This window comes from Notolepis coatsorum (genome assembly GCF_963971535.1).
Source record: "Notolepis coatsorum genome assembly, chromosome: 14".
Classification (NCBI taxonomy): domain Eukaryota; kingdom Metazoa; phylum Chordata; class Actinopteri; order Aulopiformes; family Paralepididae; genus Notolepis; species Notolepis coatsorum.
The window spans coordinates 66110527-66230651 of record NC_140178.1 but is presented as its reverse complement, the minus strand read 5'-3'; the positions used below and the strand labels follow the sequence as shown (position 1 = coordinate 66230651).

At 44.4% G+C, this 120125-nt stretch overlaps 2 protein-coding genes across 2 annotated transcripts; both read left to right on the top strand.

The window, feature by feature from the left end:
* Positions 1 to 9906: 9906 nt before the first annotated feature.
* On the top strand, positions 9907 to 32197 carry LOC311240551 (BTB/POZ domain-containing protein 17-like; the record flags this gene model as incomplete). The annotated part of the gene is given in 5 exon segments (XM_084329129.1): positions 9907 to 10029; positions 29823 to 29847; positions 30430 to 30718; positions 31124 to 31506; positions 31509 to 32197. Coding segments are annotated over 5 exon segments (1509 nt in total).
* A 4021-nt stretch (positions 32198 to 36218) lies between these two features.
* LOC311240794 (dual specificity mitogen-activated protein kinase kinase 6-like) lies at positions 36219 to 107540 on the top strand. Its single transcript, XM_084329378.1, has 13 exons — positions 36219 to 36253; positions 56331 to 56502; positions 64884 to 64989; positions 65909 to 65957; positions 66169 to 66282; positions 85299 to 85418; positions 92290 to 92406; positions 93122 to 93173; positions 93287 to 93405; positions 96225 to 96302; positions 96510 to 96649; positions 96793 to 96838; positions 107434 to 107540. Exons 2-13 carry the CDS (start codon positions 56448 to 56450, stop codon positions 107509 to 107511), a joined length of 1074 nt encoding a protein of 357 aa, XP_084185504.1. The 5' UTR covers positions 36219 to 36253; positions 56331 to 56447; the 3' UTR covers positions 107512 to 107540.
* Positions 107541 to 120125: the final 12585 nt, after the last annotated feature.

Sequence of the window (120125 nt, the reverse complement as noted above, 5' to 3'; positions counted from 1 at the left end):
AGCCATTTTGCTCTTATGTCATGCCCAGGTGGGGGATCAGGATGGAAAGGAATCTCATCCTGAGCGTGACATAAGAGCAAAATGTCCACCGTGTGAATATGGTCAATGCAGTTAACCCCGTAGTACACATCCCTCCCTGCCTCCTTGCCTGCCTGCCTGCTAGTTACTAGATTCCTAGGCCTCTGATGTAAACAACGCTGCAGATGTCATCATTACCTGGAGGTGTTCTGGGCTTTCCTCTCGCCCCACTCTGTGCCATTTCTGAAGATTGTTCTCATGAATTACAATGTTCATTTTGTTAGTTTTTCTTTTTTTCCTCTTCTTTTTGGACATCTCTGCATTTCCACTTTCTCTGCAGCATTTACCCCCCGGTATGCCGGTATCGTCTTTCATCTGAGGCACTTATTATTATAATTTTTTTTCAAAGAGACCTTATTATGCCTTACACATACAGTATGTTAGGGAAATAATTTATGTGTTGAAGATGTAAATACTTTTTTTTTTTTTTTTTTTTTTTTTTTTATAATATATATATATATATATATATATATATATATATATATATATATATATATATATATATATAATGTGGCGCTGTCGAAGACGTGGCAGTGTGGTTGATAGTAGTTATTAGTTTGAATGCAGTGTGACACACACACACACAGACGCACAGACGCACAGGGCCAGCTGACTCCTGTACTCCTGTAGTTGGATTGACGTGCTGTCAGGCTCCACTGCTCAGGTTTCTGTGTCCTGCTTTATGCAGGTTTCCCCCCGAGCCTCTATATGGGCCATGGAGGACAAGCAGGTGTTTTGTGTCTTGACTGTACTATGCAGCGCCCCTTAGCCTTGGAGAGACATCAGGAGACCCTTCGCCCTGTGGCACCCCGTTAGGAGACCCTTCGCCCTGTGGCACCCCGTTAGGAGACCCTTCGCCCTGTGGCACCCCGTTAGCAGGTGGAGGCGGTGGTGGAGGCGGTGGTGGTGAAGTGTTCGGAAACTGTGATGACGCTAGTGATATTGATGGTGGTGATAACTGCCATGTCTGATTGATTGATTGATTGAAAAGTTTATTAACAGATTGCAGAATGGGTACAGTACAGTACAGCTCAATACATACAATTGTTAAGAGGATGCAGACCTGAGAGACTTTCGTCTTGTTTCCATCAGGGTCCCCCATTTTCAATTCATCATATGGCACTTATCATCTTATCATGGCACTCATGCCCCCTCCGGTTTACACTGTAGTGTGATTTTTATCAAAACGTCAGTGAAAGAGGAGTATTTATGATTGTGACCTAAGAAGGGAAAGCTAGCAACGCCACAAAGAAGCTGCTGTAATTTTTTTTTTTTCTTTTTTTTTTTTTTTTTTTTCTCTTCTGGTCGGCCTTCTTTGGATGGTCATTCCCATGTGAGTTTTTACGCTGATCACAATGAGAATGGAACATTTGCTCTACCTCTCACTCCTTCACTCTTATTTGCCACCTCGTCATTGGGGTGGGACTGACAAACTTGAACTATGGGAAAAGACAAAAATAAAGGCTTTATTCTTCAGTAAGATTGTGTTGTTGTGAGTGTGTTATTCATTTACCTTTAAAAAATAACTTAATAAAAATTTGAGAATCCATTGCACACCAAGGTTGAGAATAAATTAAACCTTCAGATGAAAGACTGTTTGGAAAAACTTTATATCTTAGTCGTATAGCTATTCCATGTGATACCTGATCTAAAGGTGCACTTTCTCCTGTCTTGAATGATGAATTTACACCTTACTCCCAACTCTATAGATAATTAGATGCAAAAACAATAAAACTGACCCTGTATCATTCTTCATCTGAATAATTCTGTTATCTTGCACAATGGTGTAGCTCTAAGATTATGAATTTATAAGTAGACCCCATTACCTTAAAGGTGCTATAGACAACATTCAGCCACTAGATGTCACTAGAGCACCAGCATGTCGGACCACAACAATGGGGTTGTTACAGTGTGATTGGTTACAAGATCAGATCAAACTGTCAAAATTGCAGATAAAAAATGAATCAATGACGAGTGAGTAAGCCTTCATTTTTTTTTTTTGAAAATGGGAGCGGAGAAACTAGCAGCGTGATTGAGACTTCCGTTTTGAGAGAAGTCGGCCGCTATTCTCAGTAACCTAGCAACTGATCACATTTCCCCATTGAAATCTGCATGAATTGTATGTGATTGCTAGTGTCACTCAGTGGTGTTTTGGGAAATCGTAACGTGATGTGCAGAATTCCAGCTTGAACATTAAACAAATATATATATATATATGCAACATGTAGACTTCCAGTTGGACAGATGGAGATAAGTAACACTTTTATTCCACACCTTCTAAAAGCTCTGTGGGTGTATTTTTTTTAATTATCCTTGAATGTTTAATTTCTCTACATAGAAATGGTATCCGTATCACCTTTTAAGCCAAATTAGATCAGATGCAACATTTGCATGTATATAAATCCTCTGAAAGTGTAGAGTTCCGCCCTGAAACCTAATGGGTCCCTCCCCCAACATCATCTGCCTGTACGAGGTTCAGGTTGCCATTCAGGCGCATCCTGAACCAAGAGTCTTCTTGATTCCCGCTACTGCGTCACTAACTGCTCCACTTATTGTCCTTCCTGAAACCGCGCACCCTGGCTGAGACCAGCGATACTGGATCTGACCGATCCGTCCAACTGATGAAAGGAAAAACGGGTCTACCAGCGGTGATCTTCAGACGCTTCTCGGCAGGTCCACGTTTTCATCCCCGTTGCATGGGAGGATTTAAAGGGTCACTTCACCAAAAAGAAAAACAATGCTGATTTTTTTTAGCACATAATATCACACATATGTAGCAGCCTGAAAATATTGTCTATTATTCAGAACTGCTGACTTGTGTTTTATATCCCCTTTGTACACAAAGACATCATTGATATTCCCACGAGCAATGATGTGAGTTTCTCTTCCTTCTATCGGCTGGAGTATGGACCATACACAGTATCGCTGGACCATATTCAACATCCTCCCCTGTGTGACTAGTAGGCGGGACCAGCAGGGTGTGGTGTCAGGCAGAGAGTGTCGGAGAGAGATGGGACGAGATATATGAAGGCGGAAGGAGATCCTCTTCGGCAGTGAACTTGACCACAAACAGTCGCAACGGGCGTGTGCTCTGGGAGAGCCCTGTTGCAGAAGTTATGTTGGAGGGCCCCGTGGGATAGCGACGGGTGATAGGAAGTACTTGCTAGTTGACGTGATATCCTCGAAGAACCAGCGATAGTGTGTGAGCAAACGGTACAAAGCACGAACGTTATCGGGTTATAGTAGTTACTGTGTGCGGTATAAGTAGCGTGCGGCTAACGGCATATCTGAGTCCTTAGTAGTCGGGTTATAGTAGTTACAGTGTGACGGTATAGAGTGCGAGCCCAGATACGCGCGTGGACCTACAACCAGTCTGCCCCGGCTACCTGCGACCAGATCTGCACCTGGCTGCCTGCAGCCTACGGGAGTTCGCCCCGTCCAGCAGAGGTTGTCATCGCCCAGCACACGCTCTCAGCCGGCGCTGCCTCTCTGCTCCAGCTCCGCCTGCTAGTATCCTCACCGAGAGCGTTCAACGCCATCTTGCCTTCCGGACGACAGTGGCGTGGCGAGGCGGCCATTTCGGATGAGTACAAATGGGCATTGATGCTCCCGAGCTATTATACAGTATACAGTGTGGTGCAGCCTGCGGGCGAAGTTAACGTTGCTACTACCGTTCAATAGGGGAACCCCAAACAATATATGCCGGCATTAAGATAGGACTTTTGTTGGTATTTTGTGGGCCCACCCTTTTGCTTTCTTTTTATTTCCTTTGAGTGTGATACCGTGTATTTTCCCATCTAGTTAACCCTTTCACTGTGGTGAAGTTACAGACCTGGTGTATTATAAATAAAGCCTAGAGAGGTATTACTCTTGCCGTATAATTAAAGCCTTTTGAGGTATTATACAGAGTGAAGACCCAGACGTGGGCGATGAGTCAAACACATTGAAGTATATTATCCCTGACAGTAACCCAGGGGTGGGTGTATAATATACGTGTTCATGAGGTATGGAGTTACAAGCAGCACTATAGTGGGACTTCAGTCCAATTGGTCACTTATATTAAATCATTGTAGCGAACCAGAATAAGTAACATTAAAGAAGTAGATGGGAGATTGGTGTGTGTGTCTATCCATGAGCCGTTTGACAATCCTTTTGGTGTGGATAACGTTAACCTAATTAACCCCTTCCTATTCCACCTTTCCCTTTTCATTGTAAGGTATCTAGGGTCATTGAGGGAGGGTACTACTTGCGGGGGGAACTCAGGGTATTTATTTACAATTCAGTCACTAGGTGTGGGAGGGTTTAAGGAGCAACTGGGGGAAGTGGGAACGTGTTGGGGAGTACTGCTGACCGCCCTGCTGCAGGGGAGGAAGACCAGAGTACCAGACCAGGTTGGTAAATCCCGGGCCCCATCCACTCACACTCCAGTCTACGCCCCAGGCCCAAAGACGAGGGTGCAGTCAGACTGAGCTCTACTGTGTCCAGCTACCTCGTGACTACTAGCAACCGTTCCCACGAAGCAGGGATAATCCACCCTGCTACATTTGGCGTCACGAACAGGATCTACATCCTACTCCACTCCCTCATATATGACGACCAAGGGACCTAAGATGGAAGAGGCTGACACCCCGAAGCCGGAAGTCAGACCCGGACCGTCCCGGGTGGAGCAAAGCGATGACCCGCTGTCCCCGTTCAAAGAGGAAGGAGGGGAAGCCGAGACGGTGCAGACCTTGACCGCCGCGGTGGAGTTCCTAAAGGGTCAACTCCAAGACCAGGCGAGCGTCCTGGATCACCAGCACGAACAACTGGAGCAGGCCAGGCGCCAAGAGTCGCTTGCCTTGGCACAGGCCGTGCTCCAACAGCTCCCTCCCGCGCCCCTCCCGGTGGTGTACGTCCAACGAGAGCGGAAGTGCAGCGAATTTGGAGGGGAAAAAGAGAGGGGAACCGCCTGTGGAAGACTGGATCCAGGCGATGAGGACCCATCTCCGTGCCAGTAGAGTACCTGGGGAGGAACAAGCGGAGGTCGTACAGCTTCACCTCAAAGGCGAGGCGAAACAGACGGTACGCTTCCTGACGGAGGGAACCGTCCCAGACACTGAAGCCCTGTTCTCGCTCCTCGAGGAAACCTACGGGGACAAGGTCCCGGTCAGCATTTGCCTGGGGGAGTTCTTTGACCGAAGACAAACCGCCGGGGAGACGGTGCGCCAGTTCGCCTACGACCTGCAGGAGAGGATCCGTCGCCTACGACGTCGGGCGCCTGCACAGGTCGCCGACGCCCTACTGCAGGAGTGGTTTGTGGTAGGTCTCAGAGACGAGGCCCTGAGGAGAGAAATGCGGAAGTACATGAGGGAGGACGGGACCCGGCCGTTTCCCCAAGTCCTGAAGGCGGCGATCGATTGGTCGGAGGATGAGCTGGTCCTCCCCTCCGACAAGAGTTCCCCCCGGGGTTTAGTACACGCCGCGGCCACGGAGAGACGAGAGGCCCCACCGAACGTCGATGCGCTGCAGGAAGCTATTCAGCAGCTCAAGGCAGGACAGGAGCAGCTAGATGCGCGCCAAGAGCAACTATTCCTGGCCTTCCAACAGGAACGTGATGCGCCCCGGAGAGGTGCCACTGGGCGGCGACGACGCGACCGCCGCCACACGGAAACCACCCCGCCGAGATGAAGAGGGCAGGCTGATCTGCTATGCCTGCAATCAGCCGGGCCACATCAGCAGGGATTGCCCCCGCTCAGCCCGCGGGCCATGCCTAGCCGCTAACCCCGCCCCCCGAAGCTCCGGGCCCGACAGGGTACCGACCCGGGCCACGAAGAGCAGTGGACGCCGTCGTAGCCGGAGTCGCCGACTCGGCTGCGGAGGGCATTGGGACGCAAGACGTACACGGGGAGTGCCTCACCCTAGACGTTCAGATCGACGGGGTTGAGACCCGCTGCCTCTTCGATACAGGCGCCGAAGTCACCACCATGAACGAGAGTCACTTCAGAAGACACTTTCCGCGGTCGAGGTTGACCCCCTCCAACTGGATCACCCTCATCGCCGCTAACGGGTTGGAGATCCCAGTGGTGGGGTGTCTATACGCAGAGGTGAAGTGCCTAGAGATGACGTTTATGGGTAAATGCATATTCATACTAAAGGACGACCCCGCCCGAGTGGCACCAGGAGACGCCGTCCAGGGACTTCTGGGCATGAACGTGCTCGGCGGGGTAGACGGCCTGTTCAGAGGAATCAAGGGGATGCGCCTGGTGAGCCAAAGACGGGTCGATGCTAGGAGCATCGCCATCCGCCGTGTAGTCAAGAAGCCCGAGAGTGTACCGCGCCGGGAAGAATGGGGTACGTCAAAGTGGCCGGCCGAGAGCCGGTGGTCATTCCCCCACACAGCGAAGTGATCGTCTCAGGCCGCTGCGAGACGACTGTGGGGATGCGGCGCCCCGCGATGCTAGAGAACACGCTGAGTGCCAACCTGCCCCCCGGAATGCTGGTGGCGAACGTGGTGACATACGCCCGACAGAGAAGAGTGCCTGTGCGGGTGTTGAACCCGACTGACGTTGAGATGGTGCTCAGACCCAGGTCCAGGCTGGCGGAGCTCCACTGTCCCCGTAAAGTGCGGCCTAAGGAGAGGTTGACCGTGGAGGAAGTAGACGGAGGCGTCCGAGTGACGGCGATTGAGGCTCGAGACAGCCCGCCAGAGGTAGAGCTGTACGAGAGGGTCCGAGGACTGGCCTTGCCCGTGCAGGCGAATCTGCAAGATCTCACGCCGGCCCAAGTGAGCCGACTAAATCAAGTGCTGGAGAAACACAAGGCGGTGTTCTCCATGGACGACGGAGACTACGGTTACACAACCACGGTCACTAACTACGTCCCCACCGGTAACGCACCCCCGGTCAAGCAACGGCACCGCCGAATACCGCCTCACGTGTTCCAGGAGGTAAAGCGGCACGTACAAGACCTGGTGGACCAGGGGGTGATAGTAGAGAGCTGCAGTCCGTGGGCGTCTCCAGCCGTGATCGTCATAAAGAAGGACGGCTCCGTGCGGTTCTGCTGTGACTACCGCCGCCTCAATAACGTGACGCACCGAGATGCGTACCCCCTACCTCGTATTGAAGAGTCCCTAGACGCCTTGGGGCAGGCCAAGATCTTCTCCTCACTCGACCTCACCGCCGGCTACTTCCAAGTGGCGGTGAAAGAAGAGGATCAAGAGAAGACAGCCGTCACGACGCCCTTCGGCCTATACCAGTGGACCCGTATGCCCTTCGGCTTGTGTAACGCACCCGCAACCTTTCAGCGGTTGATGACCGCCGTGCTGGGAGACCTGGCCTTCGACGTCCTGCTTGTCTATTTAGACGACGTCTTAGTGTTCGCCCGTGACTTCGAGAGCCATTGCCAGAAGTTGGACCTGGTGTTTGGACGGCTGCGGGAACATGGGCTCAAACTCAAGCCCCGAAAGTGCTTCCTTCTGAAGACCGAGGTCAAATTCCTGGGACACGTCGTCTCCGCAGCCGGCATACAGGTCGACAAGGTGAAGGCGTTGGAGGACTGGCCGGCGCCACGCTCAGCGAAGGAGGTGAGACAGGTTATCGGGTTCCTGTCCTATTATCTGCGGTTCGTGCCCCGCTTCGCCCAAGTGGCCCAGCCCCTGCATGCCCTGATGGGAAAAGAAAAGAAGGGGTTCGCTAAAGGCCGGCCTGAGGCCTTCAAGTGGACTCCGCAGTGTCAGACGGCCTTCGATCATCTGCGGGAGTGCCTCTTGACGCCTCCGGTGCTGGCCTACCCCGACCTCCAACTCCCCTTCATAGTGACTACAGACGGGAGCTACTTGGGACTGGGAGCGGTACTAAGCCAGAAGCAAGAGGGCGTGGAGCGAGTCATCGCCTTTGCGAGCCGAGGTCTGCGTGGGTCCGAAAGGAATGACCAAAACTACAGTGCATTCAAGCTGGAACTCCTCGCCCTGAAGTGGGCAGTCACTGAGAAGTTCCGAGACCTCTTGATGTACGCCCAGTTCACCGTGATCACCGACCACAACCCGTTGAAACACCTAGGTACGGCCAACCTGGGAGCAGTGGAGCAGCGCTGGAACGCTCGGCTCGCAGAGTACGACTTCGTGGTCCAGTACAAGCCTGGCCGACTCAACCAGAACGCCGACGCCCTGTCTCGCATGCCGATGCGGACCGAGCCTGAAGTAGAAGACACCGAAAAAGACTTCCTAACAATACCTGCGACCGGCACTCACACCCGTCAGGGTCTACCGGAACGGACCGCCTCCTTGTGCGCCCCCGCCTCAGTCGCCCGCGATGGCTACGTCCTGGTCCCAGCGGAAGAAGTACGGGCCCTGCTAGGCCCCGAGAGACCGACCGAGACGTGGGAGGTCCCGAGCGCCAGTGCATGTCGGATAGCGACACAGAAGGGGAACAGCGGGTATGACTGGGCGGAAATGCGGCAGCTACAGGCGGACGATCCCGAGTTGGGTCCGGTGTGGCGGGCAGTAACCCGGGGAGTCCCTCCCACCAAAGTACAGTTGAAGGAGGGAGACTCGAAACTCCGCAAGTTATACGGGCAGTGGGAGCGGTTTCGTCTGCACCAACAAGTACTGTTTCGACGCGTCAGTGACCCCCGTGACGGGGAGGAGGTTCTGCAGCTGGTGGTGCCCACGGCCCTGCGACGGAGGATCTACGAGACCCAACATGAGGATGGAGGACACTACGGAGGGCGAGGGACGGTGGACCTGATGAGGCGAAGTTATTACTGGATCGGGATGACGGAGGGTGGTCGGTGGGTGGCTATGAGAACGTACTGGTACTGACTGACATGTTCACCAGATTCACTATTGCCATACCGACCAAAGATCAGACGGCGAAGACCACCGCCGCCGCCATCATCAAGCATTGGTTCGTGTATTACGGTTGCCCTGCCCGACTCCATGCCGACCAAGGGCGTAATTTCGAGTCGAGCGTCATCAAGGAACTCTGCCGACTGTACGGAATCTCCAAGAGCCGCACCACGCCCTACCACCCCCAGGGGAATGGGCAATGTGAGAGGTTCAACCGGACGATGCACGACATGCTGCGGAGTCTGCCCGCGGAGAAGAAGCGAGACTGGAAGTAGCACCTACCCGAGTTGGTACTCACGTACAACTGCCACGTGCACTCCTCCACGGGGTACTCCCCCTTCTACCTGCTCTTCGGAAGGGACGCCAGAAAGCCCCGAGATGTCCTGGGGGGCCGAGACGTCATCCAGGAGGGAGCGGGGGACCTAGACGAGTGGGTACAGAGTCACCACGAGCGACTAAAGGCCGCTGCCGAGGCCGCCGAGGCCACGGCGAAGCAGGCGTCTCATCGACGCAAGAGGATTTATGACGGGAAGAGCAGAGGTGCACTCCTGCGGGCCGGGGACCGGGTCCTGATACGCGACCACCGAACCCGGGGCCGTAACAAGATACAGGACAAGTGGGAGCCTACGTCGTACGTGGTAGTGAAGCAGAGCCACGAAGGGACACCCGTGTTCACAGTCAGGCCTGAAACAGGGGGTCCCGAGAGGACCGTGCATCGAGACCAGCTCAAGACCTGTCCGTTTCCGGCCTCCGACCCGGAAGCAAGGGTGAGGGCCCCTCGACAGACCCCTGTGGCGCTGCGGAGCTCGTCCGAATCAGACAGTGGAGATGCTTTCGAGTGCCGTCGAGAACCGCATCCTAGGGCGTGTAACCACCCCAGGCCCGTGCGGGACGCCCCTGAAGAGGCAGCGAACGCCGGGTCAGACGCGGAGTCGACCCCCTCAGGAGAGGATGGGGAGGAAGGCGGAGACGGAGTCGAAGAAGAGGCCGCTGGCGGTCCACCGATGGCCCCGGAGGGCGAGGCCGTGGTCCATGACCCGCCCACGGACACAGAAGAATCCGATCGGAGATGGGGGGAGTGGAACCCCCCAGAGTGGAACCAGCCCGGCCCCACAGGAGCACCAGAGGTCGGCTACCCGTTCGGTATCGCCAGGACTACGTGCTCAAGAGTGTGTTTGTTGAACAGTGTGTCCAACTCATGAAGGAGTGTGTGAAACTGTTAGCATAATGTGAGTGTCGATCGATGTGTGAAACTGTTGGTCTCAGGACCGTTGTCATGCATGCGTTGGTTGGTGTTGTTGTTAACTTGCAGAGGACTTAGCAAGTTCAAAGTGGGGGGAAATGTAGCAGCCTGAAAATATTGTCTATTATTCAGAACTGCTGACTTGTGTTTTATATCCCCTTTGTACACAAAGACATCATTGATATTCCCACGAGCAATGATGTGAGTTTCTCTTCCTTCTATCGGCTGGCGTATGGACCATACACAGTATCGCTGGACCATATTCAACATCCTCCCCTGTGTGACTAGTAGGCGGGACCAGCAGGGGGCGGTGTCAGGCAGAGAGTGTCGGAGAGAGATGGGACGAGATATATGGAGGCGGAAGGCGGAAGGAGATCCTCTTCGGCAGTGAACTTGACCACGAACAGTCGCAACGGGTGTGCTCTGGGAGAGCCCTGTTGCAGAAGTTATGTTGGAGGGCCCCGTGGGATAGCGACGGGTGATAGGAAGTACTTGCTAGTTGACGTGATATCCTCGAAGTACCAGCGATGGTGTGTGAGCAAACGGTACAGAACAAAGCACAAACGTTATCGGGTTATAGTAGTTACTGTGTGCGGTATAAGTAGCGTGCGGCTAACGGCATATCTGAGTCCTTAGTAGTCGGGTTATAGTAGTTACAGTGTGACGGTATAGAGTGCGAGCCCAGATACGCGCGTGGACCTACAACCAGTCTGCTCCGGCTGCCTGCAATCAGTCTGCCCCGGCTACCTGCGACCAGATCTGCACCTGGCTGCCTGCAGCCTACGGGAGTTCGCCCCGTCCAGCAGAGGTCGTCATCGCCCAGCACACGCTCTCAGCCGGCGCTGCCTCTCTGCTCCAGCTCCGCCTGCTAGTATCCTCACCGAGAGCGTTCGACGCCATCTTGCCTTCCGGACGACAGTGGCGTGGCAAGGCGGCCATTTCGGATGAGTACAAATGGGCATTGATGCTCCCGAGCTATTATACAGTATACAGTGTGGTGCAGCCTGCGGGCGAAGTTAACGTTGCTACTACCGTTCAATAGGGGAACCCCAAACAATATATGCCGGCATTAAGATAGGACTTTTGTTGGTATTTTGTGGGCCCACCCTTTTGCTTTCTTTTTATTTCCTTTGAGTGTGATACCGTGTTGATGTTTAATAATATTTTCCCATCTAGTTAACCCTTTCACTGTGGTGAAGTTACAGACCTGGGCCCTCATTTATCAACCTGACGTACGCACAGATATGTGCGTAACCCGTGCGTACGATCATTTCTAAGCAAAGTGTGGGATTTATCAATTTGAACTTGTGCTTGACTTTGTTCGTATATTTAAGCACAGGTCGGACCATGCGTAGTTGGCGCCCGGTGGTAGAATATTTTTACAACGCGGAAATAAGCACTGACTGCGCTCCGCGTAACTCAACTCGTTATTATTTTGCGCATATATTGCAGAAATACGGGAACGTTTTGATTATATTTAAAAGGCTTTGCCATTGTTAAACGTAATAAGTGGAACCCCGAAGCTGTAAGCAGAATACAAGTCATATGAACACCCACGATATAAACGCATTGCAATGAGAACAGACAGAGGTTATTTGTTGAGTGTATGTGTATACAAAACCCTTGCAATAAATGTGTCTTAAATGAATGAAAAGCATACATGCTCTGGACACAGAGCATATATCGTGTGGGTGATATCATGACTTGTATTCTGTGTCAAAGCCTAAATCAAAACGTCCCCGTATTTCTGCAATCTATGCGCAAAATAATAACGATTTGAGTTCTAACAAAGAACGTATTACATGCTGGTAGGCTGATAGAGTAAACTATGATATGAATATGAATATGATATGATATAAAGGTATACTGGTCCGTCCGCGAGGATATCGAGGACTCGAGTTGGGGGACCCTGATGTAAACAAGACAAAAGTCTTTCTCTGGTCTGCATCCCCTTAACAATTGTGTGTATTGAGCCGTACTGTATTGTACCCATTCTGCAATCTGTTAAATAAAGTTTTCATTCATTCAGCCATTAAATGCAATTTGAGAATATAGGCTAAAGCGACGGCCTATACTATAGCCTATACATATTATTTAATGTTTTCATAAGCGTAAAGATACAACAGCTAGATTAATGATCAAGTTAGTTTACTGTATGCAGGCTTCGCAGGGCTGTGTGTTATTATATGCGCAAGTTACTGTTGCATAATGTAGGCTATGGGCTGGCTGCTATTATATGTACTTCATATAGGCTGCCTAATACCAACAACAAAATAGATTGTATCATATGCCTCTACACACATTATATTATACACATCATATTATATCTTGGTTCGGCAGCGCCTCTGTGAACAATCTCTCAGAGTTTGCTCCATCAGTAATCAGTAATGTGAACGGGATTCCACTTGGTCAATGTACAGATAATCTGCGATGCGCATTTTGGCTGATAATGTGCCGGTGGCCGGAGTCTCATTCATATTCACTTAAATGCAGATCATAGTTATCCACTGAAGCCATATGACTCTGACCAGAACGGGCTCATGACGAGCGCACATAATAGGCATTAGAGCGCAGAGTTGTCTGTGAACTTGGCAACTTCATTGGATTTATTTATTCTCTAAAAATATCTATAATCATACGATTAAATATTGTTTAAAATAAAACGCTAAATACTATTATTCTGTGTGTCATGTTTCCAAATAAGATTGTTCACAACGGGAAATGCTGTATACGTTCAATTTGTTGGTTGGACCTCGGTGATCAATCTCGCTCTCAGTGAAGTCTCTCAGAGTTTGCTCGGGTTAGTCCACTTTTCTACATTTCATGGGGGTGTTCCATTACCGTATATGGTTAATCGGGGCGGTTCTGGTATGCAAATACTTAAAACAGTGCACAAGCTCAAACTTAGGATCAAAGTCATATTTATCAAGACAGGTGTGCGTAGGACCTGTGTACGCACGTGTGATAAGTCCCGTTTTCTTTGTGCGTGCACACATTCTAAATTCTGTGCTTACGTATGAAAATAGAATACTTTCTGAGAAAAATTGATAAATGAGGGCCCTGGTGTATTATAAATAAAGCCTAGAGAGGTATTACTCTTGCCGTATAATAATAAAGCCTTTTGAGGTATTATACAGAGTGAAGACCCAGACGTGGGCGATGAGTCAAACACGTTGAAGTATATTATCCCTGACAGTAACCCAGGGGTGGGTGTATAATATACGTGTTCATGAGGTATGGAGTTACAAGCAGCACTATAGTGGGACTTCAGTCCAATTGGTCACTTATATTAAATCATTGTAGCGAACCAGAATAAGTAACATTAAAGAAGTAGATGGGAGATTGGTGTGTGTGTCTATCCATGAGCCGTTTGACAATCCTTTTGGTGTGGGTAACGTTAACCTAATTAACCCCTTCCTATTCCACCTTTCCCTTTTCATTGTAAGGTATCTAGGGTCATTGAGGGAGGGTACTGCTTGCGGGGGGAACTCAGGGTATTTATTTACAATTCAGTCACTAGGTGTGGGAGGGTTTAAGGAGCAACTGGGGGAAGTGGGAACGTGTTGGGGAGTACTGCTGACCGCCCTGCTGCAGGGGAGGAAGACCAGAGTACCAGACCAGGTTGGTAAATCCCGGGCCCCATCCACTCACACTCCAGTCTACGCCCCAGGCCCAAAGACGAGGGTGCAGTCAGACTGAGCTCTACTGTGTCCAGCTACCTCGTGACTACCAGCAACCGTTCCCACGAAGCAGGGATAATCCACCCTGCTACACATAGTTTTTCACACATTCATTTAGTTTGACAGTTATTGAGAGTAAATTTGTTTTAATATGGCCACCAGGGATGTCACGGACATTGGCTTTTAATTACAGCACCATGAAATGATGTGGATGGGAAAAAATAGCAATACCTTGTCTTATAGGGACTGCGCTACCTTATAATTTCATTGAACTGTAATTAACACCTCACAAGGATTCACTATTCCTGATGACTTCACTGGTGGCCATATCCAAACGAGTTTACTCTCGATAACTAAATGAAGGTGTGCAAGGCTGTTTAGGTTTTTTGTATGTGTGAGATTATGTGCAAAATAAAGTGCCCCCTTTAATGAAAGTCGAATTTAAACGAGAGATTGTTACACCTGACCCCACCACATGTATTAGACAACAGTCCTATAAATAAAATAAAAGATAAATGGTTTAATATCCATTAAACTGGCTCCTCCAGTTTCACATTAAAAAAAGCACGGTCTTGATCCACAGGGGGAAAAGGTCCTGATTGCAGATTCCATTCTCTCCAAAATCAATGCTATAATTAGTTACTGTATTTGTTGTTTGATATCCTCTGAGCCTGTTGCAGGCAATATTTATTATCAGTGATGTGTGTGTTAACACATTTTATATAAGCAGAAAAACAGACAAGCAAACCCCTGATTTCAAAGGAATTGTGGTGAAAAGAAATGTTAGTTCATTCACATGGTTTTTACTGAGTGCTCCTTTTTTTCTGCTGAGAATGGTGACCGTGGAGGTTAACAAAAGCTCACTTGAGCAAGTAGGATCCAAACCACTCCGCTCTCCAGTCCGTCTCGTCAAAGACCAATGTCCTCACGCCAGGACGAGGAAACTCAATGCCAGGAGACTGTAGGCAGTGATCCAGAGTTGAGCGGACTGACAGCCAAACCACAGACGGTCTTTTTTTTTTTTAGGAAATGATAACTTGCATAATGCCTCTGAATAAGATAGTTTCATGAGGAAAGTGGCCCGATGTCTATTTGAATCACTGTCCCGTCCCAATGGAGAGGGACTAAGAGGCAGAAGAGGGCAGAGAGGGTCCCACTGGAACAGCAGTGTGCATCAGTGCTTGATAATGGTATGTCGCACACAAAAATGTAACTTACAAGTAACAGTATTTTAAGTGTATATAGGGTCAAATTATTGTAACTTGTTTGATCACTCTACCAAGATACTTGAGGAAATGCCTGAAATACCTCATTATTGGAATAAGTTGGCATTTTCTTTATTTAATTTTTTTTTTAATGTTTTACTTGTTTTAAGAAAATAGCTTGCTTCAATCTTGAATTAGGTATGTTTGTGAGATTTTCTTTAGGTTATACTACAAGACCTTTTAAGATGCATACATCTGAATGTTGCACCAGGTTTCTTCGTTGTTTTAATTTGATGTCTTCACCCAGACACCCTACTGTCTTTCTGAGGTGTTGATGTTTCCGCATCTCAGGACATACTGTATTACTGTAAGGTGGTGAGTGGGAGAACACAGAGCATGCACAGGTGATCAGGTGTAGGAAAACATCAGTATCAAGAATTATAAAATCCACACACTGTTAAAACATGCTCCAGCATTACGACCCTGATTCAATTAAATTCAGAATTGAATTTGAATTGAGGATCCTGATGAAGATCCTTTGATCGAAATGTTGATCACAATACATGGACTTAACCCATGTCACACTTAAGCCTATCGCCTGCCAGCTATCTTCCTCTTTATATGATATCCTCAAGCTACAGAATACAGATGAGAGAACAGTCGGATATTGGCAAGATTAGCCAGGATACTAATTCAGATTCAGATGACTTTATTCACCATATTGTTTGTACAAATGGAACGTGATTCGACATTTACAGTGCATGCTTATTTTGTCACAATTAAGAACAACAGTAAATAAATAATTATATAATAATTATACTTCATAGTAGTATTTTGGACACACTGATGCAAAACATCATACAATGTGTCACTGTCAATAATACTCATGGAGCTCATTCTACCATCAAATGATCTCAGGATTCACCATTGCCAGTTCATATTGACAATCACAACACTGACACTGTTGACAGTTGTTACCATAGATATCTATAGAACACTAGATAGCTTAAGGCGGAGTCACCAGCGTCACTGAACCGCCGCCATCTTGGGGCAGTCAGCCTTGAGTGAGAGTGAGTGAGCTGCACAGACAAAAATACTCATAACTCGCTGAAATATTGACGGATTTACAAACGGTTTGGTTTGCTATAAACATCAAAGATGTAGTTATGATACTGCATACTTATAAAAAAAAAATCTTTTAAAGATGTTTTTTTTTTACAAACCGCTTGAATCATAGCCACTTAATAAACCAAACTTGTAGCACAAGTTTAGTCAAATGTTCTTTATATTCATACAGTATGTCAGTCAAATAGAAAATGAATGGGTGAGACTATAATAAAGCATATACAGTAGTACTACATGGTATTGCATGGTACTACATGGCAGTATAGCGTACTACATGATACAACAGAATATGACCATGGTAGTGCAGGGTACAACATGGTATTGTAGGTTAATACAGAGTACTGCAGTGTATTACATGGTACTGGTAGTGGTAGTACATATTAACTGTTCTAGGTTCTCTTGATATAAATTCTAGTAATTTGCATGTATATGTAAAGAGAATACAAATCCACTGCAAATATTAATAATAATAATAATAATAATAATAATAATAATAATAATAATAATAATAATAATAATAATAAATTCAATTTGTACCGCACTTTATATTTGTAAAAATCTCAAAGTGCTACAGGAGATAAAGACAAAAAGTTAAATGAATAAAACAATTAAAATTAATAAAACAACCAATGAAATGGAAGAACATAAAAATAAAATAGATTAAAATAATAAAAAAAAAAAAATGAATAGAAGTAAAAAGAAAAGTAAAAGAAAAATTCAGGCAAAAGCCTTGTTACAATTAACAATTGTAGTAAATACATATTAATAAATAAATCCCCCCCCCCCCCCCCCCCCAATACACCCACACTATTGTTCTGGCATTTTGTCAACCATGCGTTGAAACAGGGCCAAGAAGCGATCTGTTTTCCTCCCCCTCAAATGTATATACTCTCTTTTAGAAACTCTGTCTCTTAACTCATTCAACGCCAATCACGGAAAAAGTCGGGTTAACTCGCCAACCGTTCAGTGCCAATCACGAGAAAAGTCGAGTTTTAATCGTTATTTCTTTTATTAGCTATATCCATTCATTTTTATCCATCCAGCCTGATGTTATCATTGGGAATGGGTCTGAGCTCGCAAAAGGGCAAATACCGCCGCCTACGCCTTCCAGCAGGTATTGCACTCTATTAGAAATGGTGTAGTTTCTTTTCAGGGCCGATCTGAGCCGTGCGGGCGGGGTTTAAATACTCCGGCAGGACTCGAATTTACAACTATGGCATGGAACAGTAACCCCGCCCGCCCGTTCATGTGTAACGCTTGGTAATGTGGGATGGACCTCCACAAGCAGTATTTGGAATGGCGATCAGATAATTGGATAATCCGTTTTGTACATGTTGACTGGAAGCAACTCACTGACAATCGACGGGGTGTATTAGAACCATAGCTATAATATAAGATATATTTTAAGCACTCGCAAATCTTGCAGTCCCCCCATTGATTAAAGCGGTGGCGTACTAGCGCCCTCTGGCCCCATTAAGCGATGACGCAGTATGAGTTAAACAGTACTGTACATTTTTATATCTTGTATGTCATAAATATCTGGATGTAACAGTACTGTTTATCTGTATGTCATAAATGTTATTGTAGACACCTGAATATGTCTAACAATAATTCAATGTGTCTAACTCTAATTCCTTGTACTCTACTGTGTTCATGATAACGTTGTGTAACTTGTTGACCCGTCTTGATTCTCCATCTCCTAATATTGACATTTAGTAGTGGGACATGGCACTGGACTGCCACCAGGGGGAGCTGGTGCGACCAGTGGAGGTTTCTCTATGACAACACGTGAAACACAAATTCACTCATAATTCATAATTATTATTAATTTACATATACCTATATATATATATATATATATATATATATATTATTTTTTTCTTCAAAAATTGCCAAAATTGCCAGCTCTGAGCAGGCTTGCACTGCAGTAATGCATGCAGTAATTATTCGTGCAGAATAACTGCACAGGTTGACCCAGGGTTAAATAAATAATAAATAATAGCCAATCAAAATAGGCTATTAATGTCATCTAAGCACGGTCTGTGCATTTAAACTCTTGCCATTGAATGGAGGATTTAATGATTGACAGCCCTTGACATCCAATACACAGAGGTTGAATGATTGGCAGCCTTGCAAATACAATCAGAGTATGGCTCCTACGACTGCAGCTCTGTAGCTACACGGCTGTTTCTCCCCTCGCGGGATTGATTGATTGAACATTTTATTAACAGAGCACTGAGAGCAGTCACGTTCGAAACCTCTATATTAGTGTATCTAACATTTAGCACTTTAATAGGGGGGGGGGGGGGGGGGGGGCGCTTGATTGTGATGGAGATATGAAGACTGTGAGGCGGGCCAGGGAGTCTGCTTCCCCTGTGTCTCATTGCGGCCAATAAGGCTGCTGATGGTTGTCCTGAAGCAGGGTGGGAACAGCAGCACGTCGTGCCGAGCCTTTCATGTGTGATTCACCAGTACATTGCCACTTGTGCTCAACCTCCAGAAGGCTCATAGCAGCAGCCATCTGTACCACCGCCAACAACTCCGGGGGATCATTTCTGAACACCTGGCACCTGAGGTTTTCTGAGTCAGCCATCTGGCATGCTGTCGTCCTTAGCGATGCATCGAGAGCACAAGAATGGGAAGTCACACAGACCTGCTTCACTCTAGAGACTGTACACTGTCAGCTGTGGTTTGGTCATGGGCGTAGAACTTCATTTGATAATAATTCCAAAACCATTTCGATTCATTCCTCAATGGTCGTTTTTGCTTGTACATCCTTAAAATGCCTGCCATAGAATGATTTACAATGTCATGGCAGTCAGTGTTGGTTTGCTGCATGCAAAGACTATGTATTACTTTGACAAAGGCATACATTAGAAACACTTCACACTTTTGAGTCTCATGCGCTGTCCATGCGTATAACAATGCTGATTCAAGGTGTAATGAAGTGATTACCATGATGCACTGAGAAGGGCCATTTATTCTTCTTTCATTTGGGTCCTGTGGTCTCGGGACTGTACCATGTGGATAAACAGTGATTCTCCAGTTCTTGTGATGTGAGTTTAGCAATAGATTAGAGTCCTGAACATTTATTATGCGTCTATTATTCTGCACTACTTGTTCTGCATCTGACCATCATTGTAGAAAAGGGGCACATGGTTTCTTACTGTGCTTCTGGGTCGGTCTGTGCTGCAGTTCTGTATCACACTAGCTCCCGCTCTGCGTCTCATTGCATATATCTCGCTTCAGCATATATACACTGAATAAATTTCAAAATGTACCTTTAAATGCCAGCATTCCACACCCCCATCCGCTTACCTATATAAGCAGGGGTGGTGCCACACACTCATCTCCTTCTCAAATTTCATCACAAGCAACGTGTTGCTATATGCCCACTTGACGTGGAGAAAAATATTTACTCTGAGGAAAGGAAGAACAAGGAGATACGTTGACATCATATCTTTATTTTCTCTCTCACTATTTTCGAGAAAATACGGCGATATTGTCTTCGTACTGGAGTGTCTGGAAGATGATGATCATTCTAAAATCCTCCACCGGTTTTCGTATTGGGAGCACGCCGCTGCATGCCTCTCAACTGCAGTTCCTTGCTGTGTTGGTTGGGGTGAAACCTTTCAGGGCACAGCTGAACTGTAGGACGCGCCGCTGTTGTGAGAAGCGGTGGGTTTTAGGTTGGGTGAGTACTGTTTGCTTGCGGCTCCACTTGTCTGTTAGTGCTATGGGGGCTAACTGACAATGTTTACGAACACCGGCCCCAGTTTAAGGTCTTTTGGTTCAGCCTCTTGGGCAGCAGCGGAAGACCTTGATCTGAAGCCCATTATAGTTTGACTAGTGGGCCACGACCATTAACACTGGTGATCCCTGTGTTTTCTGGACGAGTGGATATCTCTCTGTCACCGTGTTAAGGCCCCATCTTTCATAACCAAATGAGATTATTCCCTCACGAGGAGATATGGGCATAGATGTTCTTTAGCGGAAGATCTGTGTTCAAAGTCAGCTACACAGGCCAGTTGGGTATTGTGCTGGCTCCGTCGGGTGTTGGTAAAATCACCGTTGTAAAACTGTGTTAACATCTTGTTTCTCTTTTCTCTTAAAAAGTGAGGAGGGTTTCAGAACGGCGGCCTGTCTGGGTGAGTGTTATATCATTGTGTACAAGTTCAGGTGATAGCTGCTTAGCTTACGGTTAGCCAGTCAGCTGTTAGCTGCGGCGTTAGCCTGCTGTGATCACTGCGTAGCCTACATAGGTTGGGCCTACTGTTAGCCAGTCAGCTGTTAGCTGCGGCGCTAGCCTGCTGTCATCACTAGGAAACGTTAGCTTGCTGCTATCGGCCAAGGCCCAGCGCGGGGTAGCTCCGGCTCCTCGCGCGCCGCCGCGAGCTCCCCTCTGGTCGCGTGCGCCGTTCGCTCGGCGTCTCGCGGGCAGGGGCAGTAGCGACCGACGGTTGGAGCGGCCGTTAGCTTAATGCTACTTTGTTGAATGTGCTTTGATTATAACATGTTTTAAACACTCTTGACTACGACGTCATCTTTGACAGAGGATGTTCGTCGAACCTGTCCTGGGCCAGGACGGCAAAGCCTGCGTCAACAAAGGGGACCGTAGCGACGGGTTGGAGCGGCGACGCTGCCCAGATCGAACAACACAGGACGGCTGTGTTTTCTACGGTGTCTTGAGACTGCACTTCGTTGATCTACGCTCCGGGTAGGCCCGGTCTGACCAGACCTTGTACACTTCTTCTGGCTTTCCCTTCTAAATGTTTTGTAAATAACGATGTTTTCCAAAACGAGTGTTACTGCACTACATTTAGGATACGACGCGAGTTGTGTGTGAATTGTCTTGTCACTAGGTATTTAGCTTCTCCGTGCAAATCGGGTTGTTGTTTCAGATGTGAAAATGATCTGGTTTGTTGTGTTGAGAAACATCATGTGTGTTTATATGTACCGTGTACTCACAACTAAGGGGGTTAACTAACCTATAAAGCTATGCTTAGTGACAAATGAGTAAAGAATATTCTTTTCTCAGCCTGTAATGACAATGAACAATGTGTTCACATATTAACAGGTTTTCCTGTTTTAACTGGCCGTATTAAGGGTAAAGTAGGAGGATTGTGTTTCCCCCCGGTTCCCTGGGGACTTCTTCATCCTCCTATCAGACATGTTGTTGCACTACATTGTGTCTTTGTGTGGTAGGGATGCGATGTAACCCTTAGCTTGATTGCTGAGGTTGTGCTAAGACTGCTGGAGAAACTTTATTTTCCTAAAAGAAAAGATTGTTTGGTCGCTTTCGTGTGTGCTTAGCAAGGCCTGTGGCCGATACTAATCGAGAATTATGTATTCTCTCATTATGAAAAACGGCGTTCCTCTGTAGAGTGTTTTTGCCATTTTTTGTAGGTGATGATGGGTTGTGTGTGTCATGTGACCTACAACTGGGTTGGACTGGCCACAGAAGCACATGTGTAAGTTTGGTACCGGGGCTCTTGAAGAGCCCTCTCTATTCTGTGTTTTTTTTCCTTAGTAAAAATCAGATAGCAGGTTAGCTCATGCGCTGTGTGAAGCTGTCAGACGCTTCATAGAGCTGACTATGACTGTGTCATACTCTTTTTTTGTCATTACATCGTATCATGGGTGTGGGGTCGTAAAGGGGTGACCTGGTAACCTTTCCTCTTCCCCTTTTTTCTGTTGGTCAGGGGTACACCCCCTGTCCTTCAAGGTTCCTGTCACGTTGCGGTCTCGCACGTTACGGGGTGAGGGGGGGGGGGGGGGGGGGGTAGTTTCATGGTCCCACGGCCTGGAATATTGGGCGTGTGCACCGCAGAAATTCCCCCGCCATAGAGTACGTCACCGTGCGCGTCTCTGTTGGTAGGAGTTCCGTGTGCTGTTCAGGTCCATGTGATGGATCTGTTTCGGGGGGTGGTCAGGGCTCCTCCTCACCAAGCTCCTATTCGGGCCTTCTGTGAGTTGGGACTCCTCCTTCCATGTGAGGGAGCCTCCTTCAGAGTACAGAGCCTCCTCCTCAGATTGTCAAGGTGAGTGGACCCTCTAGAAGGAGTCCTACTCTATTGTGTATGTATTCGATTCAATTAGATTATTGAGTGTGTATGGGTTCAGTGCCTCCTCCCCGGAGAGCCCTAAATCCAATTTTTTACATGGCTCAAGGTGCAATATATTCTTTTCAATCTGTACAGCTCGCGTGGGAAGTCTCTCTGGGGATTCCCGTCTCCTTCCTATGGGAGGGTGGTGGGATGTAAAAATGTGAAATTTTTACCCCCGGCTGTGTAGACTGGGATACATACTGTTGGTGCTTCCTTCTTTTCTACTAAAAAGAGTTGGAGTTAGGAAGTGTCACACCCCTCTTGTCATTCCCCATGGCGCCTTGGGGATTCAATGACAGGTCTAAATAGCCTGTTCATTGATGTGGGTGTGTCCCGACGCACGTATAGTGCTAGCTCGGGGTGTTCTGTAAACAGGCGACTGACTGGCACGCCTTGGTTGCTTGAGGTTAAAACGGCGTTTTTATAAAGCAACTGGGATGGAGGTTTTTCCTCTTCCGACGACAAAATCCAACGACCTGGTTTTTGTCATAGACGGATTCTCGTTCATGTCTGGGGGATGATGACGGAATGGATCTGAACATATGTAGAGGGGTCTCACGCCCTGGGGGTGGGCCACCGGGCGCGGTTCGCCCGAACGTCTGGGTGGCGCCTTCTTTTCATGTTTAAGATCAACACGCATATCTGCCCCTTCTCCTGGAGTAGGCATGTCGGCGTGGTTAGGGCACGGGACTGGTTCTGGTCACGCTGGTCCGGATCAGTTGAACCCGTTGTCCGCCGGGGATGCAGATCTGCTGTTCTGGTACCCTGAGGGACTTGGGCTTTTTTCAGGGGGAAAAATGCCAGGTTGGTCCGGGTGTCACAGGGTTAAGCACTATGGAGACCCTGGTTGGGTACGTTTTTTACTCAGCACTGTTGTAATGGCTTACGGCCATGCCAACCTGTACACGCTCGATCTCGTCAGATCTCGGCCGCTACACAGGTTGGTCCTGGTTAGTACTTGGTTGGGAGACCGCCTGGGAATACCAAGTACGGTGTGCTTGGGGCTGGTTCTCCATTCTTTTTCGCTCCTCTCTCACGCATGGCGAAGAGGGGCCTGTTGGGGTGGTCTTTGACCTCCTCTGGTGACCCTGTGCTTCCCGTGTCGCCGGGCCCGGTCCGAAGTAATGTTTCGTCGACCCGTAGGCCTGGGTTAACCTTTTTTGGAAAACTAAAACACTTGTACTGCGGTATAGCCGGTGTATACCCGCAGGTGTGTTTTGGAGTTTTTTCTTGAGGGGTTATAGGAACAACCACCGCATTGAGTAACACCAAGGTGGTTGATTCCCTGGTGTGTTGGAGCAGTGTCAACTCCCGGGTTCACCGTTTGAGGGTGCCCCTGCACGTTCATGACGTCTGCCAATCGTGTCAGCCTTCTCTGCCTCAACCCCTCTGGGTGGGTTTTTTTTAATGGAGGCTTGGTCATGCAACACCGCCAGCTTACGCCCCTTCCGCCGGGGCGGCTGTGTTCAGCTGTCTCCTCTGGCGCCTGTCTCGTCCGCAGTCTCCAGGCTAGGGTTAACAGCCTGTTGCCTGGTTTTTTCCCCGGTGCGCTGCCTGCTTCCGTTGGTTAACCTTTTTTGTGTGCTTACGGCCATGCTGACTGCCTGTTCTGCAGGGTCAGTGTGCCAGGCGGTGTACTATTGGGGGGACAGGGCCTGCTCGGCTGAGGGGCCTTTGTCCGAATACGCTGGCGATGTGGGGGGCGGGGTCACTAAGTGCCCACCTGGTGGGGTCTTGATGCTGGCATCATGGACTTCTCCGGGCCCCCGTTCCAGGGGGTCCAGTCCCTTTGGTGGGTTTGGGTCTTCCTTCGCGCTCCGCTGCTACGGCCTTGCCACAGGGTTGGGTTTGCCCTTGACCCCGTGATTCTGGGGGCAGTAACGAGGTTGTTTCCTCCGTTCGTTCCCGGGTGGCATGCGGGTTGTGCGTGTGTGTAGTCGTGGGGTCAAGCCACGGTCTGCTCACCCTGTGCGTTGAGTTGCTTGAGTGCCTCTTCGCACGGTCGGGTCCGTCGCCCTCCCGGGAAACCTCTAATAGGGGAGGTGCCCTCCATTAGGGGGGGTCGGGGGGGCTCGGTCCTCCCTGATCTGATGGCTGTGGGGGGCCTCAGCGGGGTGTATTTGTCGAGCTTCTAGCTCCCGCTCAGCTCCTATTATGCAATGAGACGCAGAGCGGGAGCTAGTGTGATACAGAACGTTAGGTTATGACTATAACCAAGTTCTTTTTTTTTAACTTACATTTTTATTTGCATTTTTGATTTACAAACATCTCAGACAATACAATTAAACAGACAGAAACAATAAAGAAAAAATTATTACATCAAAAAGAATAGTGATGCACCGATGTGAAAATGGTGGCCGATACCGATAACCGACATTAATATTGCTGTTCTGGCCGGCACCGACATCCACCGATGTCGACATCTCTGCACAGAAAACACTTTTTTATGATAATCAAACAAAGAGCTACTTTCCAAAACGCATACTTTTTTTTACTTTTGTAACTTATTTTCAGAAATTACTGATATTTTGAAACAATTTAAGGCCAAAACATGTAAAAAGAAAAAATAATATTAAATTTTAATAAAAAAAAAAGAAAAAATTATATCGGCCCTATCTTGATATCGGGCCGATACCGATGTGTAAAAAAAACGGCCATATCGGCCGATATTATGTCAGCGGCCAATATATCGTGCATCACTAAAAAAGAAAACAAAAATAAAAGAAAGGGGGTGACATGGGTTCAACGGTCAATTCTATCTTTACCTTGTTTATTTACATTTCAATTTATTTTATAGTTCCCTTGTTCCCTTTTCATTCTTTTTTTTAAACAATATGTTTATAGGTATTTTCTTTTTTTTTTTTCAGTTTAACAGCATCAGTTCAACAGTTCAACAACCATACAAAAGGAAATGCTGCCAACTGCCCCCCCCCTCCCCGAGTTACAGAAAAATAGATGCATATTAACCCCCCCCCCCCCCTGAAAAATATATAAAAAAAAAAAAAAAAAACGGCCAGACCCCCCCTCCCTTCCCCCAGACTAGGACCTCGACAAATTCAGTTTTTTCTTTTTTTTTACACATTTTGAGAGTTTTGTAAACCCAGTTACACCCGTCTAACAGGTGCCCATACTTCTACACCAAACAAATAAATGTCTACCATTACATCTTTTCTCTTCAAAGAGCAACTAATAACATTTACAGTATCATTCATTGCAATATATACCCTTCAGAAAGACAAAAGGGAGCTTCAATAATAGCCTATATCATCAACCTACTATGTAATCTGTTCTAAGTATTGCCTAAACCCAGCCCAGCATTTATCAAAGAGACGTGGTTTTTTCTTAAGATTGAACATTATTTTCTCTGATGCCATGTACGAAGAGATTTCACTAAGCCACATAGACATGGGGGGGGGATTCAGCACTTTTCCACAGCATGGCAATACACTTGTTCCCTGCAATCATGGCCAATTTAATGATCCGCACCTTGCCTCTCTTATCTGGAGAAATGTCAGACATGTCTCCTAATAATGCTAATTTAGGTGTACATGGGATCTCAAGACCTGTGACCTCTTCGAGAGTCTCCCAAATTGAGCCCCAGTAAGGTCTCAGTTTGTTACATTCCCAGAACATGTGGAGCAGGCTACCTGTTTCCGTTGAGCACCTAGGGCAAAGGTCAGAGATAGCCTCATTCATCCTGTGAAGTCTTTCCGGCGTAAAATAGGTTCTATGGAGAATGTTAAATTGCATAAGTTTATGTCGAGTGTTATATGAAAAAGATAGTGCAGACTCACATAGTGATTCCCATTCATCTTCATCAAAGGTACAGTCCAGGTCCCACTCCCATTTGTTCTTGGCATTTAGGGGTATAATTTCTGTACTGGTCAGGATTCTATCATATGTTAATGATAGGATGCCTCTAGTGTGAATAACTCCTTTTAGAATATCATCTATGAGGAGGGGTTTTGGAAGAGTGGAGTTTCCTCCCTGACCTGTACCTATGAAGTGTCTGACCTGTAGGTATTTAAAGAAATTAGTAGTTGGAAGGTGGAAGGCGGCACGTAACTGTTCAAAGGACATAAGTATGTTATTATCAAATAGGTCCCCAAAAGTTTTAATTCCCTGAGTGTACCACTTCTTGGTGATGCCATCTCTAAGTGATTCTGGCAAAGCTGGATTGTTGTGGAAGGGAGTCTTCCTGTGAAATGCAATAAAGCTACCAAGATGTGTCTGAATCTCAAACCATGTTCTTGCTGTGTGTTTAATAAATGGGTTATCTGAACAATTCTTCAGGGTGTGGTACTTCCTGATAAAAGGAATTCCGGCCAGCGGTACGTCCATCGTATGGCATTGTTCTATTTGTCTCCAGGCAGGGGAATTAGTCGACTCATTCTGCCAAATCCACAGAGCCCTTGTCTGTGCAGCCCAGTAATAGCGTTGGAAGTCCGGGAGTTTCAGTCCACCACACTGGGGGGAATTATATAGGGTTTTAATTTTAATTCTAGGGACCTTCCTTCTCCATATGAATGCAGATATTATCCTTTGTAATTTCTTGAAGAAGTTCTTATGTATAGATATAGGGAGGGTTTGAAAAAGATAGAGAAATTTAGGTAGGATGTTCATCTTAATGCAGTTCACACGTCCGATTAGCGAGAGAGGCAGCTGCATCCATCTATCTAGGTCCTTCTCCACCTTTTTAAGTAGTGGGTCATGATTTAGTAAGAAAATTGTATCTATTTGGTTCGGGATTTTTAGACCCAAATATGTTACAAATTGTGAGTTCCACTGGAAGGGGAAATTGGACCTTGGCATTTTTTCGGCTAGTGAGTTAAGTGGCATGGCCACGCTTTTTTGTGCATTAATCTTGTAGCCTGAGATTACATTATACTTTGACAGTGTTTCCATAAGGGCAGGCATGGATGAGTCGAGATTGGTTAGAAACAGGACTATGTCGTCCGCGTATAAAGAGATGACATGGCTCTCAGGACCCACCTTGATCCCACTAATAGCTTTATGTGACCTTATTGCTATAGCCAGGGGTTCGATTACCAGCGCAAAAAGTGTCGGGGAAAGAGGGCAACCCTGCCTAGTACCGCGCCTTAGAGGGAAAGAAGGTGAAATCTCTGAGTTGGTCTGTATCCTGGCTGTAGGGTTAAGGTACAGCATATGGATCATTCTTAGCATATTTGGGCCAAAGTTCATTTTTTGTAGAACAGCGAAGAGAAAGTGCCACTCTACTCGGTCAAATGCCTTCTCCGCGTCCAACGAGATCGCTATGACTGGGTCTTCTATGGATTTGGCACAATGCGTCAAGTTAAGAAATCTTCTCACGTTGTCTATTAATGAGCGATTTTGTATGAAACCGGTCTGGTCCGTATTAATAAGTGAGGAGGTTACTCTCTCAAGTCGAGTGGCTATGATTTTAGTAAATATTTTATATTCGTTGGAAAGGATCGAAATTGGTCTGTACGACCCGCATAAGGTAGGGTCCTTCCCTGGTTTTGGCAGGACTATAATAAGAGCTTGCTCAAGGGTATCAGGTAGTTGGTCATTCTCAATAGAGTAGTTGAACATTTCTAGGAGAGGGTCTATCAATTTGCTAATAAATGCCTTGTAGAAGTCTATGGAGAAGCCGTCCGGCCCTGGAGCTTTCCCTGGCGTCAGTTTTGATAAGGCATCTAGTATTTCTTGCTTAGTTATCGCCTCGTCAAGGACCCCCCTTGTGCCTTTTGTTATCGTAGGTATGTCTAGGTTGTCCAAGAACTCACACATCTCCTGTCTCTTCTCCCCCTGCGAGGAGTAGAGAGACTTGTAGAAGTCTGAGAAGGCCCGATTTATGAGCAGTGGGTTCCGGGTCAACTCCCCTTTGTCGCTTACCCTAATGGCCGGTATACACCTAGCGGCATCCTCCCTTCTAATTTGCCACGCTAGTAGTTTCCCTGCCTTGTCACCCTGCTCATAGTAGCGATGTTTCAACCTTGACATAGCGTTTTCTACCTCTCGCGAGGTGATAGTGTTATATTCTGCCTTTTTTGCCGTTATCTGAACCAATAAGGTCTGTGATTGTAATAGGGAGTGTTGATTTTCAAGCGCTTTTATATCAGACTCTAGTGAGCGTAATTTGGTTTGATATTGTTTCTTTTTCCAGGAAGAATAACTAATAATGTAGCCTCTTATGTAAGCTTTAAGGGTCTCCCAGACTATAGCTGGTGAGGCCGAGCCCCTATTACTCAATAAATACCAGTCCAACTGTTTGTTAATTAATTTGACAAAATCCTCAGCGTTATTTAGAAAATTAGGAAACCTCCAGCGTTTGGAGTTTGTGTGAGAGTCGCTTAAGGCTATTTTAGTCAAAAGGGGGGCGTGGTCTGAGTGTGTCATGGCTAAGTATTCGCAGGACGAAACAAGATGGAGTTTTGCTGTATGTATAAAGAACGTATCAATCCTAGAGTAGCTGTTGTGCATGTGTGAGTAGAAGCTGTATTCCCTTTGAGATGCATGCCCCTCCCGCCATGTATCCAACAAATTAAGATCCATAAGTTCTTTTTTAAGAGCCTTGGCCGCTGAGGTCAAAGGTTTAGGGGTAGGGGAGGATCTGTCCATAGCAGGGTCTAATACCAGGTTAAAGTCACCACCAATTATAAGTTCTGAAGGGGCGCATGTCACTTTAAGAAAAAGGTTCACATAGAAGTTAGGGTCATCGTGGTTCGGACCATATACATTCAGCATAGTGACCAGTTGGTCTCCCATATATCCCCTGACTAAAATATATCTTCCCCCTTTATCCTTTTCAACTAGGTTCGGTTGGAAGGGGATCCCTCTTCTTACCAGAATAGCCACCCCCCTTGCTGACGATGTGAATGAGGAGAAAAATATTTGCCCTTGCCATTGTTTCCCCAGTTTACTGTGCTCTGCGTCATCCAAGTGAGACTCTTGCAGGAAGGCCACGTCTATTTGATGTCTTCTGATGAAGCTAAGCACTTTACGGCGTTTAACTTGCCGGTTAAGACCATTAATATTCCAACTCAGAAACGAGTATGTCATTCACCCATGTGGTTGGTATAGCTGGTTAGTAGGACACTGGGATACCTGAAAACATGGTATACAATACCTAGATGTGTAAACATTATAAACCAATTCACAAAAACAGTCCTGTCTGAACCCCTCCCTTTTCCCCTTAATGCCCCCCCCCCCCCTTCCCATAAAAAAAAAATCCCCCTGGCCTATAAATCCTCCCGTACTCTTGCGTAGTACCATACCCTATCCTAACCAAGTTCTGTTAACACTAGTGGACGCTCAGCGTCTAGACGCCGCTGCGGCCCTTGATTTTTCATTGTGGTGAAATTTGTTGGGAAGGAGATGAGTGTGTGGCACCACCCCTGCTTATATAGGTAAGCGGATGGGGGTGTGGCCAGATGAATGCTGGCATTTAAAGGTACATTTTGAAATTTATTCAGTGTATATATGCTGAAGCGAGATATATGCAATGAGACGCAGAGCGTCCACTAGTGTTAACAGAACTTGGTTATAGTCATAACCTAACGTTAATCTCTTACACAGGGTGTTGAGTCTAGAAAGGGCCTGGGTGAACAGCATGTAATAAGTGATAATAGGTCAAGTTCATTATTATCATCAGTTCCTGTTCGGCTTTTGTGAAGCTGCATAAACTGATTTTATTAGGGTCTTTTGATTTGATTAAATAATAAGATAAGTCAGAGTACCAATACTAGTGAGTTGTGGTGGGTCAGGCAGACTTAAGATTAATTTCCCGAGTGTTATCTAGACGTTGCTACACAAAGATCCAAAACCAAATCCCTTCACCATGTAATTGAAAAATACAAATGATTGTGATTAGGGATGTTCGATGTTGGCTTTTTTACGGATATAAAAAAAATGAAATAATTTCAGGTAACTAACATTGCATATTTTTTTTTTTGTTGTAGCCTCCCACCCCCCCTTCCCTCAAAAGGATTTTGCTTTTTGTTCAGGCTGCTTTTGTATATAATAATTTGTTCTTACTAGCTTGCCTGGGTTAATAGAGGTTAAATAAAAATAAAATAAAAACAATAATTTCCGATATTACATTTTAATGCCAATATCGGCCGATAATATCAGTAGGCTGATAATATCGGACATCTCTAATTGTGATTTGCGCTCTCTCCCATAGCTGTCCTCCTGAAGCAGGAGGTGGCACTGGAGAATGGTGCCACAGTTCTGAATCACACCATGTCTCTGGTGCAGCGCATGGATACCCTGCTGGCCAACGGGAACGGCAGTGACGTGACCCTGCGGGTGCAGACCATCTCCACGGACGAGGTGAAGGTGATCCAGGCTCACACCCTGGTGCTCACCCTGCAGACCGAGGTGTTCGAGGAGCTGCTCCTCAGCCACAACAGCAGCACCCTGGTCCTGAGGGAGGCCGCCGACTGTGCTGCCGTCTTCGACAAGTTTGTCAGGTGAGAAGAGTGACGGGAGAGCAGACCCCGGTTGTGTCTCAATGCCTTGAATAAGTAACTCTGGTTTAGGGGTTAACGTTAGATGAAATCCAAATTGTAGTTCCAATGTTGTAGTTTCATTTAGATAGCATTTTACAAATTTGATGATGCAAAAAAATATTGAGATCTTGATTTTTTCATCCTCCCTTAAAAATATATAATAATATCTCAACATTATACTTGTTGTGGATGACTCGCATACAATGTACGTCTGATAGTGAGCATGTGGCTTTATATCTTCGAGTGACTCAGAAATGTTGTCAGAATAAAAATGAAATGGCTCAACCCTCATAGTTACATTCTTATCCCTAAGCAGTGCTTTGTAGACCTTAGATGAATAATCCAGCCCTCATTTCCCCCCTGCAGATATATATACTGTGGTGATATCTCTGTGCGCCTGGATCAGGCCATTCCTCTACATAAGCTGGCCAGCAAGTATCGCGTTTGGAGTTTGCAGCAGGGCCTGACGCAGTACATGACCCAGCATCTGTCCAGCGAGTCGCCATCAGGTCACGTGGTGGTCTGGTACCAGTATGCCATGCAAATCGGGGACTTGTCTCTGCGAGACAGCTGCCTCCAGTACCTGTCCTGGAACCTGTCCTCCGTGCTGCAGAGTGGAGAGTGGGGCTCCATCAGTGATGACCTGCTCCTGTCCATGCTCCAGCGTTCTGACCTCATTCTGCACAGCGAGCTGGAGCTGTATGAGGCTCTGGAGGCCTGGATCAGCCAGAACCAGCCTTCTGGCCTGACTGGGAGAGCGCCCTGTGGTCTGTCCGATACGGCATGATCCCTCCTCAGCACCTCTTCCGTCTGCAGAAGCAGTCCCCTCTCATGCTGAAGTATTACGAGTCCATCCGTGACCTCATGTACTTGGCCTTCCAGTTCCATTCCGCCTCCCCTATTCAGCTGGCCAAGTACTTTGATGTCAACTGCAGCATCTTCACCCCCCGTAACTACTTGTCATCCTCCTGGGGCTCTCCTTGGATCATCAACAACCCCACCCGTGACGACCGCAGCTACAGCTTCCAGATCCAGCTGGGGCCCAGCGGCCATGACGCCAACAAAAGGGTGACATGGAATGCGCTGTTCTCCCCCCGCTGGCTCCCGCTCAGTGTCAGATCCACCTACACCGAGGTGGGTGCCATGCAGCCCACCCGCACCGATGGAGGCCGCCCACGCATCATTGTCACACCTGCCACCTCCAGTCCAGACTTTGCCGGCGTGAGCTTCCAGAAAACAGTGATCGTGATGGCAAGGCAGCAGGGGAAAGTGGTGGTCCGCCACGTCTATAACTTCCACCAGAGCACAGAAGAGGCTGGGGACTTCCTGGCGGAGGCCGACCTGCAGCGCCGCGTGTCAGAGTACCTCATTGACAGCTCACTCTACCTGCACATCGTGGTGAAGCCCCTCTACCACACCCTCATTGTTGCTAAGAAGTGAGGACAGGGGGTTGGTGGTGCCTCACTTTCAGTTGTCCAACCCCCACTTCTCCCCACCCTCCACACCTCATCCTCCCTCAGCCGACACAGTCATACAAACACATTCAGAACAATACTCATATCACAACTTGTGTGTCTTGGCCTGGTATCTGACATCTCTAGTATTAGCAACTTTTTGCAATAGTGTTCAGTTTTGTCTTCCAACTATTTAGTAAAGAGATGTCCGGTACCAGAAATGGGCTCACTAAACAGCAATTTGAAGTTAGTTGATCAGCAATTACTTTTTGATTTTCCTACAGTGGGTATTTAATCAATTCATAAAAAACGTTTACGAACAGTATAAAATGTTCTTTCTTTAATGTCCGGCTGTTTCCTTGGTTGTTTGTTATTATATATTCTGTATTACATTATTGTTCATATTATCTGCATAGTTTTAGAAGTTTTGCTTATAAATCAGTGTTTGCTACTGATTTCATTGTATGGAATTTCACTATGGTGCTACTGTACCACAATCCCTCTGAGAAAAGTATGCTGTAGGTCTATTTCTAGCATCCCACAAATTTGTAGTTTATAGCATTATAGTTATAATTATAGTATTTCAACAATACCATGTTTATTTTACATTACAAAATGTATAAATTGAAGTATAATTCCTGTATCAATGTTGCTTTGAATTCTGTAGATTATATGCAAGATGTTAGGCGACTTCTGAGTTCCCCCACTTCTTTATTTTTGTTTTACTGTAGTGCTTCAATTGGTGTTTAATTTCTGTTGTAGGCCTATGTGGTGTTACCCTCAACTGTTGGGTTTACTAAAAAATTACATCTCCACTACCCTTTTCATCCTGAATAAAAACAAGAAATTGTTCATTTAGTCTGTTGCTCACTATTTATGCAATTACCCAGTGCACGTTTTCATTAGTCATAGAAAGTCATTTAAGACGAATAAATCATTTAAGTTCCATTTCAAACTATTTATTTTGTATGTACATGAATGTCACATTATGTATATTTCTTATGTAGCATAGACCACTGCACTTAAATTAATTCCCAAGTCGATCTGCACTTTCTCTGCAAGCTATAGTAACTTTTCCGCACCTACTCCCGAACTCTGCATGCACAGATTGCCCATGGAGTCTCTGGATTGTCCAGAGATCTAGGTTTATCAATCTATGCATGCAGAGTTCGGGAGTAGGTGCGGAAAAGTGACTATAGCTCGGCCGAGAAAGTGCCAATCGACTTGGGATTGGTCTCTCCGTGTTCAGGAGACTCAGGCGTATACAAGTCTATTGGATCATGTCTCCCGCACCCCCACAGCCATAGCTACAACCACTTAATATCAAGGCTGTTAAGTTTATCAATTCTACGCATGCAGAGTTCGGGAGTAGGTGCGGAAAAGTGACTATAGCTTGGCCGAGAAAGTGCCATTTGACTTGGGATTGGTCTCTCCGTGTTCAGGAGACTCATGCGTATAAAGGTATATTGGATCATGTCTCCAGCACCCCCACAGCCGTAGCTACAACCACTTAATGTCAAGGCTCTCATCCACATTCATTCATTTTCTCCCCCGCTCTCTCCTCCATGAGCTCAATGTAACGCGGAAGTGCGGTGGTCTATACATGACGGCACCTGGCGCAGACTACACGGCCCATGATGCTTTAACATGAGACAGGAAACACGTCATTGCGTACCAGCGTCGTTGGATCCTTCAGCCATAGATATCTATGCCTTCAGCTGTCAGACTTTGGCCACCCAAAAGTGCAGTTTTTCCAGTAAACTAACTCGAGCTGTATATCCCGCGCAGTCTTTGTTAAAGTTGTGCATTAATCTGTTAATCGATTCGTAGTTCTGCGGAGAATAGATACAAGCACGCTGATTGCACGGAGATAAAAAATATTTTATCGTTGCTAGTTTTGCACGACAAGCCACCGCAGAGCCTGAGCGGGGGTGCCTGTAGCTGTTCCGCAACCGTTCCTACTTCCGGGGTAGGCCTGATTGGCCCCGACAGGCACGTGACCCGCCGCGGCCACGCCCCGCGGCAGCCCCAGGAGCAAGCGCGCTACTGCTGGAGTTCGCTTCGCCTTTCACATCGCTGCCGTTGGCGAAAGCAGACAAATGAATGACTAATTCTGTCCGAAATAACGTAACTAATAACGTTAGTAAGCACTGCTTATATGCTTATTATGTCTGCGGGGTAATAACGTTAGTAAGCACTGCTTATATGCTTATTATATCTGCGGGGTACAGTAAACGTTTCTGCCGGTACATTCTGAAGAGCACACCGCTGTATGTTGGAGAACCAGCGGTACATTCTGAAGAGCACACCGCTGTATGTTGGAGAACCAGCGGTCTTCCTCACTCGAGTGAGACTAAAGCCGTGCACAGCTCAGCCCTGTGAGACGCTTATGTCTGTGGGGTACAGTAAACGTTTCTCCCGGTACATTCTGAAGAGCACACCGCTGTATGTTGGAGAACCAGCGGTCTTCCTCACTCGAGTGAGACTAAAGCTGTGCACTGCACAGTCTCTAACAGTGTAACACAGGGCTATTCAACTGGCGGCCCGCGGGCCAGATCCGGCCCGCGGGATGATTCTGACCGGCCCGCCAAAGATTACACGATAATAATATTTTTTTTCTTTTTTTCGATTTTTTTTTTAATTTTTTTTTTTTTTTTTTTACTTTTTTCTTTTCATGTCAACGTTAACACGCACAATTGAGCCAAAAGTCACTCAATTAATGACAGATTTCATTGATAAATTGAGGGAAAACTTTGCAAGTCGATTTGATGAATTTGACATGTCCAGAGAATTGATGCATTTTGTGAGCAACCCATTTGCCAATGTAGCTGCTATTTCCACAAAAGGACAAGAGTTCCTTGCATCACTTCACATTTATGAAGGTCTCCTGCAACTTGAAATAATTGACATGCAAGCATCATCTGCTCTGAAGCAGGCACTTGAGAATGAATCCACCACAACATTTTGGATAAAGTGTATATGTCAAGACATTCCCCAAAATAAAAACGCTGGCAATATCTGTGCTAACAATGTTTGGCTCAACATACACCTGTGAATCCAGTTTCTCTCACATGAATGCCATTAAAACAAGCAACGTGCCTCCTTGACAAATGAGCATTTGCATCACTGTTTGCGGGTAGCCCTCACTTCCTATGAACCCTCTTTCTCTGCCATTGCCCAGTCAAAGAAGTGCAATCGCTCTCATTAGATGTGTATGTGTGTATGTAGGCTAGGCCTGTCTGCCCCCCACCCCCCTGATGTTTGAGAGTTAAGAGTGGACAATAAGTGCTAATAAGATGCTGTGATTTGCTGTTGTTGCACAGACATGAAGCACTTTTTCATAAGCTCAGCTGCACTATAAATGTGTTTTTTTGTTCAAGTGTTGATGTTAGAATGTTCAGATGCACATCATGCACTTGTTTGTTTTTTATTTTATTTTTATATTGAAATGTTGAAGAGGAGATGTTGCAGTTGTTGCACAGTCATAAATGAAGCACTTTCTGCAGGAGATGTTGCAGATGTGGCACATAAATGAAGCACTTTTTTTGAAAAGTATACTACTTTTGCAATGTAGTTAAATAAAAGTTGTGAAAATGTGGTTGTGTGTTGTGTCAAGTGTACATATATTCATAGCACGGGGAGGCGCCGTGGCGGTCCGGCCCCTGGCCCCTTGGGTTTCTGACAATGTGGCCCCCTGAACAATTTAGTTGAATAGCCCAGTAAGAAGCATTTTGGATAAAAGTATTCTGTACTTCTGTATGACAACAATGTATGCCTTTCAAATGTTAAATGATTAAATGATACACAGCTAAATCTACGCTCTCGCCTCTCATCCTGCTTTCGCCAACGGCAGCGATGTGAAAGGCGAAGCGAACTCCAGCAGTAGCGCGCTTGCTCCTGGGGCTGCCGCGGGGCGTGGCCGCGGCGGGTCACGTGCCTGTCGGGGCCAATCAGGCCTACCCCGGAAGTAGGAACGGTTGCGGAACAGCTACAGGCTGCCCCGCCCATCAAAGCAAAGGGGACATGTCTTGCTCTAAAGGAGGTAAGAATTTCTTACGTTTCCGCTTTTATAAGTTATAACACATTCGTGCATCTACTTTGCATTTGTGAAGTGCAGTTGTGTGGAAGTCGTGTTTAGCCACCATTGTAACGTTAGCCTACCAGGTGGAGCTGCATGCTTGGGGGAGAGAAAGAAAAAAACTAGAACGTCTTTCCTGCTTTTATCATTATGCAAAGTATTTGGTCGAAGCTCCGTCAGTAACTAACGTTACCCACCCTGGTGATATTCTGGACTAGCGTTTCAATAATAGATAGTCCCGTGTTGATGGCGATTTAACTATTACCGATTGAACCATTTATCAGAATAATAAGCATTTTGCTAGCGTTAACTTGGGTTAAGCAATCAATGCAGTGGATGAGAAATGTTTTTGTATTTATCGTTAGCCAGCTGTGTCTCGCTGCACCGGTAAATATAATTTTGGCCTTTTTGGCGAGCAGCACCCACAGGTGTCCCCCCCCTGGCGAGCAGCACCCAGTGGTGCGTTATTGTCTTGAAATCATCTTGGGTGACACGCACCACGTGCACGCGCGCTCCCGCGAATGCGCATTTAATGTCCCGTCGTTTGAGCACAGACAGTGCCTAATTGCCTCTACGAATGGAATGTAACACATGTCTTCACAACAAGTTAGGTGTGAATGTATCTGAGAACGTATTTAACACACCTGACAACAGGTGTTCTGCAAAATCCTACTCCCTGCAGAATTCTACTGCCGAGCGCTCCTGCGCTTGCGCACGCATGCGCATGACCCACAATCCCTTTCCACTCGTTTTCAGCTACAAAATTCTGCTGCCGAACGTCTTGTTTGACTTGTTGATGGTGACGCAATATCTTAAAACATATTTGTACATACATAACTTATTACTGTATAAGCATGTATATATTTGCAGGTGATATAAATTTACCTGGGGGACGTCTGTCTATACCTGCTGCATTCTTTGGTTCTGTTAAACCCTGCATGTCACAGAAGGGAAAGGTGTATCGGCTTCATGGCTCATAGGTTTTAATTAATAGCTCAGATCATTGTTTAGCATAGGACTTAAATAAAATAAAGTTGGTATTCCTTGTAAACCCGGTTGTGAAGTTGGTTATTTCCGGCATCTGGATAATTAGCAGTTTCCCTGCTAAGTAGCAGTTTCTCCTGCTACTGGTATAACTCACGTATTTATTACAATATTATACACTAGGCTTGTCCCAGACTAAGATACAGTATATTGCAGAATGGGTACAGACTACAGTACAGTACGGCTCAATACACACAATAATAAGGGGATGCAGACCAGAGAGTTTACATCAGGGTCCCCAATTTTCAATTAATCAGGACATATATGGAGTGAACTATAGGGTGACGTCACCCAGCTGTCCAAAGATATAGGCGATTCGCGCTACGGCAGCAGTTCTCAGCAGAGCAGTGGAATTTTGCAGACGCGTCTAGCGAGTCGCGCTACGGCAGCAGTTTTCGAGGAGGCAGTAGGATTCCGCAGAACACCGGCACTATTGATATGCAAATAGCGAGTACTTATCATGGGGTGGCACGGAGTGCAACCCCGTCCCATGAAGAACGCATGCCTGGCAGCACCCACGGGTGCCCCCCCCTGGCGAGCAGCACCCACAGGTGCCCCCCCCCCCCCTGGGTGTCATGACTGACTGTATGGGTTCTTTCTGATTGGTCGACTCAACCACAAATATATATTATTTTTAGTCGCATCATAAATATTCATGATTTACTCTCCTGGAAATATATGTATCTGTAATATTGGAAACGACCTCACACACACTTGGCCTCGCTCTGCTGGTATCTGTTGTTGTGTAATTCTGTAGCAACGGACACTGTTAAAGAAAATACACACCTTGGAAAACCAAGGTCCCCCCCCCCTACGTCAGATACAGAGGGCACGATGATGATGTCAATTTACATTTCAAGTTCACCGCGTGCTATTACACAATCATACTAGCGTTACCATGGTCAGGAGCACACATTGTTTTGAGAGGGCTCTGCAGATTGGCTGTGTGCTGTTGTTCAGGCAATCGCAGCCTTTGGCCTACCATGGCATGTTTTGACTTGCGCTCTCAAATGATTAGTGCAGACGTTCTTTGTTGACAGTTCACTGGCTGCAGTCTGGCATAGCTGCTACACAGGTTCTATGCTGTTATTTGTGTAGACTGCAGCAAGTGAAAAAGGGCTTGTGGAAAGCATTTTCTGGCCACTATTTTGGCCTTGCTTTACATTTTGGGTGGAGTAGGGTAAGGTGTGTTACAGTGCAATTCAGCATTATTTAGGCATGTTTGATGGTCTGCTTCTCCTAACTGCACTGGTAGCGTGGACTATTATCTTTTGGTAGACTATATGGTCCCATTCCAGGCCTGGAGCTTCCTGGTGGTGCCTCGCCAAAGAGTCATTGGCACTTTGATCGCATGAACAGGCCAGGGCCCTCATTCATCAACGTGTGCGTAGAACATGTTCTATTTCCACACGTAAGCACAGAATTTAGAATGAGTGTACGCACAGGAAAGTCGGGATTCATCAACCGTGCGTACACAGGTCCTATGCTCCTCCGTGTTGATGAATACCACTTTGTTCTACCGTCAATGCTCGTGCATGATTATCCATATATGGTCATGAAAGTGAGGAAACACCCCCCATGGGATGTGAAATAATGGACTGACCCGAGCGGAACTCTGAGAAACTCCACAGAGATTGTTCACTGCTGTCGAACCAAGAAGACACTATCGCGTATTATGGGATAAATAAAAGGCGGATTTGTAAACGGTGATGTCAGATATCAACGGCTCCCTAAGACCATTGCTGCAATCCTGCCTGGACAGCTCAAAATACTAATAAAGACCGTTCGTTGACCACTGTTTGGCGTTGGTTGTGTGTCATTATAACCGCGCTGTAATATGAATGCCTTTATTAGTTGTTTTCGATTGGCTATATGATTTTTAGAGGCATCTATTTTGTTGTCGGCTAATAAAGACCGCACTGGAATATGACTGCCTTTTCCCGTGTTGTTTGATTAATACCCAGGGATTAAAGTTCTCCTCAATTTTATTCCAAATCGCGATGGATCTCCCGTCAATTTTCTACCTGCTGCATATGATTTCTAGAGGCATACTACAATCTATTTTGATGTCAGTATTGGGTAGCCTATATAAACAATAATACGAGAGCATATACAAGAACAATGAATCTCACTGCATGTATGATGTAGCCTGCCTTTCAATACATGAACTTGAATTCCATCATGTCTGTGTGCGGGTCACTGCGGGAACTCACAAGGCTGTTGTCACAATGTAAATAAGAACGTGCACTGAAAAGTTACAGTATGTAGTTGGTTGATTATTTGTATGACAGTCAGTAAACCCTTGCAAAAAGTATCCGTTTTATTTAATGAATTGAAAACATTCAGCATCGCCTTCCTCCCGGCATGCAGCAACAACATGTATCAGACAAATGCGCATCGCAACATTGACTTAGTGGAATCCCTTTCTATTCACATAACTGCATTTGTGATGGAGCTTTGACAGCTACAGTAACAGTCTATTGCTCGATCCATCTCCAATATCACGATGGACCGTGCCGGTGGCAAAGACCCGAGGGTGGAGAGGATCTTGAATGAATTCCATCATCATATTTATATGTTGTGTGCAGGGGAGGAAACTAACTTTTTGGCTTACCAGCCAACTGGCGAGTATCTGATTTTTTTTACCAGCCAAACAGATTTTTTACCAGACAAAAAAAATCGCTAATTGTGATAATTACTTCTTTGTATGTCAAGCCGCGTCAATGTTGTGTATGCATCTGGGTAGGCACACTGTGCCTTTAAGACAGCACGGTGGTCTTACGACAGTGCTGTGAAGTACCAAGTGTTGTGGTAACGTCAGTTGGGTTTGGTGTGCTGTTGACGTTGTGCACACTGCACTGGTTGAGCTAGCCCCTTTCGTGACTGCGATGTGCAAGCCAGGGGCTTTTGAGCATGAAATAAAATGTTTAACCTTACGTCGTAGTCCGGTGCTTTTTTGGAAACATTATAGTCATAACAGATATACACCTAGCTGGCTGCTTTGAGCACACGGGGCTAACGCTAGCTAAAACGCTAACTAGAAGCTAACCACTGTATACAGTTTCAGTAGACAACATTACACCTCTGTGATTTAAATGTGTCCTTAGTAACTTATACTCGATGGTTGTACTAGGGTTGGATGCAGTTCCCCGTTGGTCAGTCTGTCTGTTTTCCATATTCTGCTGTGTTTAACGTTATCTGTTTGCGAGTGCTCCGGATGGCTAGCCTAGTAGTACCGCGGGACTTTTATTATTATATGTCCGCGGGTTGGCCAGTACTGCGCAAACGTTTATTAAACATTATATGTCCGCGGGTGGTCTTGTGCAGTGCTCTCGTGGCACTGTCAACTAAAGCGAACACTCAGAAGACGCGCACCGTTTGCCAGTGCAGTGATTGCAGAATGTTTTATTTTTTTGTATACTCGCCAGCAGGGGAGGAAACTAACTTTTTGGCTTACCAGCCAACTGGCGGGTATCTGATTTTTTTACCAGCCAATTTTTTTTTTTACCAGACAAAAAAAATCGCTAATTGTGATAATTACTTCTTTGTACGTCTTCGTCTAAATTGATTTTCAATCATAGTAAATTAATCACACTGTCTCTACTCTTCAAAATATTACATCATTAAATCACATATTAACATGAAAGAGGGAACTATTCTGGACTGGGTTGGGCTGAACTGGGCAGTGAAAGATGCTGGGTTGGGCTGGTCTAGGTTATACTGAATGATGAATTGAAAATGGGGGACCCTGATGTAAACAAGACGAAAGTCTTTCTCTGGTCTGCATCCCCTTAACAATTGCATGTATTGAGCCGTACTGTACTGTACCCATTCTGCAATCTGTTAAATAAAGTTTTCATTCATCACAGCTCAACTACTAGGAATGTGTGTCTGACTCTTAAGTGCAGGAAATATTCATCAGAAAGGGGGGACATGATGGAGGGAATGGAAAGAGCAGGTTTGACAGGAGCAGGGTTGAAGGGATTGATTGATTGAAAAGTTTATTAACAGATTGCAGAATGGGTACAATACAGTACAGTTCAATACATACAATTGTTAAGGGGATGCAGACCAGAGAAAGACTTTCGTCTTGTTTACATCAGGGTCCCCCATTTTCAATTCATCATAACATATTGGAGTGTGGAGGAAGTGGACAAGGCATTAAGCAAACAGGACTGAAATGGGGGACCCTGATGTAAACAAGACTAAAGTCCTTCTCTGGTCTGCATCCCCTTAACAATTGTGTGTATTGAGCTGTACTGTATTGTACCCATTCTGCAATCTGTTAATAAAGTTTTCAATCAATCAATCAATACTGGGTTGGGCAGTGAAAGAACCAAGCATTTCACTGTAATGTAATAGCTAAATAAAACAACTTGAACTTGACTTGTTACATTTGCACTCTGGTTGTATGCCAAATGTATTCTGGTTGTACTGTACTTGTGCTGTAAGATGACAATACATTGGAACCGAATCGACAACGCTAGGGGTTCAGCAGGTGTGTTCTGAATGCCAAATATGACAACATCACCGTTGTGAAGGGCATATGGGCGAGTGGTGATATGCTGGGAAACCCGGTAATAATAAAATGTCACTCGGCTGCATTTAAGCAAAGCCGCTCAGTATAGTCGTCCACTATGTTGAATGCGCGTTATGGTAGCTTGTTACATGCTAGGTAGCTAGCCGGCTAATGCTGGTTGACTTGTCATTCTCATCCGACTCGAAGGAGACGCGTCGCGTGCTGTTGTTCGCCCCCATGTCAGACCGCACCGATATCCGAAAGCGACGACTCTACATGCAATTATTTTCATCCACTCATGTGTTTTTGTAAGTTTGTCTACGTTGTCAAGCCGGTGACAGGAGTCTGTAGGGCCGCACGCAGTGGTCTGTCCACTTCCCCTAGATGGGCGGCATCTTCTAGAAAACGAGTGTTCATTGGAGGAGCTTAGAGCGCATCTGTACAACGATGATGTTCATTGGTTATGGTCTGATTATTATGTGGCGCAAATGGGAGGAATCAAGGGGGGAGTCAGAGTTCGGTTTGTGCCAGTGAGCGAATCAGCAGATTGCAGAATGATTTTTTTGTTTTGTTTTGTAATTACTAGTACTCGCCAGACTGGCGAGTGCTCTTCATGAATTACTCGCCAAACGTAAAAAATACTCGCAATTGGCGAGTAAAGTGGCCTAATTTCCTCCCCTGCTCGCCAGACTGGCGAGTGGTCTTCATGAATCACTCGCCAAACGTAAAAAATACTCGCATTTGGCGAGTAAAGTGGCCTAATTTCCTCCCCTGGTTGTGTGTCTGTCCACTATGTCTGTTACTTTGTTATTCCCTCCCCCTATCTATGTAAAGCGACCTTGGGTCTCTTGAAAGGCGCTATATAAAATGAAGCTATTATTATTATTGTTATTATTATCACATCTGAGCGGGAGCTCACAAATAGACTGTTAGTCTCAGTGAAGTTTCAACGGAGGTCATCTATTCTAACCAACAAATTGAAGTAGAAAGCATTTCGTGACCAATCTTATTTGGAAACATGAAACACAAAATAATTCGCTTTTTATTTGAAACAATATTTAATCGCGTTTGGAGGTTGGTGTTTTGCGTCTGCCCCCCCCGTGCCAAACAAGCAGGCCAACCTCTTGTTCGCGTGTGAGCCCGTTATAATTACACTACTGTCGCTATTTTATAATGAACTATAATGAATTACGGGTCATACAGAAGTTGAACACTAATGCATGGAAGCTTATTTCCGCCTTGAAACTAATGCAGAACTGAGGAGTGCTTATGCGTAGTAACGATATTCTACCACTGGGCGTCAGCTAAGTGTGCTCTGACCTGTGCGTAGACGTAAGCACGGAGTCAAGTTCAAGTTGAAATTGATGAATCCCACTCTTTGCTTAGAAATGATCGTACGCACAGGGTAAGCACAAATCTGTGCGTAGAACACGTTGATGAATGAGGGCCCAGGAATTCAGAGTATTTTTCTTCATGTGTGCCAATCTCTTATGAACAAGCTTCTGTTTTGAACACCAGTGCAAGCCTGTTCATTAGTGTGTCTGGTCTGTCCTTTTCTCTCTAAAGAATCTCCCATCTCTTCTCAATGTCCATTGACCACAGCTATCAGCATAGTAGTTTCATATTGAGTCCAATTCAGGGACTAGGCAACAGAAAGCTGCAGGAACGCTGGCCTCAGCTCAGCCTGATGAGGAAAGCAAGCAAGGCCCAAGTGACATCATGTTTCCCAAAGGGTCTTCCTGACAGCTGTTGCTCTGAGAGGATGTGTCCAGTGTGACTAGCTGTGAGTCATCGTCCAAATCAAATTTCAAATCAAATCAAATTTATTTATAAGGCCCGACAACACACGTTAATGTCCCCATGGGCCGTACAGGTCTTCTTTAAACAAGTCAAGAAGAAAACATAACAATAAGTCAAGAACAGAACAAGAACACCATAAGGTCCAACCATTTTTAGATGAATGCAAAAAATTCAAATAAAAAATTAAAGAATGCAAGCACTCCCAGACATACACCACGCGAAGGTAAGGAAAAACTCACTAAAACCTAACAATAGGGAAAAAAGCTCCACAGGCAGTGTGGAGGAGAGAAACCTTAGAAGGGCCATTCAAGGGGGGATCTCCCTTCTTAGATGTTGGTGATAGTAGTGTTGCAGACGGACAGTTGGTAAGCATGCACTCATGTGTGTAGTGAAACACAGATGAGTGCATGCAATAGCAACTGGACATTGTGAAAGATTAAAGATAAAGCAAATAGCGATAGCAACTGAACATTTTGAAAGATTAAAGATAGAGCTGATAGCGGATCTATTTGAGGCACAGGGGCGGCGCAAAGAGGGTCACGTCCTCCCCGTCTTAGTCACGGGACATTCAACACTCCGGTCATTGCTCAGGGACAGCCGGAGACAGGGAGATAGGGGGCGGTGCAGAGAGGGTCGCGAACTCCCCGACATCATCGCGGGACGTCCGGCACTCCGGTCACCACTACGAGACCTCCGGAGACAGGGGGGCACGCAGAGGGGGTCGCAACCTCCCGGCCTTCATCACGGGATGTCCGACACTCCGGTCAGCACTCCAGGACAGCAAGTCATAGGGGGACAGGGAGACGGGACAGGCGTTAGACAGCTCATGTGATTGTAGTGGGCGAACATAGCAATAGATACAAGTGGTAAGCATATATGTGAATGGAGTAGATATATGAAGTAAGCATATTATGTGAATAGAATAGAAGTACTTAACCCAGCAATGAAACCGCATTGACTGTTAATCTGTTAACAGTCTGTTAATGCTGTTAATCAGTTGACAGGACCACGGACAGACGACGGTAAATAACTGATCCAAGGCCTCGGAGGTGCATGTAGAGCAGTCACTACAATCTTGGCCAGGACCCCGAGGCATCCATCACCTTAGTCAGCGCCAGGAGACGGGTACTCAGAGAGATGGGGGAGGGAGGGGGGGGGAGGGAAGAGTCCACCCTGCAGTGAGGACAGAGGGACACAACACATACCCTCCCGACCCTCACCCTGGCACCTGACCCCCCCAGGGCAGCACCATACTGTATAAAACCATGCAGACATTCAGCATCGCTGCTTGTCCTGCAGTTATGCTACTTCCAACTCTTTCAGGATGGTACTGGCAGAATTTATATGGAGAAATATAAATATGATTGTTTTCAAGTTCCAACTTAGTGTATACCCTGTACTGCTTTCTTTCAGTTTAGGACATGAGCAACAATGCTGTGTCACACTATACCTGACGTGCATTTATCATACATCATGCAGTCTGTTAGTGTTTCTCTCTTGCACCGTTGAAGCGAGAGCCTACCCGGGAAGTATTGGCTACTAGAGATTCATTAATAACCCGGGTTCACTGCAGATGGCAATGCTGCTGCGTTCTAAACGTTGAGTATTGACTGACACCAAGGAGGACCAGTCCGTTACTTTCATTGAACAGTATTGGTCATTAAATGAAAACAATTGAGATATCTGCTAATCTGTTGTTACGGCATAAGCCTTGAAGGGCTTGAAGTGGTCTGAATCAATCTTGGTCTCTCGTAAGTTTCAAGTTTCAAGTTTCTTTAATAGTTGTCATACAGAAGTACAGAATACTTTCATACAAAATGCTTCTTACTGTTACGCTCCAGAGACTGTGCTAGACAAGATAGTATCAAATAACATAGTATAGCATGTAAATTAGAAGTAGAAAATGAGGTCACAGTGTTCAGTATAGACATATGTACAATGTTCGATGCAGAGTAGACGTAACTGAGTTACCATATAATATACAAACAATACTATGCAGTGTACTAATGTACAATACTATATAGTGCAAAGCAGAAATGGGATGAGGTACAATTTAGGTACAATTTACAGTAAGGTGTACGAGTTGTAGTGCAATCCTTCATCAATAAATATAAAGTGTGGGGAGTGGGTGCTACAGTGTGTTTGTTTAAAGTGAGTGTGTGCGTGTGGATGTGTGTGCTATGTGCGTTTGATGGTTGTTGTTGTGTAGTGTTCATTGTTCGTTGAGCAGCCTGATGGCCTGGGGATAGAAGCTTCTTCTGAGTCTTTCTGTGCTCGCCTTGAGACTCCGGTATCGCTTGCCTGACCGCAGCAGTTCAAAGAGGCAGTTGTTCGGGTGACTGGAGTCTTTAATGATTCTCTTAGCCTTGCCCCTGCACCGCTTGTTGTAAATGTTCTGGAGGGTGGGGAGCCCCCCTCCAATCGTGCGTTCGGCTGAACGTGTCACTCTTTGTAGTCTGCTTCAGTCTTGTGCAGTGCTATTCCCAAACCAGGAGGTGATGTTGCCAGTCAGGATGCTCTCTATTGTACATGAGTAGAAGTTCTTAAGGATCTTCTGACTGACTTGGAACTTCCTTAGGCGCCTGAGGAAGTAGAGGCGTTGTCGTGCCTTCTTCACAACACTGTCAATGTGTGTGGTCCATGTCAAGTCCTCGGATATGTAGGCTCCGAGGTACTTAAAGCTGTTGACTCTCTCAACCGGTGCCCCGTCGATGCTGAGGGGGCTGTACAGGGCAGTACAGTGCGATATATATGTTGCACGTGCAACTAGGGCTGGGCGATATGGAAAAAAATCATATCGCGATAACGATATGATAATTTTATTTTATTTCTCGATATCGATAATTATCGAATTGTTATAAGTATAAAAAAAATAAAAAAATAAAAATAATTTTTTTTTTTTTTTTTTTTTTTTTAACAACAGATGTATGTTTATTTTGCAGCAATTCTTTGTCATTGCCGCCATCTTTAGTGTTACATCCCCTCACACTCCAGTTCTCAGGCTGCAGCTGGTTTAAAAGCTAAAGTAAACCGGCTTCTCTGCTGGCTGTGGCTCCAGAGGAGTTGAACAGTTCTGGCTCTGCTAGTTTATTTTCGATCTTTTGGCGCTTTTTTGGTGGACAAACCACCGCACATGTGCACTGTGACTCGTGACTGGAGTCTAGTTCTGCTAGCACACATAGCCTACTGTGTACAGACGGTTTCAAAATGTATTTTAAATTAGAAAGCAAACAAAATAAATGGACAAGAGAAAAAGAAATCTGAATTTGGTCAGTATTGTCATTTGGACAAGCAAAGCCATTACTTTAAGTTGCAGGCAAGAAAGACAAGTCTGTCCACTGTCTCTGGTTTTAAAACTGCCCTGTTGCAGGTAAAAAAAAAAAAAAAAAAAAAAAAACGATTTTTCGATTTTTTTTTAATTTCGATATTCGATATCGATTATTAAAATATATCGCGATATTTATCGTTATCGTTATATCGCCCAGCCCTACGTGCAACACTGACGTCAGTCTGTGCGATGAAAGGATTGACTTCAATAGCACTGGTGCGATGGCCCGCTATCCACTTGGTACTTGTAGTCTTGTGCGATTAAATACAATGTCCCTTCTGCGTAAAACTCCATATATCAAACACCAAATCCCATAATCCCTAGCGAACAATATCCCCGCGAGTTGCGAGCAGTGACACCGCTCGGTTCAGCTCACAACACAGCAGGTGACTGCAGGACTCGTCTCAGCAGCGTTTGGAACGCGGACATTGAAACAGAGCTAGTAGATAGTGTTGTCGCGACCCAAAACAAATCCCTGCTGTTTTATTCGGCAACGGGTCAAATGCATATAACATGCTTTGCAATCCTCGCGTCATAAAGTCCGAAATGAACGTTACCCAGACCGTGCTTCTGCCTTCTGCTCTCAGCCGAGCGGGGCTGCACAGCAGTGCGGCTATTTTGCGATCCGAAATAAGTCTGTGGTGTTTTTTTTTTCTCACAACGGGTCAAATGCATCTAACGCGCTTTGCATCATCGCCATTCCTTTATGCCCACAACGCCCGAAATGAACGTTACATTAGCATAAGCTAACAAGCTAATCCTGATCAGAGGCAGAGCCATAGAGACAGTGTGGACTGGGGAAAGGGTGTGTGGGTGTCGAGAGGAGTGGAAGTTTGAAGACAGACTAGATGATGCGGGGGTGGTGAGTTGAAACAGTGTGAATGAATGAAAACTTTATTTAACAGATTGCATAATGGGTACAATACAGTACGGCTCAATACACACAATTGTTAAGGGGATGCAGACCATAGAAAGACTTTCGTCTTGTTTACATCAGGGTCCCCCATTGTGTGTGTGTGTGTCCCAACCGACCCCACTTCTATGTTTCAATAAATTATTTGCATTTAAAACTATTAACGCTGACTCATTCCTTCAGTCCACTCAAAATTATGCTAATATTCCTTGTTGTTTATGATATTAATTGAAAATAGCATATGAGAGTATTATAGTAATAATAACACATGGCGATATACTAAAAAGCAATTTATAATTTTTGGCTGGTAAAAAATCTGCCTTTTTTAAATCTACCAGCCAAATGGCTGGTAAGTCAAAAGGTTAAGTTTGTTCCCTGACTGCAACTAAATAACACAAATACAATAGGCACATTTGTGACTGTTACAAATATAACACGTTTTATACTTGTGCTACAAGATTTTGGCCAGTGCTACAAAACTATCAACCTATGTAGCACCAGTGCTATGTGCAAAAAAAGTTAACGTACAGCCCTGCTGTAGTCCTTGACCCCCGACCTCCTGAAGTCCACAATCATCTCCTTTGTTTTGCTGACGTTCAGGGAGAGGCTGTTTTCCTGGCACCATCCCGCCAGGACCTTGACCTCTTCCAGGTAGGCCCTCTCGTCGTTGGCAGAGATCAGGCCCACCACCACTGTGTCGTCAGCAAATTTGATGATTGTGTTGCTACTCCGCTGAGCCACACAGTCGTGTGTGTACAGGGAGTAGAGGAGGGGACTCAGAACACAGCCCTGGGGGGCCCCTATGTTGAGGGTGATGGATGAGGAGGTGCAGTTGCCTGCTCTCACCACCTGGGGTCTGCCCGTCAGGAAGTCCAAGACCCACTGGCAGAGGTCATAGTTCAAGCCCAGGTCCCTGAGCTTGGCTATGAGTTTGGAGGGGACTATGGTGTTGAATGCCGAGCTGTAGTCGATGAATAGCATTCTCACATAGTTCCCCTTCCTCTTGTCCAGGTGTGATGCTGCTGTGTGCAGCACATGGGCTATGGCGTCCTCCGTGGACCTGTTGGGGCGGTATGCAAATTGCAGGGGGTCCATGTTGATGGGGAGGGAGGAGCAGATGTAGCCCTTTACTAGCTTCTCAAAGCACTTCATGGCTATGGAGGTGAGAGCTACAGGGCGGTAGTCGTTGAGGCAAGTGTCTCTGGGCCCACAAAAGTAGACAAATCGGAGCTGATAATTTCACTGACGTCACACACTGAAACAGTTATCCCAGCCAGCCAGCCAGCCAGCAGAGCAAGCCACCCAGCTCAGCCATGTCAAGAATTCAGTTAATTCATGGAAACAAATGGGATACAAATCATAATGTGTCTTGTTATTGCAAATAGTTTTATGCCAGAAACCAAGCTACATTCACCACCAGCACACAGGAGCTTTGTCATATCTTCTTTGATAATAGAAGTGGATAAACCTTAGTATAGCACTAACTGTGAACACCAGTGAAGGTTTGTTAATCAATATGTACTAGGCTACACATGTTGTCTTGTACAAAGTCTTTCACAAACTATATAATGCAGGCAATCATCAGCATGGTATTCGGATGAATTCATGAAAGCTAACATTTGACTGCTAGCTAATATCTATGCTAAGAAATTTCTACTTTTGTTCAAAAGAGTCTACAATAAAGCTGCTGTTTGGATGTCAAAGGGGTCTGGCAGCTAGCAAGCTTATTTAGCTAATGTAACTTAGCTACTTCATTTACCATTGTAGCTAGATAAGATGACCTGTTTTGTAGTTTTACTCCTACTCATTTGGCTTGCTAATTTAATGTTAACTAGCTGACCTTGCTTGATATAGCTAGGACACTACACTAGTTGATTTCTTATCACTTCTAATTAATTTGCAATTTTTTTTTTAAAATCTGTTTGATATAGTGATTGCTGGCCGCTTACCCCATTGTTAGATTATCAGCCTTGTTTCTGTATTAGAGACTATATAGAAACTTGCTATGCTCATTTTATTGGAGGAACAAAGGGCTGTTCTATTTTTCAGGTCATAGGAAGATTTTGGATGCTCTTTATTTAGCTTGCACAGAGGAAATGCACAAGCTTGCACAGAGGAAATGCACAATCTATTTTTGACTGAACATGTGTGAGCAAAGCACACGTTAAGCGTTCCCCCACCACATGAGACTACTGTACAGAGACATGCAGGCTTAGGCCTAGTGGATCATTGGAGAAGTATGGGATGACTACTACCACCACCAAGCCCAACACTTTGTAGACATGTTTCAGGTCCATAACACAATAGCATGGTCTTACTGAAGTTTCAGTGGTAGGACAGGGTTTCATCTGTCATTTCCCCAATTTATTTTCTCTAGTCTGTAGTGGTATGACTAGTCAGATAAATCATTTGAAGTAGTAGTGGCAGTTCATATCTTCTCCATTCCACTCATACAGGTGATCTCTTATAATTTTTTTTAGCTTAATTAAAATAGTGACCAATCAGACTGCAATCAGCACACTAGTCTTTGACTAATCTGCTTTCATCAAACAAGCTTCCCAGACTTTGGATGAGATTTGGGTAGGTGCACCCTGGCTGGCCTAATAGTACCGTCAACATTTTCTCAAAATGGCATAGTTTATATATTGTGTTGCAAAATTATTTCACAATTCATTTGTTAGATATATGCATAGTATTCCATTCTGTTAAAGTGAAAGGAAACTCAAATGTATATGAAAGTATAAACTAAAATGAACATTTAATTTGGGCTAAATTATTCCACAGGCAAAGAAGAGGAAAAAAACTATTCTGTTACTAACTTCCTCTTTATCTTGTAGTTAGTGATTGTGAACAATATTTTCCACTCAAAAATATTTTACTGCTGTTTTTCCCATGGCGTGCAGGACTGCCCGCTGGGGGCTATGCTTGGCAGATTGTGGTCATTTGTCAGGCTCATATGCAGGTAGCGCCGTGGCTTTGTGCGATTTGGTGCTTTTTCTTGCTGACAAAGAAGAAAGTCCCTTCAATAGTGATTCACTGTGTGCAGTAGACTCTTCATCAGAATACTCGTGTAGAAAAGCAGAGTATGGAAAATGATGGATGGCATTTGAGTCCACCTCTTGATATTGTTTCCATTATAGAAATGAAGCTATAGCCTTAAAGGGGAACTATCTTACTATTTCTTTCACTATTTGGGCAATTTTACACAATTCCTGTGAGTCTATGGAACACATCTGTATGTTTTTCTTAAAAAAAAATTCATTGTTTTGTATTTCTAATCAAGTCCTCTAGAGCAGCATTTTCTGCACTTCCAGATTCCAAGCTGTTTTTGGCTGGGCTCCGCCCATACTCGCAATGCGCTGTATGACAGTCACCCACAGTCTGCACTGGCAGACAGAGAGAGAGAGAGATAGAGAGGGAGACTAATTAATTTAGCTGCGGGGGGCATAATCCCACGGGACAATGCATTGGTAACTTGTTTCAAATGACAATATATACCCCGTGAATATTATTGCATCGGAATACGCATGGGAGTGTGCGTGTGCGCTATGATATTTTCGCAACAGGTTGACGTGATGCGAGTGCTGATAGCGAGAGAGAGAGTGAGAGAGAACGAGAGAGGGAGAGAGAGGGAGATATGGATAGAGATAGAGAGAGGGAGAGAGAGGAGAGATGCTCCGAGAGCGTGCGTGTGTTTCCCCACACACACACGCAGTCGGGAGTGTGTGTAAATGCTCCGAGACAACTTGAGTTGCACCGTATGAGAGCCTGTCTCTCCTCTCTATCTGTCTGTCTCTCTCTCGCTCTCGCTCTCGCTCTCTCTCGCTCTCACTCTTGTTTGAGGAAGTGTCAATGACAGGGAAACCGCCTTTGCATTATTTCCGCTCCGTTGGGCCGTGTAGAATTGTTAATTGTGGGCGGTGGCTACAACCAGGGGCTGAGATATGCAGATCAGTGCCTAATTCACGTCAGCGAACCAGTCAAATCAGAATGGCTTGGTTCAGTGGGGGAGAACCTTGTCTCATCTGAATTGGAGGAATGCGCAAAAAATTTAATTTGCGACATAGGGCCTTTTCTCACTCACCCTATTCGTTTCTATTTCGTTCCGTTCTGCCCGTTCCGAGATCTGATTCGAACTCCCCCCCCCCCTCTCCCCCCTCTAGTTTGTGTACACACTTCAGTCTGGGTGCGCTCTGGGTTTTGTTTACTTTTTGCGTTTTGAGCTTGTAAGCTTGCCGTAGTCGATGATGTCACGCTCGAAATGTAAATACAGGAAGTGTTAACACGGAGACTGGAGAATGGATGTTGATATAAAGAAACAAATAACTAATAAATATGAAGTTATATTTGAACCTCTGTTGTCAAGCCTTGTCAATATAACCCACCCCCCTTTTCTCACGAATGGAACTCTGTTGTAGAGTCCGCTTTTGATCGTTTTGCAGGGTTAACAATAACGCTAAGCTAACGGCTAACGCTAACGTTACTACATGCAACATACTAGTAACATTGCTCGCATCGATTATATTGAATGTCATTGATCTACTGGTCGACCGAAAATGTAAACGGGAATGTCTTAACACGACTGCGGACTCTGTATGTTGATATAAAATGAACAAATTGCCAATAAATATGAAGTTATATTTGAACCTCTGTTGTCAAGCCTCGTCAATATAACCCACCCCATTTTATCACGAATGGATGGTGTTGTAGAGTCCGCTTTTGAGCGTTTTGAGCGATCTACTGGTCGACCACGGCCGACTGGTTGGGCACCACTGGTCTAATAGAAATAAATGCATTCGAACAATGTATAGACATAGCAATGGCAAACAAAATGTATGACGTTATGTCAGCACCAGGCGCCACGCCCGTGAAAAGGTACAAGCTCGCAAAGCCACACCCCCCGTTCTCCCGGGACCGACCCCGAGACCACCTCTGCCAGCTGATCCCGTTCAGCGGGGGGTGAAACGATTCAGCACCGTTTCGCACCCCAAAAGGGGTGAGTGAGAACACTGCCCCCCGTGCTCCGGGACGGTGATTCGATACAAAAGGCTGAGTGTGAAAGCCCCCATAGTGTTGATACAACCCCACATTGCTAGAAAACAATGCTAAACACTGGAAAAGGCAATTTATAAGATAGTTCCCCTTTAAAGAACTCGATTAGTCGACTAATAATCAGTAGGACTTTCAAGTTTCAAGTTTCAAGTTTCTTTAATAGTTGTCATACAGAAGTACAGAATACTTTTATACAAAATGCTTCTTACTGTTACGCTCCAGAGACTGTGCAAGACAAGATAAGTATTAAATAAAATAACAGTAAGTAATTAAGTAATCTAATCAATTAGCCAAGTTGATTTAATAAACAAATCTATAAAATTCTGTTTCCCACATGCAATCATGCACAAGGACCGTTTTAAATCTAGTGCTTACCAGAGATGTGCTTATCATTGTTCAGGAACTAACTACCGTACTTTTCGGACTATAAGCTGCGGCTTTTTTCCCCATTTTTCGACCCTGCGGCTTATATAACGGTGCGGCTTATATGTGGACAAAACCCGAAAATCGAAATATTGCTTTTTTTACTGCATTGAAATGTTATTTATCTGTTCCCTTATTTGCTAAACTTAATACAACTTGTAAATGAGTTAATGTTATTTGTCCGACAGTATTGTGTCCCAATGGGAGTCATTCTCTGTAGAGGTGGGAACTTAAAGCTCAATATAAGAACGGCCATGCACCACCACTCACAGAATCGAGAAAGAGCAATCAATCTGTCAATCCTTTCCGTGTCCGGGCCGGGTGAGGTTTCCCGTGTTGAGTCAAATTAAGCCGCAGGCTCCACTCCTTACATATGGTAATTAAACATTAAAACACATGCGGCTTATAGTCCAGTGTGGCTTATATATGTACACATCATTCAATTTAGCTGCTGCGGCTTATAGTCAGGTGCGGCTTATAGTGCGAAAAGTACGGTAGTTCAGCATGGGAAAATGTAACTAAGACCAAACTGACTGAATTAATGGTTTAAGAGGGGCAGCCCTAGCATCACCCTCCAGACACCATACATAGCTCACCTCACCATACTATGTCCACATTCAGAGGAACGGGAGATTTTTTTACCAACAATTTCAGACATTTTAAATAATTTTGAGAGAATCTTTATTGTAAACCCCTTAAATACAATCTAAAGATGTCTGAATAACACAAAATATAAAAAAAAAACTTTGTACGGGTGTTAATTTTGCAAAGATTTAAGCAAAGTGATAAATACTCTAAAAGGGGTAGCCTATAGTAGGTGAATAGTGAAACTATTTGTTAGCGACTACATTAGTGGTCAACTGATATTGGTTTTTCAATTACCAATATTTAGAGAGAAGGGTGGCCAATATAATACCTGTTTCTATTTTTGCATCTAATACAGTACTACAAATCAGATGTAAAATTCATTAAGTTCACTAATGTTAGCTATATTAGCTAGCTTAGCTGGTTGATGACATATAGGTTTGCACTTGCTAACATTAGCCTAAATAAACACGGAGTTAGTTAAAATTGTAGTTTTGCAGTATTTCTTTCCAATATCTAACTTTGGAGCCCTATTTAGCCCCCTTCCAGGTAGCTAGCATGAAGTGATTGGTATCAACGGATTCCTTCCAGTCTAGTTATGCCACCATTTTAGCTCTAGCATTAGAATTGAGTCTGCGAAAGATGGTAATGTCGGCAGCAGCCGTTAACATTAACGGTTGCCTGATTGTCTGGGGTAAATAAAAAAATATATATATTTGGGCAAGTGGAGTTTGCTTTTTGGTTGCCCGAACAGACAAGCAGGTTTTTGCAGTTTTTTTCTCTTCTCTTTCTTTTTGGTGTTTTGTTCGCTATTCACACTACATGAGATATATCTGTCCATAAATACTCAAATGTCGTTCCATTCTGCTCAGAACGCATTCTCTCTCTCCCCATCTCCAGCACGCAAACATGCAGCTGCCCAATCATACACTGACGAGCAGGGGTGCGTTGCTCATGGGACGGGGTTGCACGCTGTGCAACCGGCTATGTGAGCAGAAGCACGCGCACGCACATGCACGGATGTGCACGCACGTGCACACAGGAATGCGCTGCACTCGACTGATGCGCCAACTCGCTAAGTACCCACCTGGCTACTTTGCATAACAATAGCGCAGGTCGTCAGTAGGGCTGAACGATTAATCGATTTGAAATCGAAATCGCGATTTGGAATGATACAATTAGCAAATCGCAACAAAAAAAACGCAAAATCTTTACTTTAAAAAAAAAAAAATTATTATTTATTTAACCAGGAAGTTTGGGAGAGGGAAGTAAGGGGTTTTAGATTGTGTGTTGTGAAGTTTAGACTTCAGAGAGGGAGAGTAAAGTACAGAAAAAAAGGTACCGTTGGGTACCGGTATCGATTCCCAGGTAAAAAGAAAAAGTTTCAGGCTCGGTGTCCTGAAAAGACCCACCGCGTAGGCCAGATGCAAGCCGCATTTTACAATAAACCTCTGTGGGGCTGCTTAATTTTTTTTTTATAATTGCAAATTTTATCGCAATCGCAATATCTGTCAGAAAAATCGCAATTAGATTATTTCCCAAAATCGTGCAGCCCTAGTCGTCAGGTGTGTTCAAATACGTTCTCAAATACATTCACACAACTTGTGAATGAAATGTGTTACATTCCATTCGTAGAGGCAATTAGGCATCGTCTTTAGTCTGTGCGTATGCGAGTAGGGCTGCAACTAACGATTATTTTGGTAGTCGACTAATCTGTCAATAATTCTTTCGATTAGTCGACTAATCTAACGATTATTTCTGTCACACCCTCCATCTCTGCTTCCTGTGGGCGCGGTGTCTCCTTCTTCGGGCTCTTAGCAGACTTCTTAGGCCCTTATTACACACACTGTTTTTGTTTTCGTTTGAATACGTTTTGAATACGTTTGCTGTCCCTATTAGATAGAAATTACGTTTTGGCAGGAAAACGCGTTGCCCTAGCGGGAACGCTGAAAAGGTGTTTTCCTCGCCAAAACTCGCCGACAACGTGTCGTGTAATCTGCGCGGAGCCGTTGTTGCTCAACGCCCATGCGCAGTAGATACCGACACCTGCACGCCCTCACCAACGTCCGGTGACAACAGAGCTATAGCTGCAGCTACCATGTGTTGTCAAGTTATTGTTATAAGGACCCCAGTCCAAGCTACAACAGTCTGCATTCCCTTAACAATTGTTTGTATTGAGCCGTATTGTATTCAGGGAGCGAAATTAACTTTTTGACTCACCGGCCAGTGGCGGGTAGATGGGAAGAATCTACCCGCCAAGCATATTTCTTACCTGCCAACTTTTTTTTGATAAAAAAAAATATTATTTTATATAACATTTTTTTTTAATAAAATATATATATTATATAATCATACTTGTGATTGTGTTATCTGCGAGACATTGCCACCTCGCTGTCTGCAAACAGCTCCACTGTCTGTGTGTATACTCGAGTGGCCTCCAGCTCCAGCAAGGATTCTCCGGCGCTGCACCTGGACCCTAAACTCTACATTCAGCATGAAAGGATTCTCCTGCGCTGCACCTGGACCCTATTCAGCAGCCCTCATGCGATGTAAGCCAGGGACTCGAATACGCATGTTGTTGTTGTAGGACATTGATGCCAGGAGCTATCTGTAGCTACTGCTGGATGGCGTTGGGACAACGCCTCAGTGAACTATTTAGTTTACTGCGACATTTCGTAGTGACTAGTGAGCTACCTAGCCAACGGAGGTATTATGCACTGGACTATTGCTGGAGGATTTGTTGATGTCTGGAGCTATCAGTAGCTAGCCGGCTGGATAACGTTACACAATGCCTCATGTATTAAACTAAGTGAATAGTTGACTGGGTCATTTTGTAACGGTAGCTAACGTTATCTCACGAAGGTCCCACACTGACTAGACTAACGTCACGGTGACTCGGAGGCAATAGCCTCTGTTTACATGCAGGCATACAGAAACAGGTGGGGAGCAGCAGCAGCAGCAGTAGCGATGCGCGGTGCGCTGCATGTCTGTGCTGAGACAGCGAGTGAGAACTCCGCTAAAGAATTGGATCATGATTTTCGGTTTTCACATGACTATTTGATTGCCAGACCTCTATAGTACATAGACCTTGTCAGACCTCTCAGTGGGAGGCGCCAAACGTAAAAACTGAGCGCAAATGGCGGGTGGCGCTCTCTAGTTTCGGTCCCTGATTGTATTGTACCCATTCTGCGATATGTTAAATAAAGTTTACATCCATTCATTCTGCTAGCATTAACGATTGCATGAGCAGCTGGCTAACGTTAGCTACCTACCGTAGCTACCAGACCCTGTTAGCTCAGAGCTCATCTTTCAACATAACAAGCATTAAACAAAATGGCCCAGTCATCTATTCACCTTTGTTTAATACACAAGGCGTTGTCTCTAATGTTATCTAGCTACTGATCGCTCCCGATATCATCAGTTTGGTGCTGGCTGGCTAACGTTAGCTTCTAGCCACAATGCTATACTGTTATAATGGCATATTCCTATCGCGTTAGCATGTAAGCTAACAAAATCAGCGCCGATGAGATTAAACTCCGCTCTTGGTGGTCAATTGTGTTGATGATAGTTTTGTTTCATCAACAAATGAGAGGCGGAACACACAGTGAATGTATCCGTTTTGTTTATTGCACTTTTATTACACTTTGCTGAAAAATAAGTGCTGCATTGGCTAAAATAGCAGAGGCATTTAAAGATGGCGGCATGTTGACATTTCTTTGCAGGAAGTGTATTGGCACATTCAAGTTCTGATTGGTTGAAAATTGCCTTCAATGTTCGCCACCTACTGCCACCTACTGCTTTGGCAGTGTACTACATCACTGTGCTCAGGTGACAAAACAAAAGTTCTCAGGTTGCAAAACGAATGTCTGACTCGCCTACTGCTACGTTGCGACCTGGAAAAGCTAAACTCATCTGAAAACGAAACGAAAACATCAGTCAGTCTAACCGCAGCCTTAGCTTAATATAACAGACCGACAGTAAGTTTGGGGGAACTAATGGGATAACTGGGGTTGCAACAAAAGTGCAACTAGGGCTAAAAACATAATGAAATAAAATAATAATAATAAATAATATATCCTTCTTAGCAGACTTCTTAGCTTAACATCCCAGGGAACTAATGTGATAACTGGGGATGTTGTTTGCTCCTGACAAGAGTCTCTCAATGTCCAATCTGTTCCTCTGCTTTGTCTTCAGCTGGACCAGAGCTGAGAAGCCACTTTCACAAAGATAGGTAGTAAAAAAAAAAAAAAAAATTATATATACATACCGGTGTATATATATATATAATTATTATTATAATTTTTTTTATGACACATCGACGCAACAAATCGGCGTCGACAAGTTTTTATGATCGACGTTGTCGATTATGTCGACTAATCGTTGCAGCCCTATATGCGAGGGAACATTTATGCGCGTGCGTGCGTGCATGTGGCGTCATTAAAACACAGTGCAACCAGCTTTGAAATCAGCAACGCACCCCTGCTCACGAGTTGGCAAAATCGGCTGGTGATAAAGCATAGAGAAGGATTTCTAGCTGTGCCTAGCTGTGTGGCCCCTGTGCTGCAGGGACTGTATACAGAGCTGTGTGGCCCCTGTGCTGCAGGGACTGTATACAGAGCTGAGTGGCCCCTGTGCTGCAGGACTGTATACAGAGCTGAGTGGCCCCTGTGCTGCAGGGACTGTATAGAGCCGTGTGGCCCCTGTGCTGCAGGGACTGTATACAGAGCTGAGTGGCCCCTGTGCTGCAGGGACTGTATACAGAGCTGTGTGGACCCTGTGCTGCAGGGACTGTATACAGAGCTGTGTGGCCCCTGTGCTGCAGGACTGTATACAGAGCTGAGTGGCCCCTGTGCTGCAGGGACTGTATACAGAGCTGAGTGGCCCCTGTGCTGCAGGACTGTATACAGAGCTGTGTGGCCCCTGTGCTGCAGGGACTGTATACAGAGCCGTGTGGCCCCTGTGCTGCAGGGACTGTATAGAGCCGTGTGGCCCCTGTGCTGCAGGGACTGTATACAGAGCTGAGTGGCCCCTGTGCTGCAGGGACTGTATACAGAGCTGAGTGGCCCCTGTGCTGCAGGGACTGTATACAGAGCTGAGTGGCCCCTGTGCTGCAGGGACTGTATACAGAGCTGAGTGGCCCCTGTGCTGCAGGGACTGTATACAGAGCTGAGTGGCCCCTGTGCTGCAGGGACTGTATACAGAGCTGAGTGGCCCCTGTGCTGCAGGGACTGTATACAGAGCTGAGTGGCCCCTGTGCTGCAGGGACTGTATACAGAGCTGAGTGGCCCCTGTGCTGCAGGACTGTATACAGAGCTGAGTGGCCCCTGTGCTGCAGGACTGTATACAGAGCTGAGTGGCCCCTGTGCTGCAGGACTGTATACAGAGCTGAGTGGCCCCTGTGCTGCAGGGACTGTATACAGAGCCGTGTGGCCCCTGTGCTGCAGGGACTGTATCTACACAGAGGCACTTAATCTATTCCAATGTTCTCCAGAAACACACCATGGACAGGCCTCCTCTTCCCAAAAATATACACGTTTTTAGTCCATAATGAGCCGTTTGTTCACCAGCTCTGCGTTTTTCGAGACCACACGATTCTAATTGTACAGTAACTCAACTTGGCGCACACGCATTATGATGAAATAATGCCCAACAACTGGGTCGTTTAGCAGATTTTGCCTGTTGTAGGGCATTATTTTGTCATGCGCCAAGTTGATCAGAAGCATGCAGCCACGTAAACACAGAGCTGATGAACAAACAATTCATTATGGACTCATAAATCGACTATCTTTGGGAAAAGGAGGCGTTGGGCTGTCTGTGGTGAGTGTTTGGGGAAGATTGACTCCAGGTGGATCTCCTATTTTTTTAGTGAACCCGTTCCCGACTCGGTCCTTGTAGCACAGAGTCCGGTTCACATGGCTACGCTGGATTTGCACCATGTAGCAATGGTATAACATTAGACGTAACTAGTTTGGATGTCACAGAGTTGGGCTGTCAGAAAATGAACAGTGAACTATTATGATTTAGCCTAAAGTATGATTTTTACCACAACTTTAACACTAGAAAAGCCAGGCTTTCTATACTCTATACTGGAATTGGGACTGATGCCCAGTGGTGTTAGAAATCTGTCTAAACTCAGTGGAACACAGGGACAAAACCTATAAACTACTAAGCTATTATGTACTGCACAACTGTCCTCTGTTGACAGACAGACATAATGTACTTCCATTACCGAGCATGAGTAACGTCCTTATTCAGAAAAAATAAATAACGCACATCCTCTGTTCCTTGGTGCTGAGCCAAACTGTAAAAACAGTAGTACATGAAACAAGGCGGGGCTCGCAACTCACTTTTGATGCTCCAAGGTCTTTTAATTGTGACAAAAAAAGATAGCAGATACATACAACATTTCGACCCTTCCGGTCTTTTTCAAGTATGAGAAAAACTTTATATCATTAATACAAGGCGCAAATCCAGACAGTGATTCATCCCATTCAACTCCAAAAGCCAATCCATGAAGAAGCCAGAGTTGTATCCACACAACCCCAGCATAGGGACTGACTATAACACAGGGCTCCAGACTAACCTTTTCCATGAGGAGCACTTACTGAGAATTCTACGAGCACCAGCACAAAAGTTAGGCGCACCACTTAAATCGACAGTGTAGAGAGATACAAATGGAGCAGCAATTGCTGTAATCTATCGGATGGATTCTACTAGTTTGGAGAGTGTGTGGAGAGTGTACTGTTGGGCTAGCAAAAAAAAATAAAAAGCGGAATATAGTGTTCTGAGTGGATATTATTTTAGATCCACACCTAATTAGTCTCAGTTCCTTTTAAACATTTTTATTAAATCACCACAGCCTTATCTGGCCTACGTGGTGGGTCTGCTCGGGACACGGAGCCTGGAATTATATATAAAAAAAAAATTCTTATTCTATTTATTTTTGAGCTTTCTGTATTTTTCACACATCCCAATTTACTGTCATGCACTTGTCCTAATAAACTAACCTACACTGTAGCACTCAACACTTTGATGAACATTGTTACTCAGCTGATAGAGTTGTGCCCTTCCTGATGACTTGTCATACAGAACTTGTAAGTCGCTTTGGATAAAAGCATCAGCTAAATGACTAAATGTAAATGTAGTGTAACGTTTGGCTACTTAAAATCATTGAACGTAGAGAGAGGGAGAGAGAGACGGGCTCAGCCCCCCCTTTCCTCACTATTGGAACTCCGCTGTTTTCTCGCTGTGTCTGTGAATGTTTCCAGGGTTAGCTTAGTTAGCGTTAGCAGCTAACGTTAGTTTAGGTTTTCACCGTGACGGGGGCATACAGGAATGGCGAGGATGCAAAGCATGTTAGACGCATTGGACCCGTTGCTTGCAGAGTTTTCACTGCACATAGAAACAGCGCGAGACAAAAAAGCAGGGACTTATTTGCAAGGCACACTGGTGCGCCTAGTTATAATTTCAGTTGCACTGACTCAAATAGGTCGCAAAATGCGACCAAATAGGTGCACTCTGAAGCCCTGTAACATGACCTGTACTTGCCCCGATGGGCAAGTGCTTTTGAGACCTTAGTGTCAAGTGTCAACCCCTCGATATTTGGCAGATTCAAATAAAGTCTATCGGTCGACCACAAGACTGTAAATAATGTATTAGGCCTAACTGATTGACAGCATTCCAATTAGTGCATATCTGGCCATGTCCTATTGGCCATGTCCTAGTCCTCATACAGAGAGAGGACGTTATGTATTTTTCCTGTTAACCCTGTTAAAGGAGTCAATGTGCCGAGAAGAGGGGAGTTCTGGAGTATTTTGCTGTGTGTTCCTGGTAGGTCTACTGGTAGCTGTGTCATTCTGGCATGGACCCACGGCCTCTTGTGGGAAGTCCCTCGGCTCGTCACTGCCGGTAAAATGTGTTTATGAATGGACTGCTGTTACTGCTTTCACAGAGAAAGGTCCCAGAGCCTCTGTTTAAACTCTACAGCAGCGTACAGGCTTTAGTCTTCCAGATTTAATCTTCAAAAATAACATCATATAGGCTTAAATACGAGATGGTAACTACTAATGATGTTTTAAACGTGTTTGCACGAAAGGAAGGACGAATCTTTCACCCTCCTTCCCTCCTGTTCTCTCCATCTGACTCATCATACCAATCAGGGCTCTACAGTGCGACCAAATTGCTCGCATATGCCCCTAAAAATATTTGGATGCGAACGGTAAAAATCAATTACGCGCACGCTGTGCGAATACAGATTATAGCCTCTCGTCTTTTTTTTCCTCCGCTGCGAGATCGTTAAAAAACTACAAGTCCCACATTGCACTCAAGCCAACGGTCCAATCACAGTAGAGTGAAGTGACTGGTTTCATGGGAAATAAAGCAAATGACCAATCGGAAGCTCTCATTTTTCTTGTTTACTTCCTGAAACTCCGCGATCAGGGCTCTCGTTTTCCGAGACACCAACTTATTATAGTCGCTCTCTTACCAATAGCAATAGATTTTAGAACACCTAGATTTATCGATAGCAATAGTAATATAACGTTAATGCAACAAAACGAATGCCTTGCTTTGTTAATCATAACGTTGATGCAGTAGCGTATGTCGGTGTGTTGGCTGTAACGGACATGACAATAACATAACGTGTACACATTAAAATTGCGATAATCTATTCTAACATTTTCAAATCGATGCAGTTGAATTTCCCCCTTAGGATCGATGCATTGTTACACCCCTACACCAAAGTCACTGGCCCACTGTGTATCTGTGTGTATAATAACTTGGCTAGCGTTATCAACAGCAGAGGTGGGCAATGGGTCCAGCTGCAGCGCCGGAGTGCAAGCGATGTGATGTAATTGGCAGACTCGACTGTCAATCAATGGTCTACCTGACACGCAAACTCAAACAATGTTTCTGTACTGGAGGTGTGATTGATTGATTGATTGAAAACTTTATTAACAGATTGCAGAATGGGTACAATACAGTACAGCTCAATACACACAATTGTTAAGGGGATGCAGACCAGAGAAAGACTTTCGTCTTGTTTACATCAGGGTCCCCCATTTCAATTAATCAGGAAAGTGTACAGTAGGAAAGTGTACAGTATTTCAATAGGCAACCCTGAAAGGATTATTTTTCTAGAAGAGCAACACAGCCAAAACATAAGCATTGTATGCATAAAAGGGGCTAAAGTTAAGTGACTGAACCTTTTGTAGCAGTAGTTTGATTTGATAGTTTATTTGATAGGGACAGCACATGTTAATGAACATCAAGTACAAAATACAAAATGTAAACATGCAGGGTTGTAGCAAGAGCTAATTTACACACATGCACGCACAGTACAAATATACATTTATTTTTGAAAAAAAAATAAACTCTGTTACTTGAAATATTTTCACTGTGCTCCTAAATATTTTTGGGTGCTCCTAAATTTCTTTGTGTGCTCCTAAATTTTTTCATTTAGGAGCACCTGTGCCCCTAGTGAAAAAGGTTAGCGTAGAGCCCTGCCAATGCTGATTATGTTAGGGTTTGTAACCGACCTCAAACGCAACGGCACAGAGAGAGTTGTTCAGAGTTAGCCAAAGCAAGGGCGTATTTATTTCCAGAGTTACAAGATGGAATGAAGTTGAGCAACCGAACAAACGGGGAATCTGGCATGTGAAGATTGTTGCGGCTCTGCAGATACTCCCAGTAGGTGGTGGTGAGGAATTGGCTTGTGACGTCTGAAGCGGCTCTGCAGATCCTCCCAGCTTTCACTCCCGGTGGAAACGGAGAGAGAGAGAAATCAGAGTTAGCCCAACGCACAACAGAAGCAGAGAGGTGACTGATCCAGTATATATCCAAGTGACTTGATCTTCGGTGTACCACACACAAGTTAGCAGAGTCCAGAGAAAAAACAATACGGTAATCCAAAGTGTAAATCCAACACAAAAATAGGTGAGAACAAACAAAAACGGGATCTCTTCGGTGTTTCACAAACACACAAAAAACTGATGAACCAAAAAGAACTGTTTCCAAAAACTCACCAGAGCGCAACGCGTAAAGCGGGCAGATAACGAGGCGCAGCTCCGAACAGGGAAACCAGGTTCTCCACAGGGATTCTCCACGAAAGTCCTGGAGAGCAAAAGACAGGAAACAGCGACGGGGAAGGCAGGCAAATGCAGGAGTAATTCAGAACGATCCAACATCGATAGTAGGGGGATCAGAGTATATAAAGCCACAGGGCGCTGATTACAAGCTGTGACAGCTGCGGGATGAAATTGATACTTGCTCCAGAAGCGTGTGGCGGGGAAAGCACCAATCAACACGGCACCTTACAGGAACGGAGCGTGTGGCGGGGAATGCAATTAATCAACAAAGTACCTTAAAGGAACGGAGCGTGTGGGTGGGGAGCGGACCAAACCTCACAGATTAGTCATTTACAGTAGGCCTACCTTCTATTGTTGGACCTCAGCCTTGAATACACCCAATGTCCTGTTGGATAACAAATTATTTTGGAATAGTCTGGTTAAACACAAAAATACTGTACAGCTTAAAAACTTTTGATGATAAAGAAAATAATTGACCAGAGTAGTTACTAGGAATTTAAGGAATTTCATTGTTATTCTTTAGGCAAATATTTGAATTAGATATATATCAAACATTGTATATTATTTTGAACACTGTTCAATTAGATTTATTGAGATACTAATGGGTATGCAAGTGAGATGGGACAATCAGCACCAACTAAGTTTTAGTTCATAGTATCTCGTTTATAAAAGTAGGTGAACATATTAACTTTGTAACATCAATGATACATTTACAGATGGATGCAGCTGGATTTTCTGCTTTCACTACAATGCATCAGTTCTTCTTTTAACACCCATAGAGGATGTAACACATGTAGCTTTTCTCCGGTGCAGCTAATGTGTGTCATGTCTCCTTCCTCTGCCAGGGAAGAAGAAGAACCCAGGGCTGAAGCTCTCCGGGAGAGAAGGGAAGAAGAAGAACCCAGGGCTGAAGCTCTCCGGGGCCGTGTTTGAGCCACAAGCAGTCGCAGCGTAGGTGCCTCCTCTACTACTGGGTGCTACTGGGCAGAGGCAACACATAGGCTACATAGGGAGGTGTAGTGGTTACGTCATTGCCGTTTTTCCATGTTCCACCCTCTGTCCAATGCAATGTATTTCCCCATTGCCCATTTCTAAATCGTCTTGTTTAAAACAAATAAAGCATTAACATTTGCATGGTGTACCTTTCTGTGCGTATTCATCCACAATCTATAGCTCAACATGAAAATATTCGCAATTAATCATAAAAGAAATCGCCAAATTTTATTTCAACCAAAAATGCATAATGTTAGTGATGGAAGGGAACAAATGTTTGTGCAAAAATGGAAAGCTTTTCAATTTCCATGCGGCAGAATTGTTACAATAGCCGATAATCCATTTTCCCAATGATAAATCCCTATACGGGTGGACCTCGCAGGCGGTCCAAAGCGACGTCAGACTACACCTCCCTTGTCCTATATATAAGATACAACAGGACTTTATTATCCCTAGGGGAGCGGGAGCCAGTGAAATAGGGGCAGTGAAATCAGTTTCTGTGGGGGGAACCACTGCCCCCTGTGTTACTTTTGTGTTACTGCAGTTAGGAGAGGCTGCGGAGAGGCTGCGGAGGAGCGGGTTGGATGGGGATGAAACTGACACATGATTTTATTGCAATTGATTGTGTGGTGGTGAAGGAGGCAATTTCCACCCTACATTGCGCAGAGCGCTTTGAGTGTCTAGAAAAGCGCTATATAAATGTAATGAATTATAAACTGACTATATCATTTGATACTATCTAATTTCTAATTCAATATTTTCATTAATTTCCAATAGATCTTATGAATCAATTATAAGCTAATGATGCAATTTGTAAATTGACTCCATATGCAGTTTTTGCTCCGTGTTTGTTAACTTCTAATGTCTCCTACTGCAGGGCCCCTCGCGATCTTGACTCTAAAGCTTGCGTCACGATTGGAGATAAGGTGAATATGGTGTTGTGTTCTCTCCTCTTTAACTCTTCTTCTGCAGACCTGAATAAAGCTGACCTGTTTCCGTCCGTCCTCTCTCTCTCTCTCTCTCTCTCTCTCTCTCTCTCTCTCTCTCTCTCTCTCTCTCTCTCTCTCTCTCTCTCTCTCTCTCTCTCTCTCTCTCTCTCTCTTTTTTTTTCTTTCTTTCTTTCTTTCTTCCGTCCAGAACTTTGTGGTGAAGGCGGATGACTTGGAGCAGATTGCAGAGCTGGGGAGGGGAGCGTACGGGGTGGTGGACAAGATGAGACATCTGCCCAGTGGTGTTATCATGGCCGTCAAGGTAGGCTGGCTCCCCGCTGCTCAGGTTACATGACTTGGCTGCTCGCTAGATAGTCCCGGTTTTTTAAATAGTGCTATGAGTCATAGCTGTACTCGGTATGCACTGCAGAACTCAAAATGAGCTTTTCCTCTGGCACTACCAACTTTCTCAGTTGTTTGCATCAGCACATGATTTGGGTGCACCTATTATTATTATGATTATTGTTTTTGTTGTTCTTTCTGCCATGCAATATTTGCATGACTAATGAGTAATTACATACTGTAATTTCTTTAAAATTAGAATTAGCAATGGCTGATATAACAGGATAACTCCTTTTTCAGAAAAATATATAGAAAGAAAAAAAAGTTTATGACTATTTCATTCTCCATCGTTGAGCGATTACTTTCATCTAAACGCTGAAATGCATGTCGGAAGGAGCTCAAGGTTTTGGGTCATGCATCATCAATCCCTACACAGGTTTTGTGTTTGTAGTTTATAGCATCTCCTGGCAGGGATAAAGCAGTGCACCGTTTCTATAGTTGCCAGTTTCAAAGCTTCACTCTGAAACTGCGTTGATCCGGTACCAAGTGTAGAGTTGCCTGCCTGACTGTCCACATTGCTTACAATGCACACACATCGCTTTCTCTTCATAAATTAACCACAGCAGTTTAAAGGTCTTTGCAGACGGTAAGCAACACTCCGCCTGGATGCCCACTTGTATCGATTGAATATTTATATGACTCATTTGATTTATTAGGACAACGTTGTCTACTAACTATGGATGGGTGTGATTCTGTTACACATTCTGTGTGCTTAAACCTTGAACAGTTAACATGCATGATCTAAACAGAGACATTGACCCAGAGAGGAATTTCTTTAATAATGTGACTAGTAATTGCTGCTACTACACCGATGACCAGTTCAAGGGAAAATTCCAACTTGAACACAACATATCGATCATACATTTCAATAGCAGGAGTTTATATGCTAATTTTAATAAGATTAAAGATTATATTGAACAGTTCACCAAACCATTCAGCATAATTGCAATATCGGAAACCTGGATCAACATGGAGAAAGGGGTGGATTTTGAGTTGGAGGGATATCATTTTAATTACATGAATAGAGTAAATAAAAAGGGAGGGGGAGTAGGACTATATGTAGACAGAAGGTTAAAGTTCAAGATAGTTGAAAGTATGACGATGGTAATTGACGATTTATGTGAATGTATTGCTATTGAAATTGACATGGGAAAAAGGAAGAACATCATTGTCAGTTGCATTTACAGAGCTCCCAGCTCTAGCATAGAAAGATTCAGAGAAACAATGGAAGGTATGACTACAAACACTGACCAGAAGGTTACTTTTATTTGTGGTGATTATAATATAGATTTTTTAAATCCTAACAAACTATCATTAGAATAGAATAGAATAGAATAGACTTTTAATTGTCATTGCACAGTATACAACGTAATTTCAGGGGAGCTCCCACAGACCGTAGTACAATATATACATACATAAACACATAACACATATAACACTGTACATAACAGAATATTTTAAATAATAAAGTGCATGATGGGTGGTAATCAGTGATTATCAAGTCCAGGTAAGTGCACGGTGCACGTGAGGGGACAGTCAATGAGCGTTTAACAGTCTGACTGCTTGGGGGAAAAAGCTGTTCTTAAATCTTGAACTCTTGGCATGTATGGACCGGTATCTCCTCCCTGAGGGAAGGAGCTGAAAGAGGTGATGTGCTGGGTGAGACTGGTCCTTGATGATACATTTGGAGCGGTGGAGTCGCGTGGGTAAAATAACAGGGGAAGCCAAAAAAAAATTATAAAAAAAAAAATTATTAAATATTTTTATTAATAATTTTTTTTTTTTTTTTTTTTTTTTTTTTTAAGTCAAGCAGTCACCATGTACACTACAGTATGGCTCGGCGGCCAGTCAAACGTTCTTTTTATTTATTTAACAGATTGCAGAATGGGTACAATACAGTACGGCTCAATACACACAATTGTATAAGGGGATGCAGACCAGAAAAAGACGTTTGTCTTGTTTACATCAGGGTCATTAATACTGCTGGAGCATTGGTTAATTTTTGGTCCGATCTTTCCTTGCGCGATTTTGCGCGCCGCGTGGGAGCAAATTCGAGACACATATTCGGTTGCAAAAAGGTGTCCCACGGTCTCCTCTATGGCCGTGAATATTTTCACGCGGATCGGAATCACGGCGCGCCCGTGGGACACTTTTCCGTTTCGGCGAGTTTATTCCACGCTTTCTGTTTTCCTTTTCTAAGCATTTTAGGGGCTACATGTGAATCAGTAAAAGTTGCGGGACGCCCAGATGTTTCCACGATAGAAAGCTCGCGTGGATCCCATAATAGGCTCACTTAATACAGCGTTTTTAAAATCACGCGACATTTTCAGGGTCGCGAGCCGACCTTTTCCCCTCGTTTTCGATGATGGAAGTGATTTAGGAAAAGCTTCGGCACGCCGAGAGGTCCCCGTGGATTTAATCTCGCGAGGATCGGGGCAATATTCGGCCCGTGGGAACAGTTACGGGTTAATACAATGTTCAGAGTGCAGAGGGGAAAATATGCTGAGTGTTTTCCTCTCAGCCCCGTTTTAAACTTTTAGGGTGTGGCAGTCAGCTCGAATCTGATTGGCTAGGATCGGATTTGGACTCTATAATGCTGGAAGCCTGGAGAAAGAGACCTACCATCTGCCTCCTCTCCTGCTGCAGTGAGCATAGTGAGGCTGACAGTGTGTTAGAGGGAGTGAGAAGGAGAAGAGGGAGACATTTAAAAAAAAATAAAAAAAATATAACACAGATGCACAGATGAAAAAGAATGTAAACTATATTATTATTTTTTTTTTTTTTCATATTTCATATTTGATATTAATTCATATTTTAATATTAGGGAGGCATGGCTTCCGTTGGCTTCCATAAGGATTCGCCACTGCGGTGGAGGCAGCGGGAGGTGAAGACGGAGGTGATGTTTGGTAGAGGAGTCCCGACGATCCTGCCTGCCGCCTTCACCACCCTCTGTAGAGCCTCCTGCTCTGCCTTTGTGCAGCTGGAGAACCACACACACACTGTAGGTCAGCACACTCTCAACCGCACAATGATAAAAGTTGACAAGGAGATTTCGTGGCAGGCCAGCCTGCTTCAGCTTCCTTAGATAGTATAGGCGTTGCTGAGCTTTTCCGATCACTGAGGCGGTGTTGGTGCTCCAGGACAGGGTCTCACTCACACTGAGACCCAGGAACTTGAACTCAGTGACCCTCTCCACTACCTCGTTGTTGATGAGCAGAGGGGAGTGGTCAGGCCTTGATCTTCTAAAATCCACTATGATCTCTCTTGTTTTCTTTATGTTGAGCGCCAGGTTGTTGTCACACCAGGCTGTAAGGTCTTCCACCTCCCTCCTGTAGGCAGACTCATTGTTTTTTGTTATGAGACCCACAACTGTGGTATCGTCTGCGAACTTGATGATGTAATTGGAGGGGTAGGAGGGGGAACAGTCATGTGTGAGCAGGGTGTACAGTAATGGGCTGAGTACGCAACCCTGCGGGGAGCCGGTGCTGAGAGACAGGGTGGACGAGGTGTAGTTGCCCAGCCTGACGGCTTGTGTGCGGTTTGTGAGGAAGTCCAGCACCCAGTTATACAGTATATTACACAGACCCAGGGTTTGGAGTTTACTGATGAGTTTACGGGGGAGTATAGTGTTGAAGGCAGAGCTATAGTCGACAAAGAGCATTCTTACGTAGGTGTTTTTCTTCTCTAGATGTTCTAGGGCGGTATGAAGCACAATGGCTATAGCATCTTCAGTTGATCTGTTCTGCCTATAAGCAAACTGATATTGGTCAAAGGAGGCCGGGATGATGGATGTGATGTGTTTCCTGACTAGTTTCTCTAGACATTTAGCAGGGAGGGGGGTGAGTGCCACGGGTCTGTAATCATTCAGGCACGTGACAACTGACTGCTTGGGTACTGGTATAATTGTGGATGTTTTGAAGCATGCTGGGACATATGATAATAGCAGGGAAAGATTAAATATATCTGTGAAGACCTCCATCAGCTGGTCCGCACACTCCTTCAGTATGCGGCCCACCACTCCATCAGGTCCCGCTGCCTTCCTTGGGTTGGTATTCCGGAGGCAACACCTGACTTCATGGTGGCTCAGGACGGGGGCTGTGCCGCTGCGGGGGAGGGGCTGCACTACTTGGTCCCTGTTTGCTCTGTCGAACCGGGCATAGAAATGGTTCAACTCCTCGGTTAATGTGACAGAGCTATTTATGGGTGATGTTGTCCCCTTGTAGTCAGTGATGGCTTTAATGACTGTAGTGCATGACTGTAGTGGTGCATGACCGTAGTGGTGTAGTTATCTAATGCCGCTCTAGGATCTACCTGCGGCCCTCTGTCCTTGAAGGTGTCCCATTCAGTCACCTCGAGAATAATTTAAGGATGCAATGTATAGTAGGAGTCTATATCCTATTATTACAAAACCGAGTAGAATTACATGTCACTCAGCAACATTAATAGATAATATACTTACTAATAATTTAATAGATAATATAGAGAGTGGACTATTAATAAACAACATTAGTGACCATTTACCGGTGTTTGTAGTCTATCATTGTGATGTTAAAGTGGTTGATAGTAAAGTAATCATGCAAAGGAGATTAAGAACGGAGGACACTTTAAATAGGTTCAGAAAAGAACTATTATCACAGGATTGGAGAAATGTATATGAATCAATAGATGTGGATTCTGCTTATGATTCTTTTCTGAATATGTTCCTGCTGTTATATGACAGAAGCTGTCCAATGCAGCAAAGTAGAACAAATGCAAAAAAATCTGACAAACCCTGGATTACGGGAGGTCTGTTGAATGCTTGCAAAAAAAGAACACCTTATATAGAGAATTTATAAAGCATAGAAATAAAGAGAAAGAAATTAAGTATAAACTATACAAAAATAAACTAACTGATATTGTTAGAAAATGTAAGAGAGTACTATAATAATGTATTAGAAAAAAATGTAAATAACATAAAGGGAACATGGAATATATTAAACTCAATTATAAGAAATAAAGCAACTAGTTCTGGCTTTCCAGATTAATTTATAGATGAGGGAAAGTCAGTAAGTAATAAAAATGAGGTGGCAGAAGGATTCAACAGATTATTTGTGAATGTGGGGTCTAAATTGGCAGAGGAGATAACCCCGCCACAAGGGGGAGGTGTTTCTAATTATTTTGATGAAAGAAACCCAAGTACTATCTTCTTGAGAAAAATTGATAAAAATGAAATTATGGATACTGTGAACAATTTTAAGAATAAAACATCAACATATTGGAACGGCATTGACATGACCTTAATTAAGCAAGTAATAATAGTCATAGCAGACCCTTTAGTGCATAATTGTAACTAGGGATGTCCGATATTATCGGCCTACCGATATTATCGGCCGATATCGGCATTAAAATGTGATATCGGAAAATATCGGTATCGGTAAAAAAATAAAATAAAAATAAAAGTATTATTATTTAATTCTTTTTACATTTCTATAACCTTTATTTACCCAGGCAAGCAAGTAAGAACAAATTCTGATTTAATTTATTGTCAAAAGTATGCATAATGTTGTGTTAATTCCACAACAAGAGATATGTAATGTTAATTACCTGAAATTCAAAAAAAATTGGGGGGGGGGGGGGGGGGGACCCTGCATATATCGGTATCGGTTGGTATTGGTTGATATCGGTATCGGAAATTAAGAGTTGGACAATATCGGTATATCGGTATCGGTAAAAAAGCCAATATCGAGCATCCCTAATTGTAACCTCTCATTCAAACTGGGTGCCTTCCCCACCAAAATGAAAACTGCAAAAGTGATACCGATCTTCAAAGCCGGTGAGAAAAATCTATTCACCAATTACAGGCCGGTTTCTCTCCTTTCTCAGTTCTCAAAGATAATGGAAAAGGTATTTGCTGCACGATTGGACAGTTTCATTGATAAACACGCATTACTTATAGACAGTCAATTAGGGCTGCAACTAACGATTATTTTGGTAATCGACTAATCTGTCGATTATTTTTTCTATTAGTCGACTAATCTAACGATTATTTTTGTCATTCGATTAGTCGACTAATCTAACGATTATTTTTGTCATTCGATTAGTCGACTAATCTAACGATTATTTTTGTCATTCGATTAGTCGACTAATCTAACGATTATTTTTGTCACACCCTCAATCTCTGCTTCCTGTGGGCATGGCTCCTTCTCCAATGCATGTTTTACCTCACATGCTCAAGTCTGCACACCTCTGAATGTCACCCTGTTGTCCAGTCCCTCTGCCTTAACAGTTAACTTAACATAACATGATGATCCCATAGCAAATTAAAATAATGACTCATGAAACATTTGAATTTGGATCTTAAGCAACTTTAAATCAAAATGTATTTGAACAATACAACAATCACTCATAACAAAATAAATAAATGAAATAATACAAATTAAAGTGGAAGTGTTTAAACAACAAGAAAATATATATAGCAGACTTCTTAGCTTAACATCCCAGGGAACTAATGGCATAACTGGGGATGTTGTTTGCTCCTGACAAGAGTCTCAAAGTCTGGGGTGATGGTAGACAAAGCAACTCTGAGGTCATGCTCAATGTCCAATCTGTTCCTCTGCTTTGTCTTCAGCTGGACCAGAGCTGAGAAGCCACTTTCACAAAGATAGGTAGTGCAAAAAAGAAAAAAGATTTTTTTTTTCTTTTTTCTATTAAACTTTGGCCATTCCGCTGGCTCTTTTTTGCGTTTATCGCATTTACTCTGGTCAAGAATGACCGACAGAAACAGGTTGAATGGGGGTACAGATGGGGGGAAGACACTCTGAGAAAGGCACGGCTGCAGTCCGGGAATCGAACTTGCTAAACCCCAGATCCGTGACGAGCACGGTTGTCCCCGGCGCCGAAATAGCGCTCGAGGTACGCGGTGAGCTACTGGAGCTCCCCAAGATTTTTTTTTTATGACTAATCGACGCAAAGATTCTGCGTCGACGAGTTTTTATGATCGACGTCGTCGATTATGTCGACTAATCGTTGCAGCCCTACAGTCAATATGGATTTAGATCGAATCATTCAACGTCATTGGCACTAATGGACCTAGTAGAAGAACTGACAAGCATAATTGATAATAAGAAGTTTGCAATAGGGGTCTTCATAGATCTGAAGAAGGCGTTTGACACTATAAATCATGATATTCTGCTACTAAAATTGGAAAGGTATGGGATCAGAGGAGTAGGGCTCAATTGGTTAAAGAGTTACTTAGAACAAAGACAACAGTTTGTGCAGTTGGTAGCCCCTTTCGTGACTGCGGTGCTGGGGCTCTATTGCAGTCACTCTCAGGTAGACCGTGACCAGTTTAAAAAGAAACTACCAAGCGTGATCGGGGGGCTCGGGTGTGTCAAAAATATATTGGATATGAATTTCAAAGATACCCAGCGTACAATATGGGTTTAACACAGCTTTACAGTGGGGTCTGGAAGCTCGGAGTTGCTAATAAACAGTTTAAATCATTGTTACAAAGCGAGTGTTACTTACAGAGCGAGCCGTGTATTTCCGCCATTGGTGTCACCGCGCATGCGCACCAGGCAGCCAAATGCACACCAACTCATTAATAAAGCTACAAGCATTGAAATGTATGGACCTAGTGGATTACAAAACTGCCCTCATTGTATACAAAGCCAGATATAAACTAATCCCAGGCAACATTCAAAAATGGTTCAGAGACGGGGAAGGAGAATATAACTTAAGAGGGAGAGGGAATCTTAAACAACCAATGGTAAACACCACGCTGAAAAGCATGTGCATATCGGTGTGTGGAGTGAAGTTGTGGAATAATTTACCTGAATACATCAAACTGAGTAAACATGTGGCACAATTTAAAAAGCAGCTAAAAAAATACACATTGGAAAAATACAGAAATGAGTATTGAGGATAAACAAAGTTATGTTATATTGTGTATGTAGTGCTGTACTATATTCACTGCTGTCAAGTGAATCAAGTTTATTTTCTTGTAATCTTTTAATATAAGTAAAAGTATATTCTATATTGTAATACACTAAATTATGTTATATCTAGTAAAATGTATGGAAGAACAAATATAAATGTAAGGGGGTAGGGATCAATAAGCTTAGCTTCCCTCTACTCCTTTTTTGGACATATCTGCTAACCAAACACATTGCTCTTGACCTTTTGTTTATAATTCCTTCTTTTTTTCTTTTTTTAATGTTTTTTCTTTTAATGTTTTTTTAATTTGTTGCTATGATTGTTCGGTTCGACGGAACAAGATATCGTGAGTTGTTTGGAGAAATATGGAGAATAACATGTCCAAAAATAAACTTTTTCATTCATTCATTCATTCATTCATTCATTCATTCATTCATTCATTCATTCATTCATATCCAAGTCTCTACCGGGAGCTTGGTGTGTCTTGGCGAGGGCTCGTATGGAACGCACAATAATTTTAAGGGGCGAGCGGATGCTTTCGTTTCCATATTCCCAGTTTCGGGATTGGCTCTCACATATTCAAATGTAGCAGAGACAAGACTGCCTACATAACGATAGGTTATGTAGATAACCTAGTTATATTAGTATTGGCTGAGCGTCCCGCTCTGAGCCTTATGAGATATCCCTTATCTCCTATGATACCTATTGTATCTCCCACGAACAAAAACACATGCACCCCACCTGTATGGGGCCCCGCCCCCATGGTGGCACCGCCCATATAGCAGTGACTCTAGTCACCAAACACCCTTCCTCGCCAAAACCCGTCCCAGGAAAAGATCCCTCAAGAGGGAACTCAGGGCCGCGCAGAGCGGGACGCTCAGCCAATACTAATATAACTAGGTTATCTACATAACCTATCGTTATATATCGTATTTGCTTCGCGTCCCGCTCTGAGCCTTATGAGATAATGGGGAAGAGCGGACGCGAGGCCCGACAAATGTACCCCCTGAGGACCCGTAAGCCCACATCAAGGGGTGCGGGGAGCCCTGTCACCCCATCCTTCCTAACGAAGGGGGGGCGCAGTCAACTCCACCTGAATGCGAACAAGAGGGAACTAGAACCCCTTGAACACACCGTACAGGCGGAACCACGTGTGACCCAACACACTGTGGCCCATACCCATACACTCCTGCTACCCGACCAAAGGACAGTGCCTTACCAGCACGAGCCCCACCGTAACAGACAAAGCTGGTCGGTAACCCTGAAGTCCTGAGTACGGCTGAGGTAAATCCCCAAGCACGGACTGGACATGACGGGTGAAGGCCCGCATCTAACTCACTAGTGTGAGGAGGAGGACGAAACGCCTGAACCACAATATCCCGGGAGCGGAAGGAACTCCGGATATTCTTAGGCACGAAAGCAGGATTAGGTCGCAGAGTGACACCGCAATCGGTCCGAAAAGACAGGCACTCTGGACGTACCGAGAGAGCACAGAGCTCACCTACGCGTTTAGCGGAAGTGACAGCCAGTAGGAACGCGGTCTTGAAGGACAGCTGTCCCAACGGCGCCTGCTCGAGCGACTCAAACGGGGCCAAGGACAACCGACCGAGGACCAATTGAAGATCCCAAGTCGGAGCTAAGGAGCGTTGCACCGGCTTAACGCGTCGAGCGCCAAGCAGGAAACGCTTCACAAGAGGGTGGCTGAACAAGACATCCCCTCAAACCCCTCATGATAGGAGGATATAGCCGCTGCATATACCCTCACCGTCGAAGCCGACAGTCTATCAAGGAGAGACTGGAGGTAACTAAGGACAGCATCCAGGGGGCAGGAGACTGAGTCCCGGCCCCCCGCCTTACACCACACTTGGAACATACGTCATCTGCCCGCGTAAGCGCGACAGTGGAGGGAGCATGCGCATTCCAGATGGTAACACCATCAGGATCAAGAACCTGCGCCCCTCAACGTACCCGTCCCAACAACTGACCTAACAGATGTATGGGGAAGAATCCCTGGCGGCACGGCATCGGTCCCAGACCTGCCTGGCCATGTCCAGACGTAATCCTCACCCGTCAGGATGAGGACCGCCCCGCGACAGTACCTCTGCACCCACATTCTCCCTGCCGGGGATGTGGGGAGCCCTCAGGCCGCGCAGATGGAGGACGCCCATAGCCAGCCGCCCGCCGCCTGGTGCAGACAGGGGGAGCGTACTCCTCCCTGTCTGTCGATACACGACACTGACGTCGTATCGTCCGTCCTGATCAACACCATTTGCGGACCAGAAGGACCGCTTTCAACACCAACACATTGAACGTAGCGCGTTTGCCAGCTGCCCCCTACTGCGTTGGCCCGACGCGTCACCAGCAAGGGAGGCGTCGGTGAAAACGCGACGTGAGACAGCGCCGTAACCGTCCTAGGACGGAACCTCCCGAGCGTGTTGACAACACGCTCTGAGATGGATGCCCATAGCCCTCCAACCGTTGACTGGGAAGAGGAGTACTCTACATCCAGTCTACAGCAACCCCAGGCTGGTAGAGACCTGCCTGGTACGAGACCTGACGATCCACCTTGACCGCAAAGGACCAGAACGTCATCAGGGCAGAACACTCCGTAACCCCGGACGACGCAGAGGCCCCAGTGCGGCCTCCACGCACTTGGTGAAGATGCGGGGAGCCAGAGAAAACCGAACGGCAGCCTCTGGTACTCATACGCTAACCCTGCAAAGGAAGCGTAGGTAAGCCCTAGGATGGAAGATCGGGGATGCGCATACGCATCCTACAGGTCTATGGAGGAGAACCAGACCCCCACCTGACAGTGTCCAACAGGTAGGAGACGATCCAAAAAATGCTGAACCTTCCCATGGGACAGGTCCAGCCTGGGTCTTACACCCCTCCCTCCCGACTTCTCGGGCAGAGAACACTGGGAGGAGAACGCCACGACGATGGCTTGCTTCGTCCACAGAGATTGGATCTCGTTGACCAGAGCTGTCACTGCTGGAGACCCTGACAATAGGGTCTGTACCAAACCTGAAAACAGGTGGGGTTGTGTAAACACAAGTCCCCGCCTCAGCGTTCTCTCCATCCACCTCGACATATGGTACTGCCGTAGTCATATGTGACGACACTCCCAACGCACCCGCCGTCACGTGGCGCAGGTCCGCCAGGAACTGTAGATAGTTGGCCCGGTCCCCCCGCTGTGCTGTCAACCCTGGAACCGTGCGAGGAGCGCGTTCCGTGTCGGAACACCTGACCCTGACACCACCCACGAGGCAATCGCACCCAAGGGGGAACCCCGACAGAAAAGGGCCGGTCTGATATGGGGGGCTTCCGATGAAAAAAGCCCCCCCACTGAACACCCCTCCAGAACATGCTGAAGGAGTTGTTCTGCAGCCGGACATGCAAGGTGTAAGGCCCCCATGGGTTCCTACACACCGTAGCCCTGCAGTGATATTACTACCACCCCAAATCATGTGAGCTGCGATCACTTGCCAATATTTCAGGAGTGGGAGGCACCAACATGATACCTGGCCTGGCGAAGGCGAGGCCGGGGAAGCCCGCACTGTGTGCCTCAAAAGGTTTCGAGCCCCCCTGCTGACAACACTTAAGTTGACAGACGTAACACCAGGCTCAACCAACACAGTTCAAGGTGTGGGAGCCGCTTGACAGCACAACATTCTCACGGACAGACCCAGGCTCAGCCATCAACTGGGTGTCAGCCCCTGTCCCCATGAGAAGCGAAAAGGGGGGCCGCCCGCGCATCAACGAAGGCACGCGGCCCGCAGCCAAAGGAAACAATCAGAGCCCACTTCTTCCGCTGGTGTTGAGGAAGGGAGTGATCGGAGAGCGGGCTGCTCGCGGCAGGACGGTGACGGCTTGTTTGTTCAAGCCGAACCCATCCTACATGGCCGATCCCTCGGCCGCCAAGGCTGTCGGCCTTGTGGACACCTGTCGAATCAACGCCCAGGATACCTCTGGCGGGGGAAAACATGGCCGCATGTCGAGGGCCTCGTCATCGCCGCTGACAAGGCCGTGCTCTCTCTTCTTCTGGCTGCGCGGTGTGAGGCGGTGTAGGGCCTAGGACAATACCGCCCGCGCTCCAGCAGAAGACCAAAATCCCCTGCGGAGAGGGGAACCCTGAGCGGTTATAGCTTGCGGCTGGGTCAAAGCTAATAACGTCAACAACCTCGCGCGATGTGTCGACGTCGGCTGGCCCTCAAGGCCCCTCCACCAGACACCATTTTTTTTATAGAAAAAAACAGCAATTCGAACACAGTTCTAATCGTTGCCAATTCCATTGATTGATTGATTGATTGAAAACTTTATTAACAGATTGCAGAATGGGTACAATACAGTACAGCTCAATACACACAATTGTTAAGGGGATGCAGACCAGAGAAAGACTTTCGTCTTGTTTACATCAGGGTCCCCCATTTTCAATTCATCAGGACATATATGACATACATGACATACAGATAGTCAGTACTGCTACATCTATACATTTATGACATACCGTGGCGGTACAAGCCTTAACAGCCCACCAGCCACTCGCCAGGCTGACCCACCCACGGTGTCGGCCGGGCGGGGCATTGTTTCAATATATCAAAAACAAAGGACTGATGTTAACACGGAGCACCAGTGGTGATTGCAAACAGCAACCTCCACTGTGGTGTGCACCATGAAAAGGTTAAATGAATAAAAGAGCTAAACCACAAAATACTGTAGAAAGAGCAAACCCATACACACAAAGTTAAGGGGAGACGGACCAGAGCGAACTAGTCCCGCCTTCATTCAACACATTCACAACAGGACACCAGCCCTAGTTTAGCCCATTTACCAAAAAGGTAAACAAAGCCCCCCCCGCACTACTCCCCCAGTACACCGATTGACCGTCAGTATGAATGGTTGAGAGGAGAGAAAACTGTAGCAAGACAGACCTTCTCATAGCAGAGTGACAAAACGAAACAATAGCCCACTACACAGGGCCGCCTCACGGGTTGGGGGGCCTCGCGTCTAAACACGCACAGGGCCTCACATTTCTCCCAAGCGGCCCTGCCCTTATACTACTGCAGCCTAGCGCGCGGCGATGTGGGACCCAGAACAACAATTGCCTGCGCAGTGCGCACAGACACGCAACATGTTTACCATGTCGGCTGGACCCATAGCCCCACTACCCGACGCCAACCCAGATGGGAACACCGTTCAACAAACCCCGCCGGAACACAAGGTAACATACCTGGCTAGGCAACCTAGCCACGGCCTACCCTGTTGTCAACCCATTTACCCGAAAAAAGGTAAATAGGACTCAGCAAAAAAACCCACAACAGCTACCGACTGACCTTCATTGATGAACCGGGCAAGAGGAGGGAGAGTGACAACATCTCACGGCGGAGACATTAGAACAGCGTAGCAATTAGCAGTAGTAATAGCATGCGGCATTAGCGATAGCATGTAGCATAGCATTAGATGTTTTAGTAGCACGTAGCACGCCCAAGACAGCTTGGAAACCGTTCCCTGCAGTGAACGTTCACCAAACCATCCTGCCCCCGGCGCCAACACACAACATGGTTGTGTAACAAAACAAACCAGCATTACTAACACTAATACCCATGCCTGAAGACACAGGGCCTACCTGAGTACAAGCTGGCCCGACAGCCAGTCTTGTACAGCTGAACCTCGATGTGCTGTCATCAAACGAGGAACATCAACATAGGCCCGTCGTGTCGCCGAAAACATGCGTCGAAGATGCCAGGGGCCAGCAACCTCCGGTAAGCTTTCAAACATTATGACTCTGATCTTTTCATCCTGCTAGTTATCGTATGGTGCACGCATCCATTACGCTGGGACGAAAATAGAGGAAGGGTGTTTGGTGACTAGAGTCACTGCTATATGGGCGGTGCCACCATGGGGGCGGGGCCCCATACAGGTGGGGTGCATGTGTTTTTGTTCGTGGGAGATACAATAGGTATCATAGGAGATAAGGGATATCTCATAAGGCTCAGAGCGGGACGCGAAGCAAATACGATATATAACAGCATTTGGCCCCTGTTCATCAAAAACAAGATTTCAAGCAGCGTCGACCAGGCCAACTCCTTTTTCATCAACAACAAAACAATTAATAGCAAATGGACCTTCAGGTCCTTTTCTGGGTGGGTGATCACGTTCAATCCCGCTACTTGGGGTCTCAATTCATGGGTCGTGCCAAAGCGGTGGATCTACTCCCGAGAGAGAAGTCAAAGTAAGAAATGTTACCGTATCATAACATTTGTTGACTGATAACAGCCACGTCGCATAATATGTAGTAGTGGCCTAAAACTGTAACGTTACTGGCAGAAAGATGAAGCTCTCTATCACTCATCTTCCATAAGAGTGACGTTAACGGTAGTTTGAGTCAGAGATACCTCAGCGAGAGATGGAATTCTAGCTTACATTAACTAACGTTATGTGCTGGCAAAATTTGTGATTTATAATGCAGTTGGTTGGTTGTGATGACAGACACATATTTAATAGACCACAAATATAGCAACAATTACATGTATTTCTATCAAGTACCTGGATGGCCCTGTATTGATTTCATGATTAGGTGACAAGCTGTAACATAACATTGGCAACTCATTAGATAATTATAATTTTCTCAGGAGGTAGAGCGGTCGTCTGGTAATCGGAAGGTTCCCAGTTTGATTCCCACTCCTCCCTGGCAGCGGGTCAAAGTGTCCTTGAGCAAGACCCCTAACCCCTCATTTCTCCCGATGAGCAGGTTGGCACCTTGCATGGTTGCCTCTGCTGTCGGTATGTGAATGTGTGAGTGAATGGGTGAATGTGAGGAACAAAATTGTAAAGTGCTTTGGATAAAAGCCATAATGCACCATTTACCATTTTAATAATATTACACACACTGAGTAGGATGTACTGTAGCTGTGGACACATGCTCTCTCTCTCTCTCTCTCTCTCTCTCTCTCTCTCTCTCTCTCTCTCTCACTCTCTCTCTCTCTCTCTCTCTCTCTCTCTCTCTCTCTCTCTCTCTCTCTCTCTCTCTCTCTCTCTCTCTCTCTCTCTCTCATACACTCTCTCTCATACACAGTCATACACAGTCTTGGATTCTATTATATGTTGTACCACTGTATTGCACATCGTCGCGGGCAAGACCACCCGCATTTCATTGTATACTTGTATGCCGTGACAATTAAAACTCTTGACTTGACTTGACTTGACTTGTCTCACACACAAGCCTAAAATGAAACTTTCTTTTATGTGCATGTGTATTTTATTTAAAATATTGTTGCTAGTCGGGGCGCTCCAGTAGCACACCACATAGCGCGCTGAGTCGCGAAGCGGTCGTCCTGGGTTCGTTTCCCAGTCCCGGCTACCATTTGCCGCATCTCTTCCCTACCTCTCCTCCTGTTCTCCCTCTCTCCCTCTGTCGGTCCTGCGCGGCCAGAAAAAGCTGAAAATGCTATAAATAAAAGTTTAAAAAAATAAATAAAAAACAGGTATTTTTCACTGGCACTGTGACTATCTCTAGCCGGTCCCTGCCAGCACCTTCCTCTGCATCATCCAGACCACTCCTCTGTCTCCTCCTCCTCATCATTCTCTTCTCTCTCCTTAACCCTCTCTCCTCATTTTGCTTTTTTAGATGCAAAGAACCTCTATGACCGACAATGTCACTAACTCACTCAGCCAGTAATTCACGCAGTCATTCACTCACAGTTTAGCCACCCTGCCCCTAATGGCGACTAACGGACGATGCACTTTGTTGAAGACCAGTTCACTTTGCATCTATGACACTGAGTCCTTGTTAAAATAATCAGCCACAGACCATGTCATGATGTTCTATACCTAAGCAGATATTTAAGCATTACATCACGCGCAGGAGTGGTTTGTGAACAATAAACCATGCCTAGGGGTGGTTGTTAGGCCCGAGGCGCAGCCGAGGGTCGTTAGACCCCCCTAGGCATGGTTTATTGTTCACAAATCACGACTGCAAGTGGTGTAAAGCTTTTATACAACTGCCACATTAATCCAACCTTATTTCTATACAATAAACACACATTAATCGAAGATTTATTGAAAAAACCATCCGCCAGAAAAAGTAGTTCCCACAACTACAAAAAAGACAATTTGCCTCCATGTGGAAGCAGCTTGAAGTGCATCCAACCAAACTAACACATCCAACTGTGTATTATTGGAATGATTGAGAGAAGTTGCCTCATGTGGAAGCAGCTTGAAGTGCATCCAACCAACTAACACATCCAACTGTGTATTATTGGAATGATTGATTGAAAATTTTATTACCAGATGCAGAATGGGTACAATACAGTACGGCTCAATACACACAATTGTTAAGGGAATGCAGACCTACTTTCCATAGAACTTCATTCTTAGATGCTTCTATAGAAGGTAGGTAAAACAAATTAAAAAGTTTTCTTTGCCCTATAGGAAAAAAACGTTTTCTTCACCCTATTTTTTTATTTATTTTTTTAAACCTACTGTAGAGGGCCTAAACTTAACCAGTTGGAAACCAAGCGTACAGTAATAAAATTAGCAATCAATCAATCAATCAATCAACTCAATAGGCCATGCTCACTTAGAACAGCGCAGCACCCAGCTCTCTCTCTCAGTCTGACTATCCCCCGCGTTGCAGGCAGAGTGTGTGTGTGTGTGTGTGTGTGTGCGTGTGTGTGCGTGTGTGTGGGTGTGTGTGTGTGTGTGTGGGGGTGTGTGTGGCGGTGGGTGGAGACTAGAGCGAGCGCTGACAGTCGAAAGGAAAAAAAATTTAAAAAAAAATTGAAAATGAATCAATCAATCAATCCGCGGTTTTTCTTTTGTTACAGAATGATTCAAGACCCATCAATTACATCATCCAACATTGTTTAAACGACTAAGACATTCACTGTGACAGAATCGCTTGATATTTAGTCGTTTAGTCGCTATCAACATATCCATTTGTAAAGATTATTGTCCACCTTCTTGTGATCCGGCGGAGTGATGTGATGTGGTTCGGTTGTGGGCGGGTCCTGGGCCAGCAGCGTGGAATTGTTGCCAATAAAGACGTGTAAAATGACTGTTTCAGCCAATCAGAATCGAGAAATGTGCATGCCGTTGTATAATGTGATTTTACAGTCGGGTCCATAAATATTTGGACATTGACACAATTTTGGCTCTGTACACCACCACAATGTACTTGGAATGAAACAATCAAGATGTGCTTTTAAGTGCAGACTTTCAGCGTTACTTTGAAGGAATTTACATCCAAATCAGGTGAACAGTGTAGGAATTACAACAGTTTTTACATGTGTACCCCCCTTTTTAAGGGACGAAAAGTAATTGGTCAAACTAACAATCCATAAATAAAATGGTCACTTTTAATACTTTGTTGCAAATCCTTTGCAGTCAATGACAGCCTGAAGTCTGGAACCCATAGACATCACCAGATGCTGGGTTTCATCCCTGGTGATGCTCTGCCAGGCCTCTACTGCAACTGTCTTCAGTTCCTGCTTGTTCTTGGAGCATTTCCCCTTCAGGGAAATGCATGCACACTTGGATTCAGGTCAGATTGACTTGGCCATTGCATAACATTCCACTTCTTTGCCTTAAAAAACTCCTTGGTTGCTTTCTCCGTATGTTTCGGGTCATTGTCCATCTGCAGCACTGTGATGCACTGTCCAATGAGTTCTGGATTTGGCTGAATATGAGCAGATAATATTTCCCAAAACACTTCAGAATTCATCTTGCTGCTTTTGCCAGCAGTCACATCATCAATAAATACAAAGGAACCAGTTCCATTGGCAGCCATACATGCCCACATCATAATACTATCACTACCATTCTTCACTGATGAGGTGGTATACTTTGGATCATGAGCAGTTTGTTTCCTTCTCCATACTCTTCTCTTCATGCTGGTACACATTGATCTTTGTCTCATCTGTCCATAGGATCTTGTTCCAAAACTGTACAAGCATAGATAGATGTTAATGTTTTTTCTCTAACTCTAATCTGGTTTTCCTCTTTTTGAGGCTCACCAATGGTTTAGTAGAAGTAGTAGTCAACCCTCTGTATTCAGTCTGAAGTCTTCTCTTGATTATTGACTTTGACAAAGATACGCCTACCTCCTGGAGAGTATTCTTGATCTGGCCAATGGTTTTTCTTCACCAGGGAAAGACACAGTTGTTGTACCATTACAATTGTCGTCATCCACCACAGTTGTTTTCCATGGTCTTCCAGGTTTTTTGGAGTTGCTGAGCTCACCAGTGCATTCTCTTTTTAAGAATTGAAACAGTTGATTTGGCCACACCTAATGTTTTAGCGATCTCTCTGATGCGTTTGTCTTTCAGCTTGACTGATAGACAGCTCTTTGGACCTCATATTGAGTGTTGACAGCAAATACCACACTTGAAATATACTCTAGACCTTTTATCTGCTCATTGTAAATGAAATAATGAAGGAATAACACACACCTGGCCATGGAACAACTGAGCAGCCAATTGTCCAATTACTTTCCATCCCTTAAAAAGGAGGAGGCACATATATAAATTGTTGTAATTCCTACGCTGTTCACCTGATTGGATGTAAATACCCTCAAATTAAAGCTGAAAGACTGCACTTAAAGCACATCTTGATTGTTTGATTTCGAAATTGTAAAAATTGTGTTGATCAAATATTTATGGACCTGAGTCACCTGACTGATGTGTATTGCCCAGCCGTTGTAAGAGGCTAGAGGTTGGATATCTGTCCAGTACCAGGCAAATATACGGTATTGTTATGGAGGAATTTCCCCACTGATAAAATTCAATGCCCACTTTCAACATGTCAAGAGTTCACAAGCCAATACCAAGACCCAGAGTTCACAGCAAAGATGATACTTTAGGATTAGGACTCAGAATTGTCAGTCGTTCGATACCTTCAGAAACGGAGGAAAATATGAGTTTGCTTAATATAAATGTTCATGATTTAATTAGTGTTGTGTTTCTGCTTTCTGACGTCGTCTCGGCTGATCAGGGCATTCTTGTATTTGTTTGTTTGTATTCCCAGAGGATCCGGGCCACAGACAACACCCTGGAACAGAACAGACTCCTGATGGACCTGGACATCTCCATGAGGTCCGTGGACTGCTTCTTCACAGTCACCTTCTACGGAGCGCTCTTCAGAGAGGTGCAGACTTTGTACAATACAGTACAGCTCAATACTCAATATGTCTTGTTTACATAAGGGTCCTCCATTTTCAATTCATCAAGACATTTATGACATATACAAGACATACAAATATACAGTACTGTGTAAGAAAAAGGGATAATAAAAAAATATATACATCCGAAGGGGAAGAAACTGTACATTGGAGGTGGTTGGGGGAGGGGATTTTGACAATTACCGGGGCCAGTTTATAATTGCAGCTATACCCGTAGGTGCTCTTTGAGAGCGGTTTTGTAGGAGGGTAGGGATTCACATTCCTTTACGGCTGTGGGTTGGGGCATTTCACATTATTGTGGCATAATTGCTAAACGTGTTTAGTCCCTTGTTTGAACCGAATCTGGGTTGAACATGATTTGTGGAACTCCCTCTGGTGTTGTCGTGGAATTCATGGACCTTTGGGAAGTATTTCGACATGTACATGGGTATTGTAACTGAGGGGTTACAAAACCCTGACTGTATTAAAGATTGTGATAGATTAAACCACTGCTAGTTATGTACTTTAATTACTGGCCAGACAGTACATCAAATATAGATGGTGAACACCCACAAGAACACGGCATTGACAAAGAAATAGTATTTGAGGGTATTTTATTATTATTATGCAACATTAGGTTACAGAATGAGAATTAGGGTCGCGCTTGTATGGCGAAGAATATGCGTAAAGTCAGTCAATAGCATGAGTCACTAAGAATAGCAGGAATCCTACGATGGGTCTAAGTTGACACCACCTGTCGTATAGTAGCAACTATATAGGGCAACACTGGTACCGCCTGGAGACAATGGGTTCCCTCCGGGGGTGTAAGGCCTGGAGGGTAGAGGAATGTTCGGGTACTCAGTCTGATTCAATGAGGAATAAAGAGACTCCAGGTACAGGAGTCGGTCCTTGTAACTCCCTTGATCAGCAGCAAAGCAATAATTGTAATCCAAATGCTCGATAGCATTGATGACAGCTAGCCAGCCTCCGTCCACGAGGCCAGCCCGAGTTGTAATCCTCACGAGGTTGAATCCCAAACGATAGTGGAAATCAACGATGCTCTTCTCCGGGTAACACGTTCCAAATCAATATAATCCAACCAGTAATGGTTCTGCAATCGCCGACGCCGATTCTCCTGTGTACATGTCCAACGGTTATCCGCCTAGGACTCCTCGGGTGTGGGCGACGTATTTAGGCCACACACCCTGGCTAAGTACACTAGCTAAAGACACGACGAACCGCTGGGTAATGTTACACACGAACGAACTGTGGCCGCACGATATACAATAAATGAACGACTATTTACTTCACATTAGATCAGGTCGAAATCGACGTTACTGCATTAAACTCTGACACTTTACTATTCTATTCGCACGTGGTTCTCAACGCTCTGTTAGACGCACGGTTGCTCACTTCACTGCACGTTGACTCGGGATGAACAACAACTCTGCGCACCTGCGCCGTATATATACTTAAGTGAATATCTAGTCCCAAACCGCAGTCTTTGTCTGGTATCAATACGCTGTCTCCGGGCATGTCCTGACATGCCTGAACTTGTCTTTGAACCTGGCGTTGGGGGCCTGCGCGCTGGCGCCTAGGGGCGCTGTCCAATAAGGAGAGCGAATATTACTCTGGTTTGAACGCAGGTAAAGGGATATTCCGTGTATATATATAAATAATATACAAAGTATATCAAACAATAAAGGTAGATTCTCAGTTTAATCTGGCCCTTCACAACAGGTATCTTAGTGGTGTAGTAGTTTATCTTGTAGACCAGGCCCATTGCCAGTTGCTGTACTCTGTCGTCTACTCTAAGCCATCCTAGATTAATGTCAAGCATGTTTGTAGGGTGTTTGGATTGTTATTGAATTGTATAGCACTTAACCACGTACAGATCCAGGGTCCATATTCACAAACACTCTCAAAGTGAAAGTACTGACCTAGAGTCCGTTTCAGTCAGTTAGTTTTTTCAATAAGGTCATGATGGGAGTGTTCTGGTGACTACTGCTACTCTAAGAAGTTTTGTGAATTATTATGGGCCTTAGATCGGAATGGGCCTGAGAGACTTTGAGGATGGACTGTATTCCAATCAGCCAAAGAGTAAACCATCTACAGAGGTAACTGTGTTGACGCCTTTACAATCCACATATAACAACTAGGCAAGCAGACATGTGTTCTTACACTACTGTTCCAACAGGGATGTGCACACAAAAGGTTACAGGTGGCAGGCAGTTCAAATATGTAGCAATCGGTAGGCTATGAAAATATCATCTCTAGAAATTCACGAATGGCGTCAAAGTGAAACCAGTTATCTGCTGTCTATAGTGATGTGTGCTTGTGCTAGAGGTCTAAGCACTCGCCTACCACCGCAGATACCCAGGTTAAATTCCCAGTAGCGGTACTTCCGGCTTGGTCAAACGTTCCAACAAACAATAGGGAGGCGTAGTCTGACGTCACTTTAGTTTCCCCGTGTGGTCCACCCGTATAGGGATTTATCATTGGGAAAATGTATTATCGGCTATTGTAATAATTCTGCCTCATGAATATTGGCAAGCTTTCCATTTCTGCACAAAATGAGTTCCCTTCTATCACTAACATTATTGTTTAAGCATTTTTGGTTGAAATAGAAAGTTATTATAAGGTTTTTAATTTGTCGTTAAAGAACTACACTTACCAGTAGAACGCCTGTCGTTCAGTGCTGTCGCCTAATACAGCCAGGAGTCTGCGCTGTGGTGAAGTCAGTCGACTCAGCAGCGCCAGAGTGAAGTGTAGTTCCTCAGTCAACGAAAACGTAAACATTGTTATTTTGCTACTTTTACGATTTAATTGTGAATTGTTTCATGTTGAGCTATAGATTGTGGATGAATACACACAGAAAGGTACACCATGCCGATGTTCATGCTTTATTTGTTTTAAACGAGACGATTTAGAAATGTGTCCATTGGAAATGCATTGCAATTTCAAGTGAGGTGGACCGTGTGGGAAACCACAATGACGTAACCACTACACCTCCCTATAGGCAGTGTTGGCGGTTGGGAAGCCGGAGAGGTCCTGGTTGTTGCATTAGCGACACCTACTGGTCGGTCAGGGCTACTGTTCAGCAGGGAGGGGAGTGGCTGTTTTGGAGGAGACGTGTGGTAGTCTACACACCCTCCCCAGACCGACAGAGGAGACGTGTGGTAGTCTATACCATCCCCAGACCGACAGAGGAGACACATGGTAGTCTATACCCTCCCCAGACAGACAGAGGAGACACATGGTAGTCTATACCCTCCCCAGACAGACAGAGGAGACACATGGTAGTCTATACCCTCCCCAGACAGACAGAGGAGACACATGGTAGTCTATACCCTCCCCAGACCGACAGAGGAGACATGTGGTAGTCTACACCGTCCCCAGACCGACAGAGGAGACACATGGTAGTCTATACCCTCCCCAGACAGACAGAGGAGACACATGGTAGTCTATACCCTCCCCAGACTGACAGAGGACTGAGAGGAGACATGTGGTAGTCTACACCCTCTCCAGAACGAGAGGGATAGTGCGATGACCAGGACGCTTAATCATTTTAGGCAACCAGCTTGCGTCTATCCACGCCCCCGCGGCGACGCGGCAGCTCAACTGGTTCGCCGCCTTGCTGACAAGTTCGAATCACTTAAATTTTTTATTTTTATTTTTTTAACATGCATTCTTTCGCCGGTTAAGTTTAGGCATTCTTTCGGAGTTGGTTAAGGTTAGGGTTAAGTTTAGGCATTGTTTCGGAGTTGGTTAAGGTTAGGGTTAAGTTTAGGCATTGTTTCGGAGTTGGTTAAGGTTAGAGTTTGTCGCAGAGCATGGCAATATTCTTTCGGAGTTGGTTAAGTTTAGGCATTGTTTCGGAGTTGGTTAAGGTTAGGGTTAAGTTTAGGCATTGTTTCGGAGTTGGTTAAGGTTAGGGTTAAGTTTAGGCATTGTTTCGGAGTTGGTTAAGGTTAGAGTTTGTCGCAGAGCATGGCAATAGAATGCAGCCTACAGTATTTCCGCACTGCCGCTCTCTCGCGCTGCCGCGGTCACATGGGCGTCCTGGCCAATCAGAGAAACGCTGAACACAAGTTGGTTGCCTAAAATGTTGACGCGACCAGGACCATGACACATATAGGGAATTAGCATAAATTGGAGAGAAAATGGGATAAAAAACACACAAAAAGAAATGGTGATGTGTGCTTTTATCTGCATTTTGAGGAATCCGAGCAATCAGATGTCGGTATGGATATTGGAGACTCATATGAGGGGTATTCCAGAAAATGGGATAAGCAAGTAATTTAAATACATGATAAACTGGAGGAAATCCAGAATTCTCAGAAAATCTCAGAAACCGAGATTGAAGTAATTCCGTCTCAATAACGATTGATTGATTGAAAACTTTATTAACAGATTGCAGAATGGGTTTTGATTGATTGATTGAAAATGTTATTAACAGATTGCAGAATGGGTACAATACAGTACAGCTCAATACACACAATTGTTAACTGGATGCAGACCAGAGAAAGACTTTCATCTTTCCCCCATTTTCAATTCATCATAACATAATATGACATACATGACATACAGGTAGACAGTACTGTTACATCTAGACATTTATGACATACCAGATCTACAAATATACAGTACTGGGGGGGGGGGGGGGGGGGGGGTTGGGTAGGCAGGGTGGGGGAAACTACATTGGAGGGGGTTGGGTTTGGACATTTACAGGGGCCAGTTTTGAATTGCAGTCTCTCGTAGGTGTTCTTTGAGAGTGGTTTTGAAAGTGGGTAGTGATTCACATTCCTTTACGGCTGTGGGTAGGGCGTTCCACATTGATGTGGCATAATCAGAAGAAGCTTCTATCCCCAGGCCATCAGGCTGCTCAACGAACAATAAACACTATGCAACAACCATCGGATGCACACAGCACCCACACGCACACACTCACTTAAACAAACAACACACTGCAGCACCCACTCTCCACACTTTAGATCACACAAACACACTTTATATTTATTGATAAAGGATTTGCACTACAACTCGTACACCTACTGTAAATTGTACCTAAATTGTACCTCATTCCATTTCTGCTTTGCACTATAAAGTATTGTATATTAGTACACTGCATAGTATATTGTATATTATATGGTAACTCAGTTACGTCTATTCTGCATCGAACATTGTACATATGTCTATACTGAACACTGTGACCTCATTTTTTACTTCTAATTTACATGCTATACTATGTTATTTTATTTCATACTTATCTTGTCTTGCACAGTCTCTGGAGCGTAACAGTAAGAAGCATTTTGTATAAAAGTATTCTGTACTTCTGTATGACAACTATTAAAGAAACTTGAAACTAATTGCGAAACGTGTTTAGTCCCTTGTTTGAGCCCAATCTGGGTTGAACATGATTTGTGGAGCTCCCTCTGGTGTCGTGGTATTCACTGACCTTTGGGAAGTATTTCGACATGTACATGGGTACCTTAGTGGTGTAGTGTATCTTGTAGACCAGGCCCATTGCAAGTTGCTGTACTCTGTCGTCTACTCTAAGCCATCCTAGGTTGTCAAAGTGGGCAGGGGTGAGGTGGGTTCAGGGCCCGTGAGCGGATCGGCGCAGGCAAGATAAATCCGCTCTTCGCTCTAGACGGCTTGTTCCACTCCGCTAATCGCTCATGTTGACCCTGCCCCCAAGTCGCTCTCCGCTCGTTCACCGCTCACCTTGAATCGAGCGCTCCCCGCTCCACATCGCTCTGCAGATTTTTATTTATTTTTTTTTTTGGAGCATGATGTAAATTTGCTTGATTTGACCAAACTACAACAGTCTACACCCCCTGGGCCCCTTAACAATTGTTTGTATTGAGCCGTATTGTAATTGTACCCATTCTGCAATGTTAAATAACGTTGTTTATAGCTCTACTAAGCGATGATAGCTAGCCTAGCCACAATGCTATGGTCGCTGCCATTAACGTTAGCATGTAAGCTAACGACAACAACAATGGCGTCATATACTTTTTCTAACAGGATGTGAGTGACGGTTCACCCTTCTCATTGGTTGAAAATGGCCTTCATGTTTGTACATCGCCATCTGTTGCTTTGGCATTGTACTACATGTATATTACATCAGTGTTAAACCACTGTGAGCGGCCCGGAGTGGATTGGAGCGGAGGAGAACTCTCGCTCCGGACGTCGCGCCGACCCATTTTAAAACCCACTCCGTCGCTCACGTCAAAACCGCCCGCTCCGCTCACACGCCGCGCCGCTCACATGGCCTGGGTGGGTTCTAGGAGTAAGGCCCAGCAGTAGTCTGACCAGTTTGTTTTGAGATGTTTGTAGCCTTGTTTTTAGGGCCTTTGAGGTGCTTTGGTACCATGAGGTGCAAGCCTATGACAACTTGTGCTCCAAAGCGAACCTGCTAGCTAGCGTACCCGACAGGTTAACTTGAGTTAAAAGCTGACAAAGCCTTCAAAACCCAGGGTTTCAGCCATCATCATCATGGCATGTTCCTTACTAGGTATTTGTAATCCTGTCGATCTCTCTGTTGGACAACGTTTTCTCCATGAAAGAATCACTGGACCTCAGGTAGACGTTCTGTTGTGTCCAGACAAGTATCTTTTTAGTCTCGACATATGTTCAGCTCTGGATCATTTATGGAAAGGGATCTACTAAAGCCTCACGTCTGCTGTGGTGTGGATCCACAACACACTATCTCTGGATACCATATGCATGTTGCGGTTCTAAATCGTATGCCTTGTTTTCCAGTATTACCTGTTTTTGTACAGTCATTGCATGAGGGTGTCTGTCGTCCGTCTCACCTCCTGGTCGTTTGTTGCTCGACTCCTGTGTTCTCAGGGTGACGTGTGGATCTGCATGGAGCTGATGGACACGTCTCTGGACAAGTTCTATAAGCAGGTTATAGAAAAAGGCATCACCATCCCTGAGGACATCCTGGGCAAGATCACTGTAGCGGTACGTTCACGACTCCTCTTCCGTATCATAGTTCTAGATGTGAACGACCTCATGGACCGACTCACTCACTCGCAGTTCTCCACTCTGCCCCAAGTGGTGGCTCACAGATACTTCATATAAGACCAAGTTGCATGAAGATGGACTGAGAGAGAATGAACACATACAAGTACTCACAATATAATGCATGGTTACTGCCATATAGAAGGTTTAGTCCAAGATATCTACTTGTCATTTCACTCAAAGCACTGCATTATAAATCAATAACAAAAGGTTGTTAACTAAAGGAACATAACATAATGTTTCCATAAATGTTGTTACTAACTTTTCTGTCTCAAAATAAATCTGTCTTAATATTTATGCAACAGACTTGTCTTATTTAGACTGGTCTGACAAGAGAATGTCTTAATCCATGCAAGAGAATGCGTTGCATAATATGACACGGTGTGTCATATTCTATTTCTATTTTTTTACTTATCTATTTTATTTTTTATCTAGCACACTCTCAGGAGCAGAACAGGAAAAAGCATTTCATATAAAAGTATTCTGTATTTTTGTATGACAACTAATAAAGAAACTTGAACTTGAAACTTGTCCTTGTTCATCCCACTGTTCATCCCACTGTTCATCTTCACAGTCCTGGGTCACAGCGGTCTGATCTAATCTGTTATCTTCTGCTATCTATCCACAACTCAACCTCTCTCCTCTTTTCTCTCAGATTGTCAAGGCATTAGAACACCTGCACAGCAACCTGTCTGTGATACACAGAGGTAACACCCATGTCGCTGCAGATTGTTGTCAAAGCAAAGGACATTGCGATGGCAGGATATTAGTATTTCTGCTTGTTGATCTTTCTCCCCCACCGTCATACTTCCCTCTGCAGATGTGAAGCCCTCCAACGTTCTCATCAACACCCAGGGCCAGGTGAAGATGGGTGACTTCGGCATCAGCGGTCACCTCGTGGACTCGGTCGCCAAGACCATCTGTGCATGGTACATGGCGGTAAGTGGGGAGGGTAGAAATGGAGAGGGAGAGGCCTCTGGTATGACGTGGATGGGGTTTTTAGGACCAGTCTGGAGTCGCAATGACTTAATTCACTAAGTACAGAAAATGTACAGGAAGGAATTTTATCCTGGCGACACAGAGGCGTGTCGACACACTAGATACTGACACACACAGGTCAAGGACAAGAGGACCTTGCAGGACAGAAGATAAGATGGTCTGGGGACTAGATACAGTGCTGTGAAAATGTATTTGTCCCCTTCAATGGTCAACACACATAGACACAGTAGTAAAGAAGGCGAAACAGCGCCTCTACCACCTGAGACAGTTAAGGAAGTTCAGAGTATCGGGGAAGATACTCCAGTCCTTCTACTCAGGAGCTGTAGAGAGCATCTTGACCGGAAACATCACTGCCTGGTATGGAAACAGCACGGCACAGGACAAGAAGGCCCTACAGAGAGTGGTGCGCTCAGCCGAGCGTACCACGGGTATTGCGCTACCTCCCCTGCACGTTCTATACAACAAGAGGTGCAAATCCAGAGCCTGCAGGATAATGAAAGACCCCCACCACCCCAATAACAGCCTGTTCCAACTGCTGAGGTCAGGCAGACACCTGCGAACCCCAGCTACTAGGACAGAGAGGCTTAGGCTCAGCTTCTTCCCCCAGGCCATCAGAGCCTTGAACAATGAACATTGAGTGCCACAGAACACTGAACTATCCACACACAAGCACACATGAGCACACACACGACACGCACGCTGTGCACGCTCACACACTAGCAGCCACTTTAACACTTTAACATGAGCGGGCACACACTCATGCCGCACACACGCACACTTATGGCCAAAAGGAAAGGCCACTTTAAATTAGTATAACAACAGGAACAGTGTATTGCACTACTAAAGCTACCTAGCATGTCCTATATGCTCTGTAAATAACTATGTACAGATACCGAGATGTCACACCATGTTACCTGTTACCTGTTTATTGCACAATGTTGTTTTTTATTGGATTCTATATATGTTGTACCACTGTAATGCACATCGTTGCGGGCAAGACCACCCGCATTTCATTGTATACTTGTATGCCGTGACAAATAAAACTCTTGACTTGACTTGACTTGAGGTAACATTAAATATGAACAAAAAAGGCTATAAAATTTAAAAGGTCACCACTGTTTGATTTTACACTCAAAATATGAGAGAAATCTAATGTTTAATTGACTTTATGAATTGTGGTCATTCATATATTCATGATATATGCTAATAAAGCAGAGACCAGCACCCCTCAATACAATTGGATGGGACTTAATGGGATTAGTCTACAGTGGACAGAATATAATCGGAGCAGTATGTGGTTCACTTATGGGCGCCGTTTGAGTCCATTTCATACACACTGCAGGATATGTAGTTGACGTCTGGGTGTTATTAAAGTCCTGTCCCTGAAGGTTCAAAGACAATATAAAGCATCACCCTCATGTCACTATCAAGTGAAAATACACATAGGTAAACATTTGAGTGACTTATTATTTGTGTCCTATTTTACTATAGAACTACTATTATTCTACCCCATGCAAAATCAACCCGTATGCAAAGAACGGTTTTATATAGGGCTATCAGGACATGGAATTGTCTTCCAAGTGACATACGTGACATAAGAGGTGTAGCAAGCTTCAAAAAGAAATTAAGATCTTACATGTGAGCCAATAATAATGATAATGTTGGGTAATGCAATATGTTATGTTACCTTATATTTTTATATATTCAGATATAATTTGTATGCGTGTTAATGTTGTTGTGTTTCCTCGGTTTGTACATCTTGCTATGTTTTAAGTGTATTATGTTTTAATTGTAGATGTTGTAATGTTTTAATGTTGTTTCGGACCCCAGGAAGACTAGTTGATGTCTTGGCGTCAGCTAATGGGGATCCTTTGCTAATAAACAATAAACAATAGAAGTCGATGGAGAAATGGTACAGGAAAAAGTCACTGAAATCACACCACGCCCGTTTCAGCGTAATGATGGAGTTGAACAGATCCATGTAGGCTACATAGAACAACACATTATGACTCTGGTGCCTCGATGAGTTGTTTAGGAACCAAACCTGTATTCTAGTCCTTTCAAAAGACACCAATAACTTTTTGGAAAGCAATCTTGTTTGTTTTTTATTGTATTAATGTTGATTTGTATTTATTGTTATTTAGTCGATTTCTGAGCAAATAAACATGTGCTGCCCAGATAAATATTGTAGCCTTAAATGGGCACTTCACCCAAAATAAAAAAAACAAACAAACACACCTCTTTACCTGGAGTGCTCCATCTATCCAGATGATTCAGTGACTTGTCTAGTTTTGGAGATATCTGCTGTCACTCCCAATACAGTGGAGCTGAATGGCACTCTGGTGCTCAAAGAGGCAAAAAAAATGTCTTTCCAGAAATCATGACCCGGTTACTCAAGATAATCCAAAGACCTTGTTGTGAGCAGTTTCATGTAGGAACTATTTTCTTCTAAAGTACAACCGCCATATATTATTAAGGGTGTGTGCTTCAGGAGAAAATAGTTTCTACATGAAACTGCTCACAAACGAGGTATGTTCATTGTACTGGAGTGACGGCAGAAATCTCTACGGAAGATATCTCCAATACTAGGCAAATAACAGCAAAACTATCTGGAAATGATAGATGGCACTCCGGGTAAGACTTTCACACAGTACTGTATACTACATACTCAGTGGCCACTTTATGAAGTGCACCTAATAAAGGGGCCACTGAGGTGTGTTGTGCATAAGAACTGACGCATTCTGTTTCCCCTGCATCAGCCTGAGCGGATCAACCCTGATCTCAACCAGAAAGGCTACAGTGTCAAGTCAGACATATGGAGCCTCGGAATCACTATGGTGAGTCACCATCACTCTGTTGCAAAGGGTTTTGAATAACTGCACCCCATTTGAATAACATTCCAAATGATGCAGGCATTGATAAACATTGAACCTATCACAAGTCACGACATATGCCCGCCACATAGCTGTATTCTGTTCTCTCGGCAGGAAGTGGGGGGGACTTGCGTGTGCGTTTAACCTGGTCTTTTTGTCTGTCCCTTGTAGATTGAGCTGGCCATTCTGAAGTTCCCCTACGACTCATGGGGAACGCGCTTCCAGCAGCTCAAGCAGGTGGTGGAAGAGCCCTCTCCACAGCTGCCTGCCGACCGCTTCTCCCCAGAGTTTGTAGACTTCAGTTCCCAGTGGTAAGCCTCTCACTGTCCAGGTCTCTCGCTCAGCTCCCCGCGAGCTCGTCCCAGGGCCACCTCACATCTATGTTTTGGGCCTATTTAAATCATATAGACATTATGTTGTTTGATTTAGTCTGACATTCTGTTCATCTTCACAGCTTAAGAAAGAAGCCCAATGAGAGACCAGCCTACACAGAATTAATGGTTAGTCTGTATTTTGCTTTATTTGATTCATTTGTTTTTGTTTTGTAGATTCCTATGAGATGGCTATAGATTTGAGTAGAGTGCATTTTGATTTGACTGGTGTAGAAACGGCGTCCGTGTTGCGTCTGACGTCCAGTGGACTGTTGTACTTGCTCTTGGCCACAAGAGGGCAGGCTTGACCAAGTAATTAACCCTCCATGATTGTGATGTGTGTATTTCAGCATGTAAACAATAATGGTTGAGCAGCTTCTCATGCATGTTTATCCAGACTTTCCATATCTTGCGGTCAGCTCCCCTGATATGAAAATGGGATCCTTTCTCAATTAAACTAAAATCATAATGGTGTTTAATCACAATTCTTGTACAGAGGCCATTGTGAAGGGCTATGCAGCACACAAGTTTCACAAGTTTCAAGTTTGTTTATAAACAGATTAAGGAGTAAACATTAGTAGCATACAATGTGAAAAATTTACAATTTACATGTGATTTAAAGTCACAATCTGGGATGTGATTTACCAAAACCTTGGGTCTATTCATAAGTTTTCTTTCCTGAACAAGTTTGACTTGTAGATGGAAAGCTTTCTAAGAATGTGTTGTTTTTATTTCAGTGTTTACAGACATTCCAGATGTAAACAAACCCTTTAACTCTTTCAGGGCCGGCGGGTCTAGCCATCTTTGTTCCTACTGCGCCACCGCTCTAAGAGATAGGGATGCGTGGCGGTGTTTGCAGCGCTATATCTATATTCTAGCTATGGAGACAATACTATGGCTCATTTGACATCAACTATCCATCGTTCAACATGTGAAAAAGGATACATTTCTTCATGTATACGTTCACGTGTTATACCGTGGTGAATATTGTATAGTTTAGGAGTGATCCGGGCTAATTCCTGAAAAGCTGAGTTATAGGGCGCTATATGAATTCTGCTATAAGCGTTGGCGTTTCTTGCCTGGACACGCTACTATTTCCTCTTTTTTTTTATCCACTTTTTCTCCTTATTTTCTATTTTTCTCCCATCCCAATTTCGTGTATCCAATTCTCCCCTCCCCTGTCTTGAACGTTGCTCGACTATGCCCCCCACTGGTCGGTTGTAGAGAGGATAGAAGCCTTACATCACGTGTTCCCTCCGGCACACGAGGAGGCAGCCTGTCACATCTTTTCGCCTGCCAGCACGGACTCTCATTGGCGAGGTGTAACGCATGGGAGGCTCACACTACCCTCGCCACTTCCTGTCTCTGCTGTGCAGGCGTCTCCCAACCGACCTGTAGGGGTCGCTGTCCACAACGTCCAATCCCCACCCATCGACTTCCACCCGCTGACTCTGCCAAATGAGCCTGTACGACGGCTGGCCCAAGCCAAAGGCAATGCTGAGACTGGGATTCGATACCGGAGTCTCTTGCATTGGTGACGAGCACAATCTCCGCTACGCCACCCAGCCGCCTGACACGCTACTATTTCCAAATCAAATGTATATAATAGGTATTATGTTTCATCATGAATGCATGAAAGGGGGGGGGGGGTTCGTTTTTTGATGCTTTGATCGTCACCAACGGCATACATTTTTTTTTTTTTTATACTTAAATTTTTATTTTCAGTTTTTTGATTTACAAACAAAACATCCACATACAATAATACAATTGGCGGTCGAAATTATAAACGACAGTACAATACAATTCGATAGATAAGAACTAAAAGATATAGCTGATATTAGAAAAAATGTATATCAAAATCGAATGACGAGTTGACCTAAAATAAATTCACTAAAGGGGAAAAGGAAAAAAAACACAGCAAAACAAAAACAAAGAAAAGAGATAAACAATACAAAAAATAATAATAATAATAATAATAAATAAAAAAAAAAAAAAAAGTGACCATCTAAAGTGGTCGCTATTCTCTAGTCCGAATCTTTCTTTCAATTTTTGTAGAGTCTGGATCTCCCCTCCTTCTGTCATTGTACATATTGCTGTTATGCCCCCCCTCTCCCATCTTTTGAACCCATGATCTTCTTTCCCTGGTTTAAATTTGTTGTTGTGCGTTATCCATCTCAGTATCTTGGTTTCTTTTTCTAGCTTGTATTTCTTTACTATCTTGTTCCATATATTTATAGTGAATTTGGTAATTGGGTCTATTAGTTGTTCCTTTCTTCTGTATAGCTCCCTGTCTCCTATTAGTGCCTGCACTTTGAGTCCCTCATTTTTTGTTTCTATGTCTTTCCATTTGGCTTGATAGTTCTCGTTGCACCAACATGTTACTATTATCAGCTGTGCTGCGTAGTAGTAATCTTCTAAACTAGGTATTGCCATTCCTCCTTTCTCTTTTGGTAATTGTAGAGTCACATATCTTATCCATGGCCTTTCCCCCCCCCCCATATGAATCTTGATATCTGTTTATTCCATTCCCTGAACTGGCTTTGTGGTATTAATATAGGTAGAGCCTGAAATAGGTATAGTAACCTTGGTAATATATTCATCTTTATAATTTCGATCCTTGAGCTAAAGTCTAGAGGCATTACTGTCCATCTTTCTAGGTCTCGTTTGATTTTCTGATTAATCTGTGTATAGTTTGCATCGTATAGTCCCTCCACCCCTCTTGTAATATTCACTCCTAGGTATCTGATCCTGTCCATATCCCATTTAATCTTGTATTTGTCTTTGATCTCTGTCGTTGGGGTGTAGTTCAATGTTAAGGTCTGTGTCTTTGTTACGTTAAGTCTATATCCTGAGTAATATCCATATTCTGTCAGTAAATCCATCAGTGTCGGGAAGCTTGTGTCTGGTTGTCTCATATATACTATCACTTCATCTGCGAACAGTCCTAATTTATGTTCTGTTCCCCTTATCTCCACCCCTTTGATGTCCTCGGTCTGTCTAATTAGTTGAGCCAGTGGTTCGATGAATATATCGAAGAGCGTCGGCGAAAGACAACAGCCCTGTCTTGTAGCCCTCTCTAGTTTGATCCGGTCCGTCAGGTTGCCATTTACTTTAATCCTTGCCGTTGGTTCTTGATATAATGCCCTAATTGTTTTCATCGCGTTTTTGTCTAGTCCAAATTTCTCTAATAATTTATATAGGAATATCCAGCTTACACTGTCGAATGCTTTTTCTGCATCCAGGCTAACTAGTACTGCACTTCCTCCTTCTTTTTGTATCTCCTCTACTATCTGCACTGTCTTTCTTATGTTGTCCTGTGTTTTTCTTCCTTTAATGAATCCGGTCTGGTCTTCGTCTATAATATCTGGCATAAATGTCTCAAATCTTTTGGATATTATCGATGTATACATCTTGTAATCTACATTAAGTATGGACACTGGTCTGAAGCTACTACATAGTTCCTTATCCTTCCCTTCCTTTGGAATCGTAGTAATTATGGCTTCTTTCCATGAGGGTGGCATTGTTCCTTTTTTCATTGTGTGTCTAAATTCTGCCTCTAATATGGGCCTCAGTTCCTGTCTAAATGTTTTGTAAAATTCCGAAGGGAATCCGTCGCTACCTGGTGACTTATTGTTCTTTGCTTTACTGATCGCATTTCCCACTTCCTGTTCTGTTATCTCTGCATTTAATATTTTGTTCTGTTCCTTTCCTATCGATGGTAAATCGAATTTTTCTAAGAATGTCTCTATCTCTTCTTTTCCTGCCGCTTTCGGTTGTGTGTATAGTGTCTTATAGTATTCTACAAATGTCTTCTCTATTTCAGCTGGTTCTCTTAGTAACCTGTTTGTGTTTGTGTCTCTTATTGTGTGCAGGGCCGCCTCAGGGGGTGTGCGAGCAGTGCGGTCGCACAGGGCCTCGCGGGAAGGGGGGCCTCGCACAAACCCCCCCCCCCCCTTTTTCTTTTTTTTTTTTTTTATATTTTGCGAGGCCCCCTTCCCGCGGGGGGGGGCGTGAACGACTCATTGCCAGACGTGAGCGATTCGACTCATGCTCACGGCAATGAATCGGCTCTTATGAACGAGTCGCTCATGACCGACCCATCACTAGCGTCTGACTATTTCGCGCGTGCAGCATTGGAGGTTATGCCAGCCAAGATGAAGAGGACATCGTTCGGCAGATGGACTGAAGATGAAAGTTGTTGCATGTTAGACAGTTCAGTCAGGCTAGCCATCCCGGCTAAAGACAGGGACAGCTAGTTAGCTTTAGCTACGTTATAATATTGAGTGCTAACGTGTGGTTCAGTCGGGATATAGCCATGATGATGTCGGCTAGTAGCTAGCTTAGCTAAAGGCTAACTAGCGTTAGCTAACCTAGAGACAGCGCGTGCAGCATTGTTATGCCAAGATGAAGAGGACGGTCGTTCGGCAGATGAACTTCGTCAACTCCACGCGGTTGTCTCCATCCTCTTGGACGTTTGGTGAGTTTTTAATGCACTCTATTCTATTCCCGCCGTGGATATCTCTCTCTCTCTCTCTCTCTCTCTCTCTCTCTCTCTCTCTCTCTCTCTCTCTCTCTCTCTCTCTCTCTCTCTCTCTCTCTCTCTCTCTCTCTCGGGAGCCAAACGGGCCGACTAGCTGTTGTAGTACTAGTAGCTAACGGTGTGTGGCCTGGTGTCAGCACCTGGTGCGAGGGAGGTGAGCTTGGTGTTTCATTATGAGAATATCTCCATGCTCAAGTCGGCTATAGTCCGCGAGGGACTTGTTGCCGGCACCGCTATGGTAAACACCACTCTGTAGTGGGACGTGTATTGCCTTCTTTTTCCCCTCTCTCTTCGTATGAGAAGAGGAAAACACAGCGGCTGTCTGAAGTGTTGGCCTGTATTGCTTTTCTCACGTTGTACAGTTTTTCAGTGGTAGCCGCATAGCTTGCTTCTGCGTTAGCTAATGGTTAGCGATAGCCGGGTTGAGCTAACTGTTAGCCAGTTAGCTGTTTAGCTACGACGTTAGCTGCTCGTTTTCGCTCGGCTGGGAACGTTAGCTTGATGCTATCAGTTAGCCTAGAGTTAGCTGTTAGCTTGTGCTACGACCATTGACATTAGCCGTGAGAATAGCAGGCCCTGGCACTCTGACTACGACATCATCTTTGACAGAAGATGTAGTCGGGCCTGCACCATGACAAGGCTCCGGCCATAGCTTCTTTTTGTCCCGCCAGCGAGAGGCCTTTCGTCAACGTGGAGACCTGTGTTGCGGCCTTTCGCCCTGCGTTCCTTGGTGCAGGTAAGATGTCCATTGGACATTACCCCACTCTTCCTTCCTTCCCCTCTCGAATGTTTGTTAATAACGATGTTTTTTTCCAGGCAAAACATATGTTACTTCACAACATTTGGAGATACGACATGTGCTGTGTGTGAATTGTCTTGGTCGTTTGTGTAGCTTGGGTAGCGTTGGCCAAAGCTGTGTGTGGCCTGGTGTCAGTACCTGGCTACTCTATTTGCAGTTAGCCTATTTAGCTGATGTCGGCCATTGGCTCCTTGCTACTTTGTTTTCTCTGGTATAGACCCTCTTCTCTTTGGATTTAAGTGTTGATCTTTGTCCTTTTGGATCTATGTATATTCATGTTGCCTTTGTGAAGTTATCTTTTCCTTCTGTTTTGTTCTTCCATTAAAAGTTGAATTCCTTTAGGGGCTCATCTTTGCTTATCTCTCTCATACATGCTCTCTCTCTAACACACACACACACACGACACACAGACATGCTCTCTCTCTCTAACACACAAACACACATGCTCTCTCTCTCTCTCTCTCTCTTTCTAACACACACAGTCTGCCTATGGCGGCCTTTCTCGATGGCTAGGCTGTGCTCGCTGAGTCTCTAGTCAAGGATCTTCAGTCACAGTGCTCAGGTATTCTGCCACTGTGTACTCTCTGTTTAGGGCCAAATAGCATTTCAATTTCTTTCCAATTTGTCTCTCTCTCTCTCTCTCTCTCTCTCTCTCTTTCTCTCTGTACACTGTATATTGACTGTAGAACGGGAGCTCTCTCTCGCTCTCTCTCTTTTTTTTTACCTTTTGGGGGGGGGGGGGGGGCTCGCGTTTAAATCTCGCACAGGGCCTCGCATTTCTCCCAGGCGGCCCTGATTGTGTGTATTGTATTTAGTTTCTGTTGTATTCTGATTCGTCTAGCTAAGAGTCTGGTCGCTCTCGTTCCTCCTTCATAGTATGTCTGTTTCACATATCTAGCCTTTTTCTCAATTTCTGTCAGTAATTCTTTGTTTATCTTTTCTCTAACGTCTTTTACTTCCCTAAGTGTCTCTTGGTTCTTTGAGTTTTGGTGTTTTTTCTCTAATTCTTTCAGTTTCTTTACTAAGTTCTGGTATGTCTCTATTCTGGCCCTCTTGAGTAGTGCTGCCTTTGCTATAAATTTTCCTTGTATTACTACCTTCATTGCATCCCATAGAATGTTTGGATCTACCTCTCCGTTATCATTTTCCTCTCTGTATCTTATTATGTCTTCTTTTACTTCGTCTACTAAGCCTTTGTTATTCAATAGCCCTATGTTCAGTCTCCAGACTGTGTTTCTCCGTCTACTTTTCAGATTTACTGTCAGATATGTTGCGCTGTGATCTGATATGTCTGTTACCCCTATTCTACAATCTTCTACTCTGTATCTGTCCCCTGTTGTCATGAGGAAGTAATCTATCCTTGAATATGTTGTGTGTGGATGTGAATAATGTGTGTATTCCCTGTCTAGTGTGTGTGTTTCTCTCCATATATCCGTGATTCCTAATTCTGTCATTTGTATATTCATATATTTGCTAATGTGTGTTCTCCATCTCTTTGTGCTTGTCGTGTCCATGTCGTAATTCAATACTACGTTGAAGTCTCCTGTACAGATTAAAACGCCTTCCCCTTCCATTGCTATAATATCAAAGATTGTTTCAAATAGGTATTTCTCACTGTCTGGGGGTGCATATATATTCATTAATGTTACCATTTGGCCTTCCATTTTCCCCTTGGCCATTACATATCTCCCCTCTTTATCTCTCACTTCTTTAATCAATTCAAACTTCACTGCATTCTTAATCAATATAGCTACTCCTCTCCTAAGGTTCTGTTTAAAAGAACTATAAAACATATTCTCGTATCCGAATCTCTTCAGTTTTTCATGTTCTTGTTGTATTAGATGGGTTTCTTGTAGAAAAATAACCTGTGCCTCCTCTTTTCTAAGCTTCGTCATCACCTTACTCCTTTTGATTGGATTATTCATTCCATTAACATTCAGCGACATCATCTTAATACTTTTAATTTGTGTCATCTTTCCATTCGAAATGATCTCCCGTTCTACCCATGTCACATAAAATAATATTTGTAGTTGTAGCCACTGCTAACTCTACTCGACTTACATTCAAAGAACTATAATAAACATTTACAACATTCACAAAGTTTGACAATTCCATGGTGTCAGAGGTATTTATTTTCTTTCCTCTATCCCCTGCTGGGGGGTGGGGAGAAAAGGCTCTCCTATTGAGAGGGCTCCCCCTAGTGGCTAAAAAAGAAAGCTCATCATGTAAGTCCAGCATTGTCTGTGTGCTGCCCTGTCCTTGAGCTCCCGGTAATATGGATTAAAAAAAAAAAAAAAAAAAAAATATATATATATATATATATATATATATATATATATATATATACATACATACACACATACACACACATATATATATATTAGAGGTGGGCATAGATTAATTATTTTAATCTAGATTAATCTATCTGCAATCCTGGATTTAATCTAGATTAATCTAGATTAAAATGACTAAAAAAAAAAAAAAAAAAACTGCCGAAGGCATTCAAAATATGTGTGTTCTACCCAAATAATGACCAGAAGTAAGTCCTTACTTTTTCTTTCCTCCTTATGTTTCTCAGGCCAGGTGGCCTATTACACCATGAGCCCATCTCCCGTTTCCAAAATGCATTACAGACTGTTTGAAAAAGCTGTTTTGCTATGATAATTGGTAATGAAATATCAAAATAATGTTCAATAAGATGTACTTGTGTTTAATAAGTTGTTTTATTCAGAAGTTAACACAAATACATAATATTACCAGTACAGTACAGTATCTAGCACACTCTCAGGAGCAAAACAGAAAGAATCATTTCAAACTTGAACTATGTGACATGGCTTGAATCAACTGCTCCAGTGGAGTTGCTCAGTGGCCAATGGTGTCAACTGTGGTTGTACTGGGCAGCTCCCAGGTGTGAATGGAAAAGAACATCTGTGCTCAGCGAACCTACCCTGGGTAAATAAAGGTAGATTTATTTTTTTTATTTTTTATTTTTTTAGATTAATGCGTTAATTATATTATCGCGCGATACTAGTATAGCGTTAACGCAGCACGTTAACGCCGTTAACGGCTCAGCTCTAATATATATATATATATATATATATATATATATATATATACATACACATATACACATACACAATCTGTCCAACGTGTGTTTTTCTCTCTGTCAGTCATTTTCAGAGACATAGAATCAGTCATTTTCATGTCCACAGTATCACATGTTTAAGTTTTATCTTATCTTTTTTTTTTTTTTTTTTTATGTTTACAATTACTCTTATTCTATGTTGTGTGTATTTCTATGCATCTTTCACATTTAGTCATGGTCTTAGTCAAATGTTTTTGTTTCCTTTTGAAGTATCGTGGTCCCTCGCGCTCTTCCTGTGCTTCTCTCCGATGTCCCTCTGTCACTCTCCTCAGCTGCTCTGTCTCGAATCATCTCCAATCCCCATCTTTCATCCGTCCTCCTCTTCTCGACTCTGTTCCACCTGCGCATCTTCTCCAGTCTCCATCGGGGTGGGTGTATATGTGGGTTTTCCCCCCTCTCTTCGTCCCGGCGTCCTCTCTCCATCCCGATGTATGTCCCTCGCTGCCTCTTGTACGTTGCTGTAGGTTTTGATGCCTTCCTGCCAGTACACTTTCAGAGCGGTCATCGGTGATTGGAACCGAATCCCTTTTTCTTTTAGAATCTTTTTTATTTCCGCGTAACTTCAGCGTTTTGCAGCCACCTCCGCTGCATAGTCGTGGTCAAAGGATATTCACATCGATCTTCGTCTGCCAGCCTCTCTTAAGAATGTTCTCCTTGACTTCAAACCTCAGGAAGTTAATTATGACTGCTCTCGGTGGTCCATTCGTCTGAGGTCTCGGTGCTTGTATCCTATGTGCCCTCTGTATTCCCATATCGGTGTGTTCTGACAGTGACATGTCCAGTTTCTCTCGTATTAGGCTTTCCATATATTTGGACATCGAGGCTCCTTCTAGCCCTTCTTTCAGACCCCACACTCTTATATTGTTTCTTCTTGATCTCCCCTCCAAGTCAGTTAACTTCTCTCTCATCTTCCCTTGTTCCTCGAGAGTCTCCATTAGAATCTTTTGTACATCTGTACTCCATTCTTCAGTCTCGGCCGTTCTCTCTTCCAATGCCACCGTGTCTTTCTCCTGTTTCAGCAACTTTTCGTCAATTGACTCAAGTCTCTTATTTATTTCTTCTTTGAGTTCGTCTTGTCCTTTCTTTACTTCTTCTCTGAGTCTGTCTATACTTGTCTGTATGCTTTGCGTGTTCGCTTCGTTTACCTTCACGCTAGTTTGCATGCTTGCCTGTATGTCCCGAATACTGGCTCCGAGTTCCACAGCCCAGCTGGGGATCTCCGTGTTGGCTTGTTGTAGCTGCGCCATTTCTTCACGTCGTCTCGTTATTTCTTCACGTGGCCTCGTTATTTCCTTTTCTTCTTCTTGGGTCTTTTTTGTTTTCTCATATGTCCACTTGTTCTTCCTCGCTTTTGTCATTGAATGCTTACTTTTTTCGTTTTCAGATCATGTTATTCCATGTTTGTTTTGAATTGCGACCGGGAGCTTTTTTCAAAGGCTGCTCACTTTTCAAACCGGAAGTCCCGTAACCATGGCATACATTTTGGAGTATTGGAGTACGTTACATATGATCGTTGCGATCGATGTGAAATCATGGTTGGATCAAAGTAGGATTGATGTCATATAGTCCTTACTCCTTACCTTTACTAGGAGGTATCCCAAAAATAATATTCCAATTGTCTGATTGCGATTTCCAGTATTGGTGTCCATCATGTCCCCAACATAATCCGGCACAACACATGCATTGGACGCGTTTCAATGTGATCGGGTGAACCGCCTGACTCAAAATACTGCGCCCGGAGGGAAGTAAATGTAACACCGTGTGAAAAAAAGGTTTCAAAGGGTGGGCGATACTGCCACCTAGCAGGATGCGGCCGGTATTGCACTCTAGCGATCTCAGAATGATTCCCTATGGTAACCCAGAGGTCCATGTGCCTGAAATGAATAAAACAAATCGAATAAAAGAAATAACAATCCAAAAACGTATATATACGTTTATGGCGCTGACCGGTTGGCGAGCAAACACGTATATATACGCGGTTGGCCGGGAATGAGTTAAAAGCCTCAAAGGTCAAGTACAGTTCATGCTTAACTGTCACATACTGTCAGCCCGTCCATCCCGTATTCTGCCTTCAGTGTTTTGTTTACATCTGGATTGCAGAATGGACCTTTTTAAATGGGTTTCACAGGAATTCTATACAGGAAGAGATGTCAGGAGCCCCCTGTGTTTATCCTTCTGTCCTTAGGTGCACTTTTATCCATACATATATATTTTTCTCCTTTTCATTGATGTTTCTATAGCAACATCCCTTCCTCATCCTGCATGACTCCAAAGACACAGACGTGGCCAGTTTCGTCAAGGTCATCCTGGCTGACTGACAGGTTCCCTGTCCACAGCCCATCAGGGTAGGCGGGACCTCTCCATCAATGCACCAATGACCTACTGTACCTTTTTAAACTCACTGGAATGACATACTCAAGACTCTTGTATACGTGCGTGCGCACACACACACACACACACACACACACACACACACACACACACACCTACACACACACACACACACACACACACACACACACACACACACACACACACACACACACACACACACACACACACACACACACACACACACACACACACACACACACACACACACACACACACACACACACACACACACACACACACACACACACACACACACACACACACACACACACACACACACACACACACACAGCAGGGGGTGACCCAAAGACTGAAGCCAGCTCAACAGAACTGGAGTTGGGAGAGTGGTGTTAATATAAACTCTTATGGTCCTGCAGACTGAAGAGGCTTAATTTACACCCCACACTTGATGTGTGCGCAATTATCCGACTCTACAAATATGAACTGACCGTCTCTTGTATTTTTTGTTTTGGTTTAGTCTCTTTCTTCTGAGCAGACAGAGCCAGCCAATTATTTCTTTATCACACATATTGTAAGCTCAATACTCTGAATTTCATCATCATCAAAAAAAAAGAAAAAAAAAGGATGCCTATATTTTTGTGTAATGAAAGCTATATTTGCTTATGCGTTTGTTTATTTGTTTTCTCACGATACAGTTATTTTTTTTTTTTTTTCAAGTGTGAATTCCAAGGGCCTTATCCGTCAAATCGTATCTGGTGAAGAAGAGTTTGACCTCGTTCGTCGACCTCGCCCTGCAGTGATTGGTCACCGCAGGACTGTAGTCATAGGGCAGGGCCGGCAGGCTCCAAGACATGCTGCACGGAGGGGGGGGGGGGGGGGGGGGGGGGGGGTCAAAGGTGACTCGACACAGGATGAGTTTCGGGTCGTTCCTAGAGATCTTATGTATATCGACTTATGGGGCAGGAATGCAAGGCGTCTCCCATCATCTGACCTCATGATCATGTGACCTCACTGTACTTCTTGGAGGACACCGCTCCGTTCACCATATTCAAACGTCAGCCATTTTGCTCTTATGTCATGCCCAGGTGGGGGATCAGGATGGAAAGGAATCTCATCCTGAGCGTGACATAAGAGCAAAATGTCCACCGTGTGAATATGGTCAATGCAGTTAACCCCGTAGTACACATCCCTCCCTGCCTCCTTGCCTGCCTGCCTGCTAGTTACTAGATTCCTAGGCCTCTGATGTAAACAACGCTGCAGATGTCATCATTACCTGGAGGTGTTCTGGGCTTTCCTCTCGCCCCACTCTGTGCCATTTCTGAAGATTGTTCTCATGAATTACAATGTTCATTTTGTTAGTTTTTCTTTTTTTCCTCTTCTTTTTGGACATCTCTGCATTTCCACTTTCTCTGCAGCATTTACCCCCCGGTATGCCGGTATCGTCTTTCATCTGAGGCACTTATTATTATAATTTTTTTTCAAAGAGACCTTATTATGCCTTACACATACAGTATGTTAGGGAAATAATTTATGTGTTGAAGATGTAAATACTATCTATTTTTTTTATTTTATATATATATATATATATATATATATATATATATATATATATATATATATATATATATATATATATATATATATATATAATGTGGCGCTGTCGAAGACGTGGCAGTGTGGTTGATAGTAGTTATTAGTTTTAATGCAGTGTGACACGCACACACACACACACACAGACGCACAGACGCACAGGGCCAGCTGACTCCTGTACTCCTGTAGTTGGATTGACGTGCTGTCAGGCTCCACTGCTCAGGTTTCTGTGTCCTGCTTTATGCAGGTTTCCCCCCGAGCCTCTATATGGGCCATGGAGGACAAGCAGGTGTTTTGTGTCTTGACTGTACTATGCAGCGCCCCTTAGCCTTGGAGAGACCCTTCGCCCTGTGGCACCCCGTTAGGAGACCCTTCGCCCTGTGGCACCCCGTTAGGAGACCCTTCGCCCTGTGGCACCCCGTTAGCAGGTGGAGGCGGTGGTGGTGAAGTGTTCAGAAACTGTGATGACGCTAGTGATATTGATGGTGGTGATAACTGCCATGTCTCTTATCATGGCACTCATGCCCCCTCCGGTTTACACTGTAGTGTGATTTTTATCAAAACGTCAGTGAAAGAGGAGTATTTATGATTGTGACCTAAGAAGGGAAAGCTAGCAACGCCACAAAGAAGCTGCTGTAATTTTAGTTTTTTCTTTTTTTTTCTTTTTCTCTTCTGGTCGGCCTTCTTTGGATGGTCATTCCCATGTGAGTTTTTACGCTGATCACAATGAGAATGGAACATTTGCTCTACCTCTCACTCCTTCACTCTTATTTGCCACCTCGTCATTGGGGTGGGACTGACAAACTTGAACTATTGGAAAAGACAAAAATAAAGGCTTTATTCTTCAGTAAGATTGTGTTGTTGTGAGTGTGTTATTCATTTACCTTTAAAAAATAACTTAATAAAAATTTGAGAATCCATTGCACACCAAGGTTGAGAATAAATTAAACCTTCAGATGAAAGACTGTTTGGAAAAACTTTATATCTTAGTCGTATAGCTATTCCATGTGATACCTGATCTAAAGGTGCACTTTCTCCTGTCTTGAATGATGAATTTACACCTTACTCCCAACTCTATAGATAATGAGATGCAAAAACCATAAAACTGACCCTGTATCATTCTTCATCTGAATAATTCTGTTATCTTGCACAATGGTGTAGCTGTAAGATTATGAATTTATAAGTAGACCCCATTACCTTAAAGGTGCTATAGACAACATTCAGCCACTAGATGTCACTAGAGCACCAGCATGTCGGACCACAACAATGGGGTTGTTACAGTGTGATTGGTTACAAGATCAGATCAAACTGTCAAAACTGCAGATAAAAAATGAATCAATGACTAGTGAGTAAGCCTTCATTTTCTTTTTGAAAATGGGAGCGGAGAAACTAGCAGCGTGATTGAGACTTCCGTTTTGAGAGAAGTCGGCCGCTATTCTCAGTAACCTAGCAACTGATCACATTTCCCCATTGAAATCTGCATGAATTGTATGTGATTGCTAGTGTCACTCAGTGGTGTTTTGGGAAATCGTAACGTGATGTGCAGAATTCCAGCTTGAACATTAAACAAATATATATATATGCAACATGTAGACTTCCAGTTGGACAGATGGAGATAAGTAACACTTTTATTCCACACCTTCTAAAAGCTCTGTGGGTGTATTTTTTTTTAATTATCCTTGAATGTTTAATTTCTCTACATAGAAATGGTATCCGTATCACCTTTTAAGCCAAATTAGATCAGATGCAACATTTGCATGTATATAAATCCTCTGAAAGTGTAGAGTTCCGCCCTGAAACCTAATGGGTCCCTCCCCCAACATCATCTGCCTGTACGAGGTTCAGGTTGCCATTCAGGCGCATCCTGAACCAAGAGTCTTCTTGATTCCCGCTACTGCGTCACTAACTGCTCCACTTATTGTCCTTCCTGAAACCGCGCACCCTGGCTGAGACCAGCGATACTGGATCTGACCGATCCGTCCAACTGATGAAAGGAAAAACGGGTCTACCAGCGGTGATCTTCAGACGCTTCTCGGCAGGTCCACGTTTTCATCCCCGTTGCATGGGAGGATTTAAAGGGCCACTTCACCAAAAAGAAAAACAATGCTGATTTTTTTTAGCACATAATATCACACATAGTTTTTCACACATTCATTTAGTTTTACAGTTATTGAGAGTAAATTTGTTTTAATATGGCCACCAGGGATGTCACGGACATTGGCTTTTAATTACAGCACCATGAAATGATGTGGATGGGAAAAAATAGCAATACCTTGTCTTATAGGGACTGCGCTACCTTATAATTTCATTGAACTGTAATTAACACCTCACAAGGATTCACTATTCCTGATGACTTCACTGGTGGCCATATCCAAACGAGTTTACTCTCGATAACTAAATGAAGGTGTGCAAGGCTGTTTAGGTTTTTTGTATGTGTGAGATTATGTGCAAAATAAAGTGCCCCCTTTAATGAAAGTAGAATTTAAACGAGAGATTGTTACACCTGACCCCACCACATGTATTAGACAACAGTCCTATAAATAAAATAAAAGATAAATGGTTTAATATCCATTAAACTGGCTCCTCCAGTTTCACATTAAAAAAAGCACGGTCTTGATCCACAGGGGGAAAAGGTCCTGATTGCAGATTCCATTCTCTCCAAAATCAATGCTATAATTAGTTACTGTATTTGTTGTTTGATATCCTCTGAGCCTGTTGCAGGCAATATTTATTATCAGTGATGTGTGTGTTAACACATTTTATATAAGCAGAAAAACAGACAAGCAAACCCCTGATTTCAAAGGAATTGTGGTGAAAAGAAATGTTAGTTCATTCACATGGTTTTTACTGAGTGCTCCTTTTTTCTGCTGAGAATGGTGACCGTGGAGGTTAACAAAAGCTCACTTGAGCAAGTAGGATCCAAACCACTCCGCTCTCCAGTCCGTCTCGTCAAAGACCAATGTCCTCACGCCAGGACGAGGAAACTCAATGCCAGGAGACTGTAGGCAGTGATCCAGAGTTGAGCGGACTGACAGCCAAACCACAGACGGCCTTTTTTTTTTAGGAAATGATAACTTGCATAATGCCTCTGAATAAGATAGTTTCATGAGGAAAGTGGCCCGATGTCTATTTGAATCACTGTCCCGTCCCAATGGAGAGGGACTAAGAGGCAGAAGAGGGCAGAGAGGGTCCCACTGGAACAGCAGTGTGCATCAGTGCTTGATAATGGTATGTCACACACAAAAATGTAACTTACAAGTAACAGTATTTTAAGTGTATATAGGGTCAAATTATTGTAACTTGTTTGATCACTCTACCAAGATACTTGAGGAAATGCCTGAAATACCTCATTATTGGAATAAGTTGGCATTTTCTTTATTTAAATTTTTCTTTAATGTTTTACTTGTTTTAACAAAATAGCTTGCTTCAATCTTGAATTAGGTATGTTTGTGAGATTTTCTTTAGGTTATACTACAAGACCTTTTAAGATGCATACATCTGAATGTTGCACCTGGCTTCTTCGTTGTTTTAATTATTATTATTATTATTTTTTTTTTATTATCTTTCTTCCCCTCCTTTTTCCCGATTTTTCTCCCATCCCACCCTTCCTGGTTGTTGCGTACTTTCCCCTACTGTTGGTCCGGGAGACCGGAGACTGTCACATGCTTTCCTCCGACGCATGTGCAGCCTGGGGCAGGCCAACCTGGCCGCGCAGGTTCTCACCGGGGAGAGTGTAGCGTGTGGGAGGCCACACTATCTCTCCTCAGTTCCAACCCTCGCTGAGCAGGCGCCCCGACCGAACTGTAGGGGTCGCTGTCCACAACGCCCAGGACCCACCCTTCAGCTTTCCCACCCCCTGATACAGCCAATTGTATCAGTGTGAGAGGCCAGCCAAGCTGATAGCAACGCCGGGAGCTGGATTCGAACAGGCGAATCCTAGTGTCTCCCGGTGTTGGTGACGAACGTAATCTCCGTGCGCCACCTGCCCCCCCTCGTTGTTTTAATTTGATGTCTTCACCCAGACACCCTACTGTCTTTCTGAGGTGTTAATGTTTCCGCATCTCAGGACATACTGTATTACTGTAAGGTGGTGAGTGGGAGAACACAGAGCATGCACAGGTGATCAGGTGTAGGAAAACATCAGTATCAAGAATTATAAAATCCACACACTGTTAAAACATGCTCCAGCATTACGACCCTGATTCAATTAAATTCAGAATTGAATTTGAATTGAGGATCCTGATGAAGATCCTTTGATCGAAATGTTGATCACAATACATGGACTTAACCCATGTCACACTTAAGCCTATCGCCTGCCAGCTATCTTCCTCTTTATATGATATCCTCAAGCTACAGAATACAGATGAGAGAACAGTCGGATATTGGCAAGATTAGCCAGGATACTACTTCCGATTCAGATTCAGATTACTTTATTCACCATATTGTTTGTACAAATGGAACGTGATTCGACATTTACAGTGCATGCTTATTTTGTCACAATTAACACTTTAAGTGCCGAAAACGTGTTTAGGCGTCCTTCCCCGCCATGCTCAAGTTGCAGAGGACGCCGTAACTCGTCTTTAATATCAATATTTCAAAAATCTGTGATCGGAATCATATTTTCCATCCGCAGCCTTCACACACAGTTCTGAGCTCCTCTCAATCCTCTAGCGGTTCAAGAGCGCCATCTGGTGGCCGATCGGCAGAAGCGCCAAACAGGAAGTTATGTGGATGAAGTGCTGATCACCCATATTACTTCCGGGCACTCGCTATAGGTCCCTTGATACACTGGACATCGATCGGTTGCAAATAACTCGATAAACAACATGATTTGGACGTATATAGTATTATACAACCTGGAAATGGACCGGGTATTTTGACATCCCATAATGGAAAACTGTCTACCCCACGCTGATCGCCCAACGGCCCGCGGAGACTGGGGTGAGTTTTAGCGTGTAATATTACCGTGTTCGACACTAACTGCTATGATGAACATTTGACCCACATTAGATGAATGGTATAACGCTGCCCACGGAATTATAAACGCCCCCTCGCCCATCCGGTCAACATCAGATGACGTGTAGTAACTTCCAGAAGTCCGTCCAGTTGGATTTTTTTATATCGCGCCGATTGCTATCAAACTGTATTTGATCATCAATATAATGCATTTGGGGCTATAAATCACGTTCTGGAGAAAGCTGCAGAAAGAGATGAAAACATACTTATACTTTAGATCATACTTTAGTATGAATATGTGAATGAAAAAGTTTAACGTTCATACACCCTGAACAATACATATAGGACATTGAATGGGCCCTAATAATGGCAATTTAGCAATAGAATTTAAAAAGTTATAGCCCTGCAAAGAAGGGGAACTTCTCCATAGACAAATAGAGCTGGCAAGGGATGGTATATCATGAATTTAGCCTTAGGCAATCAAAGTGTTAAGAACACAACGGTAAATAAATAATTATATAATAATTATACTTGATAGTAGTATTTTGGACACACTGATGCAAAACATCATACAATGTGTCACTGTTAATAATACTCATGGAGCTCATTCTACCATCAAATGATCTCAGGATTCACCATTGCCAGTTCATATTGACAATCACAACACTGACACTGTTGACAGCTGTTACTACCTGGGAAGCCACAGAGAGGGTACAGCTGACCTGGAACACCAGCTCACAAACTAATGGAAGGAAGAGCCAACAGATTCCATCTGCTATTGCAATTTAATGTTTTAAGCTTTCATCTGCTCTACCAGTCCTTCGTTTGAAAACATCCACACGCCTTCAGATGTTTTGCTTGGGAAACATCCAAAAGAAACAGGGCTGCCCATTTGAGTGTGAAAAAAAATTCCATGATTTTCATGAGTAATCCTGCTTCTTGGAGCAGGAAGAGGTAGAGCTGAACCAGACTGTGATGTGAGGTTCCATTATTGACCTGTAAACGACTGGACCAAGGTTGGTTGTGAGATGTTGATTTCCCTCAGTTACTGCAGGAAGAACTTCTTCTGTTGGGCCTTCGTTATTAAAAAACATTGAATAACAAAAAAAAAAAGCAGACATGATGATAGATGATACATCTCACTCACAAAATTTGTAGTAAAAACTCTGGGTTTCCCCTCATACTGAACAGCCAGGACCTTTGCCGTTTCCAAAGTTGAGTGATGGCAATTGTAATGCATTTTTGTGCTTTTCTCTTGTTCTGTTTGTGTAGTGCAGTGATGGTCAACTTGTATAGCCTACTACACTTGCAGGCGCATTGTCCTTGTGAAATACACACTTTTCCCCTATGCCTGCTTGATTACTGAACACGTCAAAGTTCCTGAAAAGACAAATGAATCATTCAGCTAAATTTAATGAGTGTGAATTAGCAACAGGGAAGGAACCATTTATAATTTTGGAAACGAGTGCAAGTAGGCCAAATTAATCTCAAGGGTGTTAATGGGTGCGGTAAACAAGATCGTTCCTTTAAAAAAATTATTGCTTTCATGGCACCAGTCTATAACAGGTGCATATTGGCTGGACAGGAGATACCGTCCCCAACGACGGCCACTTGTCACTGGCTATCATATCAGGCTTCCCACCATGTCTCAGCAGCTCTGATGATTTATGCAGAACTAAGCAGCGAGCCCAGCACATTCCTAACTCTTGGGCTGCGTCCCATTCCTCCCCTTGGCTCTACCCCTTTGCCCTACCCCTCGAGTCACCCTTCAGAGCGGAGCCACAAGGGGTGAATTGCACTACGAAATGGGACAGCACTACCACTCAGTTGCCGACAGCGTAATGACGCAATTCACCCACACGCTGACTGTTTGCATTACTTACAGTCAGCTTACATCAGAAGGACCATGAAGCTTGCTCTGCATACCATGTAAATTATAACGAATGTCTTCAGTGTTTATGCTTGTATATAAAAAGGTTTTTGGTATCAAACTCTTGACATTTTGTGTTGTTATTTTGTAGCACAAGTTTAGTCAAATGTTCTTTATATTCATACAGTATGTCAGTCAAATAGAAAATGAATGGGTGAGACTATAATAAAGCATATACAGTAGTACTACATGGTATTGCATGGTACTACATGGCAGTATAGCGTACTACATGATACAACAGAATATGACCATGGTAGTACAGGGTACAACATGGTATTGTAGGTTAATACAGAGTACTGCAGTGTATTACATGGTACTGGTAGTGGTAGTACATATTAACTGTTCTAGGTTCTCTTGATATAAATTCTAGTAATTTGCATGTATATGTAAAGAGAATACAAATCCACTGCAAATATTAATAATAATAATAAATTCAATTTGTACCGCACTTTACATTTGTAAAAATCTCAAAGTGCTACAGGAGATAAAGACAAAAAGTTAAATGAATAAAACAATTAAAATGAATAAAACAACCAATGAAATGGAAGAACATAAAAATAAAATAGATTAATACACCCACACTATTGTTCTGGCATTTTGTCAACCATGCGTTGAAACAGGGCCAAGAAGCGATCTGTTTTCCTCCCCCTCAAATGTATATACTCTCTTTTAGAAACTCTGTCTCTTAACTCATTCAACGTCAATCACGGAAAAAGTCGGGTTAACTCACCAACCGTTCAGTGCCAATCACGAGAAAAGTCGGGTTTTAATCGTTATTTCTTTTATTAGCTATATCCATAAATTTTTATCCATCCAGCCTGATGTTATCATTGGGAATGGGTCTGAGCTCGCAAAAGGGCAAATACCGCCGCCTACGCCTTCCAGCAGGTATTGCACTCTATTAGAAATGGTGTAGTTTCTTTTTTCTTTTCAGGGCCGATCTGAGCCGTGCGGGCGGGGTTTAAATACTCCGGCAGGACTCGAATTTACAACTATGGCATGGTACAGTAACCCCGCCCGCCCGTTCATGTGTAACGCTTGGTAATGTGGGATGGACCTCCACAAGCAGTATTTGGAATGGCGATCAGATAATTGGATAATTTCTTTTGCATTACATCAGATACCAGGTAAGGACTCTATAAAATCTTGCGTTGTTCTGATATTTCTTTCTACCGCGATTGCGGCTGTCTGTGTGTGGCTGTGTGCCGTTGGGTGCAGGAGGGGACTGGGGGAGCCTCGCGCTACAAGGGCCATTTCATTCTTGCATGAGGAAGGATAATAATGATAATCTAGTGTTGATTTCAGGAAGATTCGATAATCAGGCGAAAAATGACAACGTGTTTAGTGTATTCCACTAAAGGGCTATTATTGCGTCTTTTCCTGGGATTACTAAGAATCACCAAAACTATATTCATATTCAAAACGGTATAAAACGGAAATGTACGGATGAAAAAACAATCCGTTTTGTACATGTTGACTGGAAGCAACTCACTGACAATCGACGGGGTGTATTAGACCCATAGCTATAATATAAGATATATTTTAAGCACTCGCAAATCTCGCAGTCCCCCCATTGATTAAAGCGGTGGCGTACTAGCGCCCTCTGGCCCCATTAAGCGATGACGCAGTATGAGTTAAACAGTACTGTACATTTTTATATCTTGTATGTCATAAATATCTGGATGTAACAGTACTGTTTATCTGTATGTCATAAATGTTATTGTAGACACCTGAATATGTCTAACAATAATTCAATGTGTCTAACTCTAATTCCTTGTACTCTACTGTGTTCATGATAACGTTGTGTAACTTGTTGACCCGTCTTGATTCTCCATCTCCTAATATTGACATTTAGTAGTGGGACATGGCACTGGACTGCCACCAGGGGGAGCTGGTGCGAGTGCGACGTTGGGCTGGTGACGGCAGGTGAAGAAGAGGCTGGCTGAAGGAGGGGCTCATACAGCGGGACATCCTCTTCATCGTTTTCCACTGAAGGAAGCAGACGTGTGGAGCAGGAGCTCCCGACACTAAAGACACGCGGAATACAACTCCCGTCACGGTGCGGGATAGTAACGTCGTATGTGATAGTTTAGCTTCCCAGTTAGTGCTTAGGGTACGTTTGAACCAAGAAGAAGATGTTCTACTGCCGGAGAGTGCTGTGGATATTGCACGCGCTGCGTTTTAGCTAAAGTATAGGCGGAAGGCTAGGGGGTCGCACTGACCCACAGCTTAGCTTCAAGTGTAGGCCTAGTAGCACAGTTAGCTTGCGTGTCGCTCCACCGTCTCCCAGCCCCGCAGAGGACACCGCTACAGACGTCGCCGGACCGCACCCGCCTCCAGCATTCGCCTAGCCGACAGCCACTCCAGCTGTCGCCTGCCTAAACGTCCGCCCAGCCAGCCCCTTGCTATCACAGGTGACAACCACGGGACTGTTCAACATTCGTTGCGGGAGCAGGCCAGCACTCGGTTGGTACACTCAAGCCAGATACAGTTAGCGCTCCGAGCGCTGGAACTTTATCGGCGAACATTCTCCTTTTCGAGAGTGTGCCCTCTAAGGGCGAAGAGAATAGATACTTTGAACTGGCACGTGCACCAGTGATTAGGGGCGCCCCGACGTTTGTTATTTTGGGGAATGCCGGCTTAGATAGGACTTTTGTTTCAATTGTGGGCCCACTGTATTTTTTGGTTACATGGGTTATGTGGTTAAGGTGTGCAGACGGCACGTGTGTTTAATAATAATAAATCCCATTGAGTAGCTCGCGGAGCTCGCCAGTACCCTCTCTCTCTCTCTCTCCCTGCGGACGAGTGTAAAGCATATTAACCTTTCTACTTGTAAGATCTAAGTGCTATGCATCGTGCCTTGTATTGATTATATGCTAATCTATATAAAAGGAGAGGCGTACAAATGGGATCACTGTGTGCGTGTCCATTAATGTGCATTCTTTAACCCCTTCCTTTCGGTATTGTACCCATTCTGCGATCTGTTAATAAAATGTCCAATCAATCAATCCCATAGGCGAAGCGAGACGATTCGCCAGTAATCATATAACTAGGGTTATAGGATAACCACAAATTAGCGATTTTTTATTGGTTTGTCATTACAATTGGTTTGTCATTACAATTAATGTGTAAAAAACTAACATATTCCAGTTGACTGTATATTTTTTCAATGATTCGTTACGAAGAAATCAATACTTCTATTTGTCTAAATCAGTGTTTCCCAAACTCTGGGTCGCGACCCAAAATGGTTTTTATTGGGTCGCCAATAAGAAAAAAAAAAAAAGAAAAAAGTTAAAACATAAAAAAAAAAAAAAATGTAAGCTGTAGATGTGTTGATTCAGTTTGGCACCACATACTTATGTGAATCTGGGTTTTCTACTCTAGCATACATGAAAAACAAATACATAAACAGACTAAATGCTCAGCATGACCTCATAATAGCACTTTCAAAAACCAAGCCCAGAATAGATCAGAATAGCCACATACCTCTCTCATTAGATTTCTTTGTGCCATAGATGAAATATTATACCCCTTCTAGCATGTCAGGTCAGTAGAATTTTTAAATAAGTCAGTACAAATTAATCAGAATGTTGCTCAATGTTGGGGTTTAAGGTTGAGGGACGGGGAGGGAGGGGGCATACATGGAAAGTTGAAAAAGGGGTGAGAAATAGAAAGGAGAGTAGAACATGTTTGTTTTTAAAAGTGTTACAAAATTGTATGTACATATGTTATGAGGTGGTGAGCAACTTAACATTACACTCTGATTATTGCTGTGATGTACTTTTATAATTAAATAAATACATTTCATATACATTTGAAATTCATGGTTTGTTGTGTTCTTTATCAGTAGTTTATAAATGTATGTTTTTTTTTCTTTTTTTTTAATGATCTCAATGTTAGTTGTCATGCCAATTCCCAATCCCCTTCCTGGTCGTTGCACACTCTACCCCCTACCGTGGGTCCGGGAGGGCGGAGACTATCACATGTTTCCTCCGACATGTGTACCCAGCCCACCGCTTCTTTTCACCTGGCAGCGCGGACTCTCACTGGGAGAGTGTAACGGGTGGAAGGTCACACTACCTCTCCTAGATCCTTCCCTTG

Excerpts from the sequence above, each read along its gene's own strand:
- LOC311240794 (XM_084329378.1), top strand. The coding sequence starts at position 56,448 with ATGAAAGGATTCTCCTGCGCTGCACCTGGACCCTATTCAGCAGCCCTC. Across the intron at positions 66,283-85,298 it reads GTGTTATCATGGCCGTCAAG|AGGATCCGGGCCACAGACAA; the intron begins GTAGGCTGGCTC and ends TTGTATTCCCAG. Across the intron at positions 85,419-92,289 it reads ACGGAGCGCTCTTCAGAGAG|GGTGACGTGTGGATCTGCAT; the intron begins GTGCAGACTTTG and ends CTGTGTTCTCAG.